The sequence below is a fragment of the Haliotis cracherodii genome, unplaced genomic scaffold (assembly GCF_022045235.1).
Source record: "Haliotis cracherodii isolate W230 unplaced genomic scaffold, xgHalCrac1.p SCAF_11, whole genome shotgun sequence".
Lineage (NCBI taxonomy): Eukaryota > Metazoa > Mollusca > Gastropoda > Lepetellida > Haliotidae > Haliotis > Haliotis cracherodii.
In genome coordinates, this window is record NW_027266266.1 from 43,632,447 (window position 1) to 43,770,710 (window position 138,264).

General features: G+C 39.8%; 2 protein-coding genes across 2 annotated transcripts; one reads left to right on the plus strand and one right to left on the minus strand.

Moving 5' to 3' along the window:
• Positions 1-4,027: 4,027 nt before the first annotated feature.
• LOC139456531 (huntingtin-interacting protein 1-like) lies at positions 4,028-74,474 on the minus strand. Its single transcript, XM_071238300.1, has 32 exons — positions 74,379-74,474; positions 62,288-62,351; positions 53,143-53,285; positions 47,297-47,353; positions 42,198-42,278; positions 41,056-41,132; positions 40,635-40,696; positions 40,313-40,453; positions 39,495-39,552; positions 38,787-38,862; positions 37,642-37,788; positions 34,312-34,391; positions 32,933-33,005; positions 32,044-32,136; positions 31,142-31,220; positions 30,116-30,204; positions 28,912-28,980; positions 26,752-26,889; positions 24,053-24,458; positions 22,274-22,363; positions 21,780-21,866; positions 20,838-21,011; positions 20,130-20,308; positions 19,511-19,600; positions 19,068-19,130; positions 18,083-18,183; positions 16,809-17,038; positions 15,506-15,567; positions 14,559-14,648; positions 13,409-13,444; positions 7,344-7,426; positions 4,028-5,044 (listed from the first exon to the last, which is right to left on the minus strand). The coding sequence occupies exons 1-31, from the start codon at positions 74,394-74,396 to the stop codon at positions 7,370-7,372; spliced, it is 3,210 nt and encodes a 1,069-aa protein (XP_071094401.1). The 5' UTR covers positions 74,397-74,474; the 3' UTR covers positions 4,028-5,044; positions 7,344-7,369.
• Positions 74,475-77,914: 3,440 nt separating this feature from the next.
• Positions 77,915-78,721, plus strand: LOC139455119 (uncharacterized). The gene has a single exon (XM_071236684.1). It carries the CDS (start codon positions 77,915-77,917, stop codon positions 78,719-78,721), a length of 807 nt encoding a protein of 268 aa, XP_071092785.1.
• Positions 78,722-138,264: the final 59,543 nt, after the last annotated feature.

Sequence of the window (138,264 nt, forward strand, 5' to 3'; positions counted from 1 at the left end):
CACTTACACCCCGGCCTGCCAGCTTGACGTGGGAGGAATGCCTGAAGTGAATCAGGCCTTGAGATGTTTACCTTGTTACTGAAACCCACGAGCACGGGTATGGTGGCCCTAAGTGAATCAGGCCTTGAGATGTTTACCTTGTTACTGAAACCCACGAGCACGGGTATGGTGGCCCTAAGTGAATCAGGCCTTGAGATGTTTACCTTGTTACTGAAACCCACGAGCACGGGTATGGTGGCCCTAAGTGAATCAGGCCTTGGGATGTTTACCTTGTTACTGAAACCCACGAGCACGGGTATGGTGGCCCTAAGTGAATCAGGCCTTAAGATGTTTACCTTGTTACTGAAACCCACGAGCACGGGTATGGTGGCCCTAAGTGAATCAGGCCTTGAGATGTTTACCTTGTTACTGAAACCCACGAGCACGGGTATGGTGGCCCTAAGTGAATCAGGCCTTGAGATGTTTACCTTGTTACTGAAACCTATGCACATGGGGATAGTGCTGACAAACCCAGCATCATCATTGACGACGAGTCTTGGTTGAAAACCAAGCAGAGGATAAGGTAATCACTCTGAATATTGTAAATGATAAAGTTATGAATATCTCTCTAATAATAAACTGTACATTTAAGGGGTTCATTTTATCAATGTTAACCCGTGATACTATGACAGTCAAAGTTATCCATTGATACTATGACAGCATCGATGTTAATACTTGATACTATGACAGTATCGATGTTAACCCTTGATACTATGACAGTATCGATGTTAACCCTTGATACTATGAAAGCATCGATGTTAACACTTGATACTATCAGTTTTGATGTTAACACTTGATACAATGACAGTATCGATGTTAACCCTTGATACTATGACAGTATCGATGTTAACACTTGATACTATGACAGTTTCGATGTTTACCCTTGATACTATGACAGTATCGATGTTAACCCTTGATACTATGACAGTTTTGATGTTAACCCTTGATACTATGAAAGCATCGATGTTAACACTTGATACTATGACAGTTCCGATGTTAACCCTTTGAGCACAGACCCCCTTTAAGAGTGCTGGGCAAAGCCGAGACATAACATTGCTTGAACACTACAACATTTCACAATTATGACTAGTAGGAAGTTTACGCGTGCTCAATGGCATTATGTTACATCTCAATGCTAATATTGACCGAGCAATATTGTTTGTCAGTGACACATATTAAGGAGACTGATGCTCAAACAAACAAAACTTTAAGAAAAAACACCATCCAGCCAATTGGATAACACCCTTGCCAACTCAGACACTCAAATATGTACACTTAGTGAAATCAACTCTAGCTTACCTAACTCTATCTAGCTTGGTACCAAATATACACGATTTGTACAAACTCTGACTTCTTGGCATGTGCAACTTCAGCTTTGTTTGCTCTACAAAGAAGAAAAGTAAGACCGACAGTACAATAAAAAACACAAATTCACAAGTAACATTTTCCTTTAAAAACTTCATTGTTGCAAAAATGAAATCCTATCTTTCATTCACAACTAGAATTATAGACAATCACAGACAGTAAGGCATAAACAATGAATGGTAAGTTTATATTTTATTTTATAGACAAACCAAATAATTCCACCCTACTGGAAACCAGTTAAATTCTTTGTAGGATTTCAGTAAGTGATCTTCATCCTTTTTTTCTAGTGTCAAGAAAACATCTAACACCAAGGTGACTGGTTGAATAATAGCCATCTGTACCTTATAAAAACAACCCAAACATGCCCTTAAAAAGAGGTGGCAGTCTTTTCATTTTTAGAAAAAGATTGTTGTGTCTCAAAGCTAAACATATGTGTGTAAGTGGAAGGACAATAAGAGACAAGAAAAGGTGGCGGGGTAAAGACTTCAGGTTAAAGGTGACACTAATAATAATTCAAACCTCACTTAAGTCAACATACTTGGTTGCTGGATACGTAACCACAAACACATTGCTTGGCACAATAAAAACAAATTATCACATTTGTCAAATTTCCATTGGGATGAAACTTGCCATTTTCTATTTGGTTACCAGGAAACACACACACACACATACATAACCAAATGTTCTAGCCTACATTAAAGAGTCATGAAGGACTGAATTCACACCTACATATTGTTCAAGCTGAGAAATATCTTGTAGATACCTTAGTCGTCACAATAAAACAAACCCTTGGTTGGTAGATCTGTACATAGAGCATCTCAGAAATAAACTTCAATATCAGCTGACTGTAAAGTTTCAAAAGAAATATTTCCTGTACCACTTATCCACATGAAAAGGAGAGCTTCTTCAGGAAAACTTTAAATAGGATTGCGTTAAAGATAGAAAGATAGCAAAAGCATGATAATAAACATGTATAAAAGTTGTCAGACAGACCATTGACCAGTACACTTATGATACAATTAGAGAATAACCAACGAGCTACAAGGAATGACAAATTATCTGTCCTGAGTGAATGAATGGTGTTGATCACGTGTCTTTGGGGAGGGACTTACAGTATTTATTCACTAGGGACAGATAACCCATAATGCAGAGTTACGGGTAGGTTATTCTATATATTACCTGATGACATTTTAAGAGAGAAAATGAAAAAAAAACACCTGTGTGTAATGTCAACCCTACTTCACTGAAAGCAGCCTATTGTTCAGTTGATGTCATGTAATTGTGACATCAAGAACAATGGATAACATCATATCAAATCTTCTCAACAATGAAGCACTATGACGTCATAAGGCATCAGTTGACCAATCAGCATTGAGAATCACGAAAATGCACATGTGCAAATATCAGAAAGTTATTACACATGTTATCACACCTTGCAACAACGTCATTTTTGGCAGGCAATTTTTTTCCAACAGTTTGATGCATAATTATTTTTTTAAAGAATGTCTGGGTCTTTATATTTTTTTCTATAAAATTCCCTACGATTTCTTCAGCATCGATGGGAATTGTTTCAATTATCATTTTGATGAGTCACATTCACAGTCTACAGCTTTATCATAAAAAAATGTATTATTAAATCTCATGTGTGTATCATCTTATTTATGTGTATCATCTTAAACCATCAAGAAAACTTGACATAAACGTTGGCAACAAATAATTTCTGGTTTCCTTGTTACATCCAAACCAGAATAAAATCATGTTAACATACCTAGAACATCGAGACTCATATCATGAACAAACAACCATTTGGTGGATCGCTCCAAATTAGTGGCCCTAGAATGAGTCCTGCAAATGATACTCATATACCAATTCCCTTTCTAACATGTGTCAATGAATTAAGTATATTTCATCCCTCTGGATTCATGTGAGACAAAGGTGCTAAAATAGTTACATCTGAATATCCAAAATGTCAACTCAGTATCTTGGAGACAGGATACACTATCCCCTTCTTGTGTTAAACAACTACACAAACAAATGAAATGCCATGGAGATTTATACATTACAAACTTATCCCAGAAGTGAATACATCAAAATGTTAACCATGCGCAACACTATAAATTTCCAATGCAGTTTGAATGTGTGAACCAATTTCTTACACGTCATAAACCACACCAGCCTATATGGTACATAAAACACTGCCACGGGCAACACATTGAAACCTCCCCCAAGATGTGAATGATATGAAGATATGAAGTTTTTACATCAATGACAATGCAGATATCCAATATGGCTGACAATGAGGCCATATTGGAGCACATGTTCAAATGACCAGTGAAATGTCGAAATGATAGTTATTCATTGTGTGAGTATGAGATTCAATTTATACACATACATATATGAGGGTGTTCACTCAATGGAGTCTCAATGTGAAGATGTGCACATGTATACCTAGTGTAGTCTTGCTGCCAGACTGTCACACCTCCAGTGACAGACAGTGGGCCCTTGTGGTTGTTGGCAATGGTATATGAATCATAGTACCTCCAAATCCATAACTGAAAACATTAGGGCCATAACACACACTATTATTTCAACCTTAATTTCTAACATTGCAAATATACTCCTGTGTACACTTCTTTTGCTCTCAAAATTTAATTTAAATAACACGGGCCAATTTGGAACAAAATTTTCACTTATATTATAAAAATTCTTTAATAATGAGTACCGATGGATTGTCCACAGTGCAATGACAAGGACAGCTCCAGCATTTATAAAGGGTTGGGGTTCAAAATATCAAAATCGTACAGGCTTCAAACACTGCGATTGTGTGTGGCTTGAATACCGAATACTTTAACCACAAGACTCACCCACCATCTTCCACTGTACGGGATTAACTGCTGAAATGACTTATTCCACACGCCTCTACATAAGTGCAATATCAGGCTTTTCGGGCTTCGGACAAGCGGCAAAAGTCGCAGACTGAAGTACTACCGCTACACTTTGGCTGGCCCTTCTAGCTGGAGCCTATCATGTTTAATGTGCATAATGATATCATATGTTAAGTATCAGGATTACATGTATATTCTTTTGACAGATACATAAAAGTTGTCAAGTACTTTAGTTGTTGAAACTTATATTTGTTTAAATAGGATCTGATATAACTGTACATATACATACTGTGGGGGTATCCGAATATAAAGAAATGGTAACAGATTAATCATTCCACTTTCTGGACTATATGTGTGAAAGTCCAAATGAATGTCTTAAGTTCTTTCAATTACCTGGGTATGATTCACACACGTCACTAAACATCCCTTGCATGTTTTCAAAATCGTTAAAAAATAAAAATAAAAATAATCCATAGCATTCTTCTGTTACTGTATCATGGGGACATTTGACCTCTTTGTGAGTGTCATGTGAAGACTCTTCTCAATGACCCATTGACCCTTGATGACCTCTCACAAAGCTGATGACCTTGGATGACCTAGTGACCTTGATGGCTAAGTGACACAATGACCTCTCGTGATGACTGAAGTGACGACATGTGTGTATGACATTTTCCGGGACATCTTGGTTATAGTCTTTACACAGCACTCAGAATAAAATACCACCGCCAGTCTTCTCCTCAACCACGTCAGCTTTTCTGCAAACACATGAGAAAAAGAGTCATTTATGTTACAAGTGACCTTTTTTCAATAAATCAAATTCACTGTTCAAAGACAATTATTGTAACATTACTGAAAGAGATCCCTTCCAAAATGAACAGTAACACTAAATTAACACAAAATTAACACTAAATTAACACAATCAAATATCAAACATTCATAAACACATCAGTAAAAGCTTCAATGTATATTGAATAAGAAACATTGTGTCAGATACATATAGACAATGAAAATAATTTCAGGAAATTTGTTCAATTTACATAATTTCAAAAACGTTTCCTCAAGGCACAATAATCTATAGCATAATTCCTAATTCTGACAGAACATAAAACGTTCATGCTTGTCCTCTGAAATCTGGTTTCCACCAGAGCCCTGCTCTCATCCTGGCCATGCTGTTACAGAACTGTAGGTAGAGAGGCAGCTGTGGCCTTCATGCTCAACACTGACAGCATGCCTTGCCAACAAGCTATCCTACCACACACTCAGCAGGCACTGTGGCTACACCCTGCTTCATCAACACCAACTTTGTTATCAAATTGTCATGATGCAAAAACAACATTCACATTGTTGCTATTATTTGTTTGTTTGTTGTCTCACGACACACTCAGCAATATTCCAGCTTTATGACGGTGGCCTGTAAGTAAACAACTGTGGACCAGACAATCCAGTGATTGACATCCAGAGCATCGACAACCAAGTCAGCGAGTCTGACCACCCGATCACGTTGGTCGCCTCTTACGACAAGCATACCCGTTAGTTGCCTCATATGACAAGCATGGGTTGCTGAAGACCTAGTCTAACCCGGACCTTCACAGGTTGTGTTGCTGTTAAACACTCCAGGCAAATACAAAATCAGTCAAGACTTAGCAGCTTTTGTCACTAAATTCACACTAACATATTTGAGTTTTATTTATTATTGAATGAGATCCAAATGAAACATTTGTACTGAAAATCATTGATATATTAGGAGACACATACCAGTTATTAGATTATTGCTCACATACATCCAAAACCATGCACACAATCCATTGTAAGTGATGGTTCACACTTGAAAGATACGTTGACCTTTTCATTTTCTAAAACGTTTTTTTCAAAAACGAAAACCATTTCCAACGACTTACTGCCACCCTAACAGCATGCTGACTTTCACTGATGACATGGTGAGCACTTACTTGTGGTGGGACGATACACCGATGCATCAGTGGGATGACATGGTGAGCACTTACTTGTGGTGGGACGATACACCGATGCATCAGTGGGATGACATGGTGAGCACTTACTTGTGGTGGGACGCACTTACTTGTGGTGGGACGATACACCGATGCATCAGTGGGATGACATGGTGAGCACTTACTTGTGGTGGGATGATATGGTGAGCACTTACTTGTGGTGGGACGATACACCGATGCATCAGTGGGATGACATGGTGAGCACTTACTTGTGGTGGGACGCACTTACTTGTGGTGGGACGATACACCGATGCATCAGTGGGATGACATGGTGAGCACTTACTTGTGGTGGGACGATACACCGATGCATCAGTGGGATGACATGGTGAGCACTTACTTGTGGTGGGACGCACTTACTTGTGGTGGGACGATACACCGATGCATCAGTGGGATGACATGGTCAGCACTTACTTGTGGTGGGACGATACACCGATGCATCAGTGGGATGACATGGTGAGCACTTACTTGTGGTGGGACGATACACCGATGCATCAGTGGGATGATATGGTAAGCACTTACTTGTGGTGGGACGCACTTACTTGTGGTGGGACGCACTTACTTGTGGTGGGACGATACACCGATGCATCAGTGGGATGACATGGTGAGCACTTACTTGTGGTGGGACGCACTTACTTGTGGTGGGACGCACTTACTTGTGGTGGGACGATACACCGATGCATCAGTGGGATGACATGGTGAGCACTTACTTGTGGTGGGACGATACACTCAGCGAACCTGATCACCCGATCACGTTAGTCGCCTTGTAGGACAAGCATAGGTTGCTGAAGACCAATTCTAACCCTGCTCTTAAAGTTCCTGTATCGGTGTTGTTGTTTGGACTTCTGTACAAGATATTTCAGTACATAAAACCCATACAACCTGTAGTAAGCATCTCATAATATTAGAACTTTTCTCCCCATAACAGAAGCAACAGCACAATTAAACAAACACCATGCTGTCAATGAACGGTCAGTCATCAACAATAGAACTGGAGCCATCTCAGCATGTGGCAAAAGCTGGTGCAGGCCACACCATGCATCTGTCTTACCCGTTACCATGGTTACCCGAGAATGATCACAACATATCCGAGTCCCAGGGCCCTAGCCAGTCTTTGTAAACTGGCACCTCTGACTAGAAAAACACCACTCAGTTTCAGCAGTCTTAGTAACCATAAACATTAAATATATCCAGCCGTGTAATTGATATGTCATATAGTACTCAAAAGAAGTTAAACTAGCACCTCACTCTTTAATATTACAATAGCTAATCTGTCATTGGGTGTTCTTTAACTTCTTTTGAGTAGTATACATACATGTAATGGCTTGAAGTTTCTCAAGAAAGTGAAAAAAAGGATTAAAAAATCATTTTGTTTCAGTTTGAGTCATGATGGCGATATGCCTTTGTTTCATCCATCATCCATCCATTTATCCCTCTTCCATCCATCTAACTTACATGTCATAATACAATGCTGAAACACTCAAATAAACCAGTGTCTCAAATCTCACTATTATTCATAAATGTTCAAATTTCACCACAATTCATAAACATTCAAATGTCACAAAATTGAAACATAAACATCAACAATCATCTTTTGCAAAAACCATTAACCACATGTTGCTGGTTGCAAAACAGACCAATCTAGTTTCTCTTTGTATTTCCATTTGGACGTATTAAAAAAAGGCTGAAATTAATTCTCCGAAACCAGACAAACTGAAATTCAGATGCTGCTTCTTGCAACAGGACATGAAGTATGATGATTTTGCAAACTATTTCATTAACTCGTAAGCAAGATCTCTCTGAATCATTCCATTCCACCACTGTCAATTTCCTGGACTTACAATTTCCAGGGTAACAGCAGGTACCCATCATTGTACAAATCACAAAAAGTTAAAGTGGAGATTTGGTGGTCACAATGATGGCACAATGTGGACAGTTGTATTGATGTCACAACGTGTGTATGACATGCACTTTGTGCCAAAACTTTTGCCTGAATATGGCTCTAAGCATCATTTTCAGGAGATTTTAGTGTTATAATATGGATTATTATCACAGTTAACTGGGCAACAGAATTTTACAAGATCCGGCATCAGACCAGTGGCTAAAGTCACAGACTGAGTGTGGCCAGCTAGCAATAAGGAGATGTATTGGGGAGGGAGTCAGTGAACAGCCATTTCAAATATGGCAACAATTCTTGGGGTAGCACACACAGACCAGTGACACATCTGATTTTGCATGACCTATTTGTGGTCAATTTCAATGAGCGTTATAAAGCAAGATGGCTAGTGACTTGTCGGGCTCATTGGTATTCAGGAGAGTAAGTCTCTTATAGGGCATTTATTCTGCTTTCACCAACACACCAGCAGTATCAGAGGGAACACCCAGACATAGGCTCACACACTGTACCCATATGGACCGAAAAAAATCCTGGAAAAAACCTCAATCACTTGATCTCACATCCACTTCTGACTGGTATTCAATACCGACTGTGGACATTTCATCAATACAAGACACAGAGAGAATGGAATAATACAGAGTTTCTTGCTAGAAAACATTTCATTTCATATGGTTAATAACACCAGTACCAAGTCAGAGGATTAAGGTACATGAATGAGTTCCCCGGAGCATGTTAGCTAACTTAAGCCAGCTAAGATATAGTTCTTCTGCATCTAGCTGAGAACTAGAGGCAACATATTACAGGCTGTGGGAGGGTGGGTCAGAGAGGACACAAGGATTGTCCCGAAAACATCACAAGTCGTCAGGAGGTTTTAAAATCATACACAAGTAACACAGGTTACTGTTTTGTTGAGTGAGTGAGTGAGTTGGGTTTGACACTGCTGTAAGCAATATTCCAGCTATACAACAGCAGAGACCACAATCAATGGTTTTCACAAGTGTTTACATGGGGCATCAAATCGGGGTCTTCAGCGGGAGGAGTGAATGGTTTAAGCACAAGACTTCCTCGCCGCCCTGTCCTATTAATCGAAATATGAATATAATATTTCTAGAATTTTTGTAAAAACTAACAACTTTCACTTACAGCTTTCAGGGAAAATGTCATCAAAACATTTTTATAAGTATTATGGGAAGGTTCGCAAAAACAGAAATGTTCGACATTTGGGGCGGATTATCCTTTTGGGCCAATCCATGGACATAGTCTCTGCTCCACCGTCCCAATAACAAATGGCCTATCCCTACAAATAATGGCAACTGTCCGAACTGTCAGGTGGATGCACATCAATCATATGGCAACAAACTATTTCAAAATTAATACACTTAGGAACACATTTAAACATGCTTTTTCAAGCCAAACATGAATTCCTAACACTCATCTAAAAACAGGCAGGGACAAAAATTATAAAGGGATAGGAAAACCTTGCAAGGAATTCCACATCAATTAAATGCTGATGTAGTATGTGTAAAACTGATTTAATGTCTAAAAAAAATGTTTCCTCAGAAAAGCTAGCGATGTGAAATTTGCAGCATTTTTCTGCCTAGGAAATCTATGTCTTAAGTCGATGTAAAATCAAACATGGATTATTAGATCTGAAAGAGTCAGACTTCAGAGCAGAAAACAAAATGCTGTTATTTTGGTGTAAAAGTTGAAGAGTGTAAAATAAATATTTACAACAGTAATACAAGATTTCAAAGATATGTCATCCAATTTTGAGAAAAAGAAAGAAAAAAACCATATGACAATAAAAATATTCTGTGCGTCTATTCTAAATGGCAGCAACTGGCATGTTGGCTGCATTGTGTAGCATATATGTATATGGAACAAGACATTCCAAAACTGTTTAAACGGCAAGCAAAGAACTGATGTTAATTTGGACTAGATCAAGTCATATTTGGGCAAAAATATTTGAATAAACTGCTACTTTTTGTACTGTTTTTCTTAAATGTTTAGCACACGCAAATGATTTCACACCATTGCAGCACTGTTGTTGAGAGACAGATGATTTTATTTGGACAGAGCATTGTCTTCGGAAACTACTCCATTAATTTGGTGGTAGGATGTAAAACTTATATCTGTACAGAAATGGTTGGTCAAGTCAGAAGCCCTAGAAAGAACAATTTATATTAAGGTTTCATAATCTTCAAATAATCTTTGCCCATAATATTGATTCAGTTTTCATAGAGTGAGTGAAAAAGAACTAAACAATATAATTGTTAACATGGTTAGATTTGTCCTGGAAACACACATTGAGTTTGTCAGAAAGAAAATGATTTTGCAAATAAAACAACAATGGTTTCATAACACCTTAATCTGAGCACAGAATTTGAAACCACACGAAACTGAAAATATGACCGATATATAACAAGTCAGAACCCAGTATCAGAAGGTGACATCTTTGCTAATTGAGTAACGTGACATCATCAATGTGTGTTTGTTTTAGTGGACAACATCATGTATGAGAGATATGTGTCTAACGAACATTCCTGACTTCAATGCGCAGAAGGTAACATATCAGTTGGTAACAGAATGTTAGTGTGGTAACAACAGGAATGGCGGCGACGGCCGGATGCTTGAAGCATGCTATCGGTGACTACTGACAAGAATCAACAAGGTTGAAGTATGAAAATGGACGATGTGGAGATGGTGACACCATCTCAAACAAACCCTCACATGCTTTCTGCATAGACTGTTCAGTGGAAACATGGCTGTAGCTGGTGTCTGCTGCTTTGTATTTGACCCTAAACTTTAACATTGGGGCTGCAACAAGACTCCTTCACTTTCAAGCTTAATTTCAAATAGTGAATAATATTTCATAATGACAGCATTAAATATATTGCTCAAAAGAAGTTACAGAACACCCGATTCTGTCATATTACTATAGTTAATCTATCCTGGTATAACTATAGTTATAAGATATAATTAGGTGTTGTTACTTCTCTTGAGTAGTATAGATCAACAAAAATACTAAAATCAGGGGCGGGGATCGGGGCAGGGGATCGGGGCGGGGGAGCTAACACATTTATGACTGTGATGCCGCAAGGGTGTGGACAGACCATGGCCCATCACTGGAATGAATCGGATATTCAGCATGCAGATCCTGGCTCATGTAAGGGATGCAACTCTGCTTACAGTATTACAGCTTCTTCTTCTTTAGACCACTGCATCATCTACGTCACTTTATCTCAGAATAGCTAAACTGGGTATTGTGTCAGCAATATGGCTGCTATTTACCCAAATCCTGGAACCCTGGAACCTACATAAGGACAGGACATTAGCAATTATTTGTTTCAGTTCTGATAATATTCAATAGAAATGTTCAGTATCAAAGCAAAACATGAATCAGTTTCCTTAGAGTTGGGGTACACAAGGGTTTTATTTCAAGAATCCTTCCTTGAGTGGGGTTATTGGTATCTATGAGTTATCTGCAGTGTTAGGCCCCATACTTGTACATCGTGGGCTGTATCTAGACTCACCAAAACTAGGTAGATGAAAGTGTTAGACTCCACTGAATACTATATAGTTAAACTGGTAGTACATATTAAAAATTACAAAAGTGAACTATGGCAAGAACCCAAAGAGTTCTACAGGGCATCCTGGCAATGTCCACCACCCTCAAGTCAAAATTTCTGATAATCAGAGTCTTCAGTGTATAGCATACTTAGATACATATATTCTATGGAGAATATACACAATATATCTAAGTGAGTAGATGGAGTGAATGTTTAATGTCCAGTCAGCAATATTCCAGCCATGTCACAACGACCTGTAACTTCCTAACCTGTGCCAGGCAAACCAGTGATTGATAGAATGTACTATGGTCCACACCATCAGGGTCACTGACACGGGTCACCAAGCCTGACCACCTAATGCAATGAAGTTGCCTTTCATGACAAGCATTGGTTGCTGGAGATCTATTCCCGCTGATTAGAAGTTTTGTCTGTTTGTTTTTTAACCCCATCTTCAGCAATAACCCCACAATATAACAGCAGCCTGTAAACAGCTGTGTCTAGACCAGATAATCCAGTGACTGACATTAAGAACAAAGATCCACGCCGTAGTGGTACGATGACACACCATCAACTAAGTCCCTGAGTCAATGTGGTTGCCTCTTGAGACCAGCATAGGTTGCTGGGGCTGACTCTAACTGGAAATCCCCACCGGCTGGTTAGAATCAAAGACAAACCAGTGATTGACAGTATGAGCAATGACCCACACATACTTTCAGCCCGTTCCACAGTGGGGATCTTAGCTCTTACTTAATCGTAACTCCCATACTTTGACATAGACTTACGATCCTTGTAGCACTAAGGTGATCGTAACTCCATACTTTAACACAGATTTACAATCATCGTAGCACTGAGGTGATCGTAACTCCCATACTTTAACATAGACTTGCTATCATCGATCATCGTAGCACTAAGGTCATTTTGTGGAACGAGGTCCTGGTCCCTGAGCCTGATCTCCAGGTCCTCCTAGTAGCGAGTTCTTACAACATGCATGAGGTACAGGGGACCTATTTTAACCTGAAATCCCCACAGGGCAGTGCTCTGTGTCTACAACACGACTACTTACGCTAGGTGTTGCTACGGCTATGTACCACTGTCTATGCAGAAAGCTGAGAGTGCATGGTGATGCACCACCAAACATCAGAACTATCAAGGTGACTACGTGTGAAGTATTTCCACTTCTGGATCCACACGTGCTGGCGGGAAATTCATCGTAACTGTGGTTTGTCTACATGCACAAGTGAAAATAGTGAACTTTCTTTGTGCAAAACATAACCATCATCATCATAACAATGACCGATATCATGCTATGTGAAGTGATTAATTACAAATATCTTAAAACATAACATCCTCTGTCAAATATCATGGAAAAAATTATTCTGTAGACTATAAAAATCAGATTCTCATGATAAATCCTGACGATCCTGACATAGTCCGACTTGACACTAATGCCAACCTTGATGTTCAAGCCCATGTTTCATGACGCCAACCTGTTTAACATTCGGGAGTTGCAGCGAAATTAACATGTCATTTCCAACTTCCATATATTCCAAACTTCTTTTCATTTCATGTTCTACATATTTTCTGAATGGAAATGACATGGAAATTTGTAGCCCCTAAAACAACAAAATGTCTTGAATTTAACAAACTTACGTTGACATCTTCCCCGAGTCCATTCTCCTCTCCTTCCTAATAGCATCATCAATGTTGGTGTCATTAATGATGTAACTTGGTGTTACTATTATCCAATAAGGTCAAGGAAACCCAAACACTGCCCAATACTCCGTGATTTTAGATTTGCAGAGGAAACCAGTGAATGAGTGTGTTTGGTTTTACGCCGCTACTAGCAATATCCCAGCTACATCACAGCATGGACACCAGATAGGCTTTTCACACATTGTACCCATGCAGGGAACTGAACCTGGGCCTTCAGCGAACACTTTAACCACAGGGCTACACCACCGCCCAAACCAGTTTGTGAACAAGGTGTTTGTATTATTTGATAGAGATTATGATGAAAAAATCACTAGTTTTAGTTGCAAATATTTCTGGAATCAAATATATGATATATATGAAAAAGTAATAATATAAACAACATTGAACTTTTCTGCTTGATCTTGTGTTTCTGTACAGAAATGAACAACGTTGAATTTCTTGGAATTATTTTGATATAATACACAACAACCTTGACCCACTGTGCATGTACATAAATTACTACCGTGTCCGCCGTATTAAGCAATCTGCACCAATATGTACCCTAAGACCAATGTCTAAACCAATTCGCTACTAAGAGCCAACATTTATGACAGTAGGTATTTGCTCGTGTATAGTGCAGATTTTTCACAGAAAAAATCAGTGTAGAAGGGGAATATAATTGCCTCGTAACTATAATCACACAAGTTTTGGTTTCATCGATGCTTGAACTAAGTTTGTTCACTACCGATCCATCTCCGACAACAAATTGAACTTGTAGTGTTTAGTTTTAATAAGTGCCTCCATTATCAATTTTCTAAGCAACATTGTGCTTATTATGGCGAATACGGTACGTTAAATCCCATTTTCCACCTATGAATGTACTGGTAATAATCCACTACAAAGTCTGAGTACAATTGTGTATGAACACAGTACATTAAATCCCATCTTCCAGTTATAGAGTAATAGTCGACTACACGGTCTGAGTACAAGTGTGTATGAACACAGTACATTAAATCCCATCTTCCAGCTATAGAGTAATAGTTGACTACAACTGAGTACAAGTGTGTATGGTTCATGCAGCATGAGAGGTGCATGACGGGGTACCCACCTCTCCGGCCAGCTGGTAGTGCTGCTTCCTCAGATCCCCTAGCTTCCTCCGCTCCTGCTCCAGCATCGTCTCCAGCTCAATCACACGCACCTGGGAACAGGTGAGAATATAGGGTGACACAGTGACAACATGTGACAAGAGTCATCAGGAGATGACATGTCTCACCGGACTGGCGCAATTCGGAAAATGGAGTTTGGCTACTGATACCGTTGGATACCTTCTGTTCAGAGAAGAAAAAAAAATGCAGTTCAGTATTTTTCAATATCCCAACGGTTTTGGAGTCCAGCTCCAGAAACAAGCACGACCCTCATAGTCAGTTAATTCCAACTTGTCGTCATGAAAACATGAAAAAATAAATAAACAAACATCCCAAATCATCAAAAGGTACTAGGTAACGACTAGATTGATCTGCATAGCTTGTTACACCCAGAAATATTCAACGGTTTCAAATTCTGCTCCAGAAAGGAGCACTAGTCTCATTTTCAGTAATGGTCCAACTTGTCTTCATGAAAAAAATATCCCAAAATAAAAATATCCTAAATCATCTAAAGGCACTAGACTGACATTTTTAACAAGTTTCAACAAGGAATATTCAGAAGTTTAGGAGTTCTGCTCTGGAAACGGAAAATAGATGCCTGATGGACGAACGGACATGCTGATTGCTATATGCCCTGTTTTGCAAACTGGGGAGATAATAATGGGTGAGAGAGAGAAAGTGTTAGATTTAATGCTGCTTAGATCAGTATTCCAGTTACATCGCGACGTGTCATGTGATAAGATTTGGTGAGATCATACAGTGTGACACATGGTGAACTGACAAAACAGTGAGACATGGCGAGAAATGATGAGACAACAGTGAAACAGGGACACACTTCATTCACACACAAGACAGTCCTCGTCCCAGGAGCTGACAAGCACTTTCTCCAACCATGGTCCACACCACTAACCTGAGTCTGCATCTCCATCCTCTTTGTGTCATGGAGAGACAGCTGGGTGAAGTCCATCAGATCTGGAACAGTCACAATAGTAACATCAAGTTTTCATTGCCTCCTTACAGCCAGTAGCAAATGCTTATGAGTGAGTGAGTGAGTCAGGTTTGACCCCCCTTTATACATTATCCAGGGGTGGCCATATCCAACTGATCAGCAGCTCATTTCAGACAGGTGGCTTACCAGTATGTCAAATAGCTAGAATTGGATATAAAACAACTTGTCCCTCAGGATCTTCACCGGTCTCGACTAATGGACTAGAGGCAGTGTTTCAGTTACAGCACTGTATACCAGCTTATTGTGGGAAGAGAACCCGAAATGCTGTCTTAGGTCTAAGACGTTTACCACTTCGGTGAAATTCACAAGCATGAGTATGGTGCTTTACAAACCGAGAAACATAATCAGGGCAAACCAGGATTCAAACCCACAATCAAAGGTTCCTGGCACGCATAAGTGACGCAACTCTGCCCAGCAAATTGCAGAGTTTGTTTGTTGTTTAACGCCGCACTCAGCAATATTCCAACTATATGACAGCGGTCTGTAAAATAATCGAGTCTTGACCACACAATCCAGTGATTGCCATCATGAGCATCGATCCACGCAATATGGATCGATGACATGTATCAACCAAGTCAGCGAGCCTGACAACCCGATCCCGTTAGTTGCCTTTTACGACAAGCATAGTTGCTTTTTACAGCAAGTATGGGTTACTGAAGACCTATTCTACCCCGGAATCTTCACGGGTATCAAATTGCAGTGCCTTAGATGAGTGAGCCACCCCAGTTGCCAGCAAGTGCTTGAGACTGATTGTTTCAATGATAATTATAAGATGCTGATACATCATATAACAAGACAGCTGGTCAGCATGGGTTAGTGTCCAAAAGCATAATATGTATGTACATTTGTTGTTTAACACCACACTCAGCAATATTCCAGCTTTATGATGGCAGTCTGGAAATAATGGAGTCTGGACCAGACAATCCAGTTATTGACATCATGAGCATCGATCCAAGCAACTGGGAACCTGACCACCTGATCCCGTTAGTCGCCTCTTACGACAAGCATAGTCTCCTTTCATGGCAAGCATGGTTTGCTGAGGATCCATTCTACCCCGGATCTTCACGGGTCCACAAACATAATAATGTGAATGAATTTCTGTGTTGATTTTAGGTTAAACAATACAAACAATAACATAACCTTGTCATATTTGTTTTTACCCAACATACCGGAACACAGGAAAAATGGCAGAAATCTGACTCACTCTTATCCTCAACTATCTGTGAAGCAGTTTTGGCAGATGCTACAACATTTCCTGTGGCCTCGTTGACTTTCTTTGATGCTCGAGACAACTCGGACAACCCTTCACTCCCTCGATCAGCCTTGACCTTTGAGGCCACGGTAAGCTGTGCGGTGCTGGCTGCGATCTCCTGGGCACAGACCATCAGTTCCTCGAACTTGCCCTCGCCCTTCACCAACTTGTCTGCTGCCTCCCTGCAAACATCATCTACTCAGTGAACAATGACATTACACAGCAGACACGGAATATAGGCCTTGTCAAGTAGAATGGGCAAGAAAAAGCATTTCAGATCAATGAGTGATTGAGTGAGTTTGGCTTAATACCACTTTTAACAGTATTCCAGTTATATGACAGCATGTGCAAGGAAAGCCGTAAGTGATGCAGGTCTCAGATTTCTACCACTCTGGTAAATCCCACAAGCACAGGTATGGTACTGACGAACCTAGAAACATAATTGTGGCAAAGCGGGATTTGAACCCACAAATCCAAGGGATGTCACTCTGCACAGCAAATTGCAGCACCTCAGACGATCTTTCGAATGAGTGAGTGTGTTGGGTTTTGCACTGGTTCTAACAGTAGTTCAGTAAAAAAAGGCCCAGGATTTGTATGTGCTGAAAGCCACAAGGATAGGTATGGTACTAACAAACCAAGGATCATAATCAGTTTTAGATTCAAACCCAGGTCCAGTTCAACCTGGCAGGGCAAAGGGACACAACTCTGCACCAAGCCATGTTTTTAAAGGAAAGCAACAAGTTATTATTGCAACAAGCAATGATCGGACCATATTATTATGACTCACTTTCAAAAAACCTTTATATTCCTTCAACAAACCTCCATATATCTTCAAGAAACCTCCAAATGATTTCAAGAACCCTTCATATTCCTTGAATAAACCCCCACATTCCTTCAAGAACCCTCCATATATCTTCAAGAATCCTACACATTCCTTCAAAAACTTTCCATATTCCTTCAACAAACCTCCATATTCCTCAACAGCTTCCTTATTTCTACAACAACCCTCCATATACCTTCCAGAACCCTCATTATTCCTTCAACAGACCTCCTAATTCCTTTAACAAATATCCATATTCCTTCAAGAACCTTCTATATTCCTTCAAACTTCCGAGCTTACTTGCATGGTTATCCTTCAACAAACCTCCACATTCCTTCAAGAGATCAAAGACTTAGGACAAGCACCTGTTTCTGTATGGCTTGTTTCAAAATACACCATTACTTACATGAGAGTGGAGGCACCAAAGCCCACAGCCTTGGCCGCAGATATTAACCCCTCTGTCCAGCGGTGATGCTTCTTGTAAAAATCTTTGGCTGTGGATGTCCCCTGGAACAGTCAGAATGACACATGGAGGTACTGTGGCAGCACTAATGAAAGAGTCATGGATGGCACAAAGTGTCGCAGGATACAGACGATGACCATTTTGGTAAAACCCAAAAGCAGCTTCAGACAAAGTGAGGATCATAACTGGGTTGATTCAGATTTGAACTCAAGACCAGCGAACGCAGAGTGACAACATTTCACTGACATCATAGTGTGTCAGCTTCATATCGATTGAGTGAGTGAGTTGTGTTTAACACCACCCTTAACAGCATTCCAGTTATATCAAAGTGTGTCAGCTAAAGGTGGGAGGAAAGCTCGAAGTGATCCAGGACTTTACCACTTTGGTGAAACCTAGAGCACGGGTATAGTGCTGACAAACCTAGAAACATAATCGGAGCCAACGGGATTCGAACCCAAATACATAGGTTTCTGGCATGCCCAAGGGACGCAACTCTGCACAATGAATAGGACACCTCAGACCTATGGGCCACCCCTGCCCCCAGTTCATATCAAAGGAACACACAAAGTGATACAGGACAGCCAACAACAGCAAAGTTATACTTCAGATAAGCTCATAATTTGGTGGAAATGGGGTGTGAACTAACAACCAGTGGATTCTGGCCCCTCAGGTATGCCTTGAACTGTTTGCCCACCGGTGGCCGGTAATTATGATAATATTTTTCAGCCATCACAAAGGTGTACCATATGTATCCTTGACATTAACGTTACTGAGGACATCAGCCCATGCTGGTCACATCAGAATCATTCTTCAAAGGTGTTCAACTGTCTTCACACAACTTTTCAAACACTGAATTCCCCATTTTTCTCCTCACACCACAATGACTATGCAACGATAACAACTTCACCCTGCACTGCTGATTACGCACCCTGCCCTGGAGTACAATCTGCTTCTGCACATCCCTGGATTTCTCTATTAGCACCTTGATGGCCTGTAAACACGAGAAAAGTTAAAGTGAGTCAGAAAACAACAAAACACATCAATGTTTAGGCTACCTGTTTCATCAACATAAACCAGAGTTAAACTGGAATACTAACACATGAGAGAGAAAAGACTTTATATAATGCCACTACAGGCTCATCCATGTTATAGAAATATCAACCTGAAACTGGAATTATTGTGACAATAATCATATGACCTGTCTGTCTGTTAATCTACATTTGGCTATTAAACAGCCATCATGTGGTGATGGAACTGGAATTAAAGCAGGCCACTACATATATATGTTCCATGGACATGAAACCAGTCAATGAATCATCAACGAAACAGTTTCATGGCACTAAATAGTCAGAGTTGTCTCCCCTTACTGACCTTCATGAGGGCTGTGCAGGCATCCAGGATTCTCTCGTTCACCTCCAGCTCTATACCCGTATTGTCCTCCCTCGTCTTCTGCAGCATCTCCTGTGAAACAAAACCAGTGCTGGTTCAGCCTGACATCGAGCACCCATCTCCAAACTCTACTTCAACAACATGATGGCGTTTTGCTGGACCAGACAATCCAGTGATTGATACTGGGAGCAGTGATCCACATCTTCATGTTGTGTCTGTTGTTTAATGCTTTTCTCAGCAATATTTCAGCCCTATGAATAACAGAGTCTGGACCAGACAATCCAGTGATTCATATTATGAGCAACATCCCACATCGTCGGGGGTACAATGCCATACAATCAACCAATTCAATGAGTCCAACCACTTGATCCAATTTCATCCAAGCAAAAGTTGCTGGGGAGCAAATTCAAACCCCTGAATCCGGGTAATCAAGCAACGAGACCAGTTTCATACACTGTACCTATGAAGGGCACTGAACAAAGACATGCTGAGCAAGCACTTTAACAACTGGGCTACTCTACAGCCCCAAGGAGATAAAACTCCTCCTTGAAGGTTCTTCCAAGGTTCTACCCAGTTTGTGTCCTCTGTAAGTGCGACTAACCTCTATCTTCTTGGCTGCCTCTTCAATGGCTTTGGTTGTTGAGGACATCTCCTTGTCGACAAGGTCCCCGATCTCCTCAGCCTTCACGTCCTCCATCTTGGGGACCAGGTCCTCTGCCAGCTTCATGACGTATTGCACTTTCTGGATGCAGTCATCCACCTCAGATGTTGTGTTGCCACCTACAAGAAAAGGGCATCACAACTTTATGGAACAAGTTATTGTGAGCGATTCTTATTTCACTTTCAGCAATATTCAGCAACATTCAAATGGCATGTAAATAATAACAATAATAATCCAGCTATATCAAATGACCTGTTATCAGCACTGTCCAACAAGTTAAAAGGCATACCACAATAAACTAGAACTATAAATTGAATAATTATATATATATATACACCTTTGCTGTCAACATCTGCAGTCATTGCTCAACAACACACTTTTCCATATATTTGAAAACAGTTATACTAACAAGCATTGGCATGATTCTTAACAGATATATTAATGATAAGTATTGTAATGTAGCACATGGTAAACATATCTCCTCCAATCTCGTTATCAACATTTTTGGGAAGGTGTGTCCAATAAAAAAAAGGAAAAAAGGAAAGAAAACGTCCGGCTAAGACAGCAGTATTCAGTGTTGGCTGCAGGTGTCCACTCTGCACTGTACATCTGAGACAAGGTAGCAGTTAGCAGGTACCCACAGCCTACCTTTGCCAACAGCATCCAGCAGTGACACCCCGGAACTCCCCGTGTCTCGACAAGCATTGGCCAGTTCCTCCCCTGGCTCTATCTGTGCGGAGTGGGACGTAGCGAACCCATGCACGATACAGTCACTCATTCGATGTGAAAACATGCTGATTGTCCCAATCAATATATCTAAATCTGAAACACACACAGGTAAAGTTTCACACTAAGAACTACAACACAATCTCAAAATCAGCCATTTCTACATATTGGACAAATAAGGCTAAAAACAAAATCGTCTTAGTTCTCAGGCACTGCTGCATCATTACAAAAAAAAAACCATCACAACTCTTCAAGCCTGTGCATAAGACGACCCCCCTTGAAAGCCCCCTAGGTACGAAAAACTTGCCTTATACACAGCGATATACAGATTTGGATTCTTACTAGTTTGTACAACCCCAAAACAACCAAAAACACCCACCCGCAAGATATTTTCAAAAGCAATTGTCTGAGAACCAATTCTTTTATTTCTTTACGCCTCAAAGTGGGAGTTTGGTTTAATGCCACTTTGAACAGTATTCCAGTCATATCATGGCGTGTCAGCTTGACGTGGGAAGAAAGTCTAAAGTGATGCAGGTCTAAGACGTTTACCACTTTGGTGAAACCCACAGGTATGGTGCTGACAAATCTGGAAATAATCAGGGTAAACTGGTAATAGGATTCTTACGTGCCCAAGGGGTGCAACTCTGCACACCAAGTTGTGGTGACATAGACGACTGGGCCATTATTAACGGTATGAAAGTATTGGGTGATCTTAACCTCTTTCTAGTATTATATATATTTTGTGGGTTTATATTATGAGGATACTAACTGTAGACCTATCTTACAAGGTGTTGTACAAGGCATCCTACAAGGTATGATTTCAGGTGTTACTTCCAAGGCTGTGATGACTGATGGACACCTCACCTTTCTTTTCCCCAGTGTATGCACCATGACTTTGTCGTAGCTTCGTCAGACTCTCCAACACAGGCTCTGCTCTCATCAGTAAGTATTCTGAAAAAAGGAGGGTCATATGTCAAACTGGAGCACTAAACCAAGAAATAGATGCCATGCGCACCTTTCATTACATAACAAATCAAACTGTTTTTACATTTTTAAGCAGAAACTGTAAGTTCTTAATTTCAGAGAATACAAAGATTCTGTATCACTTTCTTGTCACTGTATAATCAGTCCAAAATTCATAGTCATCCATAAAGTCAAAATTGAAACAAAAATAATTCTTCACCTTATTAGATGACTGCTTGTGTGTCACGTATCTAGGATAACCAGTGGTTGACATTATGAGCCCCAGTATCAGGGAATGGTGACACACAATCAGCTAATCACACATTACTACCAACTAAACTATAACTATACTATAACTGCCCTATATAACCCGCCCCTAGGGTGTATGAGCCTACCTGCTGTACATGTGACGGTTGTGTGTGTCGGGTTCTCATTCTGATCCAGGGCATCCTGTATTATAGCCTTTCCTTCGGACACGCCTCTCTCTGCAATACAAACACATCTTAGCCCTCCTCACTGAACAGGAACACTTCTGTCAGAACATACAAACATCATCAGTGTTCTGAAGGAACTGAGACACAGAGTATGTAATGTGTGACAGTTGATGTTACTCTTAAGATTGGAACACCCATATCCAACATACAACATTCCATTGATGTCTCACCTTAATGATGAAGTCCAAGCCTGTTGCAAAAAGTGAACTTAGTGCTAAGGTGATCTTAACTTAAACAGGCTTACAATAGTCGTAGCTAAGTGCTAAGGTGATCTTAACTTGAACAGGCTTACAATAGCCGTAGCTTAGTGCTAAGTTGATCTTAACTTGAACAGGCTTACAATAGCCGTAGCTTAGTGCTAAGGTGATCTTAACTTGAACAGGCTTACAACAGTCGTAGCTAAGTGCTAAGGTGATCTTAACTTGAACAGGCTTACAATAGTCGTAGCTAAGTGCTAAGGTGATCTTAACTCGAACAGGCTTATAATAGCCATAGCTTAGTGCTAAGGTGATCTTAACTTGAACAGGCTTACAATAGTCGTAGCTTAGTGCTAAGGTGATCTTAACTTGAACAGGCTTACAATAGCCGTAGCTTAGTGCTAAGGTGATCTTAACTTGAACAGGCTTACAACAGTCGTAGCTAAGTGCTAAGGTGATCTTAACTTGAACAGGCTTACAATAGTCGTAGCTAAGTGCTAAGGTGATCTTAACTCGAACAGGCTTATAATAGCCATAGCTTAGTGCTAAGGTGATCTTAACTTGAACAGGCTTACAATAGTCGTAGCTTAGTGCTAAGGTGATCTTAACTTGAACAGGCTTACAATAGCCGTAGCTTAGCGCTAAGGTGATCCTAAATTGAACAGGCTTACAATAGTCGTAGCTTAGTGCTAAGGTGATCTTAACTTGAACAGGCTTACAATAGTCGTAGCTTAGTGCTAAGGTGAACTTAACTTGAACAGGCTTACAATAGTCTTAGCTTAGTGCTAAGACTAACTTAATTCCCATACTTGATCAGGCTTACAACAGTCGTAGCTCTAAAAAAATGCCTTATGGAACAAGGCCCAGGGCTGTTTCACAAAGTAATCATAGCCAGTGTTCGAAATTTAGCATCAATGTCAAGGGGCTCTTGTCATAACCCTAATGCTAGCAACTTCAACATTTAGGGGTTTCAAATACAATTGGAGCAAACCTCACTGACATCACAACCCCTTTTAATTTCAAACACTGATAGCACATCTACTTTATCATAGGTCCCTTAACTTGACATTGAATTTGACAGGAATATACCCCAGGTAGTGTTAAAATCAATTCTGATTTTTATGAAACAGGGTCTTCGGTTTATTTTAAAATCATCCTGTCACCTTGTTTCCATTTGATGTGATGGGAGTCCATGTTATGTTATGCCACAATCATCCATGCTTCAGCTGTATCACAGTGCCATGTAAATAACTGTTTCCTGACCAGGCAAACCAGTGGTTGACAGCATGAGCAACAATCCATGTTGTCGGGGTGCATCACATACATTTTGCTAGGTTACACATTGTAACCTCAAGATCCTTGTTTGAGTAAGCTCGACCTTCAAGCAGGATGGAGACTGTTTGCACAGCATCAATTTGACCACAAAGTCAAGTCAAACCTTCCCCATCACCAAGTACCACAAACATACACTGGATACCCTTACCTAACAGTTTCTTGTGCAGGTCATCAATTTGACCACCAAGGCGACTTTCACTGTCCTGCTTGTCTGTCTTCAGCTGATCCAGTTGTTTCTGAAGCTCATCCAGCTTCTCGGTCAGAGATTCCTCTTTCGAGGCCTTCTCAGCCAGAGTTTGGTCCAACTGCCCCTGCAGTTGTGACACCTGTTCACTCAGTCTCTTCTCACTCTCCTCCCTCTCCTTCTGTGTGGTGGACAAGGATGCCTGCAGCGAGGACAGCTGACCACACAGCTCCTGCTCTCGCTGGTCTCCCCCTTGCTGCACTTCGGACAGGCGGGATTCAAGGGAGGCAACTGATGTTTGACTTTCCTCTAACTGAGATTCTAGAGTAGATTTGCTGTCCTCTAAATTTTTTACTTTACAGTCAAGGTCCTAAAAAGGAAAAAAATTAAGATAAAAAAAGTTCCATGACGTTTATACTTCATGTGACCTTTGGGTAACTGTTTCAGTTAATGGAACCACTATCACATGACAATACCTCTGTAAATGCATTCTGAAGTGTAGGGACACTCTAGGCTTTGATACAATGGAGACTATCCCAAATGCATTATTCGTTTGTTTGTTGTTTACAACCACACACTCAGCAATATTCCAGCCATATGGTGGCCTGTAATTAATCAAGTCCAGACCAGACAACTCAGTGATTGATATCACGAGCATCCATCCAAGCAATTGGTCTGACCACCTGATTCCATTAGTCGTGTACTTCCAACAAGCTTAGTCGCCTCTTACGACAAGCGTGGGTTGATGAAGACCTATTCTAAGCCCCAAGGCCCAAGATACTTATTTAATTATGCCATAATGATCTCAACTGTGCGCTTTGCGCTCTAATACAAACAAATTCAACTATTTTTATTATTACTTTGTATCTTATTTTCATACATACTTTGTGAGGTGCACATGGATTGCTGGGAGATAATAATCAAGATTTAACCTTGCTGTTTGGTTACTTCCTGAGTGAGGCTGGCAGAGGAAGTGAAGGGGTGGTGATTGTATCACATTAAACAATATGTTCATAATTACAAAAGCATCCTTTCAAGATGCTCAATGTTCAAGTCAATCAAAATCATTTATTCATTCTGAGTTTGTAGCAAGAAATCCTAAGTAAACAACTAACATTTCATTCGTCGTTGGTAAGTATCATCTTCAGTGAAACCTAATTAATGACGACAGTGCCATTCCTAGTGAATTCATCTGGTTTACCAAATATCCAGATTATCAAACCAAGGGTGGTAAGGAAAGCTGCTTATATATAAGACGTTCCCAGATCATCTGGATGAGGAGGTTTCTAAAGGGTTAGGTTTTACTTTTGTCTGTTGTATAACGCCGCACTCAGCAATATTGCAGCTATATGACGCTGGTCTGAAAAGAATCGAGTCCGGACCAGAATGTCCAGTGATTGACATCATGAGAATCGATCCACACAACTGGGATACGATGACATGCATCAACCAAGTCAGTGGGCCTGACCACTTGATCCCAATGCTTGAGACCTATTCTAACCAGAAATCCACAGGGTTCAGACTAACAAGCTTTCAATGTAAAGGTAGTCTTCCTTTGCTACATGTTCCCTATCTTACTACCAACAGCGTACATGTACAAAATATCAAATAACATATTGGTAAGATCTGTACACGTCAACAGTACGATCTTGACAAGCATACATATTCTCGTGTATATAGAAGCAGGGGTGGGTACAATGGGAATATTCAGGATACAAAAGCTGGATCGATTACAAATAGATATATGTACAGTACCATACCACTGATTCAACTGCAAGCTAGCATTACCTTGCTCTTTTGCCATCCCTCATAGAACTCATCCAAGCCGGCAGCCTGCCAATACATTAACCGACACCATCGTTATATTCAGAAGAGCTGTGGAGACCTTATATGGCCACACAGGACATGCTGTTAGTACATGCTGACCATACATACCACAATGCTTGGTAGAGTTATCTCCCCTTAACACATGCTTGTTGACGAGAGTTGTCTCCCCTATGACGACTTGCAAGCAGACATGCTTATATGACAGTATGAAATCTTACCTCCTGGTGATAGAGTCCTTCATCTTTTAAGGGAGCTATTGTTCTAACCAGAAGTGGGCCTTAATAGTAGATCATGAAATTGGAAATTTATAATATATTTTGGTTGCTTTGGGGCAGAGCATATTCAATAGCATAAAAAACTATCGCCAGCAGACTGTGACTGCTGACAGTAGTCTTAAGCCCTAGTCTCGTAAAACTGTTTGTTATAGTAAGCTGAGAAAGTAATATATAATAATAATAATAAAATCTACTGAAAATGATGTTAAGAGCCATGCTAGGGCTTACAGACTAAATTGATTTTGGCACAGCTTGCTGTATAGATGGTACATTATTGACCCCATCAAAGAGAGTGAAAAGTATTTTGAAAAATAGACCATTGTGAGCAAATTCATTTAAAGAATTTGGTCGATATCAACAAAGAACGTCCATGTCTCTGCAGTATTTTCCGTATTTGAAGCCAACTGATCCAAAAACTTACCTTTAATAACCTGCATTACTGTCACCTTCAATACTGGACTGCGAAACAGAAAAAAACCCACCCACACAAAGCACAAGACAAGAGCAGCATGCACATGTTCAAGCCAGGATCTGCTGTTGCCCAGTGACCTTGACCCTCACCTCTTTCTCCTGCTCCAGAACAGAACATTTACCAGTGACCTCAGCCAGCTGACCTGTGACCTCATCGGCACTTTTCTGCAGGTTATTGTGGATGACCTGCTTCTCGTCCTCAAGGCGCTGGAGGTCCATCTTTGCCTCCTGACATAACATCAACACAGGGCATGCACATCACAATAGGCAGGTCATGCAGAGACGGTTAGAGCTGACCTAGACAGCTGTCAGTCCTCATTCTGTCCTATGAGATAACACATCCCACTGATCACAGCAGGGTTTCAGGTTGGTTTGCCATCACAGAAAGTCTACTTGTTTAGGGACCTGTCATTTTTTGGGGAGTGGGTGGGTCAGAGAGAATCAGGGGTGGGTCACCAAAGAATATAGACTATGGGAAAGTTATAAAAACAAATACACATACTTGGTAAAGGTCTTGGAAAAAATGGACATCTTAAAATATAATATAACGTGCTTTTGCATTTTGTCTTTTCAGGGTGAATCATGAAAAAGGACATGGGGAGGGTCATCCAAAAATATGACAAGCATTATTTTCAGTACATCAGTGCATCAAGACCTCTGATGAAATTTATGCTCTGTTTTAATTCAATCTGTCTCAAACGTATCAATGACAATAGTGACAAAGCAAATGGTAAATTGAAATGATTCTCATATACATAGCAGTGAAATGAATAAGATAATAAGAATGTAGACTGACAGATCTTGGCATAGGAATTGTTAATTTTCAAAAACAAACTAATCTAACAGTCATCAGTAAAGTACTGGTACAGCCTGAAAAACGCCCGAACTATTTCTCCATTTTTCAAGTTATAAATAACTGATGAAACTTTGCACTTGGTAAATCCAGTGCTCCGAGTCGAAATCATCACTTGTGGCTCAAACCAATATGTTCCTTCTTAATTACCTCATAGGCATAATATACACATTAGCCATATATATATATACTACTCAAAAAAGTTAAGGCCCACCCGATTCTTTCATATTGCTACAGTTAAGCTGTCATGACACATTAACTGCAGTGATACATAAGAATAGGGTGGTCCTTTGTTGAGAAGTGTGTATCATGTTTTACTTCTACCATCCTACTTTACAGTGACTAAATGGCCTGATCTATCAAAGAAAACATCCACTATGACTAAGTGTAAGTGACAACACCCAACTAGACTACATGAGAGACAGAGAACATAGTCACATACTCAATCACTGCCATCTCTCACACAATCATGTGAGAATCTTAACACAACACAGCAATTATTTTCAGGGTGATCAAACAGTCATCTGTGTCCTAACTGTTGGGTGACCAAGGAGCTTGAGAGACAATTGGACATTGTGACCTGAATTCTCTCCAGAACACTAAGCCATGCACAATCAAGAAGAACAGTTTGAAAGAAATAACAGCTTGACACAGGTGCAGCCAGTGCAAAATAAACAATGCAACCTTTGATGTGTACATAATGAAACAAAATAGAGCTCTGTAATAAATTATCTGGAGTGAATGAGTGAGGTTGTTGTCTTAAATCTTTCAGCCATAATGCAGTGCCCTGGAGAATGGGCTTTCCACATTTGAGGAATAGAACCCACACCTTTGGTGTTACAAGCCAGCACTTTCACCATGAGGCTACCCACCGCCCCTTAACAGATTAAGGATCATTATCCATAACAATCATTGACCATAGCTTATCCGAATGATCTACTTGTTTCCTTATTACATAAAGATTATCAATCCCAACAGACTGAGTGAGTTGGGTCCAGTGCCCCATTTAAAGTATTTTGGTCATATCACAGCTTGTGGGAATAAAGTCCAAAATGATGCATGTCATGTTTAACACTATGGTGAAACCCAGCATAGGAATAGTGTTGACAAACCAAGAAACATACGGCAAATCTGGAATCCAAACCCACAATCACAGGGTTCTGGCACACCTGAGGGAGGCAACTCTGCACAGCGAATTGCAGCACCTTATTTGGCTGAGCCACCTGTGCCCCTGCATGAGGTTATGGAAACCGTTTCTGTCCCGACATCCCCAAGTTACAATCTGGCTTGATGTCAACTTCTTAAACAAGGTCCTCTAGTTTCATGAGCTCAGGCTTCGATTACCATCACTCATTTATATAAACAAGTAAAGAGACTGTGCGGAGATCATCCCTCACCTTAATGACTTGCTCCTTCTCGTCAGCTGCTTTCTTCTCCGTAGCAAGTTGTTTGGTAACATCAGCATGCTGGAAGGATTAAATGTTATATCGTCCTATAGGCTACCAGTTGTACATTGGTTGTTGGACACCAGACTAGGCTATCAATAACTGCAAGCTAGATATGACTTATGAAGGATACTATCACATGTTGAATCACTGCAAGGACAATTTACTTATTCAGAAGTTTATACCAACCTCAATGACAGACTTTCAAAATGGGGTTTCAACTGATCATTCCCTATCCTCACATCACCCACACTCACATCCTCCATACTGATATATCTCCCCACTCACATCCCCCTACACTTCCATCTCCCCACTCACATTCCTATACTCACATTCTCCCACTCACATCACCCACACTCACATCCCCCTTCACTTCTATCTCCCCACTCACATTCCCCTACACTTCCATCTCCTCACTCACATTCTCCCACACTTCCATCCCTATACTCACATTCTCCCACACTCACATTACCCACACCCACATTCCCCTGCACTTACATCTCCCCACTCACATTCCCCTACACTACAACTACCCACTCACACCCCTATACTCACATTCCTGATACCCACATTCCCCTACACTCACATTTCCCTGACTCACATCCCTATACTCACATTGCCCTACACTCACATCCCTATACTCACATCTCTATACCCACATTCCCCCACACTCACATCCCTATACTCACATTCCTGATACCCATATTCCCCTACACTCACATCCCTATACCCACATTCCCCTACACTCACATCCCTATACTCACATTCCCCTACACTCACATCCCTATACTCACATTCCCCTACACTCACATCCCTATAGTCACATTCCCCTACACTCACATCCCTATACTCATATTCCCCTACACTCACATCCCTATAGTCACATTCCCCTACACTCACATCCCTATACTCATATTCCCCTACACTCACATCCCTATAGTCACATTCCCCTACACTCACATCCCTATACTCACATTGCCCTATACTCACATCCCTATACTCACATTGCCCTATACTCACATTGCCCTATACTCACATTGCCCTGTACCCACATTCCTATACTCACATTGCCCTACACTCACATCCCTATACTCACATTCCTGATACCCATATTCCCCTACACTCACATCTCCCTGACTCACATCCCTATACTCACATTCCTAAGAAGCTGCACATGCTCCTCCCTCAGTTTCCCATAGATGTCCTTCATCTTCTGGAACTTCTCTTGGTTGGCCTTTGCTTGTTCTGCATCGTCAAGCATCAATCACAGATCAACATCTATAAAACTAGCCTTGTCGATCCTCCCAAGCAACCACTACATTCCCACAAAAAACATGGACCCATCATCCATCCTGCTACTTAGTTTAAGAACTCATGCTGTTTACGATTTTGTAGTCATGTGTTTTGCTTTTCAACGCAGTCAGCAAATACTTCCTCCACCAGTGTGGTATGATAATATGCAACCAAGCGACAGAGCATGATGTGGGGCAATATTCCAGCTATATGACGGCAGTCTGTAAATGATTGAGTCTGGACCAGACAATCCAGTGATTGATATCTCGAGCATCGATCTACAGAATTGGGATCAATGACAAGCATCAACCAAGTCAGCGAGCTTGACCACCCAATCCCATTAGTCGCCTCTTAAAATAAGCATGGTCGCCTTTTTACAGCAAGCATGGTTTGCTGAAGACCTATTCTACCCCGGATCTTCATGGGTCGAAAGTCTCAATGGAAACCCAAAAGCATGGGTGTGGTGCTGACAAACCGAGAAACACAATCAGGGTGATTCTGGGATTCCAACCCAGCAGATAACAAGGATGACAAGGATGACCAAGTGCACTAAGGTACAGTGTCCGAAACAACTGCCTGGCTGCCTGTGGCTGTAACCTATCTGTCAGGATGCATGAAATGTACCTCCACCTGTCCGACAGAAAGTTTTAAGACTAGTTTTACATTCAGTTTATCATAACTCCTTGTAGATTCTCAAGTAATTCTTTGCATTATTTCAGCTGAATCAAGATGCCATTTGTCTCTTATTTTTCATAATTTGTCAATACTCACAACATCTGAATGCAGGCAGGAACTTTGAAGATGGGCAGGCGACATCTATGGATCAACTGTCCGACTGTCTTGTTTGGTTTTAAAATAATTTCAGATACTGCTAAGGAAGCATACTCACTCTCGGCTTCAGGCAGTTTCGCCAGGGCATCTAGACTGGCCTGGGCTTCATCCCTCTCCTTCTTCATCATCTCACTGTCCTGGAAAACACATGACACCACTATAACCTGGTCAGGAAAACACATGACACCACTATAACCTGGTCAGGAAAACACATGACACCACTATAACCTGGTCAGGAAAACACATGTCACCACTATAACCTGGTCAGGAAAACACATGACACCACTATAACCTGGTCAGGAAAACACATGACACCACTATAACCTGGTCAGGAAAACACATGACACCACTATAACCTGGTCAGGAAAACACATGACACCACTATAACCTGGTCAGGAAAACACATGAACACCACTATAACCTGGTCAGGAAAACACATGAACACCACTATAACCTGGTCAGGAAAACACATGAACACCACTATAACCTGGTCAGGAAAACACATGACACCACTATAACCTGGTCAGGAAAACACATGACACCACTATAACCTTGTCAGGAAAACACAAATATAATATATTCTGCCTCAGAATATTAAATGGAGGGTTCCAAATTCAGCCATCTTTAGATAAGCACTGGGTGCTGTGTACCTCATCTGTCCAAGGGGCCTTCATCTTGAACTTGAACTGTATTTCAGTTTTATCAAAGCTTGTCAACGACAAAACCCCAGAATGGTGAAAGTAGTAGACATTTAGTACTTCAGGAAAATAGACAAGAACTGGTATCACACTGACAAACCATGGACCATGATCAGGGATCATCAGAGATTCAAACACTCAGTAATCAGATCCTGGTAAGCCAAAGGGATGCAACTCTGCATGTCAAGTTGCAATGCCTCAGATGACTGAACCATCATTACCCTACATCAGTTTGTTTCTTGCAGATTGTAAGATCTTCTACCTTTAATGCTTTGTCAGCCGATAACCTAAGTTCTGATAACAGCTTCTCCATCTTGCTGATTTCGTCCTTTAAAGACTGGATGATTCTTCCATCCTGGAAGAGACAGAATTATATCACAACATTCCTGGAAGATTTATCATGAGTACTGCATAGGCACATACTTTTCAAAGTTCATGACCAAAAGTTCAACCACTTGACACTATGTATTCTATACTTCAAGACAAAGTAGGTCTGCTTACTTAGGGTGGTGGTTGGGATGTTATTGTTTGTCAGCAACAGGAATACTAGCCTTACAGAGTATTAGTACTGATAGTTTGTCTCAAAAGTATCTTGATACATCAATATATTGTATTAATAATACAATTAATTATTCTAATGTATATTGATAAAAATGAACTATGAAGACCTGCAATTAATCAGTTTAATGCTACATGTGCACCGGGCTGATCCATTAGATGTTTAACATTTAATTTCTGCATTCTCTTGTCCATCTTAACAATGGTATTCTTAATAAATGTAAACATTTCTCTGGCAGTGAATTAATAATTTAGTATCAATATTCATAAATTTGTATCGATTCATCAACATGATGAATATATCAATACATCGATATCGTGACATATGATGTTACCGGTATATTAGATTGCTATGTGATAAATCGCAAAGAACAATGAAGAACAAAGCGTGGTTTACTGTTTATATAGTACAGATTGAGATAATGTCTGTCTTGCTGAGACAGCTACGGATAGAAATTCACAGATAAGCAAGACACACATGTTTATTCTTGATTACAGAAAATCCTGATCTGCCTCTGCAACATGAGACATTATTGATTACACATTGATATTTCCATCAATCAAGTGACAGCCAGAGGCTGTGGGAACTATACCTCTGTCTTGAGTCGATGCAGCTCTTGTTTCAGGAACTCAATCTCTCTGTGCAGTCGTTCTATCAGCAGGTCACTGCAGGACAAACATTCAACAATAATATAAGGTAGACACAATTTTATGGATAACAACTTCTTTAATACTGTAAAATGCGACGTTTCAGTATATATCCTGATACCGTTCTCAAGCAGGGCAATTGGTATCAGGATCTATACCGAAACATCGCTTTTACATTATCCATAAAATTGTATCTACCTTGTCACCCGTCAACTTCTAAGTAATGCCTATCAAACAAGTCAACAATATTATATCAAATGGATATTTCAAACTGATCCTTCGACTTAATTTTCACAGTTTGCTCATATCATTACTTCTTTAATATCATCTCTCGCGAAAGACATGTTTATGTCAAACAATTTGAGATATGCTAGCCAAAAACCTCTAAAATCTCTATTTGTTTAAAACATTTTTTGCCACATATCCATATTTGAGGTTTTAGTTCAAATAAAGAAAACTATTAGTCCCTTGACTGACATTAGTCTTGACAAGTATCTCTTAGATAAGGTAACTTCAGTGGAGAAAACTTGTCCCCTTTGCATACACTATGAACTAAGTAAAATATCATGGATCAAGGGCCCTAACCCTGCAAAAAAAAAGATTTACAGGATTTTTCCGAACACAGTCTTGACAAGTATCTCTGAATGCATGCAAACTTCCATTCAAGTAACTTCAGTAGTTTCTGAGAAAACTTGTCCCCATTTCACACAGAAAGCACTAATGGAAAAGCAAAGAGCAAGGCAAATAACTCAAATAATTTTTGGGAGCCATGCTTTACCGCACGCAATAACAGAGTTATATTGAAGAGCGCAATAGCGAGGGAACACTGTATACAGTCTCCGACTAGAAAAGAATTCTTATGGTCCAGTAAAACCAGCTTTCACTAGTTCATATACTAAGACTAACACCTGCTGAAAATGCAAAATATAAAAGTTTACAAGTACCGTATTTGCCGTAATAAGCGCCCAGGGCGCTCTCAAAATTAGAAATAAGGGGCTCTTATTAGAATACTATTTAGTTAAAGATTGTAAATTTTGTGGTTTATGCTGACAGCTTGAAATGTTTATATACGACATATATATTTTTCCAGAATTTAATTGCCCATACTTAAGGGTGCATATAACACACAAGTGCGTATTATACAAGAATAAATAAGTCTTGTGTACATTGATCAATCGGAAGGGGTGACTAATTGGGATTGTTCACTAGCCAACATATTAGGAAATATCGCCGTGGGCGCTAATTAGAGCAGGGCGCTTATTACATCAAATATGGTAACTAAAAAAATGTCACACACTGTAATACATCATATCATGTAACTCACCGTTCATCTGGTTCAGGTGGTCGTCCGTTGAAATTGAATGCACCCATCTCCTGTCCAAAAGTTTTGTCAAATCTGTCATTCTGAGGCAGGAAAACAAGAACATGCCACACTGTCAGCAGAGGCTCAAGCAGACGGTTAGAGCAGATGCAGGAAAGGGAGGTCAAGGTCAGAGGTCAAGGTGATAAGGGCAATTTCCAGGTGAGAAAGATGTCAAACAGCAAATTCAAAAACTATTCTTCTTATGTAACTTTCAGGTGTTTAACTGTAACAAACAATCCTATAAAACAGTTTAAATGTGAGGGATCAAGGGAGACACCTACTACTACTCTTTCGATTTAACATTTTCTGATCTTATGAAGTCAAAACCATGAATCAAATTATCCCAAATCCTTGCTAAGAAAGGCTACTTTATACGTTGTATATTCAGGATAAAAAAATAATAATCACAATTTCAATCACAGTGATCAAAATATTGGTTGGAGGTCAAGGCATCCTTGTAATAATCCTATTGTAAACTAGAGAAAAAGATTAAAGGGCCCTTAGATCAAAACATTTGAGGCATATGTCCTTTCATTTCTACCACTGTATCTGGGGTTGGTCAGGGCCACGAGTCGGAAACCACTGAAACCTTTCAAAAGTTGTGGCTAGTTCCTGATGTCCCGAATGTGTTTGCTGTTTCGTCCTATCCCCTTGTGTAGATGTGCTGTTGTTAGTGATGAAGGTTTCTACAACTAGGCCGAATAATTCCTGTCAAGGCATGCACAGATCAATGTTCAGCTCAGGATTTCAGCTGGTAGTAAGGCGATATGCCATACATCCTCTATTTTCCAGGGAATTATATCTCAATTCTAATATGATAGATACACCGGACCCACTCACCATTCAGCTTCATTTTGAGTCTGGTTCTAATGAAATGATGCTAAATATAGCCAACCCATGAAATTTCAGAAGTAAAACAAGTTGTGATATCACCTGTACTCAACTGAATCATACCGAGTAAGTTTGTTTTAACACTGCTTTGAACAGTATTCCAGTAAGATCACAGCGTGTCAGTTTAATGTGGGAGGAAACCCCGCAATGATGCTGGTCGCAGACATTTACCACTTTGGTAAAACCCACGAGCCTAGAAACATAATTGGGGCGAATTGGGATTTAAAGCCACAATCATAGGTTTCTGGCGTGCCCAAGGGATGCAACTCTGCACAGCGAATTGCAGCACCTTAGACGACTGGACGACTGGGCCCCCCCAACTCAATCATAGAGTCTCGAATACAACTGGGAATGCCTTGTTGCATACTTAGTCCTCGCGTCTTCATACACATCAAAAAGGAAATCCATCAAGACATCATTTATAACAGTCTACTGATTTGGCAAAATACATCAAAGGCTCACTCGTATGCCTCTGCAATTTTGAATGTAGATCTATGCCAACATAAAATTGCAAGTGACTTCATCCCATTTGATTGGCTCAACAAGCAACTGTTGTTGCATGTGTGTTTCCACAAACCAAAGAAAAAGGGCCATGCTTCATTAACAGACTACTGTTTCCCAAATGGTTGATAAGAGAAGGACAGGGCTTGTTTTGCATTATTGTGCTTAATACTGAGACTTCATATTGTTGTCTATAATCTGTTGAATATTAATAAGTAAACAAGCAGTTGGTGAAGTTATTATTGTTGACATATATTTTGAAGAGGCATGTTGATTGGTTGTTGATTTCAAGGTCATGAGCCAGAGAAATTCTGTGTAATAGGTGTGAGTGAGTGAGTGTGGTTTTACATCGCTTTTAGCAAAATGCCAGCAATATCACGACGGGGGACACCAGAAATGGTCTTCACACATTGTACCCATGTCGGGAATCGAACCTGGGTCTTCAGCGTGATGAGCAAACACTTTAACCACTAGGCTACCCGATCGCCCCTGTGTAATAGGAGAGACGATGGCATCACTGACAAGAAGCTGTGGTGGCAATGGGTCCACTATATCTATCAATAGGATGGAGAAATGACACTGGATAAATGAGGATGGATACTATAGAGTCTAGCAACCACAAGCATTGTGCTTGTGAAAATCAGTAGTGACTGTTATTTGAACTGAGATTTCTACAGATACTTTTCATGAACATGTTAATAAAATCACAAACAGTTAGAGTTACACATGGCAAAATGTGTCAATCAATTATTAGTGTAACTGTTAAATTAATATTTCTGTTAGTCTTGTTAAAAAGAGAACAGCTCTTCCTTTATGCATAGATGTCAGTAGCAGGTATGACATGCAGACTTGTCAGCACATTCCAACTACAGCTACTTGGTAAATAAAGACCTACTTCTTATCTTCTGTCTAGACACAACTACTAAAACTACAATCACATACAGATCAAATCAAGCATCCTAAAATCCTAACATGGTAACTCTTCTATAGTTATCAACACAGAATGATATAAATTACTGTGAAACACTGTTGTGTGGAACGTTGATATGTGGAACTTGTGGTTGTCTCGAAGTAAACACTTCGTCTCTATGTATTCCTTATAATTATCATTATCGGTTGTGTCGAACCTTGGATAACTCAAAATAGTCCAATCAACTTTGACACAACAGTGTTTGACTGCATATGGTATGTTTCCTGTTGAACGCCGCACTCAGCAATATTCCAGCTACATGATGGTGGCCTGTAAATAATCAAGGCTGCACAAGACACTACAGTAATTCATATTGTGAGCATCGATCCGTGTCTATGGGGTACGATGACGCACAATCACAGAGCCTGACCACCCTATTCCATTAAGTCACCTCCTGAACCAGCAAAGAATGCTAGGATCAATGACGCGGATCCCCCAGCTCCCCCAAAATTCGCCTTTTACAACCAGAAATGAGGTGACGGGGACACATTCTACCCCGGGTCGACACGGGGCAAACATTGATTAACATGTAATGATATTCCATCACACAGGCACTGCTTCACGTCTCATTAGGCAATAATCAATAGATTTGTTAGTTTATTAAAAATGAAATGTTTTCCAGTGAGGCAATTCAAATCAGAAGCTTTTAGGTTTTTAAAAAATATATCTTGGTTTTCAGGCACCGCCCGTATCATCATAAAGTTTGCCATATGTTTCATTTTTATTTCCATTTTTAAAAAATAATTAAAAAATTCTTAAATATTCCAAGTCCAACGGTAGTCAAATACTGTACTCCAGTATTTATTCATCAGGTTGATTGTACGCCATATTTTCAAAAGCCATTGCCTGAGAACCAATTCTTTTATTTTTTTTAAGCCTTATGGACACTTTTAATAAACTTTTCTTGCATGAAGCTGCAAAGCTGTTACCTCCGTTGTGTCTATGAGGTTGCCCACTGATTCCACCTCGGGGGTGTCGAGCTCTGGTTCCGGTTCCGGCTCTGGTTCTGATGGCACCACTGCTACAGGCTTCACATGCTTACTGATGTCAGAGGCTATCAAGAAGTTGGGTGGTTCCTGAAAATGCATGCAAGGAATTATTTTCAGACAGAAAGCATCAGGGTCAAGAAAATATTATCAGTGAGTGAATTTATTCTTCTGATCATCGCGTATCAAATTAATAGAGTAATAAAATCAGGTATGGTTTTCTGAATCACTCATTGAGCATGTGCATAAAGGTCAAAGGTCAAGGTCGTTTCTATTTCCATGCTATTTGTATGAGTAAATCCTTCACATAAACATTTGTTACTGCTTTCATGAAAACCTAGTGAAACAGGAAGTTGCCTGTCAAAAAATCTTTTATCAGAAAGCTTTCAGCAACACTGACGTGTGTTTGCTTTGGCCAGAAATCCACCTGAAGCTCAACCAGGAAGGTTTTGACTGAGCACTGTGCACAAGTCAGTACACAATCTGTTTTTCACCCACAAAAATGAACTCCTAAGGGTGGCGTGCTCATTATATACAAGTTGGAAATATATAGACAATGTCATCCAAGTGTCTTCTGAAATCAAATATATCAAGACGAGTTGAAAGTTACAAATATCCAAAGTTTACAGAGTTTGGAAGACATGAAGGTGAAATTCTATTTATCATCCAAAATTATCATTCCAAATGTTTGTTTGTAAACAGTAATATCAAGGGCCTTGAGTGTAAATAGTATAGCTAAGCAGCTTCAGTGGCAGAGAGATAAGTGATGTCATTTGACTGTGATGTCATGGTACCTGATGATGTCACAATGGTCAGCAAAGCATTGTGATGCAATTTCACTAAAGCGATATTTCCAAGGAGATGATCACTTGATCTCACCCAAGAGATATCTACTGTGGAAGCCAGTTTGGATGATATACATCAGAATACACCAGTAGACAGAGATGTCAGGATAATGTCTGACATTAGACAGGTCAAGAGATTTTTGAAGAACATTTCCTAGGGATTCATCCAAGATTCCCTGGTAGTTGCTCCATACATGCCCAGCATCTCAAACCCATATTCCCCCATGACACCCAATGTCTCACCTCCGGCAATGCGGGGACCTGGACTAGATTCTTGAAATACTGAAGTGTGGCACTGCTGTGGTAGAACTGTTTTAGCCTGAAACACCAATTATTCACAGTGAGAATCCTACAAATTTATTAGTACATCTAAGATTAGATTTGAACCACAAATGTATATCCACAAAAATTGTTATGACAGTAACAGTGCTAGTAGTTTTTGGTATACTATTTAATATGAAACTGAAACTGCAGTAGGACATACCATACAGACAGTTATTATGAACTATTTCAACAGTTCTGAATGCTTTATCATATAACATCGACAGAGGTAACTAATTCTTCACAAATAATTGATGACTAAAATGACCAACCCAAAGTGACCAATCAAATTATTTATTTCCTACATAGTAACCAACTGGTCAATCTCAATCAGAGTCAAGCAACCAAGTCACAAAGCCTGACCACCTGATCCATTGAGCCTCTTACAATCAGCAAAGGTTTCTGGGTAGCAATTCTAACCTGGAATCCCCACAGGGCCTATGGCAAATAACACTGACATAACAAAGATGATCGTATCTCCAGTTCTTTAACATCGGCCTCCAATAGTCGTAGCACCAAGACCGCCCTGTGCAAGTGGGCCCAGACCATTTGGTTGCCTCTTACTATTGGCACAGGTTTCTGGGTAGCAATTCTAACCTGGAATCCCCACAGGGGCCATTTGTAACCTACCTCTTGTAACCCTTGAGGAATCTCTCCCGGTGACCTGAGAGTGTGTCGGGTGTCAGACCTGCAACAGGAGGGGTGTGAGTCAGTTGTATAACAATATTTCAGCAATATTATTGGCTGAATGTGGGAGGTAAGCCCAATACATGTCTCCCACAATTTCCACCATGGTGAAACCCACAAACAAAGGTAAGGTGAACAAACCAATAACCACAATTAGGTCCATCTGGAAATCCAACCAACAAACCTAAGCTACTGGCATGCCTAAGGGTTGCATGTATAGACTGGGAATTGTAGCACCTCAGACAACTGGGTCTTCGTGACCTACAATAACCCCTAAAACAGGTCAAGACCTGACAACTGATTTTCCTTTTGCAGGCCAGGTCATGCTTTGTTTGTTTGTTTATTTGTTTGTTTAATGCTGCCCACAGCAATATTATAACTATATGATGGCAGTCTGTAAATAATCGATTCTGGACCAGACAATCCAGTGATTGACATAATGAGCATCGATCCAAGTAATTGGAATAGGATGACATGCATCAACCAAGTTAGCGAGACTGACCACCCTTTTCCCATTAGAAGCCTTTTACGACAAGCATGGGTTGCTTAAGACCTATTCTACCCCGGATCTTCACGGGTCGTCCCACACTGTAACCACCCCATGCTCAAATAGGCTTCTCTTACGACCAACCCATATGGACACCTATTTGGGCCGAGAAACTCTTTTGAGAAAAATCTCTGTTAGACGCATGAGTTACGTAGTGATAACCACAATTAGCCTCAGTCATCCTTAAACTTGTGTGGATGCTGGTGTCACTCACTAGAATGAAGTCGGAAGAGAGACTTGACCAGGTAGTCATACAGCTGGCATGAGTCAAGGATGCACAGGATGAGGGGAGCGAGGCGGCACTGTCCCGATGTCGTCATGGAGTTGGCCCGTGACATGTCCAGTGAACCAAACACTAAGTAAAGAAAGAAAAAAACATACAAACTTACAATAGAAGCAGTAGGATTAGGTTTTAAAATTCATATTTGCCTTAATTTATAAAACTTTGCCTTAGTTTTGTTTTAAATATCTGAACAGTGATAACGGTTTATCGTCCTCGTTATTATCCTGGTATTTGTCCCCCTTCCAGTTGTTACCTGCTTGCTGGAAGCTGAGAATCTCGTCCAGGTAATCCAGCATGTCGATGGAGAACTCAAAGCTGAAACATTCAGAAGACGCTACTGTCCCTGAGGCCAAATATTTCATGTTGAGGTATTTCGGCAGTCAGTCTATTAAATACATTTTACATTGTGGTCACTGCTACAGAGAATTTTTCAAAGAAAACACTGAACATCCCATGACTGTATATCAGTTAAATGTCAGAAAGTGAACAATGTATTTGATAAAACATACCACTCCCACATCCCTCAACTTGCTGAAGGAGATGACCTTGGGACTCATTTATCATCAGACTTTAATAATTAAAGTGCATTTTTTAATTGTGATATATAGTTTACTGATAAATGAAAATGAAGAACCCTGATGAATATGGAATCATATCAGAATAATTATACGTACTAGCTGTTCACATCAGATCCACAAATTTTGTTGAAAGTTTCATCGGACATCATCATGTTTCCTGGAATTCGGGGAAACTGAAAGAAAACAAATCAAAGACAGCTGAACATTTTGCTTTAGAACACAATGTACATGCTAGCGAGCGAGCGAGTGAGTGAGTGAGAGTGCGAGCGAGTCTGATCACCAGTTCCATTTACTTTGTTGTTGGTTTGTATGATGTTTATCGTGCACTCAGTAATATCCCAGCTAGATGAAGGTGGTCTATAAATAATAGAGTCTGGACCAGACACTCCAGTGATTGACATCATGAGCATCGATCTATGCAAATTGGATACAGTGACATGCACCAACCAAGTCACCACTCGATGCTATCAGTCGCCTCTTACAAGCATGAGTGGCAGAAAATCAATTCTAACCCGGATCTTCATGGTTTAGATCCTAATAAAAGTCACATTGCATGATAAACATAGGTTGCTTTAAACCTTACAAAACCACACTCATCCCACATTTTAACCATGTAATACTAGTTTGAGTTGCATCTTACAAAACAATAGGGTACTGGGTGCAGCCTGTACCTGCAGGTCAGTTTGTAGCAGCTGATCTGTTTCTTACCTTCCTGTGGAAGGCTAGCTTCTGCTTCAGCATCTTACAGAACAATAGGGTACTGGGTGCAGCCTGTAACTGCAGGTCAGTTTGTAGCAGCTGATCTGTTTCTTACCTTCCTATGGAAGGCTAGCTTCTGCTTCAGCATCTTACAAAACAATAGGGTACTGGGTGCAGCCTGTACCTGCAGGTCAGTTTGTGGCAGCTGATCTGTTTCTTACCTTCCTATGGAAGGCTAGCTTCTGCTTCAGCATCTTACAGAACAATAGGGTACTGGGTGCAGCCTGTACCTGCAGGTCTGTTTGTGGCAGCTGATCTGTTTCTTACCTTCCTGTGGAAGGCTAGCTTCTGCTTCAGCATCTTACAAAACAATAGGGTACTGGGCGCAGCCTGTACCTGCAGGTCTGTTTGTAGCAGCTGATCTGTTTCTTACCTTCCTGTGGAAGGCTAGCTTCTGCTTCAGCATCTTACAGAACAATAGGGTACTGGGTGCAGCCTGTACCTGCAGGTCAGTTTGTAGCAGCTGATCTGTTTCTTACCTTCCTGTGGAAGGCTAGCTTCTGCTTCAGCAGCTTACAGTACGATGCTATCAGTTTGCCATATCCCTCCTTCAGATGACCCTGGAAGGGAGACACATTCATCATGTTCATTGGAATAGATTAAATTGAATGCATATGCTCAGTATGTGAAATAATTGCCTGCCCTCTACCCCGTAGATACTTGCTTTTCTTTCCAGCAAGTGAAAAAGAATTGATGTCATGAGCCCAACTCTACCTAGTGAGCTATATTTAGACCTCATACCCTACCTCAAATAGGAAATATTCTCTTGAGAAATAAGACCAATTTAAAAAACAACAAAAAGACAAACATACCCCCTCTCATTGTTCAGCTCTAGTTCTGACAGAAACCTGTTTGATATTGACTGGTCTTAACCATGTTGAAGCTTGAAATAACTTTTCTTGTATTATGTGGCAGGGTAAAAAAAATGGCTACTTAAATCTGCAATTGGCTAGTAAAATATGTGGCAAGTGCTGATGAAATAAATATTTCACACACGGTATGCTGTCCAAAAACAGCCAAAGAGACCAACCCATTGAGATCCCTCCCATGACTAACTAACAACGTGACCCCTGAGTTACCTTGAACTATTAAGTCTACTGCCATCTAATTAGTTAATTACACTTTCTACTCATGCTCTCACTATGCAGACTAGAGCTGCCAGCCTGATGGTTCTGTGTCACAAGTACCTACTCTTTCACATATTAATGAGAAAATCTAAAAGAGAAAACAGCCATTTCACAGCTTCCATCCCTCTAAACCACTGAATCATGTAGATAGAGATCTGTATCACACATTACCACTAACTAGCATGGAACCCAATACCTCAAATCAGAGGGGCCAAATTCCTCACATACGTTATGTAGATAACTCCAACCATCGACATCTCTATCATGTAACATGTATTTCCTGATCTACTGTGCTTGACATAACTTGTGATAACTGCTGAACACCACTTGCTTACATTTGGTTTGTGTGTTGTTTAACCCCACACTCAGAGATATTCCAGCAATATCCAGTGATTGATATCATGAGCATCGATCCACGCGATTGGCATCGATGACATGCATCAACCAAGTCAGTGAGCCTGACCACCCGATCCCACTAGTCGCCTTTTACGGCAAGCATGGGTTGCTGAAGACCTATTCTACACCCGATCTTCACTGGTCAACTTGCTTTCAAGCAATTCTGCAGAAGAGTATGCCCAAAGCAGGATCAGACATGGCCTCTTATCCTGAGACTAGTGAGTGGCTACTGTTGAACACCACCTGGGCATAACCCATTCTACAGAAGAGTATGTCCAAAGCAGGATCAGACATGGCCACTAATCCTGAGACTAGTGAGTGACTACTGTTGAACATCACCTGGGCATAACCCATTCTACAGAAGAGTATGCCCAAAGCAGGATCAGACATGGCCTCTTATCCTGAGCCTAGTGAGTGACTACTGTTGAACATCACTTGGGCATAACCCATTCTACAGAACAGTATGCCCAAAGCAGGATCAGACATGGCCACTAATCCTGAGACTAGTGAGTGACTACTGTTGAACATCACGTGCACATAAGCCATTCTCCAGAAGAGTAGTGAGTTTGGCTTAACCATGTTTTGAGCAGTATTTCAGTGACCTAACTGCGTGGCAGCTTGTTGTGGGAGGAAAGTGATGCAGGTCCTTGATGTTGGCGAAGCTATGCTGCTGACAAAATCAGTGTGAATCTGGAATTTGAACCCATGATCATACAGGTTTATGGCATACCAAAGGAATTCAACTCTGATTGTACAGCAAATTGTGGCACCTTCGGTGACTGGGCCATCTGCGCCCCTGAGACTGGTGACAATCCAGGACAACTTGCACTCATATTCTTCCAAATTCAATTTATGTCACACAAACTTCTAGTCTGAAATAAACCGTGGCCTTGCTTGATTTAACCCATCATGTCCAGCTGTACAGCCATTAGCCTTATTCTACATAAGCAATGACTGGTTCTTTGCTACAGAAATGTAGCGAACTTATTTTCAAAGTTTTTATTTCCAAACCACTCACTCATTTTGCATGTACATTGATGTATTGATGTTGGATTTTTGTGTCATTTTCCATTTATTTTGATTATTTAACCTGAAAGAGTAAATCAAAATTACAAGTATTTTGTAATAGTTCCCAACACTACCAAGGTGTCAGCAATGAATTGGGGGAGAAAATGAAACAATGTTACATATTGCAGTTTCGGGGTTGTGAAAAGCTGCAGATGATGCAGATGACAGCGGATCCTGGCCATGCTAAGGGAAGCAACTGTCAACAGCGAATATCAGGGTCAACAGTGTCCCCAAAACTCTGAATAATACAGTCCATGTGTCGAACAGGAACACACATATCAACCTGTTCACACAGCTGTCTCGTCTCCAGCATGGCTGTATCAGGCCAGGTCTTCACCCTGCTATTCGTGTTATTCCACTCGATATAGTTGGTGTGTTTTCTCAGAGTATACACATGGGGTTTTCACTCACTGAGTCATTTCCTTATAATGTAAGCATTTCAAACAACGTGAGGGAGTTGCTTTAACGTCACTCTGTCCAACTGCTGACTTCCACATCAATGTTATAACACTCCTACCTTATATACAATGGTGAATTCTTACTTAACATACTGAAGATCGTGCAAACATAACTTCAATTAAAGTATTTTAGTTATATCACAGCCTGTTGGCTTTGGGAAAAAGCTCGAGTAAGGTCTTAGTCCTTGGTGAAACCATAAGCACAAGTGTGGATCAGACAAACCTAGAAACATCAGTGCAAATACTGGATTTGAACCCCCAGTCACAGGTTTGTGTCTCATCTAAATTGTAGCAACTACATGTCACATAATGCCACACAAATTAGTTTTCTTTTTATACATATTCCTATTTCAATCAGAGAGTTCAGTGGAAGTAATGATCGATGGCTTCATGAAACTTACCTTCTGGTCCTTGATGTGCTTACTGGTACAATGAATGAACATTTATTTGTTCTTCATGTTTCTAAGTCCTATCATTGTCTTGTACCACAGGAATTGTACACAAGATGATGTGTTGTTTAAGCTATACATGTAGATCCTATCAATTCAAACAGACTAGCTATGTAGAATAAATGTAATGTAAAAAATCAAATTTTCTTACATGTGAGTACAGCGTTAGAATATGGCACTAGTCTAGGGCTGGGACGGGTAGTTTGGGTACTCGGGTCGGGTGGTTCCTGAGTAGGACCCGGATACCCACAGTACTACCCGGACCCGTGGTTAGTCACGTGGTATATTGTTTAATGGCAACAATAATCTAGAACTTCAATGGTTACACTATAAGTGACTAGTGTTAGAATTTCCTTCTGACTATACACCAATTCCTTCTGACTTTATATGTTTGAATAGAGATAAAACTTCAGTCAACTTCAATGTATGCATGGCTAGTTCGTTTTCTATGAGTATCTAAATATATCATGCCAGGGTAACGGTCAAACGGCTACGGTCAGACCCGTATAGGGTCGGGTAATAGTGGGGTGGGTACCCGGGTAGTAAATTTGGACTCGTCCCAACCCTACACTAGTCCTGTAGTCCTTGCCAAACTGCCCAATGGTTAAGGTGTCATAAGGACAAGTAGAAATTTGCCATTTTAAAAGACTTTGCTATATGTTATCATTATAAGGACTTGTGGACTTAAAATTTCTACCGCTGGAGTACCTCTGATAGCTTTCATAACCAATTCTAAAGTCTTCCCCTTGGAACTCGTGTGTCAAAAAGGGCTATTATCATACGGCATCATTTGTGTAATTAGTTTGTTTGTTTGTTTGTTGTTTAACACAGCACTAACCAAACTTTCAGCTTTATGACAGCGGTCTGTAAATAATCAAGTCTGGACCAGACAATCCAGCGATTGACATCATGAGCATCGATCTACGCAATTTGGATACGATGACATGCATAAACCAAGTCAGCAAGCCTGACCACCCGATCCCGTTAGTTGCCTCTTACGACAAAGATAGTCACCACTTATTCAGCATGGGTTGCTGAAGACTTATTCTAACCCGGATCTTCAGAGGTCTATCTTTTGTGTTAAGACATTATCTTTTTCTAATGACATATGCCAAAGGTATACTTTTTCCATCAGAAAATGATGATCATAGAACTCATTCAGTCCCATAAACACATCAAGTCTTTACAGCAAATTGCACATCAACAATGTTTGGCAGTGATGGTGTGATCAAAATGTCCAATAAATGGATTCAATGGCCCAAAAATACATATTCCCTTACAACTAGTTCCATTCACACAGCAAGGAGAAAATGTAGATCCTTTTACAAGGCAGTTAGTCTGTCCAATGATAGTATCACAGCACAAGAATCAATACAGGTTCTTTCTACATTGGAACAAGTCGTTGGGGAAATACTTTTTATCTGCTAGGAAGCTGAGAATGTACCAGAAAGACTGATTCCTGTGGGAAATGTTATGACAGGAACAAGTATTACTTCAATAGGCTAGAAACACTGTGCTCAGCATAAATGTAGTGCCTTGTCCCACAGGACGTGGGTGTATTGATGAATTATAGATGGCTAGTGTAAGGAAAATACCCACTGGACAAATTATCAAAGACAGCCAGACAGAACATAAAGTAACTTTCCAAAGGATTTCATGTTAAGTGATCATAAATAAAATGTGGGGTGCTGAACTCTAGTCGACAAAAATATACCAAACTCAAATTAGATGCTACACAACCTAGGGACTTGACATGCTGAGAAATGGGCACTGATGCATTCTAACTGTGTTGGTGTTAACAATTACAGGTTCTTTTCACATTGCAAACAACATGACCAATTACCACACATAGATATTCTTTAGACGTAATGGAGATAGATGTTCCAAGGCTCAAGAACGAACACAAGCATTACAGCTTTATCACAGGGTGCTGCAGTGTGTGTTCAGGGCTTGAGTAGGCATATCACTGGTTGATCATGACCATGAAGTCACCATGCACTGTCCTCACTAGGCAGCCATTGTGGCCACCCAATCCCCATGACAAGCATCATGTACTGACAGAGTCCTGGGCAATACTTACCCATAGCTTTCCCAGGTCTGTGAGGTGACTCCTGTACTTCATGGAATCAATAATGACCTGCAAATATAACATGAACACTCTGAACAATCTTCATGTATCTGTATCATCATCATCATCATCATCATCATCATCATCATCATCAGGGGTGGTGAGGTAGCCTAGTGGTTAAAGCGCTCACTCGTCACTGAAGTTCCGGGCTCCATTTCCCACATGCACACAATGTGTGAAGCCCATTTCTGGTGTCCCCCTCTGCGATAATGCTGGAATATTGCTGAAAGGGGCGCAAAACCATACTCACCACAGCCACCACATTCACTTTATCACTTACTCCTTATCATCATCTCAAAACATTTCAGCATCAACAAGCATAATCATAATATAAAACATCATTGCTTAGTTTGTTGTTTAACGCCACACTCAGCAATGTTCCAGCTATAAGACGGCGGTCTGTAAATAATCAAGTCTGGACCAGACAATCCAGCCATTGATATGATGAGCATCGATCCATGCAATTGGGATCGATGACATGCATCAACAAAGTCAGCGAGCATGACCACCCGATCCTGTTAGTCGTCTTCTTATGACAAGCATAGTCACCTTTTACGGCAAGCATGGGTTGCTGAAGACCTATTCTACCCCGGATCTTCACGGGTTTCATTGTATCCTATTACATTTATACAAGCAACCAAATGGTTTTGAGCCAGTTGTAATAAGATACAAGTATGGAATAAGCATCATTATCATCAATGAGCTGTTTCATGAACCTTCAACTCAAGAAATCTTTATTACAACCAGACAACTTGTGCTCTAGTGTAGTTAAATATATAAACGTGCCTGTATCATGTGAACATCAAGTTCTGAAAACCACCAATGACAAACACATGGGAGTAAATGAAAAAACTCCTCTGTGAATGTGACCCTACTTTGCCATGTGAATGATATTTAACCCAATACTTGACCCAGTACGGAACAATGGCTTGCCCACTTCTGCAAACATTTAAATGAACACTCTCTTTCTATAACACCATGTCTTCATCACTATACTGGATACCTACCAAGCTTATATTACACTAAAGGAAGGCACCAACTACACATGGAGATATAAATGAACACTCTCTTTCTATAACACCATGTCTTCATCACTATACTGGATACCTACCAAGCTTATATTACACTATAGGAAGCCACCAACTACACTTGGAGATATAAATGAACACTCTCTTTCTATAACACCATGTCTTCATCACTATACTGGATACCTACCAAGCTTATATTACACTAAAGGAAGGCACCAACTACACATGGAGATATAAATGAACACTCTCTTTCTATAACACCATGTCTTCATCACTATACTGGATACCTACCAAGCTTATTGTCATTATTGTCATTTCAAGAAGGCTAGATAATGATAAGTTGAAATATCTTTAAAGTTAGCCCCTTCGCCCTTTCAGTGGGATTGATAATATTGTCAACATCATGTTTTCTATGCCCTTCTGGCATATATTTTAACTGTGCCATTATGACTGTTACAATGTCTATCAGACGCGGTGCAATATGCCGGATACAGCTATATTTAAGCCCTCACATGGAGATCTGTTAATAATCACCAAGTCAGGGCCAGCAAATTAGTGGTTGATAGCATGAACAATTCACATGCACATTGCATCCACACAATCATCATTTGAATCTTGCGACAGACTTGGGGGTACTGGGACAGACTTGGGGGTACTGGGTCAGACTTGGGGGTACTGGGTCAGACTTGGGGGTACTGGGACAGACTTGGGGGTACTGGGACAGGCTTGGGGGTACTGGGTCAGGCTTGGGGGTACTGGGTCAGACTTGGGGTACTGGGAAAGGCTTGTGGATACTGGGAACCTATTCTGGACAGGCTTGGGGCCACTGGAAACCTATTCTGTAAAACATTGTGTTGTGTTCAAGTAGGGATAGCTACAAAGTGCAATTAGGACAAGTGCAATTAGGTTTACACAAGTCCTTCGGACTAGATTCAAGAAAAACAGATTTCTAACGCAGCCTGGGAGCCTTATGGTAGATGGGACCTTTTCTGCCTCTGCAACCCAATGGTGTGATATCACACAGGATCCTACAGCCACCATAGGAGTGCAAAGAAACACTGACACATCATTATTCTTCTTTGTAAATACAATACCACAAGTATTGTTCCAGTGCCCTTTTATTTGAATCATCAAACCTTCAAATCAAATTTCCAAATTTCCCTCCAAGTGACCGTGGCCCTTTAAGTATTGACCACCATCATCCTCTACAGCTCAGTCCAGGCCTGCACATGTCACTGTACAGTGGCAGCTGAGTGGTTCAAGTTGGCCATGTTAGGAAGTGCGTGGTACATCACATCTATTCCTGCTCGACTATTTCCTGGTAGAGAACACTCCACCAACAGACACGTGGAGCCAAGGTTTGTTGTCTCAATCTGACCTTCAACATCCTTCACTTTTCAATGAACAGATAAAACTCTTCATCCCTGTTGGGTACGGGGAGGAGAGGGCACAGTTTGGGCAGGCTTCATACATGGATGTGCATCATGAGTGAGTGAGAGAGTTGGGGTGTAAAACAATTTTTGAATGTTTTTTTTCACCTAAATAACAGTACATTTACTTAGATTTAAGAGGATTTACGCCAAAATGAAAGCAAGTCACAGATATTGCCATTTGATGAAACCAACTGATACTAGTGATGACAAAAGAGCCAAGGATAAGGTGATCCTGACACAGCAAAGGGAAGCAACTCTGCACATTGAGTTGGAACACCTAGGCCCAAAGAAGTGGACATTTACCAGTTTGGTGAATCCAACCGGAACGGGGGATGACGGCCCTAAGATCGTAAGTGGGATGAAACTTGGAACCAACTACAAGCAGATCCTGACACAGCAAAGGGAAGCAAGCAGTGTTGACACTGTGATGTCAAAGAAGATGATGTCAATAATGTCTCAGATGATGTCACAGTTGATATTGTGAACATGTCCACACAGTGCTCTCTTCAGAAGAACTGCATCTTCTCTCCACCTATTTTATCAATTATCGATACCAACGAGATATTTAAAAAACTCTGATCAGTATTCATTCATTTCCCATGCTCACACTCAGAAAATACAACAACTTCTAACACTTGTTACATACAATCAGTATGACACACTACATATATTAATAAATCTAGGACACTTTGCTCCTGCAATGTATTGATTATATGTAAACCTTTGGAGTTGTGAGAGTGAATAGAGCATCAGGCTGTATTATCAATTTTGCAGCATATCACAGTGAGAGACTCAAGAGCTGGCTCCACTCATATCCCAGTGGGGAAACGTATCTGGCCTACTGCATCCCGAGTGAACCTCCCAGCCAATGATCTCACCATCCAGGTCATTATAGCCCATATACCCTGCCAGTACTAAGGCATAACACCTGCACTTTGTTTACTTCCATAATCCTATATCAGCTGTGTCACAAGCCGTTACTTACTCATGGGGCTGTGTCAAAAGATGAATCAGGATCAGATTAACATTGTTTTCATACAGTCAAAGATGCTAATGATGATGTCAACAATGTTCAAGGTGGCCTGCAAATTGTCACAATCCAGTGGTTGATAGCATGAGCAACCATCCATGTTGTCAAGGTACCGTGACACACCATCAGCTGGGACACACATTGTAATTGCCTGTTGTTTTACACAACAGCGATTATTCCAGATACATCATGGCACCCTGCAAATACTTGAGTCTTGGCCAGACAAACTAGTGGTTGATATTAAGAGCAAACAAACTTGACCACCTGATCCAATTTAGTCTCCTCTTACGACAATCAATAGAGTTCTGAGGGACCTATTCTTACCAGTTATATCGTGGCGTGTCAGCTTAATGTGGGAGGAAAGCCCGAAGTGATGCAGGTCTCAGACGTTTAACACTTCGGTGAAACCCATGAGCATGGGTATGGTGCTGACAAACCTAGAAACATAATTGGGGCGAACCGGGATTCGAACCCACATTCATAGGTTTCTGGCAAGGGACGCAACAGGGCTAAGAAGTGTGAAAACAATTCAGCAGGCTTAAGGTTAACAAAGTCACCAAACATGACAACCTGATGCATTAAGTCTCCTCTTTCAGCAAGCATAGGTTGCTGGGAGCCCATATGTTTACCCGGAATCCCAATGGATTGACTAGTGACTGGTGAAAGAACAGAATTTGCAGTTAACAGACATACACAGTAATTGTTTTTCAGGTCCTCTGGATCTAGACATGTCCTATCCCCTGAGTTGACTGCATACACATCAATATCCTAAATTACATCTGTTTCCTTTGTGATGACCCCTGTCTGAAGCTTCACGTGGAGAGCCCAGCCTTTCGTTACTTGTCAATGAGAAGAGCTTGACCCTGACTGGATAGGGAACCAGAAGGTGCTTGAACTATATGAGGCCCAGCAATACTTTCTGCTGTCCTCCTTTTGGTGGGTCATATATTTGTTATTAGGATGTCCAAACCTAAGTGGTACCTACAATAGGATGGCAATGTCTGAGTGGTACCTACAATAGGATGGCCATGTCTGAGTGGTACCTACAATAGGATGGTCATGTCTAAGTGGTACCTACAATAGGATGGCAATGTCTGAGTGGTACCTACAATAGGATGGTCATGTCTGGGTGGTACCTACAATAGGATGGCCATGTCTGGGTGGTACCTACAATTGGATGGCAATGTCTGAGTGGTACTTACAATAGGATGGCCATGTCTGAGTGGTACCTACAATAGGATGGCCATGTCTGGGTGGTACCTACAATAGGATGGCCATGTCTGGGTGGTACTTATAATAGCATATCCAAGCTTCAGTGGTACTTACAATAGGATGGCCATGTCTGAGTGGTACTTACAAAAGGATGGCAATGTCTGAGTGGTACCTACAAAAGGATGGCCATGTCTGAGTGGTACCTACAATAGGATGGCAATGTCTGAGTGGTACCTACAATAGGATGGCCATGTCTGAGTGGTACCTACAATAGGATGGCCATGTCTGAGTGGTACCTACAATTGGATGGCCATGTCTGAGTGGTACTTACAATAGGATGGCCAGGTCTGAGTGGTACCTACAATAGGATGGCCATGTCTGGGTGGTACCTACAATAGGATGGCCATGTCTGGGTGGTACTTATAATAGCATATCCAAGCTTCAGTGGTACTTACAATAGGATGGCCATGTCTGAGTGGTACCTACAAAAGGATGGCCATGTCTGAGTGGTACCTACAAAAGGATGGCCATGTCTGAGTGGTACCTACAAAAGGATGGCCATGTCTGAGTGGTACCTACAATAGGATGGCAATGTCTGAGTGGTACCTACAATAGGATGGCCATGTCTGAGTGGTACCTACAATAGGATGGCCATGTCTGAGTGGTACCTACAATAGGATGGCCATGTCTGAGTGGTACCTACAATAGGATGACCATGTCTGAGTGGTACCTACAATAGGATGGCCATGTCTGAGTGGTACCTACAATAGGATGACCATGTCTGAGTGGTACCTACAATAGGATGGCAATGTCTGAGTGGTACCTATAATAGGATGGTCATGTCTGAGTGGTACCTACAATAGGATGGCCATGTCTGAGTGGTACCTACAATAGGATGGTCATGTCTGAGCGGTACATATATAAGGATGGTCATGTCTGAGCGGTACTTACAATAGCATGTCCAAGCTTACGTTGTACTTACAATAGCATGTCCAAGCTTAAGCGATACTTACAATAGGGGTCCATGACAAAGTACGCTGACAGTGGGGTGTTTATGACTAAGTGGCACTTATATATGTGTGGAGAAATACTTACATTAGGGTGTCCATCTCGAAGTATCTTGTGGAGAACGTGGAGAAACTTCCAGCACACGATGGGGTTGCCCTGGACAGGCAGCTTGGTGGCAACGGTCCAGAACATCCCTCCGCCATTGTCTTGGAAGGTACCAAGGATTGTGTCTTGTACAAGTTAAGGGCATTATTCACAGTAGACAAAAAAAGTATGTATGATCACATATTTATCTTCCATGCATTTAATGGAGATATCAAATGATTTCTGACACCAGATGGCCATAATTTCCAAACAAACATATAAAATGAAAGAAATCTTTGCAACTCAGTAAACGATCTATTATGTGTCATTTGCTTGGAGTTTAAAGATGATTGTTCTTGTACAGAACTCCTGTAATGGATGTTACACATACCCCCCAGTGTACTGAAACATAACCTGTTCCAGTACAAGACCGGTACACCCTGCTAATGACACCACAGAAAACCCCTGATCTTGTAACATGAAATGGGCATTGTCAGCAGGAGAGTGCTGGTCTGATTCTGTACATACTCAATCCCCAACCGAATGGGGGTGTTCTCACAACATATCCTCAAAAGCCCAACATTCTTCCTTGACATTATGGTATGGAACCTTATGATGTCATGAAGGTGAGATGAAACATGGTTAAACACACGTTCAAGATTATGCATGTGTGTGCGTGCATGCACTTGTACTTGTCTGGGCGTATGTCATTATGACTCCTATGAACCAAGACTCTGACATCAGGTAATGCAGCAGCAATATTGACAATGAAGTCTTCGTCTCCTCTACTTATCATCCCTGATTATATCCTCCTCCGGTGTTGATCAGTTCCTGGCCATACCATCCCCTCAGGGTCTAACTGCCATCAAATCAACAGACTTTCACCAGACTCAACACCATCTTGGGTTCTTCGCCCAAATCATTATTTTCCCATTTCCTATTAAAATCAGCTTTAATTGGCAATGAGGTAGTAACAAGTGGTGACTGATCATATCATGTGACCATATTGGTGCAGCGTGGACCAATCGGAGAAACATGGAGCGACAGCCAGTCAATAACATCAATACAGACTGCAGACAGATTTGACAATTGACCAAACTAATGTAAACCGACAATTTTCCAATTTACATGCAATTACTTTGAATACCCATCCTCATAGCAATGGATCTACTAGAATCATATCATGATGTTTTAAATGCATAGTGTGCGCAAGCAACTCAAATTCACTACCATGTATGTAGAAGTATGGTTTTACACTCGTTTTAGCAATAATCTAACAATATCAGTGTGTGTGTGTGTGTGTGTGTGTGTGTGTGTGTGTGTGTGTGTGTGTGTGTGTGTGTGTGTGTGTGTGTGTGTGTGTGTGTGTGGTGGGGGGACGACTGCTTTACACATTGTACCCATGTTGGGAGTCCAACCCGGGTCTTCAGCGTGACGAGTGAATGCTTTAACCACTAGACTACTGGATCTTTTTGGGGGTCCTCAAAATTCAGCTTATCTATGGTCATATACGGTATGCAATGGTGATTTATTTTGCTTATTTTACGCAAATACATAGCTAACATGGAGCTCTGGTTGTTGTTCCAAAATCTGATGCAGTTACACACATCACCACTAATTATTTGCTAGTTCTTTAACACGGCAATCAGCAACAATCAGCCATATCAAGATGACCTGGACCAGACAAACCAGTGATTGATGTTATGAGCTCTATCCCATGCCTACTTATATATGTGTGGAGATATTTACACTCAATCAACCAAGTCAATGAGTACCACCTGATCCATTAAGCCAACTCTTACAAGCACACGTTGCTGAACACCAAGGTTACCTTGCATTGGCCAAAGGGGTCATCATTGCCAAGATTAGAAACAAAACAGAAAAAACACACTGGCTACTTCGTAAACTCACTTACTCTAAATAAATCAAAGGAACTAACAATAAATCTAGCTACTTGTTCAAATACAATCTGACTTTTTGTTCCTACCAAATAACATGCTCCTTTTGTGTCTCATTTTGCATTATACATGACCCCAGGATACAACTCTCGTATCCTGTATCTTGATGCAAATGAAATTTGGCAAATTGTTACAAGGCTATCTGCAATGTTTTGATAGGATTAAAGGATATCATCAAATGATACATATTACCTATTTTCTGTGTTCCAGTATGCAGAATAAAAAATACATAACAAGTTTTCTTACTATTTGTATCACAAATGATGTTTCCCTACACATAGATTAACAAAACAGCGGAAATGTGGAAGTGTTATTTCCTTACACTGTTATCCATGGTAACAAAATGGCTGTGACTGACCATGCTGAGAAAGAATTACATTATTATGTAGAAAAGTTGAATCTGCATGTGTAATCGGTGTCAAACACTGTCAAACACATTAGCTCCCAATATATTGCAACAATATAGTAATTACTGCAAGACACTGATTTTACCAATACACAGACCTATGATTTGAGAATCCCATATAAAACTTGTAACCATATTAGTCATGACAGTATGTCATCTTGCAACCAGACAACAGACTACACACACAGGGAATGTAGACATCTCACAAGACCATTCTGCACAGACAGGTTGATAAGTTTATTACTGGGGCTCCAATACAGTCTATAAGGTCGTAATGAAGTGTCTCAGAATAGACCAGATTGGATAATCATTGAAACTGGGGGTGGAAGGCAAACAGGAAACCACGAGGTCACTATGTTTCCGTGGCGATAGACATGTCAGGGGACTCTCCAGTTACAAGAATAAACAATCAGGAGGAATTCAATCAAATACATATCCATACTCAAGTTCTTAGATTCACCATCATAATAAATCAGCTGTTTAAAGCGACATAAAATTCAGCAAGAAAGTCAAAATTCCTGGCTGCCAATCCAGACTCGCATACTTTAACAGGCCTAGGACAATCAGAGCACTAACATCACTTTGTGGAATGGGGCCTCGGCCATAACATCAATGTTGAAAGTGACTGGCATTTATTACAATCCATAGATTCAAATACTGTAGAAGTAGAACCCAAGAATGCCCGGACCTGTAATTTCTAACACCATCATAGTTTGGGGAGATATATTTCACTTAAACAAATTAGATTTCAATAGTTCTAATTTTTGTAATATATATGTCTAACTTAAATTTTGCAAAATTAATAAATAGAAATAATTTAGTATTGAGAAATATGCTCATTTAGGACACACCCCTTTTAAAAGTGTTGAACTTCAATTTGAAATCTCCAAAAGCAACAGGTAACATAAGCATGATAAGAATATCCTCATTCGAAAAAATTCTGTTAAAAAATGTAGTTTGTCATTTGTGATTAAACACAACATGCACAAGGCAGTCTTCTATCCACAAAGTGATCTTACCATATTGATATTTGACATTTGAAGCAGTCCAAGAACAATTTGTGGAACAGGGCACTGTTTAGTAATCTAACTTTTGGCCTCCCTCAGCCTGTGTTTTCCTAAATAATTTGTAAAACAAGACAAAAAGTGGTCTGGTCTTTCCAGAAAAAAATATGAAAACATTATTGAAAAGATTCCAAGCATATGAAAAATCCTATGTAACCCACCAAGATTTTGAGAAAAAAAATTACCTGGCTGATTAAACTTAGACGTAGTCATATTAAATTGGTATTAAAATAACTGAGTTAATTCCATGACTAGCTTTCATATATAAATTTCACTACATGCCCATGGAAGTCGAATCGTGAAAACTGGTGTCACTGTTGATACTACTGAGAGTTCCAATCTAAGAGCAAAGACATAAAATCTCCAAATGGTGATTGTTTCCTTCCTGGATATCAACTTCCCAGAAATTGATACCCTTCCTTTGTCAAAAAGTGTCAATAATCATAGGTGCTGTCATTATTATTGGCAACATTACTTTCATATTGGTGAAATCACAGAATTATTGTCAGTTTGAGACCTTGGTACTGACGACAATATCTCACATCTAGAAATAAGCCCTGCATGTTAAACTAATGCTTCTTCGTTGTGTTCAAAGGAACCAATACGGATGATTTTCGAAGTACATGTGAAAAAATATTATTCATATCTGTTACGAAAATAACTCCAGTCTAGTTATCGTGGGGACAATTTATAGTTTGTTGCATGGCGTGAACAAGAGAAACTCAGTCGTCCATGGTTCTTCAGATTTCCTTTCATACACTGATGTCTGATATCCCACAACTGATGTCATCAATTCTGTACAGTACTGTCTTCAGGAATCAATAATTCATGATCATCTTGTGGGTGTCGCTGTTGTTCATAACAGTAACAACATCAGCAAATTTCCTTTTCTGTCGAAGGCAGCTATATCTAATAGTAATGTTCAAGTAATAGGTGCTATTATGCAGTAATATAATAAACAATTACTGTGTTCCACGTGTTAACCGCCAAAGTGACTGAAATTGGCACTGGTCCTACAGTCCTTGCCAAACTGCTCAATAGTTAAGATATCATAAGGACTAGTAGATATTTGAAATATTTAAGATATGTTATCATCATAAGGACTAGTGAACTAAAACTGGTAGTTCCTATCGCTGCATCAGCTCCAATAAGCAAATTCTGACGAACTTTTAGGTGAGGTGAAGGTGACGTAAAATTGGGTTTAACATTGTGTCCAAGATTATTGCACGTGTATGTGAGTGGCTGCTTGTACTTGTCTGGACTAATGATGATTTTATAGTGCTAGCCCACTGAAGGTCAGACGAAACATGGTTAAACGTAGGGTTCAAGATTATGCATGTGTGCATACACATGTACTAGTCTGTACTGCTAGCCTACATAGTTACCATGCCGAAGTTTAACATGGATACCCCACTCAGATGCAGTTCATCGACTACGAGTCGACCAGTCCTTGTTTTATTCCCATAATGCCAAGTGCCAGGCATGGTAACAACAAGTACCATCTTTCAACAATGCAGCAGGGGATTAAACTACCAACCTTCCGCTCTCCAGGCAGACTCTCCATCTACTTGACCAGATAATGGGGGCGGTTCTGAAGCAGCGAGACAAGTTGATTGTTCCGAACTATCCAGACAGACTGCACACAAAGCTGAGAAGCTTTTCGGATCTCTGACACTCATGACAACAACCAGGAATCTCTATTTACCAAATTGTCTGTGACTTTTCCCTGGGCCAAAGCGACCATTTACTAATCAGTCAGTATCAACGCGGTCAAGGTACAATTTTAGCCAGTATTGACAAGTTTATTCTATGACTCACCACAAATTACTGGTATCATGAGTGAAGGAACCAATGCCTAACCACAAACTTGTGCCAAGATGATAATGGTTAAACTTACTCTATAAAATATTGATCCTTTGTTTCCATCTGGTTATCAGCAATGTTATGTCTACCATGTCATCACTTGTGTTTTGCAGGCAGTGATACATTCCTGATGTCTTGGAAACACAAGTTTGTCTGGAATTACAGTAGTTGTCTTTTCAATCGTTCTGATTTTAAGGATTCAACATCATCACATCCAGCTGAATGTGATTAGAAATCTCATCAAAATCAAATTATGTTTGTTTGTTTTTTTGTTTAACTATGAACTCTAAACAATATGGCAATATGATGCAATCCTGTAAATAATGGAGTCTGGACCTGTCTGGACCACACAAATCAGTGAGTGATGCTATGAGCATCACAATATGTCGTCAGGGTACAATGAGACCCAATCTGCCAAATCGCTGGGCTTGACTGCTCGAACCATATAGTTGCCCCATACAACAAGCTATAAGGTTGCTCTGCCTGGGACCTATTCTTAAATCGTTGGGGTACAATGACACCTAATCTGCCAAATCACTGGGCCTGACTGCTCGAACCATGTAGTTGCCCCATACAACAAGCTATAAGGTTGCTCTGCCCGGGACCTATTCTTAAATCGTTGGGGTACAATGACACCTAATCTGCCAAATCGCTGGGCCTGACTGCTCGAACCATGTAGTTGCCCCATACAACAAGCTATAAGGTTGCTCTGCCCGGGACCTATTCTTAAATCGTTGGGGTACAATGACACCTAATCTGCCAAATCGCTGGGCCTGACTGCTCGAACCATGTAGTTGCCCCATACAACAAGCTATCAGGTTGCTCTGCCCGGGACCTATTCTTAAATCGTTGGGGTACAATAACAAAATATCTGCCAAATCACTGGGCCTGACTGCTCGAGCCATATAGTTGCCCCATACAACAAGCTATAAGGTTGCTCTGCCCGGGACCTATTCTTAAATCGTTGGGGTACAATAACAAAATATCTGCCAAAATCGCTAGGCCTGACTGCTCGAGCCATACAGTTGCCCCATACAACAAGCTATAAGGTTGCTCTGCCCGTGACCTATTCTTAAATCATTGGGGTACAGTGACACCTAATCTGCCAAATCACTGGGCCTGACTGTTTGAGCCATACAGTTGCCCCATGCAACAAGCTATAAGGTTGCTCTGCCCGGGACCTATTCTTAAATCGTTGGGGTACAGTGACACCCAATCTGACAAATCGCTAGGCCTGACTGTTTGAGCCATGTTATCACCTTGTTCGACAAACAAAGGTTGCTGGAGTCCTTAAATTCTAACCCGGAATCCCAACACTGTTACAGGGGCAAAGAAACTAATAAATCATTATCCTGATACCCCGGTAATGAAATAGCAATTCTGTTGCTATAATAGCCTTTTTTATAACATTTGTTTTGTTTGTTTGTTTGTTGTTTAACGCCGCATTCAGCAATATTCCAGTCATATATGACGGTGGTCTCTAAATAATTGAATCTGGACCAGACATTATAGTGATTGACATCATGAGCATTGATCCATGCAATTGGGATATGATGACATGCATCAACCAAGTCAGCATGCCAGACCACCCAATCCCGTTCATCACCTCTTACGACAAGCACAGTTGTCCTATACAGCAAGCATGGGTTGCTGAAGGCCTATTCTACCCTGGATCTTCACAGGTCATAACATCTGTGTTTAATTGAAATACAGGAATTGACTGATTCATGCGGCTTTATGCTACATGCTGTCGCCCTGTAAATAATCAAGTGTGGGACAGGCATTGAACACATGGTTGACTGAACCAAGCCAGACCATCAGGACATCGCACCATCTGATCCTCATTATACCAGCAATGTATACTAGGGATCTATTCTACCCTGGAATCCCAGAATCAAGTACAATATAGACCTCATATATTTACCTGCCCCCATGAATATCTAGGTTAGAATTGGTCTTCAGCAACCCATGCTTGTTATAAGAGGCAACTCATGTAATGCTTGTCGTAAGAGGTGACTAACTGGATCAGATAGTCAGAATCGCTGACTTGGTTGATGCATGTCATTGTATGCTCATGATCTCAATCACTAGATTGTCTGGTCCAGACTTTACTATTTATAGTCCACCATCAAATAAGTGTAATATTGCCAGTGCAGCGTTCAACAACAAACAAACAACATAATTTTATTATTGTTGTATGAACATCATGAACTGCATAAATCTTTCGCTACAATTTTCATATTGCAATTATCATGACTTGTTTTGATTTTAAATGGATTTGTTTGGGGCCGCAGCAGTGAGAAGACTCCTAAAACCAACAAACACAAATACAAATCCACAACAAACCAACACAGCAGTAAAGGTTTTTTTCATTTAAAAAATCCTCTGATTTTTTCTACCTGAACTGATATCATAAAATCATATTTCAACACATATTTATTTCATTCATTTTTCAACATGATGATGAGACAAGATCTCTGATGGACTGGTCAATCACATCAATTTCATTAAGACAATCAATTCTGATGGCATTTCCTCCTAATGGATGGGTCACTTATCCTGACCAAGTATAGAATATCACACCAAGAGCCTGTGAAGCCTCCACATGTCATGCTCAGTCCAAGTAATTCTATCAAAACAAATTAAGAGATTAATCGGCTGTGGTCTCACACTGTCCAAGCTGCTGTGTGTGAACATGTGAGTCCAGTGCAGACACTGACCAACATGTTGGTGGACACGGCTAATGGAGATAGATGTGTCCAGAGGGACATCAGCCACTGCAGTTTAACATTAAATGGCTGCCTTCACCACATGGTGTCCAGTACAAGCAGTGATCGCAACTGGGATTCCATGCCCAAAATTGACCCAAGTCTCGAGCCAAAACTTTTCATTTGGCACCATTTTCAGTAGATTTTTCCGTTTTCTGAGGAAAACCTTTTGATCCTCCTGGCCCGACATTTTTTGTTATTGTTGTCCAGACTATTACTAAGTGAGTTTACTAGAATGGAGCAACATTTTACTAGACCTGGGCTTCCAGCTAGTGGCTAACATTGCAGACTGTAATACATGGACTAGAACCAGCTGAATGTTCTTGATAGGATGTTCATTTACTAGACTCAGGCTTCGAGTGTCTGAATTGCATATATTCAAGGCCATAAAACATAAATATACATTTTCAAAACTGCAAGGTGTCGTTATGGTTATTGAGCATTTGGACTTTCTGGTCACTGATATCCAATAAAAATAACCCCCACAAATTTGAAAACACAAACAATAAGTTAGAGGAAACGTTTAGTGGTATTTTCTTTCTACAAGTTATATGTCTTCTCATCTGCTCCGAGACAGACATGATTCCCTCGGGAAAACTTCAAACTTACACATCCTCTCCATCTGGAGAACAGGATGCAGAAAATAACTACGGTACAGTAGAACCCTTAAACTGCAGTTTCGTCTGTCAAATATTATATATTTATAAATAATGAATATCATATTGTTGTCAAATACCACATTTCTCAAATTTGGGATTGAGAATAAAATTGGTAATTAAAACATAGATAAATTCAGTGATTGACACAGCCACTAGTCCATTAGTCTGAGACTAGTGAAAATATAGCTGGGTAAGTTCCTTTCTCCTCAAATCTAATTACATAAGCTGCTATTTCGAAATGACCAGTGGACTACTTAGATATGACCAATGGGATCTATCCCTACAATCTGCGACAAACAAACTTCTTCCATGCACATTCTTCAAGTACACAAGCACAAGATCTATGACCAAGTTGGATTCTTCTATAAACCTGTACCTGCTGGTTACTGAGAAACTTCTGGTTGACAAACAACAGAATTCAGAAGGATACTTCGAACATGCTTTTCTTTGACAGGTGTTTCTTGACTGTTGATAGCCTTGTTGATTGCCACAGCCTGGAAAATAAAATGCACGGATTAAATGCCACATTTAACCAAAATGAAAATATCTGGAAAGTAATACACAAAATGTCTGAAAATAATCCAGTCTGGACCAGGCAATCCAGTGGTTGATAGTATGAGCAACAAATCACCATGTTATCAACACAAAGAGCCAGATTACACATTTTATGAACCACATTCTCATTTTTTTCAGCTCTTTTCAGAATGGATGTTTTCATATATCGTTGAACAACAAATAAATAAGATATAAAATATGTAAAGGGTAAATAAATTTATCTGTTCGGCATACATGTTCAGTATACATCAGTATTCTAACTTTAGGGGGGGTCCTTAAGTGTACTTGAAGTCATTTCCTATAGTAATTGGCCCCTTAAACAAATGCTAAATCTGTAACTTTTAACATTAGGTCTATGACAAGGATGTTGTCACGCATAATTTAAACACTGCACGCGATACAGGTTAAATATTTTAGATGCTAATTCTTCCATAGCATGTACTGATGGTTTTCAAGCACAATTGACAACAGACTATATTTCTACAAAATGCTGGTTGGTTGTCATTCTCATAAAATTGTGTGGGGTGGGCATTACTGTAGTCAAGCATTATTCTTCGGGTAATGTTCATTTGTGAAAATATAACTTCCTGAGTGATCAAGTTCAGCAATAATCTGTATTACATTATTGTCCTCCACGTCACACAAACTCGAAGTACTTATAATATATGGGGGAGAATGTAAATATTGTTCCTTTAAAATCAGTGTTTTGTCTTTGGCTCATGAAATAAAATAAACAGTGTGACATTAGAAGGATCAATTACTTCTCCAGTCACAGCAATCTAGTTCAGTTGTAAGACAGCTGTTGGTTTTCAACAGCAGAACACAGGCGAGAAGACTGAACATCCACAAAATTAAAAAGAGTACCAGAAACAAAATCAAACTAGATTCAACACGGGCTGTCTGAAAATGAGTCATCAATCTCAGTGAAATCCTAGGTTGTCATTAAGTCATAGATTGTAATATTTCTGTTTTTTTAGTACAGGGCCCACTTGCACAAAAGGATCTTAGTGCTAAGACAATTGTAAACCTATGTTAAAGTATGGGAGTTAAGATCATCTTAGCGCTAAGATTGCTTTGTGCAAGTGGGCCCTGGACTCAGATACTGGGGTCGGGTGGGTCCTGAGTAGGATCTGGATACCCACAGGATAACACAGATCCATGGTTAGTTACATGATTTATTGCTTAACGACATTAATAACTAAACTCTACAAGTAGCTAATGTTTGCATTTATTTCTGATTATGTATGCATTCCTTCTCCTTGAGTTTTTTGTTTGTTTGTTCAACTTTGTTGTTTCACGTCGCACTCTTCAATATTCCAGCTATATGACGCTATATGCGCAAAGTGCTTCATGGTAAATTTGCTCACATGAGGCACTGTCTTCATCAGCTGATGAACGTCAACAAATACAACTTCAATCCGTATATTGACAGATACATATAGCAAACTATATCAACGTGGAGAGTCGTGACATCGTGACGTCATCCGTCCCTAACATTCCATTTGGAGTGGCATCCCTTGGTTTTACAAACGTTAGAAAATGGCGGCTATAGAAATGTCATTCACTTGAAATGAGTTCTCAGAAAAAGTTAGCGTTGGAAAGAAATCCAGACCTGGCTGATGCTGAAAATGGATTGATATTAACGTTCTGTGAACTTTTGGTGTGTTTTTGAATCATGACAGTGTGGAGCTCAGTGATTTCTTTTGGTAAGTCTAGCATTCTCTGTTACAGCTTCGAATGGACGCTTCATTTTGACATAAATGATCTGTCTGGCCTCAAAGCCCGCATCATTCATAGCCTGAATTGATGTCGTCAGTTGTCCCTTTAGTATTTCTGTAGATGTCCGCTCGATTGACAACGTAATCACGTGACATACTGATGTTCATCGGGAAATGAACGACAATCAGCTTGGTAGTGTTCATCTAGGCGAGGTCACCCACTACTGTCAATATTAAGCGGTGGGATAGCCTTGTGGTTAAAGTGTTTGTTTGTCACGCTGAAGTCCCCGAGTTCAATTCCCCACAGGAGTACAATGTGTAAAGCCGATATCTGGTGTCCCCTGCTACTAAAAGCAGCGTAAAACTCACTCACTCATAAAATATGTCCTCTCAGCACGTTGAGAGCATTATCTAGAGTAGCAGTTGTGAAACACCGACCAGCTGTCTTCCTTGTTGGTCCATGGCAATGACAGAGTGGTGTGTTTAACATGTGGGTCAGCCCCCTGCTCCTCAATGAAGCAAGTGACACAGGGAGTCTGGTATTTCGTGAGTAATACCCCACTCCTGTACAATGCGGCCCTGGAATTTCACATTCTAAAACACTCACCCGATCCAAACTCAAGGAGCAATTGTTTCAGTGTTACCAGCAGCTTGTATTGTCAGTCACACTGACTGTAACACGGGTCTATACCAGTTGGACAGTGGAACATTAAGCTCTTGTCAAATCATGAGCAACTGGTCATGTTTATGTAATGAGCAACAAGAATTTGTTTTGTTTTTTTGTTGTTTAACGCTGCAGTTTGCAATATTCCAGCTATATGACGGCGGTCAGCCGTCTGTAAGTAATCAAGTTTGGATAAGACAATCCAGTGATTGACATCATGATCATTAATCCACGCAATTGGGATACGATAACATGCATCAACCCAGTCAGCGAGCCTGACCACCTGATCCCGTTACTCGCCTCTTATGACAAGCATAGCCGCCTTCTATGGCAAGCATGTATGAAATGGCTCTAAAATAACTGATTGATAATGAACATTCTAAACTGTTTTTATGAAAATGACACTGTGTACTTGGTGCATGACAAATATTGTAAATCATGTAAATGTAAATGTTAAATCAAAATCACAATTTACCCTTGCTGATCACTTGAAAATAGATCAACATCTGTCTGGACATACATTAGATAATCTCACCCTAGTGTCTTTTGATATCAAATATATCAACACGAGTTGATAAAAGTGCAAAAACTATGAGAACTATGTCAGAGAAATCACTTGTATATATTGATTACAGAAGTTGGATCAACTTGAACCTTCGGGGCTTATTGATCTACTTACAGAATCAACAGATTGGAGTGACTTCTCGTTACATAACATAGTCTCTAGTAGGCAATATGACACCCACATTATTACAGCAGCTTATAAATAATTCATTGGTTGATCTGATGACCATCATGCAAGCACACTGCCAAGTACAGATAGTCCTGGAATGCACCACACAACACAGACACTGTGGCCACCTGATTCAGTCAAGCCATCAAGTACAACAAGTACAGTGTTAAAATAGCGCAATAGTCTAGGAAGAACTGGTTCCTGATAGCATAGGGATCAGGTTTTCCATCAAACAAGTTTTCTCCACTGCATCCCATCCTTGTCTGTGGTTATCATCCTAGTTTTCTTCCATCAAAGACCCCTTATCCATGGAATGTATCAAATCACTGTTTCCCAAGTAAGAACTCAACTCTAATTAACCTAACCAGTTAATCTGCCTAACAATAATTAGCCATGCCAGCCCTCTATTTCGGGATAATACGGATCCAAAGGGACCAAATTGTGCGCTTACCACCCATGTTTTATCAGACTGTTGCTCAATTAAAAGACTTGGATGACTACAAATATGTTTCAACAAGGTTATTGTTTTACTTTACTGTCATGACTGGAACATGGCTCTGAAGATATTTACATTGTTTTATCATCTTTATTTCATAATTAATTCACACCTCTGTAAAATAATATGGGCTCCAAAAATATTGCCTTGGCCAACCACAGATCTAATAGCAGGAGCCAGGTGGCTCCCTAGAAATAAACCTAGCTATGAGGCCAACACATTATACCTAAACCATAGGCCCGCAAGCATCGGCTGACATACTTGCTATTTCTAACAAGGAAGTGTAGCTTGTTCGTTAGAGTTACAACATTGATCCATGCTACAAATAGATACTGTCCCAATAAATATAGCCATGCATGCATCTAATGAAGATACAGTAACTTCTGGAGACCACACATCCCATCTGCTATCACACCTACAGCTATATTCCGGTATGTAACATCAACAATATTATTTCACCCTTCCCCATGTTCACGCTGAATGATGATCACAGGCCATAAATAAAAATCTGTTCCAAGAAACCTGACGCAGTTTATGAAGGTGGGAAGAAAGGGATTTGGGAGCAAATTTTCAGGGTTGTGTGTTGCTTGAAGCATGAAGGCACTATTTATTGTGGCCATTTGTCAGCTGATTGGCAACATCCTCACTGTTTCACCACACTTTTTCATATCATATTACAAGTTTGTGAGGTGAGGTGAGGTGAAATTGGGTTTGTCGCGTCCAAGATTATTGCACTTAAATAGCGACGTGCATGCACGTGTGTGTTAGTGTGGCTGCTTGTACTAGTCCGGAATGATGCCGATTTATAGTGCTAGCTCACTGAGATACCATGCCGCAGTTTAACATGAATACCCCACTCAGACACAGCATACTGACTCTGAGCCGACCAGTCCTTGTTATAGCCCCTTATTGCCGAGCGCCAGGCAGGGTAACAACAAGTACCATCTTTTAACGTCTTTTGATATGACGTGGCCAGGGAACGAAACCCCGGGTTCTTCCACTCTCCAGGCGAACGCTCTACCATTAGACCACGGAGGCGGTATTACAAGTTTGTTGTTTATTTTGTTTATTTTTTAATGTCACACTCAGCAACATACCAGCTACATGATAGCAGTCTGTAAATAATAGAGGCTGGACCAGACAATCAGGTGATTGATATCATGAGCATCGATGTACACAATTGGTGAGGTGAGTTGAGGTGAAATGGGGCTTAACGTCGTTTCAAGATTACTGCACTGACTGATGCCGATTTATAATGCTAGCCCACTGAAATACCATGCCACAGTTTACCATGAATACCCCACTCAGACATAATATACTGACTCTGAGCCGACCAGTCGTTGTTTTAGCCCCTTAATGCTGAGCACCAGACAGGGTAACAACAAGTACCATCTTTAACGTCTTTTAGTATGACGCAGCCAGGATCGAACCCCGGACCTTCTGCTCTCCGGGCAGACGCTCTACAACTAGACCACAGAGGATACGATGACATGCATCAAACAAGTCACCGAGCCTGACCACCCAATCCCGTTAGTCTAGTCGCCTCTTTTGAAAGCATAGTCGCTATTTACGGCAAGCATGGGCTTCTACCCCGGATCTCGACAAGACCCCGGGTCTATTACAAGTTACATTCCAGAATAGACCACAAGTACGTAACATGAAGAGATAGTTCCAGATTGACCTGTTGGCCCACCTGGTTGCATCTAGTGTTACAGTTGGCCTGTCACAACCTGGCCTATCCTCATACATAGTGTTCGCTCATGTGTCAAACTATTCCGCCTAGACAAACCAGACATCCTTCCTGTAAAACATTGATCACTTCATCTGCAAACTAATTTATTCTCAAGAACCAGCACCATACCCATGCTCATGGGTTTCATCAAAGTGGTAAACGTCTGAGACCTGCATCACTTCAGACTTGCCTTCCACAACTAGCTGACACGCCGTGATATAACTTGAATACTGTTCAAATCTGTGTTACACCCGACTCACTCAACTCATTTCCTGTACGAAATAAAGAGATAACAACCAAATCAGATTCTTTCTTCCTTAATCAGATTCTTTCTTCCTTTTTCAGTCCATATTGAAAACTGTATCTTTACCAGTGAGTGATCTCATTTTACCATTGTTAAAACCACTGACAGCAATACCCCAGCTACATCACTGAGGCCTATAGGGAGTCAAACAGTCAAGCGACCAGTTCTTAGAGTAACACCGATAGAAAATAACATTTTTCGTCCACCATTCCACATGTATAATGACAACATATAGAAAAACCTTTAAAAATGGCAAATGTCTACTTGTCCTTATGATACCTTGTCCAAAGAAGCCATGCTTGCCTGTCATAAGAAGTGACTAATGGGATCAGGTGATCAGGCTCACTGACATGCTTGATGCATGTCATCGTATACCAATTGCGTGGATCGATACTCATGATGTCAATACAGACTCTGGTCTGGTCCAGACTCGATTATTTACAGACCACTGAAATATTGCTGAGTGAGGTGTTAACAAACAAATAAACAAGTTTGGCCGTAGGACTATAGGCCTAGTGACAATTTCTATTCCTGAGTAAGTGAGTATGGTATTAAGCCATTTATAGATCTATTCCAGTAATATCATGGCGATGGGCTCACAGTGTACTCATGTGGGGAATCAAACCCAGACTTGGTGTGATGAGTGAATCTTTTAACCACTGGGCTCCGCCACCACGGTCAAAATCTAACTTGTTGCCATGGAAATGGAAAAAATTAAAATTCTCAAAATTCCTAAATCTTATAACAGAATACCTATTTGTTTTAGAGTAATGGTCCGGACAAACACACCACTATGAACAGAGTCAAAGTCAAACATGTTGCCAAGGAAACGGAAAAAACACCCCTAAATAGCAAAAGGCACCATTTGACAACCTGGTGTTTGTGCGTACAAAGTGTCATGAAAGAATACCAATAGTTTTAGAAATACGGTCCGGACAAATACACCACTATTAACAGAATCAAATTCAAGCTTGTTTCATTTGGAAACACATTACATGCCGAGAAGACAAAAAGTAAACTACAAATACTTGTTACTTATTCTTGTCTAACCTCTCTATCTTTGATGGATCAGAAAAGTAAAAAGACACACTACAAGATCACACATAATGAAAGCAACTGTTAATATTGAAATAACACTGATCCAAGCATTAGATGCAGAGGACAAAGCCTTTTCAGAAGTAAACATATATACTTGTTGGTGTAAAAATACCAACATACCACATTTTAAACTGTGCTAGCATTTATTCCCATTAAACTGACAACCTCAAACAACTTCATGCCAAATATTAAGAAAATTACTCAGCACACAAATATGTTTTATCTTCAATCAATTCTGTAAACAATAAAACGAAACAAAATGTGACCCAAGTTGTATTTGAATTGAGTGTAACAACCCCTCACCAATTAGAAATACTTTTCCATTCACAGTCACCTGTGACCTCAAGGCATGTTCTTCTGGTCTTGTAAGATTAGCTTATACTGGTTCATAAGCTACCACTAAAATCTACTGAAAATACTGCCAAAAAAATTGAGATTGTATTCTCATTCCAAAGTGACCTTAAACCCATTAACAGAATCATACCTCTACGATTTAAATTCAAGAAGATAAAGTTTATTATCAAAATGAAGCCTGAAGCCCAGTCATGTCCATCTCCCCTTCACTATTCACTAGGGGAAGAAAGTCGAGCAATGCATCAACAGCCAGGCTCACAGGATTCCAAAGAGGATTACCACAACTGGTCGAGCAAACAAACCGATGGACTTCAAATAACATTAACGTGATTGGGATGTCTACATCAACTACATTATCCGCTTCAACAATTACTGGACTTGTGAAAATTCCCTTGATTTTTAGCACAGAGGCCCTTCAATGTGTTAGATTAATATTGGTGTATCTGAGAAAGGGATTATGTCTTTAGCTGCACAATAATCATATTGTGGCTGCAAGGCTGAAAGTGTTTGTTAAGAAGACTGTCAAGATTAGAAGGCCATGGGTTGAATCAACCATTAAAGGAACAATCAGTTTTTTTCGTTTTTTTCAACTTCGTGTCAGCTGTCTAAATGTTCACTGACATGAACCCAACAAATTCCTTTCTCAATAAGACATCTTTATATTCCAGAATTTGTCAGTTTGACATATTTTCCAGCTGAGTTACACTTTGCTTCAAATCTTTTAATCATGGTAATACAGTGTTAGAAATTAACAGGGGTCCTTGGATGACCTTACGGTACGCTGTTTTATGGTTGAGGTGAATTAGGGTTTAACATCACATTCAAGATTACTGCACTTCTACATAGCAGCACACACGTATTCTGGACTAATGCCAGAGATACCATGCTGCAGTTTAACATGGAGAACCCACTCAGACACAGTATACTGACTCAAAGCCAACCAGTCCTTGTTTTGGCCTCTTAATTCGAGTGCCAGGCAGGGTAATAACAAGTACCATATTTTAATGTCTTTTGCTATGACACTTTTTCCTATTAATTTTAGAACCTAGGGACCCCTAAATCTTCAACATTTAACATGATGGTTATAATATTAGGATCCCTCAACTTGCCTGCTTAATTTCAATCACACATAAATAATCAAGTCCTTGAAAGGCATTGAGAAGTGATACACAAAGGAAGAGAATTTATGGATGTCAACTTCTTTAATATTTATTATAAATTAAGAGCTACAGATAAGCTGCGTATATGTGTAAAATACACCCCAAAACTATTCAAAACCCAATCACTTTCAATAAACTTGTGTACAGAAACATATGCATTAAATGAAAAACTCAATTGTTTGAAAACAGCATGCGATATACCCAATGAAGCTTTTTCACCATGCGTACAACAGGGCTAATTTCGGTAACACACTTATGAGCTAACTTACTTCCCGAGTCAAGCCTATATTTAGAACCGATATAGACATCTAAAACATTATTTCTTTTTTTCAGAAATCTCAAAACTCTTACTCATTTAGGGAAAAAAAACACAAAAAACAATAGAATGATGAATAGACGAGTGAAAAAATATTGATTACCTAGTGAAAAATGTAAAAAAACAATTAAAATAGAAACCTTCGGGTAAAAACTTAATTGCTTATCTGGAGCTCTGTAAATTCTCTTCCTTACATATAACCTATAATTATGCAAATGTTAACTAAAGAAAAGAAAAAAAGCATTAAAAAAAATGCAACCATTTCTCAGTGCCAACACAAATGGATATAAGCAATGTACCATGATTACACAGAAGTATGTGCAGGGTCAGCGTGGTCAAGGGCTCGCCAGTGACGGGATGATGCTACATCAAAGTGTTCAGACAGCTAATTTAGGCCGTGGTCAGTCTGGTACATGTAATTACCCAAACATTCTCCACATTCATTATACAGTAACTGTGAGTCACACACAAACACCCAATGTTCAGCCATGTTCAATTACAAAGTACTGTACAAGCATAATATCAGTCCCCTGATGCACTGATGGACAAGCATGTTTATAATGTTTATACTACCCACAATGTTATCAGTATTTATCATTCAATTTACATCTGTATTGATATTATGAGTCTGATATCTTGACACAGACTGGCAAAATACACCCAAAGTCCAAAGGCATGTGAACACTATTGATAAAGACTCAGAGTTTATGAAAACGTTTAACACACAATACGATTTTCTCGGGTGTTCTAATAAAAAACAATCCCAATGCCGATTTAGCCGAATAGACCTGCCTATTTTTATCATCTAGACTGGCTTTGATTAAAAACATAACAGATTCCGCAATCATGGTGCAGGACTTACTGTTATACTATTTACAAAGCAATCAGTTAGGTACAGATTCAGTTCATATTTTGTGCTTTGGTAATGATATTTTATCACAGACTGGCAAAATATACTCAATATTAGCCGTGTTTGTTTAAAGTCTGCAGCTCATTTCTTGTAAAAGTTTGTTTGAAAACCGAGTGAACTAGATATTTTGACAAAACAGTAGCTCTTGCCATTTATTTATTAAATGTAAACCTTTGGAGTTGTGTGAGTGAATAGAGCATCAGGCTAACAGAGCTGAAAATGGGATGAGTACTATAAGATGAAGCTGAGAAGGGGATGAGGGGTGGAACAGAGTGGGGGTGATTGTTTTATATGGTCTGAAGTCTTAAAGACAGACAAGATTATTTGGAACCACCAGCTTTACTCTCCCCGACAGGCATGCCCAAAGGACACAACTCTGCACAGCTAAATTGAAAATACAAAAACTGTGCCACCCATACCACATAGACTCCCTTTACCATCTTTTGGAATCACATGGCCACGAGGGAACTGAACCACCGACCTTCCACTCTCCCAGTCTTATAAGCAGGTGTGTGAGTGAATGAAAGTTGAACACTGAAGTCAGCAATATTCCAGCATCTCAACAGCAGTAAATAAACAAGTCTGGGACATGGTATATGGACATGGTATATGGACAGGGTATACGGATGAAACACTTCAGATGTTGGTGTTATACTTTGTCAGTGACAACAGCACTCGTCTCTCCTACAGACACTGAAGAAGAAATATCAAGGGTCCCAAGCAAGTCTACAAAACTATGGCAAATCTAGATTTCTCCTGAAAATGAAGAGATTCTCTGGAATCCTTTGTAACATATGTTGCCATGGTTTCAAGACAATTGAAACAAAAAACAAACATAGGACTAAATGTTAGCTGTAGTAAGCACCCTGGGAGCTGGGCAAATTGACAAAGTGGGGTGCTTATTGAAACAAGTTACATTTGTTGTCAGAGACATAGCGGTGCTTGAAACTTGATAAAAAAGGTAAGGATTTTCGAAAAATTACTTTGGATCAAGTAAAAGAGATAGCGAACCCATGCCCTTACACATAACTAACCCTAAGGATCGTAAAGGGGTGCTTGATCGGAAAGGGGTACCCAACCCTAATGATCGTAAAGGGGTGTTTGATTGGAAAGGGGTACCCAACCCTAATGATGGTAAAGGGGTGTTTGATCAGAAAGGGGTACCCAACCCTAATGATCGTAAAGGGGTGCTTGATGGGAAAGGGGTAAATATAGCATTGTGGTTAACCTAACCTAGCCTAACACAAACACAACTTGTTCCAAGGATTGAAGAGAAACACGGAACCTGTGAAGTGAGAGCCACAATCGACAGCCTGAGCCAATTAGCGTTAATTAAGCCGGTCCAGTAGACTGCATTGTTGCAAGTTACACCCGCACCACTGCTGTAATATACACACAACAAAGGACCTGTCATGTAAATCTATTTCGGTATTATCTAGACTTGCTCAGAGCTGGGCACATAGTCAACCCCAAGTCTGCATACAAATTCACAATTCCTGAGAAAGTATGAAATTTTGAACACTATCACAATTTTCACCCAAATTTGCCTGCCAAGGGCAGCCTGTTTGGAATTCTAGATAAATCCTTGCTATTATAGGAGCAGAGTGCTTGATACCGCAAATGCAGTACACCACATGACAAATATTATTGAGTACCATGAGACCAAGGTATAAAATCACCTACCTTTCACACTGTTCCATGAAGAAGAAAATATCAGGGGCTGTTGTAAGTTGCGTCAGGAGATTGTGTTGGCGGCCACAGAGCCATCTTGGTGGGGGGGGTCTGCAACAATGTCCAACACAATGAGCACAAGTGATTCACAGCCAAAGGAAGATGAACCATAATTACTCTACAAATCTTAATGCTCTGATACCTTGGAAACCAACACCAAAAAATCAATTTCTTGGAAATTTAGATGTAAAGGTTTCAATAAATGTCACTTTTCCTGGTTCATGATACTGGAATAAGTACAGAACTGTTACCATGGTTACAATCAAGTGGTAAGACAATTACACTAATGTCAACAAGGAGGAGGAGGAGGAGGAGGAGGAGGGGGAGGGGGGCTGGGGGTCGTGTGACATCGGTTTTTCAGGCCTGTACTGCAGCAATGGAATAAAGACAAACAAATGGATGAATGATAGTGCATATTGATTAATGATAATAAAGTCCAGGTCTTTCGTCGGATGAAATAGGGTAGTGTAGTTGCATACACTTGGAGAGGGCGTGGTCTCTGTGTGAAGGTACGCATTTATCATACAAACAAGAATACAGGAAGCACGCTGCCTGCTTGTACGCCACGAAAACACTTGCAACGTGCACCAGAGAGCGGCCAAAACAGGTGACATTTTCTGTGATGAAAGAAGAAGTTGCAAAATGGCCAAGGGAGGACAGGGTTTGGAACATGCTTCGTTCCTGTTTGACAGAATGGCCGCTCTGTGCAAGAAATAAACGATGTGGAGTGAAATATACGAATGAACTTACCTTCAGATGCATGTGCATAATCGTCCCCTCCGTCGATGGAGATGCGACAAGACCAAGAGAGCAGGCTTGGGTGTGGTGATACCAGCGACAATCAGACAGGTGCGCGGCCATGGATGTTGGGAACGACGGCCTTTGGCATTTGTGACCTCGCTTGTGATTGGTGCTTTGCCGCTTCCTTCCGGGTGGCTTGGTGCTGGCTGTCTAAACTGCGTTTTTTGGCGGTCGGTGCAATGCCCAGATGCTCTCAGCCGGTGTCTTCCGAGTGGCTTGGTGCCGGCTGTCTAAACTGCGTTTTTTGGTGGTCGGTGCAATGCCCAGATGCTCTCAGCCGGTGTCTTCCGAGTGGCTTGGTGCCGGCTGTCTAAACTGCGTTTTTTGGTGGTCGGTGCAATGCCCAGATGCTCTCGGTGCAACCGGTGTAGTCGCGTGTTGGATTTGTGTGAAAAGTGGAAAGAAGTAGAAAAAATGGAACTACATTTATGATGAATAAAAGACATGTATCTTTATTGGTTCCTTCAATAAATAAATAAAGAAATAAAGTACAATGATAAACTTATTTGTTTTACAACAACGGTTTTAAGCCTTTGATCTGTTTTTGTTTTTCGTGTTTTTTTTCTTGACATTTCAATATACTAAGTTGAACTTTCAAGATAATAACTTGAAATGTCAAGAAAAAAAACCCCAAAACAAACAAGAGAAGATGTGAAGGTAAAGTTATAAACAGTTTTAAACCTGAAGACGGTGTGTGAAATGAGTGGTGACAATTGGAAAGAGCATTAAAGCTGCACTGAAGGGCAACAAGACGAAATGGCAAGAAAAGCCAAAATTAAATACGCCAGTCACTTGAAAGAAGTAGACTGAATATATTGACTTAAAGAAATCTATTTCATTTTTTTATGAGAAAAATGTGATGAAATGAAAGATAAGATAAGACAAAACAAGACAAAACAAGTTAATTGTGTTGGAAAGCGAAGCCGAAATTATAGATGAAAGCGGTTAAAAGCGTGTTTAAAGCGGGGAAGAAGCGGGGTAAAGGCGGGGCCTGGGTAATCGAGGCGAAAGAAGGGAAAGGGAGAAAAGCGATTAGTCGGTTGGCGAAAAGGGAGCGATTGGATTGGCGAGGGTTGAGGGGTGAGAGTTGAGTTTTGGGGTTCATGTAGTTTGTAAGAAGTCCGTAAAAAAAGAGTTCTTACTAAAAAGGGGGTTTGCACCCACTAAAGGGTGCCCCTGGGCCAAAGCGAGAGGTGCCAAGAGACTGCGAACAGAACCCGAAGACACAAGAACTTCCAAAAGAAGCCCAAGGTAGCCCAAAGTGGATTTACAGACAGGTGTGAATTGTCTGGAAAACACCCTTTCTATTTATAGAGATTCGGATATACCGCGGGATTAATAAGATGACCGGTGGCCACATTGGCGCTGTGAAATAACCCATTCCAGCTTTTGGGCGTACAGGATCGTTTGTCTGGCCTTACGATGATTTATCTGCAGGTTATAAGCTCGCAACATCCCCGTTAACCACCAGGGCATGTTTTCTCCAGGGGACCTAAAACTGAATACTATACTAGGTTGCATGATATTTCCAATTTTGTAACTACACAAAAGATGCCTAAACCACAAAGACAGATACTATTGATTAATTCGAAAACTGAAAGAGCAACGCTATTCGTTGGGTATGAATAATATTTGTGGAATATTATACGTTATATTTATATAAATCTTACCATTTCTCAGCGCACTTTTTGAACTATAAATTAATAATTGCGTGTTCTGAACCATTTTATCACAAATGTTTTATTTGAGCAGTGTAAAGCTCATGACAATTTAATATGAAAGTGTGCTGTGCTGTGCAGAAGGCAAGAATAGCGCTGGTTTGTGGGATGTCAATGCATTGGCAGCGCCAGACGTTGTATAAATGTATTACCTAGCTGATTATATACTGACACACATCTCAGAATGTCGCCTTGAAACACTTTGCGCAGTCTTTCTCAGTATTTAACTTGTCATAATGGAAGAGGTGATTAAAACTCGTATAGTATGGGTAGGAGAGGAGAGGAGAGGCTGAATGGCCGTTTTGAATGTTGCACAATGTTGCACAATGTTGCACGTGAAATACATGGTATGATAGCAACTAAAGTTAGATCTATTATTCAGATGATTGTAAGCTGGGAAAGGTACAAGTGTATTGGCCCATCACATCAATACGCTCCACCCACCAACTGATTTTGGTATTTGTGTTGATGATATTGCTATTGCAGCCTTAGCATATGCTGATGATCTGATTTTGCTTGCAGGCAGATGATTTGAATCGTCTTTTACATGTTTTGAATACTTGGTGTGTAGGCAACAGTGTACTCATTAATAAGGACAAATCCAAGATTGTACACATTAGAAATGTAAGCGTTCCAAGGACAACAGCTTGTTTTAATATTGGTAACTCTGTTTTAGATATTGTTACTTGTTAGAATTATCCTTGCCCACTGCTCATGGAACATCTGGACTACAATGCTATGGCGAAAGCAGCAGCTAAATCGGCTAACAGGGCATTGGCTCTTCTTGTATGTAAATATATGCAATCCACGACGTATTCCAAATTGTAGGATACGATGGTTTGCCCAGTCTTGAGTAATGGGGCATCTATCTGGGGCCATGGTGACATTTCTGCTGTAAATGCCCTTCAAAAAAATACGCTCCAAATGTTGCTGTTAATGGAGATATGGGATGGATTCCGCCGATAGTTAGACAGTGGATGTGGATTGTTAGACAGTATTGTAGTTTTACTAAAATGTCCTTCAGATTAAATAAGTATGTTTTTAGGTGGTCTGAATGGTATGCTGGAGGACCCGTGAAAAACTGGAACTTTAGTGTGAGGGCAAAGCTGAACGAATGGGGTCTGAATATTTCTGAGAATGTAAGCGTGAAAAGTGTAGTTGAATGTGTGCATGATATCTGCATGGGTATGTGTCTGAGTGGAGTGGAATGAACTGTTATGCAAGCCAGGCGGAAGAACGGGCGGTAATAAATTACGCGCCTATAGAATTTTTAAAGATGGGGTGTGAAAGTTATGTAAGTATTTTTATGCCTCGTTCTTACCGCTCTGCCCTCTCCAAATTTAGATCAGGTACTGCTCCTGATCAGTTGGAAACAGGCTCCTAAAGTTGGAAACAGGCAGATTAGGAATACATTAGGAATGTGATTGAAAGAGTGTGTTTTCAGCGTAAGGAAAGTTACGTAATACTGATAAACTTATTTCATTTTTAAGTATTATATATATACACTGAGCGCCCATGTCACACTTTGTAATCATGCATATGTGCTGTTTGTTCTTTAGTTCTTTAAGGGTCACACCGGAAGTGGACATCAGGAACTGGAACCGGAAATCAGCCACACCGGAACCGGAAATCATGCAAACCTGAAAAATGCGCACCGGAACTAAACATCAGCCAAACCGGAACCGGAAATGATCCAAACCGGAAATTGTGCAAACCGGAAATCATGCGAACCGGATGTAGATATCAGCCACACCGGAACCGGAAATCATGCAAACCGGAACCGGAAATCATGCAACCGGAAGTAGACACCAGCCGCACCGGAACCGGAAACCATGCAAACCGGAACCGGAAATCATGCGAACCGGATGTCGACATCAGCCACATCGGAACCGGAAATCATGCAACACCGGAAGTAGACACCAGCCGCACCGGAACCGGAAATCATGCAAACCGGAACCGGAAATCATGCAACCGGAAGTAGACACCAGCCGCACCGGAACCGGAAACCATGCAAACCGGAACCGGAAATCATGCGAACCGGATGTCGACATCAGCCACACCGGAACCGGAAATCATGCAACACCGGAAGTAGACACCAGCCGCACCGGAACCGGAAATCATGCAAACCTGATGTCGACATCAGCCACACACCGGAACCGGAAACCATGCAAACCGGAACCGGAAATCATGCGAACCGGATGTCGACATCAGCCACCCCGGAACCGGAAACCATGCAAACCGGAACCGGAAATCATGCGAACCGGATGTCGACATCAGCCACACCGGAACCGGAAACCATGCAAACCGGAACCGGAAATCATGCGAACCGGATGTCGACATCAGCCACACCGGAACCGGAAATCATGCAACACCGAAAGTAGACACCAACCGCACCGGAACCGGAAATCATGCAAACCGGAACCGGAAATCATGCAAACCGGATGTCGACATCAGCCACACCGGAACCGGAAATCATGCAACACCGGAAGTAGACACCAGCCGCACCGGAACCGGAAATCATGCAAACCGGAACCGGAAAAAACCGGAACCGGAAATCATGCAAACCGGAAGTAGACACCAGCCGCACTGGAACCGGAAATCATGCAAAACCGGAACCAGAAATCATGCGAACTGGAAATCATGCAAACTGGACGTCGACATCAGTCATATCGGAGTGAGGGGTGTTTTATGTCTCAGTCAGCACTAGTTAAGCTCTACATGGTCAGACCAACCAGCGGTCGATGGCATGAGCAGCAATTCACCTGGGTCCCATGCCGACAGACGGTGACTAAAACTTTCATTACCTGATTCACATACACCATTAGCCTGGCATTTGACCTGAAGCTATATGAACCTCTCTGAAGACATGCAGCTTTACTCTAACTCTACCCTTCCTATGGTGTATCTGGTCGCTGCACCTACGTGTTTACATCAAAAATATATTTGGAGATATAAATAATTGTATTTAGAAATAGGTGACATTTTAAAATGGACAATTCCAATGTAGTTCAAGCAATTAGCCTTGAATTACCCATTCCATCCACAATCACATTGACAAAGACTGGTACAGTGCTTGCTGAACATGCCACCATAGCCCCTTTTCCCAATAGGATCACTTCAACTTTAATAAACAAATAATAATAATAATAATAAATATTTTTCTTAAATCCTAAAAAAGAAGTTTCTGGATATGTGGTGTCTGGGATCCGGATAAGCGAGTTCCACTGTACTCACTGACTAAAAACATGCAGTTAAAATATTGGACATTAAAATTGTCCCAATACCTATGTATGGTACCATAGTGAAGTATGGGGAATCAAAGAAATAGTAAAGATAGAAATTGTACATAGGTAATATTGTAAGTTTATTCTAAATGGTGGTAAATCAATGTGAATTACAATTTAACATCGCCTGCCGAATCTGCCGAATGTGCCGAATGTGATTCATCTCTATCTAATGTTAAATATTATGCAAACTGAAATATTATACAAATTGTAAACTACTCTTTAAACTTAATGCCTACTTCATATACCCCTACAGAGAGTTTTTACTCGAAGGTTTCTATTTTAATTGGGTTATTACATTTTTCATTGGGTGACCAATATTTTTTCACTCACCTATTCATCACTCTAGTTGGGTTTTCCCAAACTGAGTAAACATTTTAAGATTTCAAATAATGCTTTCGTTCCAGAAAAAAGGCTGTATTCCAACTGTATTTCAGTATATCAAGTAGGCCAGTGCCATGTGTACAGCTGATAAACATTTCTGTATGAATGTTGTGTTATTTGGGTTGCATTGGAACTTGCAGGGATTGACAAGTAGTTGCATAAAAAACCCACCACCATGTTTAGAAATGATATGCTGAGCAGCTCGGACCACACCAAATGCATTATTGTACTCAGGAGGTGATTCACCTGATTCATTTAGTCACTTGGGATAATCTGAAACAAAATAACAAAATAACAAAATAACAAAACAAAAGTCGTTGTGTCTATAATACTGGATTTATGAATGTTACTGCTTCCACAGTAAGTCCACACATTGGTTTATTTCAATTTCGTTTAATAAATGCAACAAAACTGCAGCTCATGAAAAGTGTTTCACCCTTATTTAAAAAAAATAATTTCCATTCAGAGACACAACGCCAGTGTGTCGTTTTTTTTACATACCTACTTGGTGAGGTCATGTTCATCATATACCATATTGTCAGGGTTTTACTTTGACTCACAATAATTAATTTTAAGGGTCCTAGCAGACAATATGAGGCCTGTAAAGTGACGAAATGGTCATACTAGAGCAAACTATACCCTTACATACTTTTTTTACACTGTAAATTATGTTTTCAGAATTTTACCACATACGACATGTTTAGATCAAAACAACAACAGCAGCAACAACAAAGGTCTACGTTGCACAGTTGGTAGCCTGAAGGTCAACAAACGAAAAGGGTGCAGGTCGGTATCGCCGAGGTTTAAAAACATTTGTATTCATAAATGTGTCGTTGACATATTACTAATCGCATTTCTCTCAAGCAGGAAGCTGACAATGAGAGAAAATGTGATTGCCACAATAGTCACAGGACATATTTTAGTTAAGGACTAAACATGTCATTATGGGACAAGGAACATGTTTCTAAACACGTTTTATACAATGTGGAGCCTGGATTGAATCATTGATCACTTAAACAGTGGTTGTTATTGATGGATGAAAAGACTGACGCCCATAGCTTCTCTCCTTGCGCTATAGGTACCATGAGTATTTAAGCATGGTCAACTGCATTAAACTTCTAGGGCAAATCTGTAATACGTGTTCACTTCTTGCATTGTCATGTACAGTAAAATACGGACATAACGAACTGTTTTCTCACACACTTGTTGTTTTACTCCGCACTCAACAATATTCCAGCTATATGACGTACCAGACAATCTAGTGATTGATATCATTAGCATCGATACACGCAATTGGGATACGATGACATGCATCAACCAAGTCCGCAGCCTGACCACCCGATCACGTCAGTCGCCTGTTACGGCAAGCATGGGTTGCTGAAGACCCAAGCTTCTGTGGCACTTTATACACCCTTGTAATCAAATTCGTGTATTGCTTGTCAAACTTTCCAATCAATCCACATCCGTTTAAAATACAAACAGGCTAATGGACCTGTCTACGGTCGGTCGGTCTGTCTGTCTGTCTGTCTGTCTGTCTGTCCAAGTTTTATAACCTGGCAAGGGCAGCTTCACCACAGGCTTCTCGTCCGCCGTGACTGTAGTTCACGTGCAGCACGAAATGCACGTGGTTAAAACTGACATGACACACTGGGGGATACACTGGACAGCATAAACTTTGCAGTATTCACTTTATAATAGTGAGTGGGTGGGTGGGTGGGTGGGTGGGTGGGTGGGTGGGTGGGTGAGTGAGTGAGTGAGTGAGTGAGTGAGTGAGTGAGTGGGTGGGTGGGTGGGTGAGTGAGTGAGTGAGTGAGTGAGTAGGTGGATTGGTGGGTGAGTGAGTGAGTGAGTGAGTGATTACTCACTCACTCACTCACTCACTCACCCACCCACTATTATAAAGTGAATACTGCAAAGTTTATGCTGTCCAGTGTATCCCCCAGTGAGTGAGTGAGTGAGTGAGTGAGTAAGTATGGTTTTACGCCGGTTTTAAAAAATATTCCAGGAAAATTCACGGCGGGGGACACCAGAAATGGGCTTCACACATTGTACCCATGTCAGGAATCTAACCTGGGTCTTCGGCGTGACGAGCGAACGCTTTAACCACTAGGCTACCCGACTGCCACTGTTTATAATACAACCAGCCAGAGAAATTGGATAAAATACTCTTGCATGTCCCCATACTCTCCATATAAAATTCTGGAACTCAATTTTGTAAAAGCGGTTCAGACCTTCTAATCCCATGTCTTCTGCCATGTTTCAGCACCAGCCTGTTTCATCATGCTTTAAAATCATTAAAATCTGATACTGGTCACCGGCCAGTTACGGCCATTTTTTCAAGCTATTTCTGACATATTCCGTGTACAAAGTTGACTGTACCAATAACTTTAATTTTTATGAAATTATGAGAAAATGCGCTTATTTCTGGCCGTGAAATAAGATTTGTTATAACACGACGACGGGGAATCAAAACAGTGGAAATAGTCGACTTACTGTACCAGTTATCGCCATGGTCTTGACATCACCTGTCATGTGATCAATACAAATTACATTTTTTAGAATCTCTGGTATCGCATTTATATTTTTTATTCATCAAAATGAATAAGAAATGCTATTATCAATGTGTCGTCTGAAACTGACAAAGACCAATATTACCCAAATTTGATTATTATGAGGCAGTGCATTTTTGGAAATATAGCTCAGATTAGGTTTCATATTTGTATTTTGGGGAAGAAATGACCGACAGATAGAAAGCTATGACAGACAGATAGAAAGCTATGACAGAGCTGAGAGTGCATCATCATGTTGTTTGATTTATATTTTCGCGTGAATTAGTCACGTGACACCGCCCGCTTGTCTTTTCTAAAGTTGTATTTGAGCAAGGTGGTTGTCGTTGGGTTGGGTTTTTTAAAAACTATTTTCTCACAAGAGTTCGTTTTGTACATCATTTTCGAAAAAAATATTTTCTCTCTTCTAATGAAAACGAGAAAATGTAAAATGATATGCATGCGCGCTATAATGGGAGCTGGTCATCATTGGTCCGCGGCGATAACTGGTCGCTCGCCAGTATAGATTTTGTAAATTCTTTTGAACTTAAAATATAAGTATGGTAAAACGAGATATTAAAACTATGGTCAAATATATGTCAAACCTTTAATACCTACAAATCACAGGTTTTTTTTAAAATGTTATTGAATTAGGCCCAGTATAACTTACAGATATTTGCATTCACGACTACCTCAATCATAAAGTTTTTGCTTTGACGGATCGGCAAGATGAGACAGGCCACCCAGTATGTGGTTGGTCAAATGTTTGACATGCGCGGGTCTTTTGCCTCCCTGTAACAGCTTGGTAGATCTCACGGGGAAGAGTTCATGATTTCACATCGCCTCGCCTCCAATCACAAGAAACTACACCAGTTAGGTCGTGGAAAATTGTTTTAACCTGTGTTTGGATAACCATTGAATTACTTTACATCATACAGAGAATTCAGTTTTAAGGAACCAAAACGACAATGTGGCAATTCGCTGGTGAGCGGAATTGGACTGTGAAAACAAGATGTCTAATTAGGAGATAAACCTACTGTGTTTTGAAATTTGATGTTGTCCCACTGCTGGAGTAGATAGATAGATAGATAGATAGATTTAATTTGGAACCGCTCGCTTTAACAAATAAGTTTGTATTTATTTCGTTGAATAAGTCAGTTTTCATGTGATATTCAATAAAATGGAACTGTTAAAACTTCCTATCATCTTAAAAAATAATTGCTAATTCATTACAGAACTTTGGTGTCTGAACATTTGAATAAATATTAATATTATTTGTCGCAAACACTATTAGTCTATTACAACGTGACTGTTTAACATCTTTCATCATAACTTCAACATTTCTATCGAATGTTTTCTTATTACATAAATAAGTCAAGTTAACAAGAACAGTTTTATTGAGATATCATTGGTAATATATGTGACTGGTAACTAGTTTTGAAGTAATGAATCGTTGTACATCAGATAATAGTCTTATACATTATACAAACAAGTTATCTTCACAAGAACTTTCAAAATAATTATTTATTACCTCTAAAATGTTGTACATTTCAAACAATTCATATTTTAATTGTAAGAGGATTGCCAGGTGATGACCTGATCAAATCACGATTTATTATCACAGGTATGAGCGGAATTGGTAGCAACTAAGGCATTTCCAGTTACACGACCACCTGGATTACCTGCCCTTTAAAGCTATTTATAGATGAGGCTTCATGTTAAGGACTGGTGACGTTGAGTCAGGACCTCGTCTTTCAAGTATTGTGCTCCCTTCTGCTTGTGTCTCACATGACGTCCGGAAGTGAGTGGAATTACGGATGGACTCTATAGAAAACTTACAGCCACAATTGAAAGCTATGACACCGGACCAAATTGCAAAAAATTAAAGGCCGCACTCAGCAACATCCCAAACCTGTGTAAATGATCGCATCTGGACCAGACAATCCAGTGACTGATATTTCCAGAAACGATCCACGCTTTTGAGAGTACAACAGGCTGTCAACCTACTACTAGAGAACATGTCCTGAATACACGGACTTTAAACATGCTTGATGACTAAAACACTATTTATTTTTACTGAAATAAGACCCACAAACAATTAACACGTTTATCTATAAAGAAAAGTAAATAATTTATACATTCGATGGTGTGTGTGTTCTTGCAGACATGTAACCGAAAGTTATATTTTTATAGCTAATTCAGGTTGGTGTGGTTGTTTTTCAACGCCACACTTTGTAATATTTCAGCTATATGGCGGCCATATGTAAATAATCGAATCTGGATCAGACAATCCAGTGATCGACACTATGATCATTGATCCACTTAATTGAGATACAAGGGCATGCAATCAACCAAGTCACTGAGCCTGACCCCCAGATCCCTCAAGACAAGCATGGGTTGCTGGGGACCTATATTCTTCCCTGGAACCCCCACTAGCTTCCGATAGTTATAACACTGATATAAATAAAAATGTAACTATTCAGATATCTTACACACACAATATCAAAACACAACCACACCCGCAATTTGGACAGTTTTCAAGACTTTGTTCAAATGCATACAGTGTTACAAGGGTTATCAATGCATGGGTTTATCTGATATTGACACTGTTAGCCACTGTGGACCATGCCATGTTTTACATGCCACGTGCAAGGGTGCAGGCATGACAAGCGGCAGACAGGGTTGAAACAAACGTGACGATGAAAATTACGTGTCAAACAGACATCACATTCCACTGACCATATGCTGTTCACTGCCATACAAACACCGATATTGACTAGACCCCAGAGAGCACTATCATATTGAACACTTAAAGAACACAACTAATGTTATTTGATAACATGTGAGTAAATACTTCATGGACACAAAACATGTCTGGAGCACTGATCTAAAACCTACTGTCAAACTTAAATATAATTAACTTGTAAAATTGTTCAATATTTAGTGATTTTGGTGTTCGGCAGATACCATTACATGTTGCTATACAGTTTGTTGCAATACTTGGTTAAATACACACGAGGCCACAGGTATAATTATACATTAACTGTCGTTCACCTTGTGTTGATCATTACCTGAGCGTATCAAGACAATGGCAAACCTGCAAGAAGAACCACCGACCAGAGACCTATTATATAAAAAAGTGGAGAACTATTGTCCATAAGAGACGGTGTTTTCATAGTTATTAGAAATACCATCACTTGACAAATACAGGATAATTGAATTAAGATAAGCACGGCAATTCCAGTGTACCTTTCAAAACCAATAATGTAAACATAAGGTATTTTCATTTTCATTTGGCCAACATGGGCCGATCATTTGATATTTTCTGGAGTGTTGATACAGATACATGGACGTGAGGGGCGGGTCGGGTACAGATACATGGTGATGAGGGGTGGGTGGGTGGGTGGGTACAGATACATGGTGGTGAGGGGTGGGTGGGTAGGAACAGATACATGGTGGTGAAGGGTGGGTGGGTGGGTAGGAACAGATACATGGTGGTGAGAAGTGGGTGGGTACAGATACATAGTGGTGAGGGGTGGGGTAAATATGTACATGCTACACATATTCTCACGGGAGATATAGCCTTTCCCGTTATTGTGCTGCTGCTGGTATGCCTGTGTACGACTTGCCATGAAATGCCGTAGAATTGTCTCGCTTGGTGATTTACGAAGAATGCGTAATAATAGACACACAATATTCGTAATTGCATTATCTCCAAAGAAGCCATCATTCTATCATTGGTGTAAATATGTATACCATACACTTATTCTCACGGGAGATATAGCCTTTCCCTTTATAATGCTGCTGTGTATGCGCTGTGTACGACTTGCCATGAAATGGCGTAGAATTGTCTCGCTTGGTGATTTACGAAGAACGCGTAATAATAGACACACAAACTTCGTACTTGGAATATCTACGAAGAAGCCATCATACTATCATTGGAGTAAATATGTATACGATACACTAATTCTCACAGGAGATATAGCCTTTCCTGCTATATTGCTGCTGTGTATGCGCTGTGTACGACTTGCCATGAAATGGCGTAGAATTGTCTCGCTTGGTGATTTACGAAGAACGCGTAATAATAGACTCACAAACTTCGTACTTGGAATATCTACGAAGAAGCCATCATACTATCATTGGAGTAAATATGTATACGATACACTGATTCTCACAGGAGATATAGCCTTTCCTGCTATATTGCTGTTGCGTATGCGCTGTGCACGACTTGACGTGAAATGGCGTAGAATAGTCTCGCTTGGTGATTTACGAAGAACGCGTAATAAGAGACACACAATATTCGTACTTGGAATATCTCTGAAGAAGCCATCATTCTATCATTGGGGTAAATATGTATACGATACACTGATTCTCACAGGAGATATAGCCTTTCCCGTTATATTGCTGTTGCGTATGTGCTGTGTACGACTTGCCTTGAAATGGTGTAGAATTGTCTCGCTTGGTGATTTACGAAGAACGCGTAATAATAGACACACAGTATTCGTACTTGGGATATCCCCGAAGAAGCCATCATTCTATCATTGGGGTAAATATGTATAAGATACACCTATTCTCACGGGAGATATAGCCTTTCCCATTATATTGCTTCTGTGCATGCACTGTGTACGACTTGCCTTGAAATGGCCTAGAATTGTCTCGTTTGGTAATTTAGGAAGGACGCAGATAATACTTGGAATATCTGGTTATGGGCTCGCAATTCCCTTTGGTTACCACCAGAGTCTAAAATGAAATTCACACATTACATAATATTTCACGCTTTGTAAATACGCAAAAGAATCCTAAACCACAAAGACATACATTTGATTCGAAAAAAATAGAGAGCAAACCTTTTTGTTGGATATGAAGACTATTTTTTGAATATGGTATGTTATAGTTATATATACTCAATCATTTCTCAGCGCACTATTCTAACTATCAATTAAAAATTGCTTTTCATGACCTAAACCATGTGTAAGATACGCTTGCGAATGTTTTGCTATATGTTGGAAAGTGCACGTTAATTCCTCAAATAACAAACTAATATGAACTTCAGGGCGTAAATATAAAACTGACATGAAAATGTCATTTCACATAACGTGAAAATATCGTAACACTAGTGGAGTATGTTCTGTGTCAGAGAGAAGTACCAGGCTGTTTCTCACTCCCTGCCGTTGGAAGTCACCCACAGGCCATAAACCTGTCATAACAATTAATAGGTTACATACAGAAAATCAGAGAAAATTCATCAGCCTCTGACAATGCAACATTGAAATAGATCTGGTTGTGCAGTCTTTCTTTCAAGTTTACAAGTTTTATTCATGGTAGAGGTGAATAAAACTCATATCGTAAGGGCAGGGAAGGCGGAATGGCCGTTTTGCTCTGGATAATGTTCGACAATGTTGAACATTATATACATGGTATCACAGCCACCCAAACTTCACCCATTGTTAGATATTACAGCTGGATGTTCTGTTTTCAATGCATTTATAAAAGATGCCCATTTAGATTCTACTGGTGGCTTATTTTTTTAAAACTTTCCAAAAGGGTGGCATATTTTCCACGAGCGCTGTCCTGTTATTATAATGACATGATGAGTGGGATTGTTGTGATTATGAACTTCATGCAGCCTCGGGTGACCTGAATACAAGGATGGTCTGCTTATAATATACATTCTTTTAAAACATATATTTACAAAATGTTCAAAGTGAGATCTTGGGATCATGTAAGGATTTTCCTCTGGTGAAACACAAAGTGCATGAACTGAAAGATAAAATGGCAAGGCAGTTTCCAGGGCGCAGCATGTCAAACTGCCTTACAGTTGAGGTACAGAAGGAAGCGCCCCACAAATATACGAATAACCCCCATTAACTGGCTTTCCATTGACCCAAGAGCATCACGCAGTCTTGTCGCAAATGTGTTCGTCAATGTGACTAATGACTGATATTTGCCTTTGGGTCAACACGTGCAGTATTCGTGCGATTTCGATTTGTTTTTCCTTTCATTGAAACTGTAATAATGGCGCTATGATTGGTTTGCACTAAAAATTTTCGTGAGTCAAATGTTCATGGTACATGCTGTGTTTGTACAAGATAATTGATAACTATTGTTATGTATGTCTATATATTATCAAATACAAATTATAAATCTCCTCAGAAATTGAAAGTATTATCATAACATTTCATATATTCAACATTTTGCAATGGATATCAGAACTAATTAATTTTAGATTTACAAATTATTGATGTCGAGTCAACTCTCTATGATGATAGTCTATGGTAAGTCTTTAACTTTTATTTGATATGTTATCTGTAGTGTCAACTATGAGTAAACGCTTTAATTTTTCGTTCAGTGATATTGCTCTATGCAATTTTATTTGTGTAGGCTAACAGACGGTCGGTGATTTCCCGCTGCTGTCTCGTCTGGACAGGTGCAAGTGGTTTGACCACGAGTGTAGTGTTGTGGATGACATCGCATCAAACAGCTGATTCAATGTTGTGGTCATATTATGGATGCACGTGGTTACAGTTTCTAAATGATAATATTCTCTTTGACAGAATTGATGTGAACTAGAGCGGCCATCTAGTCCATCACAATTGGGAAGATTTCCACAAGAAATGAGACACAATTTGATGCTGTTTACTAATATTGGTATGTAGACATGTGCTTTTCATGCACATCAAGGCATGATATTCCAAAAGCAATAATGAACATATAATTGAGAAAGGGAATACAGTGTTTTACAGAGAGAATGCTGTCAACATGGATCCAAGGTTAAACGTCATTTTTAATATTTTATCCGTACACATCTCGAATGGTTAAATTAATAAACAAACAGTTACAGTTATTGTACAAAATTTATAGATAATCAATTTCTGAATAACAAAATGTTTTCATTGTAAATATGATTTCGTTTTGATGTTTGAAACAGTTTTCATTATTCATTTTTTATCCAGCACCATCTAATTCTGAGATACTTGGATCAATGCCACGAGGCGGGGCGGCGGATAATGGAACAGTTCGTTCTTTCACCCCTTCCCTCTTTCAGGGGACCAATTGTCTATAAAACTATTTGAGTTAGAGAAATGAAATTTTACACACTGATGTTGCTATTCACGATGTCAAATGAGTTCGCAACATGGTGACCTAAATCAATTTTCTACAGACATACGGCCCCGCATACAACTAAGTGCATACTATGTCAAATAGGGACAAGTTTTCTCAGAAAATACTGAGGTTACATGAATCTACGCTTGCATGCTCCTGAAAGAGATACTTGTCAAGACTGAGTTCCAAAAGTGGTTCCATTAATTATTTGCCCAGAGAAGGGGCCTTTTTGTGTATTAATTTCACATCATATTTCATCATTTGATCTGATGATATAAAGCGACCTCAGTCCTTATCTCTTCTTAAGGCTTTATGGGATGTTTTTTAGTTAACATTAACTTCTTTATTGGTCAGTACTATTCGAACAAACCTATGTGCACCTTGGTGCGGGGTAGTGATAACGCTGTTTTCTTGTTTATTGTCTATCCTTAGTACAAAAATGAATTTTGTAAAAGAAACATCTTGCCTAGAAGCAAGATGCATTCTTGTGTTTTATTTAGATTGTTGTTGTTTTAGTTTAAATCATAATTCAAGTTTAATTCATATATGTTCCTTCCGTGTTGTAAGCCAAGGCAACGGAAAAAAGGGAAAAGATATAATTACTGAAAACCAGCTATATTTAACGATGTTGCTAGTTTTGTTTTCGTAATTCAATTTCATATTCTGCTTTCCCTTTTATGACAAATAATTCCATTAGTTTCTTTGATCATGGGGAACTTACACTAAACGTAATATCTTTAAATGTACATGTATAGCTCAAGGTGTAAATTTACCAAACAAACAATAATATGAATTAAAGAAAACAATTAACAATAGATTAATCGCGGTAATTCATATTTTCATAATGTTCTCTTTTACTTAATCTAGATGTTACTTATAATTGTGCTGTAAATACAATAATATTTCCTGCCAAGGTTAGCCTATCGTTTCCTTGTATTACTCCACACTTCTTGAACTTTCAAATTCAAGTATTTAAACTGTTAAATTATATGAAGTTTCAAGCTATTTCAGCCCATAACAACACACCACAACACCCGAAGTATTGCACAAGGAATCGATGCTTGTATGACATGGCGCCCGTGTTACAAGTGATCGAAAACAGGTTTGTTGAGTATATTTGCTGCCAATGTAGTCTAATGAAAACGTTTCAACCATATTGATTAAATATACGTATACTTACTTTCAGGTGAAAATACATTAGTATAATCTGGTTAATTATTAAGAAATGATATTGTTGTCCAATATTGAGGATGTCAATTTGAGGATTGTTTTAGCTGTTGAGCCATCTTTTCGGTTTTGTCCTTTGAAAATGGCCGATGTTAATTACCCCGAGGCTGCTTTTTTCACAAATGAAAGAGCGCTGACACTGAGACATATATGGGCATAACTAGGATTTCTTCAAGATATATTATCAAAACTGCCGTTTGGATTGTAACATTTTCTTTGAAACAGCCTCATGCATGTGCTTAAATATTACAGTTAATGTAAAATATGTCTCTTGGATTTGTTGAGTTAGTTGATACTTTTGGAGAGACAATCAACCCTAGTTGAAGGTTATGTAACACTGTGGGCAGCAATAAGAACGTTGTAACACTTGTTATACAATGTATAACCGTGATGTCATCGCACTGCGGCACTGAGCGGCATGCAAAGCCAGTTGACAGGCAGGCTAGGATGGGTGACCACCGTCTGTGAAGTGAATCACCCGCTTATACATTAACTTCCTTATCTCCCGATTCACACTCACATTACCTCCACATCACTTCACAACACAACACATCAGTATCACATCACATCACATAACATAACATCACATGACTCTAATGAACTGTCGTCTGGTGACAGTCAGGTCAATTCTGATGTCACATCCGGGTAGTCTAAAGACTGCATCACGTCGCGATGCGGCATGAAAAGGTGCGGCGCTTATCCCATGTCTGAGGGATGTGTTGCAGACAGCAGGCCCTGCCTCAGACGTCAGTAAGACAGCTTTGACCTTGATCAGGTAAATGTCAGGCCTCGAAATGGGGAATTAGCTATTGGAAGCTAATCTTATCAAAAAGAGAGGGGAGAGCTGTGAGGTCCAAGGTTTAGTCAAGCAAGTGTTGGCATATCATTCATTCATATATAATAAAGACATACAATGGTATAATAATGATAATAATATCCTAATGCGGTTTCAATCTACGTCTTGAAATAAATGCAATGTATGTTATACTGGAGTACGTACGGTAAATGTCATTATACAAAGTATACAACATTTACTAGAGTAATAACGTTATAACATTAGTTTACAAATGATGAAATACCGGCTAATAATAATGATAATAATATTACAGTTTCATGGAATAATGGCAATGTATGTTATGTTAGAGTGTGTACGGTAAATGTCATTATATAAAGTATACAACATTTACTAGAGTAATAACGTAAACATTGGAATAAATGCAATGTATGTTATGTTAGAGTGTGTACGGTAAATGCGCATAGTGAGTTATTATGAAATGGGGAACACATTTCCTAGAGTCAGAACAGAAATGAAATATAACATTATTATAACATCATATACCTAGAATACTGCTGAGTTGGGCGTTAAACAAACAAACAAACAAAGTTACTGAGTGAAGAGGCTGACAAACTTAAGAAAAATGGCCGTTTCGGTACCCAGCAGCCTGTGCTTGTGGAATCAGGGGCTAAAGTGGTGTTCAATATGATAGAACTGACTGAATGAGGCCAAGTTTGAAACTGTGTCTTCAAGCATTATCCGAAGTATGAGGTGAAGCAAACAAATCATTTACATTGCTTCTGTTTTCCACGTGCCCTGATGTTGTCTTTTAAAATTTTAATACCATGGTAAAAAAATATCTGAAAAACAGCCGTTTAGGGTACCCAGGCGCCTGTGCTTGTCGTGAGAGGGGCGTGGCGTGGCGTGGCGTGGTGTGGTGTGGATGGCGTGGCGTGATGTGGGTGGCGTGGCGTGGCGAGGTGGGGAGGGGAGGGGAGGTCAGTGCAGGGCTACAAGTTTGTATGAAGCACATGTACCGTGAAAACCGCTGGCTAGGTCAATATGATACAACTGACCGAAGCCACACAAATATTTAAAAACAGCCGTTCACAGAAACCAAGTCTGACACTGTGGCTTAATACAGGATTTTTTTTAACGCGTGTACCTTTAACTAACAATCTTATAGAGTCTGTAGGTAGTGTGGATATTTCATATAAGAAAAAAACGACTCATCGTTGTTGTTTATCGTACAATAAAACACTACAGGGAGAATAAATTCAACTCTTCGTTTAATTCTTAATTAATGTTTTAACAAGGTAAATAGTCGTTCTATTGTTAGGAACCTACGCCATCACACCAGTTGCTTGTCTCCAGGTAAGTTTATTTGTAGGGATGATGTTGGATACATTTAGCAACATTTCCCCAAATAACAGTGGGTGAAATATACATAATCACATCAACAATGACTAATTAAGGATTACGCCGTGAAGATCCGGGGTAGAATTGGTCTTCAAAAACCCATGCTTGTTCTTATAGGCGACTCTGCTTGTCGTGAGAGGCGACTAACGGGATCGGTGATCAGGCTCGATGACTTGTAATCGATCCCAATTGCGTGGATCGATGTTCATGATATTAATCACTGGATTGTCTGGTCCAGACTCGATTATTTACTGACCGCCGTGATATTGCTGAGTGCGGCGTTAAACAACAAACCAACCAACCAGTTAAGGGTTATGTTTCTTTCACTGTAGGTTTGGGACTCTCATTCTCTCATTCTTGTGTTTCCAGTGTGCCCGATGCCCGAGCGATCGTAGTGCTATATGATTGTCGGAGTAAGACCATCTTAGCGCTAAGATCGCTATGTCGAACAGGGCCCAGACTAAGAAATAGTAGAATGCTGGGGGATGATTTCAAACCATTGGTGACTTTGTGATGGAACACAGACCCGTAGAAACATTTCTCAGTGTGGGAGTGTACATCGCATAGAGAGCCGGAACCTACAGCCGACTTGAAACCTGTGACGTCAGAACTCGCGACAATGACGCACAATCTCTGTACTTGAAGTCTGTAACCTTGCCTGAGACAGGAGAGTAGTATCAAAACAAAGTTCACAGGTCCTGTCAACCAAGGCAAGAGAACTGCAAGAGAGCCGGGAACGAGCATGGCTGGACGACCTACAGCCGACTTGAAACCTGTGACGTCAGAACTGGCGATGATGACGTCACATTCCCTGTACTTGAACTCTGTAACCTTGGTCTTGAGACAGCTGACAAAGACGCTTTATGTGGCCAAATTTCTGTTGAATTCGGCCAAAAAACGGGTCAACTTAAAGATGACATTTGCTGCTCAAGGCCTCAGTATTGGGGGCCAGATTGGGAATTGAAAAACTGTCATTTCACTCCTAACTCATGTGTATTAATAAGGCCAGGGATTGTTTTTTTAAGGAGATACAGCAAGAAAAAGAATTATATATGTTACGTTGATAAATTATCTATAACGTCACGTGACCACCGCCATACTGGTCTGAAGCTGGACCCAGAGTCAAGGCGACAGTGACGGAAGTACAAACATAGGATGAGTGTAGTCGGCACCGTTTTCGCTTCTCTTCCAATTTAGAAGATTGGCATGGGGAACAAAGTACATTAATTGCCATTGCCGGTCTTTTATTTCAAGCACAAGCAATAAGCCGTGTGTAATAGACCTTTAGATAAACCGACACTGATCTGCTAGTTCTAAGTAATTTCCCACAAGGACAAATATATGTTTCCAGGGTATATTTTGTTTACCAAATTAAACTAATAATTGACAAGAAGTGGAATGAATGTGTGTAATTTTCACCACCTCAGGATTAAAATACACTGGAAAATGCGTGACCCTGACACTACATACCATTCTTCAATGAAAGGCCGGCCGAGGAGGACTGCCTCCGTGTGTTCATTGTGTCAGAGGTTTGTAGTCTACATTCACAGCCTGGATACAAGTGTTATTACAAAGGTGTGAATGTAAGAAGAAATTGGTAAGTTTTACCAAATGCCGGGTAACGAATGTTTACACATGTGTTCGTGGTGGCCTTGCAGGCGTTAACAACAAATAAGTTTAATGCTTTTATTTCTTGGATATATCGAAATTAATTTGTGCTTATAATTATGCCTATTTGTGCAATTCACATTGGGTCATTAGCTTCGATTTTGAACACTTCCCAAAGCTAGCTAAGCGTCAACACATTTTCGACACACCTAACCACATGAATAGTCCAATATATATTATTAAGGATTGACTGTGTATTTTTTTCGGTTCATTGAGGTAAGAACCAATGTGCAAACTTTTGTTAGAATTCGCTAGACAGAGTTCATACCGTTTGCACATCGGTGTTTCCATTCATATATATCTCAATGAACCGAAAAAGTACAGTCAATTCTCATAATTACAAAAGTTATTTACAATAGTTTTATCAAAAATAGTCAAAGCTGACAAAAATGACAAGATTGATAAACATTCCAGGCGTTGGGCAAACAGTGCTGTTCAAATAATGAGAGGCTGGCCACTACATTACAAAACTTCAGCTGCAAGTTTTCTGTTGGGATTCTGGGCCAGAGAGCCATCACAGAATCCCATGCTGGTCGCAAGACCACTAAACTACAATCGGTTACGATATGTGACCTCGGTGATTTTGCTGTGTTCTCCTCTGCTGTGCTGTGCTGTGCTGTGCTGTGCTGTGCTGTGCAGCCTTGTTTTAGAGGTTTTTGGTCATAATTGACTGCACGCATTATGTACATGCAGCTGATGTTATTGATGTGTTTGTATGCTTGCTTGCTTGCTTTGCGTTGGGCTGGGCAGGGTTGCCGCTGGGCCGAAGCATGACAAGTGAATTCATTGTCGTGAAGATCCGGTGTAGAATACGTCTTTAGCAACCGATATTTTGCCGTAAAGGCGACTATGATTGTCGCAGGAGGCCACAAACAGAATCGGGTGGTCAAACTCGCTGACTTGGTTGATGCATGTCATCACATACCAATCGATGCTCATGATATCAATCACTGGATTAACTGTTCCAGGCTTGATTATTTACAGACCGCCGTCATATAGCTGGAATATTGCTGTGCGTGGCGTTAAACAAACAAACTCAAACTGTCTTACCGACTGACTGAAGGGACTGGCAAACTGAAAAAATAGCCGTTTCGGGACCCAGCAGCCTGTGCTTGTGGAAAGAGGGGCTGAATGTGGTGTTCAATATGATAGAATTACTGACTGAAGCGGCAGAATAATGTTTGAAAACGGCCCTTCACAGAAGCCACGTTTGAAACTGTGGCTTCACGTCTGATCCAATGACCCATAGGAGCGTTTCTCAGAGTTGGAGTGGCCGAAACATACATCGGAGGGGGTCGTAAGCATGCCCATGCATCAGTGGCACCGATACAGAGCGAAAATAAAACTTTTGGAATAGTTAACTGATGTATCATTCTAAATTTCTTTATAAAAGCTATGCACAGGAGCTGCAAGTAATGCATTCTTTAAAAAAGGGGACATGTCCCTGAAAAACCAAGAGATTCAATAGAGTGAGTAGATATAAAAATAATATGTAGATGTATGTATCTGTATGAACGAATTATTAAAAAATACACAATGCACACAGGTTCCTTTGTATGGTACATATCATTCCAAATGAAGCTGGTCTATAATGCGAACCAAAATTTAATAACTTGGATACGTCTATAGAAGAGCGCACGGAATATTTTAATCAAAACCAGTCTGCTTGAACTTGTTTTCCTCTCCCAGCGCGATATTTGAGACGTTTAGAGACGGAACCAAGCTTACACTAAACAGCCTTCTCTACACTGGTTGGACAACCTACAGCAGACTTGAAACCGGTGACGTCAGAACTGGCGATGATGACGTCACAGGCTCTGTACCTGAACTCTGTGACCTTGGTCTTGCGACAGCTGACAGTGACGCTTTCTGTGGTCAAATTTCTGTTGATATTCGGCCAGAAAACGGGTCAACTTAAAGATGACGTTTACAGCCCAATGCGTCAGTGTATGGGGCCAGATTGGGAATTGAAGAAATGTCATAATTACACTCCTATTTGATATGTATTAGTAAAGGAACGGATTGCTTATTTAAAGGAGAAACAGCAAGAAAAGACTCATATTACGTTGATAAATTATCTAAAACGTCACGTGACCACCGCCATACTGGTCTGAAGATGGACTCAGAGGCGAGGCGGCAGTGACGGAATTAAAAAAAAATGTATGAAGGTAGACGCGGCACCGTTTTCGCTTCTGTTCCAAATTAGATTGGCATGGGGTACAAAGTACATATCATTGCCTTGTTTGTTTATTTCAAGCACAAGCAGTGTGCAGATAATGTAATCTGAAGTAATAAACATTGTTTTTATTACCTAGCTGTTACCATATGGACACCGCTGATACTTTCTGATTAACTCGGCCTTACTTCAGAACAAACATAATTTTCCTTTTACGGTAAGAGTGCATACTTCCGATATATTTCATTTTGTTGATGCAATGTTGTTTCACTTCACACATCAATGTCAGCTGTTTTGTTTGTTTAAAACTCGGGAAGATGGAAATGAAAAATAGAACTGAAACAAATTAAGTCCACCAAACAACAAATTTGTTGTGATCTGAATAAGGAAGAAATGGCGTTCATGCACGGGGAAGTATTTCTATGTACAGCCACGTACAGCTACCTATTCCTGCATGTGTTTATGCCAGATATTGTGAGAAGACATAATGATTATGTCATTGGGGGTACTTACTGTGGGCCGCACTCTACATGACTCGACAATACTCTAATATTCAGTGACAGGACAGTGTAAATATTGGATTCTAGACCAGACAATCCAGTGACTGATATGATGAGCATCGATCCACGCAGTATTGAGGGACAATGACATGCATCAATCACGTCAGTGAGCCTTACCACTGATAGTCGCCTCTATGACAATTTTATGGGTCTGGAGTGTCCACACCCCTCCCCTTTTTTTAATAACTGACTCTACCCTAACCAGAAACTAAGTGAATATATTACATGATGGTCGTTAAAGTTACTCATATTAAAGAGGATTGTGATGACTACCCAACTGATAACTTTAGTCAACTCAGGAATAACAGAGAAAACATGCACTACATTTCGTAGAGCGACTGTGATTTAACCAGTAATAGACTTCCCACGTCTGGAAATGGAACTGGTCTTTGGGTGATGAGCGAACGCCTTAACCACTAGCTAGGCTACCCGACCGCCCAGGAATAACAGAGAAAACATGCACTACGCTTCGTAGAGCGACTATGATTTTACCAGAAATAGACTTCACACGTATGGAAATCAAACTGGTCAAACTCGGGTGATGAGCGAACGGCTAAACACTTAGGCTACCCGACCGCCCTGGTATAAATGGAAGACTGTTCCATGATGTAACAGGCAAGTTCACATGTGTCACATATAACCAAGCCAGTGTGTTTGACTCTATGCTTGCCTCCACCGATTTATTCCAATACTTCAGTGATCTTAAAATTCTTGAAAGGGATGACTTTAGCATTTCCACTCGTTTGTGATCCAACTGGAAAAATCAGTGCCCCAAAATAATAATACTGGGGATACAAGTAATAAGACTGTACACCCCTGGACAAAGCATATATGGAACAGAGAATATATGCAAGAGTTCTTATCAAAATTTCAGGATATTTCTTGTGACACTTGACCAAATATTTGCAACTGTTCAAGGAAATGTGTTATAGTGTATCAATATTCTAACTTGTATGTCGCAGTCTGCAGCTAGTGACATGAAGAAAAAACACAATGTCGGTCAATCACATAAATCAAACTGCCTTAATGCAACACCCCTGGCGAGACTGTGCTCTAGACTAGAGGTCTAAAACAGTAGAAATATGCAGCCCAGAGGGATCATAGAGCTACCGGTACTAGCTTTTATACTTACAGGAGGTTACGAAATGATCTTAAGAAGCTGTTTTTCAGGGGGAAAAAAAGAAGGATATTTTTAGCATCAAAGAACTGTGGTAATAAATTCAAGAAAGGATCCCAGGTGTTTTTGGAAAATCCTTAAAAGAGGGAGAAGCAGTCGTACAATCACCATGAATCTATTAGTTGAACAGTGGTGTAACCATGTTTGTCAGTGACACTGTATTTGATTATTCAACTATGACTGACATTAATTTGTCTCCATCCGACAGAACATTTTAAGAATGTAAACATACCATTTAAAGAGGAAGAAATATATTCTTGTTTATAACATTGAAATTTGTTACATTTCCTCCCCAGTGGCTAAACAGTATTATTTGTCCACTGCACAAGGCAGGAAATATACAAGAACCTAATAATTATAGAGAAAAATCCCTTATTGACTCAATTTGTAAAATACTCTGTGTTGTATTCAAGAAAAAACTGGAGTTGTGGGGTGATAGAAATAACATGTTATCTAAAATGCATGCTAGTTTTAGGAAAGAATTATTCAATTGTTGACCAGATTCTCTGCTTGCAGGCTATGATCCCAAAATATTTATCTAAAAAGGGGGAAGATTTTATTGTATATTTATCGATTTTACCAAAGCATGTGATCTTGTCAATCATAAAGTTTTATTCCACAATTTAATAAATATGAGTATCATGAGTAAATGTTCTAAATATTGTTGTGTCAATGTACACTAATCTATCCTCTTGTGTTAGAACAGGCAATGGATTAACAGATTACTTTAGATATAATATTGGCACCATCAGGGTATCACTTTAAGCCCACACATATTTATCATTTCTATAAATCAGTTGGTTAATATGTTGTATTTCCTAAAAAAAAAACAACCAAACTATTGAAATGTATTGTGGGCCTATGGCCTTACATTACGGAAATAAATCTATATCTATATGTCTATGTCTGTATGTCTATGTCTACATGTCTATACGTCAATGTCTGTATGTCTATATGTGTATGTCTTTATGTCTGTCTATGTCTATATGAAAATTTCTATGTCTATATCTATATCAGTGTCTTAATGTCTATGTCCATATGTCTATATCTATGTGTCTTTATGTCTATATCTGTGTCTTAATGTCTGTATGTTTATGTCCATATGTCTACATCTGTGTCTTAATGTCTATATCTTTATATGTCTATGTCTTTGTCTATATCTTAATGTCTGTATGTCTATATCTATATGTCTTTGTCCATATCTATATGTCTAAGTGTATATGTCTATATCTGTGTCTTAATGTCTGTATGTCTATGTCCATATGTCCATATGTCAATGTCTATATGTCAATGTGTATAGGTTTATGTCTATGTGTCTGTGCCTCTATATCTATGTCTATATGTATATGTCTATGTTTCTATGTCTCTATATGTCTATATCTATGTATCTGTAAATATATGTCTATATAACTGTGCCTATATGTCTGTGTCTTTATGTCAATGTGTATAGGTTTATGTCTATGTGTCTGTGCCTCTATATCTATGTCTATATGTATATGTCTATGTTTCAATGTCTCTATATGTCTATATCTATGTATCTGTAAATATATGTCTATATAACTGTGCCTATATGTCTGTGTCTTTATGTCAATGTGTATAGGTTTATGTCTATGTGTCTGTGCCTCTATATCTATGTCTATATGTACATGTCTATGTTTCTATGTCTCTATAAGTCTATGTCTATATGTCTTTGTCTATATCTATATTTCTATAAGTCTATGTCTATATCTATGTGTCTATAAATCTATGTCTATGTCTTTATATGTCTATATCTATATGCCTATACCTATGTCTATATGTCTTTTTGTCTGTATCTGTCTGTACCTATGTCTATATGTCTATGCCTATGTCTATATGTCTATGTTTATACAGTCAAGTCCCGTTAATTCGACATGGCTAGTTGCATATGATTATGTCGGATTAAGAGTATGTTGGATAAACGAAATTAATTAAATTGTCAGTCATAGTTTGCGAAAGGTTCTTCTGACGTGACCTGTAATGGGATGTCCTCGGCTATAGCGAGAATTTGTATCTGATTTTAATGAGATTGGTAATCTAAGCATGTGATTTACCCTGTTTTCTATATTTAAAGCATTAATTTGTTTATTGTTAAGCAAAGTTTATCTCTGCAGCTTTGTAATATGCAGCTACCAGCCGATCCGTCTCGCATCAAAACGCGGGCTGTGTCCTCGTGGGCAGATGACCACGGAGTACACTGATCACTGTTTCAGATTAACAAGACTGATGCGTGATTTCAGTAATTCGTTCAAAGTAGGTATGTCGGAGTCTGAGTGCGAGACTGTTGGATAAACGGGTCTAAATAGCACTAATTTAATCAGTTCCCATCATTAGTGTCGGATAAAGCTGATTGTCAGATTAACGAGACTTGACTGTATGTCTATGTCTATATGCCTATGTCTATGTCTATGTCTATATGCCTATGTCTATATCTATATATGTCTATGTCTTTGTCTATATCTTAATGTCGGTATGTCTATATCTATATGTCTTTGTCCATATGTCTATATCTATATGTCTAAGTGTATATGTCTATATCTGTGTCTTAATGTCTGTATGTCTATGTCCATATGTCCATATGTCAATGTCTATATGTCAATGTCTATGTCTTGGTTGATGCATGTCATCAATTCCAATAACGTGGATTGATGCTCATGATATCAATCACTGGATTGTCTGGGCCAAACTCGATTATTTACAGACTGCCGTCATATAGCTGGAATATTTCTGAGTGTGGCATCTAACAACAAACCAACCAACCAAAACCAATGTCTAGGTCTATATATCTGTGTCTTTATGTCAATGTCTATATGTCAGTGTCTATATGTTTATGTGTCTGTGCCTCTATATCTATGTCTATATGTATATGTCTATGTTTCAATGTCTCTATATGTCTATATCTATGTATCTGTAAATATATGTCTATATAACTGTGCCTATATGTCTATGTCTTTATGTCAATGTGTATAGGTTTATGTCTATGTGTCTGTGCCTCTATATCTATGTCTATATGTATATGTCTATGTTTCAATGTCTCTATATGTCTATATCTATGTATCTGTAAATATATGTCTATATAACTGTGCCTATATGTCTGTGTCTTTATGTCAATGTGTATAGGTTTATGTCTATGTGTCTGTGCCTCTATATCTATGTCTATATGTATATGTCTATGTTTCTATGTCTCTATAAGTCTATGTCTATATGTCTTTGTCTATATCTATAAGTCTATGTCTATATCTATGTGTCTATAAATCTATGTCTATGTCTTTATATGTCTATATCTATATGCCTATACCTATGTCTATATGTCTTTTTGTCTGTATCTGTCTGTACCTATGTCTATATGTCTATGCCTATGTCTATATGTCTATGTTTATACAGTCAAGTCCCGTTAATTCGACATGGCTAGTTGCATATGATTATGTCGGATTAAGAGTATGTTGGATAAACGAAATTAATTAAATTGTCAGTCATAGTTTGCGAAAGGTTCTTCTGACGTGACCTGTAATGGGATGTCCTCAGCTATAGCGAGAATTTGTATCTGATTTTAATGAGATTGGTAATCTAAGCATGTGATTTACCCTGTTTTCTATATTTAAAGCATTAATTTGTTTATTGTTAAGCAAAGTTTATCTCTGCAGCTTTGTAATATGCAGCTACCAGCCGATCCGTCTCGCATCAAAACGCGGGCTGTGTCCTCGCGGGCAGATGACCACGGAGTACACTGATCACTGTTTCAGATTAACAAGACTGATGCGTGATTTCAGTAATTCGTTCAAAGTAGGTATGTCGGAGTCTGAGTGCGAGACTGTCGGATAAACGGGTCTAAATAGCACTAATTTAATCAGTTGCCATCATTAGTGTCGGATAAAGCTGATTGTCGGATTAACGAGACTTGACTGTATGTCTATGTCTATATGTCTATGTGCTTATGTCTGTCTATATGTCTATGTCTATATGCCTATGTCTATGTCTATATGCCTATGTCTATATGTCTGTCTATATGCCTATGTCTATATGTCTTTGTCTATATGTCTATATGCCAATGTCTATATGTCCATGTCTATATGTCTATGTCTATATGTCCATATGTCTGTCTATATGTCTATATGCTTATGTCTATGTCTATATGTCTTTGTCTATATGTCTATGTCTATATGTCTATGTGTCCATGTCTCTGTCTATATGTCTGTCTATATGTCTTTATGCCTATGTCTATATGTCTTTGTCTATATGTCTATGTCTATATGTCTATGTCTATATGTCCATGTCTACGTCTATATGTCTTTATGCCTATGTCTTTATGCCTATGTCTATATGTCTTTGTCTATATGTCTATGTCTATATGTCTATGTCTACATGTCTATGTCTAAATGTCTATATCTTTGTGTCTGTCCATATCTGTGATTCAGAAGAAATTATGTAAACTAAGTTAGTCGGACTTTATGCATCATATAAACACAAATATATCTTTGATTGACACTCACTCACTCATGGACACCCCCACCACACACCCAACATACATTATATACAGGCTTTCATAAATAGGATAAACAACAATTCAATTCTTTATTTACCTTTATCTTTACAGATAATCAGGGGTTTTTCACAGATGTGGACAGATTGGTGCAGGTGAAAATTACAATAGGATATGCATAACATAACAAACAGCATTCATAAAAAAGGCTATCCCTGCTTCCCTAACCCCAAGACTCTAAAAGGGGCATTGTACCCTATCCATGGTTCCCTAACCCCAAGACCCTAAAAGGGGCATTGTACCCTATCCCTGGTTCCCTAACCCCAAGACCCTTAAAGGGGCATTGTACCCTATCCCTGGTTCCCTAAAACCAAGAACCTAAAAGGGGCATTGTACCCTATCCCTGGTTCCCTAACCCCAAGACCCTTAAAGGGGCATTGTACCCTATCCCTGGTTCCCTAAAACCAAGAACCTAAAAGGGTCATTGTACCCTATCCCTGCTTCCCTAACACCAAGACCCTAAAAGGGTCATTGTACCCTATCCATGGTTCCCTAACACCAAGACCCTAAAGGGGTCATTGTACCCTATCCCTGGTTCCCTAACACCAAGACCCTAAAAGGGGCATTGTACCCTATCCCTGCTTCCCTAACACCAAGAACCTAAAAGGGGCATTGTACCCTATCCCTGCTTCCCTAACACCAAGAACCTAAAAGGGTCATTGTACCCTATCCATGGTTCCCTAACACCAAGACTCAAAAAGGGGCATTGTACCCTATCCCTGCTTCCCTAACACCAAGACCCTAAAAGGGGCATTGTACCCTATCCCTGGTTCCCTAACACCAAGACTCTAAAAGGGGCATTGTACCCTATCCCTGCTTCCCTAACACCAAGACTCTAAAAGGGGCATTGTACCCTATCCCTACTTCCTTAACACCAAGACTCTAAAAGGGGCATTGTACCCTATCCTGTTTCCTAACCCCAAGACTCTAAAAGGGGCATTGTACCTATCCATGGTTCCCTAACACCAAGACCCTTAAAGGGGCATTGTACCCTATCCCTGCTTCCCTAACCCCAAGACCCTAAAAGGGGCATTGTACCCTATCCCTGCTTCCCTAACCCCAAGACCCTAAAAGGGGCATTGTACCCTATCCCTGGTTCCCTAACACCAAGACTCTAAAAGGGGCATTGTACCCTATCCCTGCTTCCCTAACACCAAGACTCTAAAAGGGGCATTGTACCCTATCCCTGCTTCCCTAACACCAAGACCCTAAAAGGGACATTGTACCCTATCCATGGTTCCCTAACACCAAGACCCTAAAAGAGTCATTGTACCCAATCCCTGCTTCCCTAACACCAAGACCCTAAAAGGGGCATTGTACCCTATCCATGGTTCCCTAACACCAAGACCCTAAAAGGGGCATTGTACCCTATCCCTGCTTCCCTAACCCCAAGACCCTAAAAGGGACACTGTACCCTATCCATGGTTCCCTAACACCAAGACTCTGAGAGGGGCATTGTACCTATCCATGGTTCCCAAACCCCAAGACCCTAAAAGGGGCATTGTACCCTATCCCTGGTTCCCTAACCCCAAGACCCTAAAAGGGACACTGTACCCTATCCATGGTTCCCTAACACCAAGACTCTGAGAGGGGCATTGTACCTATCCATGGTTCCCTAACCCCAAGACCCTAAAAGGGGCATTGTACCCTATCCCTGGTTCCCTAACCCCAAGACCCTAAAAGGGGCACTGTACCCTATCCCTGGTTCCCTAACCCCAAGACCCTAAAAGGGGCATTGTACCCTATCCCTGCTTCCCTAACCCCAAGACTCTGAAAGGGGCATTGTACCCTATCCATGGTTCCCTAACCCCAAGACCCTAAAAGGGGCATTGTACCCTATCCCTGCTTCCCAAGCCCCAAGACTCTAAAAGGGGGATTATACCCTATCCCTGGTTCCTTAACCCCAAGACTTCAAAAGGGGAGAGGGGCGGTTGGGTAGCCTAGTGGTTTAAGCGTTCGCTCGTCACGCCGAAGACCCAGGTTCGATTCCCGACATGGGTACAATGTGTGAAGCCCATTTCTGGTGTCCCCCGCCGTGACATTGCTGGAATATTTCTAAAAGCGGCGTAAAACCATACTCACTCACTCACTCACTCAAAAGGGGAGCCTACCCAGTCTGGGACAGACTTGTTACATCTAGACATATTGTGTGGCACGGCACGGCACAGCACGGCACAGCACGGCACAGCACGGCACGGTATGGCACGGCACGGCACAGTATTTGGAGTTAACAGGCATGGAGCTGTGTCATCAGGTAGACATGAACTGGTCATCAGGCAAGACCTGAAATGAGAATTTGAAACTTAGACCTGAGCAAACTTGTTGCTCTTCTTCAACCCATACAGAATAACAGAATAACAGAAGTTAATTTCTGGGCCAAGAGGCCTCCAGTACAGTTTTCACAAGTTTTTAGAATATGTATACATATTAACACATATCAACACTTACTGTGCGTAATCATTCTCACCCCTTGACTTTCATGCTTAAATTACGCACTGCAAAGGGCATGTAAAGGTTGTTCTGGACATCAGCTCGTGTGTCATTCTTGGGTAAAGAAACCAGCTAGGTACATCAGAGGTGAATACACACAGGATTCATCATATGATAGACAGGAACTGCACCTCTCAGTATTTTCATAACAAGTGACATTGACAACACTGCAGCCCTGACAGCAGGATAAAGATGACAGATAAATATGCAATTTTCTAGGTGCTAAAAGGTCAGATAGGTACTACTTTTAAGTGTTTAGAAACATGTGGTCGCCCTTGTTTAATTGGTAATAGAGTCAGAACTGTTGACCATCGGAGATGTGGACAATTGTCTCGGATCCATAGACCACAGTTTAATAAAGAATTCATTCTCATTCAAGAATTCAAGAGCTCTTTTTCGTAGAGATGGAACAAATTGATTCAGTCCGACAAAACCATTCACAGTTCGTTGGTACACTTGAATCTTGTGAAGGAAGTTCAATTGTCTCCAAATGAACTTTGACCTATTGAGAACAATCACCCACCCACTCGCCCAGGTAAACAATCACCAAACTACCAAGGTGAACAATCACCCATCCACTCGCCCAGGTTAACAATCACCCATCAACCCAAGTGAACAATCACCCATCTACCCAAGGTTAAAAATTACCAATCAACTCACCCAGGTAAACAATCACAACTCTACCAAGATAAACAATCAAACATCTACCCTGGTGAACAATCACCCATCTACCCAGGAATATGTGTGCTATGCTTGTCTGCTTCTGATGTGGGTGGATGGGGTGGGGTGGGGTGCATTGCATAGTTGACATTAACATGTGTGCTAAGCTTGTGAGTGAAGGGGTGAAGGGGTGAAGGGGTGGGTGGGTGAGTGAAGGGATGGATGGGTGACTGGGTGGGTCGGTGAGTGAAGGGATGGGTGAGTGAAGGGGTGGGTGAGTGGGTGCTTAGGTGAGTGAAGGGGTGGGGATGAGCAAAGGGGTGACTGGGTGGGTCGGTGAGTGAAGGGGTGGGTGAGTGATGGGGTGGGTGAGTGAAGGGGTGAGTGAGTGAAGGGGTGAAGGGGTGGGTGGGTGAGTGAAGGGGTGAAGGGGTGGGTTGGTGGGTGAAGGGGTGAAGGGGTGGGTGGGTGAAGGGGTGGGTGAAGGGGTGGGTGAGTGAAGGGGTGGGTAGGTGGGTGAAGGGGTGAAGGGGTGGGTGAGTGAAGGGGTGGGTGGGTGAAGGGGTGGGTGAGTGAAGGGGTGGGTGAGTGAAGGGGTAAAGGGGTGGGTGGGTAAGTGAAGGGGTGAAGGGGTGGGTGAGTGAAGGGGTGGGTGGGTGAGTGAAGGGGTAAAGGGGTGGGTGGGTAAGTGAAGGGGTGAAGGGGTGGGTAAGTGAAGGGGTGGGTGAGTGAAGGGGTAAAGGGGTGGATGGGTGAAGGGGTGGGTGAGTGAAGGGGTAAAGGGGTGGGTGGGTAAGTGAAGGGGTGGATGGGTGAAGGGGTGGGTGAGTGAAGGGGTAAAGGGGTTGGGGGGGGGGGGGGGGTGTGAAGGGGTGGGGGGGGGGGGTGAAGGGGTGGGTGGGTGAGTGAAGGGGTGGGTGGGTAAGTGAAGGGGTGACTAGGTGGACGAGTGAGTGAAGGGGTGGGTGGGTCAGTGAAGGGGTGACTTGGTGGGTGAGTGAGTGAAGGGGTGGGTGGGTGAAAATGTCCCAGAAATGTCCCAGCAATATTCCAGCAATGAACTAATCATCTTTAAGTCCAACTTGATGAGAGAATTTCTACCTAATATGTCTGTCCGTATACAAGAGTAGTTATTGAGTTATAAAAACAATACCATGGAATTGGGAATTGGAGCTTTGAATTTCTATGTCAGGTACACACCACTATGAACAGAGTCAAAGTCAAAGTTGTTGCCATGGAAATGGAAAAAATATAAATTCTAAACACCCCTAAATAGCAAACGGCACTAGTAGTTTTAGAGATATGGTCCAGACGAACACACCACTATGAACAAGGTCAAAGTTAATTTGTTGCCATGGAAAAAGGAAATATTAATATTTTTTAATTCCCTATTAAATAGCAAAAGGCACCACTTCAGCCCTTGATTAATATATGTGCCAAGTTTGGATTAAAAGTGTTGAATAGTTTATTAGTTCTGCCCCGGAAACGACACCAACCTCCTTTTCAGCTAAGTTTAACTTGTTTCCATGGGAAACGGAAAAATCAAATTTTGAAAAATTTCTAAATAGCAAAAGGCACCACTTCAGCCAATGGTAAATATATGTACAAGGTTTAGATAAGTGTTTCACAGTTTTCAAGTTGTGCTGTGTGGAAACGACACGGACCCCCACCCCTTTTGAGACTAAGTATAAATTGTTTCCATGGAAATCGAGAAAATTAAAAATGCTAAATACCCACAAATAGGAAAAGGCACCACTTCAGGATCTGTTCGATATATCTGGCACGTTTGGTTGAAAAATATAGGACAGTTTTTGAGTTGTGCTCGGGAAACGAAATCCATCCCACCTTTAGAGACTAAGTCCAAACTGTTTCCATGGAAATCGAGAAAAATAAAAAATGACAAATCCGTAAACATTTAAAGATACCACCTCAGGATCTGTTTTATATATCTCCCAAGTTTTGTAAAATATTGAATGTTTTTTGAGTTGTGCTCCAGAAATGAAATGATAACAGACAGGCGGACTAACAGACGAGGTGTCGACTATATCCCCCCCCCCCCCCCCCTCCCTTATATGCCGTGGGAATAACAAGGCGACCTCACACGTGAGGAATCAAACCAAGGACTTTGTTGTGGCCACGGAATGCCAACTTCCCCGCTGACTTACAGGTTTTTGTCATGTGACATGTGTTTCTAGCATCGATTCCAACAGAATTCATAGTATCAGCATCTTGGACCTGCACTGGAAACATGGGGAGACAGCAAAAGAATTTGAAACCATCTTTTAAAGCATGACATAAAGCTTGGGCCAAAAAATCCCAAGGAACTTTAAAGTGCCAAAAACTGTCCTGTTGACAACTGAGCTCCACAAGAAAGTGTGCAGTGTAGGGTGGCTGGTGTCCAGCAAGTACAAACACTTACAAGTGAGCTGTATTCTGTTAAGGCCAAGGAAGGAAAACACCCCCGAGGAGGATGAGAGTTCCCTGAAACCAAGATAAAAAGGTCATGACACTTTGATCTATTTATTCCTTTGGCCTGGACTCTGAAATACTTGCCGGGAATAAAAGTGCTCAATGTTAAATGATATTGGTGGCTAAACTTGCCAAATTCAAGTATTTGTCTTTTAATGAGGCCACTTCATAAACTTTTAATTTTATTGACAGTTTCAGTTGAAAGTTTCATCAAGGGATCAAATTCACATAGATATGAGTGGGTGTTTTCAATACCATCAAAAGCCAGTGTTTTTACACCCTTATTAATGGCCATTAAGGGGATAGAAATAGAAAAGCATTTGATCCGCTAGGGGAGATAATTCAGAAATGTAAAAGACTATCACATGTTTTAAAGGTTCGTTAAGAAGTTTCCAAAGAAGTCAATGGTCTTTTTTAATCTGCAGGGCGGCTTCTGGTGTTTGCCAGTACTGCATGTCGGGGAGATGGGCAAGTTGTACAATGGGGCTTTCAGTGAACATGCCAAGACTTTGCCAATGTGTAGCGGTGACCTTGTCAAGGACACAGATAACAAACAACAGTGGGGTCCTAACTGGACAGAGAGAGTTAAATGTACTCACTGTACCTACCTGTCAAAGTACGTAAACTGTACAAGGAGGTAGCGGGTGGTGAGGTGAGAAGGGGACGTCTATCTTCCACTGCCAATACTGGACTACAGATAGGCCTCTCAAACTGTCCTATTGAAGTGAGAGTTTCCGTGTCCTGCCCACGAGCGCCGATATACCTCCACCATCCCGCTTAGGCATGCAGAAAGCTGCCAACAGAGTTTGTGATGATATAAAATAAGGAAATAACTAAATAGAGGGGAGCAAATTTAAATAACCTAAGCTGATCACCTGATGCAATGTACAATCACTGTGTTCAGGTGTTGGGAAAACCCCTTTTCAGCCAGCCACTCAAGTAACCTATGTGGCCACTGAGACCCAGACGAGTGACCACCAAATTTTGGCTTGAAACACAAAACCAAAACTATGTTCAAAGCACAGTTTAGTTGACAATATTTCTTGTGTAAACAACTCAGACTGCACATCTGATGTGCATCTATCAGAATCAATTGGAAATTAAAACAGTAGCTACAGTGTTTCAAGGACTTAAGGAAAGACCAAATGGAGGAAGAATTGTTGACAACAGTTGATGACAGCGCAGCTCACACTGAAATTTATGAAGCAGGTGAAATGTATGTTTGCCCACAAGATAAACCAAATTTGGCAAATACATTTACTTTAGACTGTGCATCCAGGCCCACTTGGTCAAAGGAATCTTAGCGCTACGACTATTGTAAGCCTGTGTTAAAGCATGGGAGTTATGATCATCTTAGCGCTAAGATTGCTTTGTGCAAGTGGGCCCTGACGTGCAGGTGAGGTTTCAGCTGCTTACTCAGGTCATACAACCTCGGGATACAACCTCGTGACACAACCTCGGGATACAACTTCGTGACACAAGCTTTGCTCGTAACTTCCATGGTAGAGCCCACAGTGCTGTTCATTGTGTCAACTGCAAAAGTCCGGCAAAGTCAATTTGGACACTTCGACTAGGGCTTGGGTGTGCTGTCACTGCAAAAGAAACAAGCGTATAGTTGACAAGGTCATCTATATCCCCCGCCCATTTTAACACGTTATGGTCCCAAACCAGGTAACTGACCCAACATTTCTCTTAGCCCATGTCAAAATAGCTGCAATGGAAATTCTAAAATAAACAATTTTCAAACTCCTTAATATCAAATGGCACTAGTTCAGTATGTGCTTTATATATAGACATGCATTGTTTGGCTAGGAAATATTTAACAGTTATTTTGTTATACTCCTTAAGTAAACCAATCCTGTATTAAAACTTCAATCCAACTTGTTGTCATGGAAACATAAACAATAAATATTTCTATAAGTGCTATATATCAAAAGGCACCAGTTCAGTATGTGCCTGGTAGACATGCAAAGTTTTGTAAGAACGTATTAAACGTTTTTTGAGTTATGCTCCGGAAACAAACACCACCCCTATAGAAGCTAAGTCCAACTTATTGCCATGGAAACGTGAAAATAAAAAATTATAAAATTTCGTTGAATAGTTGAAATATGAATGCTTTTGAATTATATGAATATTATATTTGAACCAAGAATAATAAAAGTTCATATGTTGCAGCAGCAACACCCCCAAAATATCATCTCCTTAACCTTGGTTAGCAGGACAAGTGAACAAAAGAGAGGAAAACATACAAAAGGCTGAAATAAATCAGTTTACTATCCAATATCATACACAGACAATCAATATGTTGTCAAACACTAGATGGCACAGGTGACTGTAGGAAGTGGATTGACAGGTGTGGAATGTGTGGATTATCTCCCTTTGATTATTCTTTGCCTAACGTGAATTTATTTAAAAAAATAAATAACACTTTGATGACTTGTTTGGTTACACAATTTTGTATTGGAGATCGGGTTGAGTTAAACTATATAAAAAAACATGCCAACCCTGATAGAAAGGGAGACTGTTTGGACTGTTTGTTTGTTAGTTTGTTTAATGCGCAAACAGCAATATTCCAGCTATATGACGGTGGTCCGTAAATAATCGAGTCTGGGCCAGACAATCCAGTGACTGACATCAAGAGCACTGATCCACGCAATTAGGATCAATGACATGTATCAACCAACACACATACATATATATATATTGTTTGTTTGTTGTTTAACGCCGCACTCAGTAATATTTCAGCCATATGACGGTAGACTGTAAATATAATATGATCCCTGTCAAGCCTGGCAACATCCATGTACATCAAGACACCATTAAAAGCCTTCATTTCTTCCACAGTAACATTGTGCCACTCACCTTGGTTGTGGTCAGGATCTTGGGGCCATTTGTTGTTGTCATTATCATTTGTTGATGTCACCATTTGTTGAAAGTCATCATCTAAATAAAACCACTGAAAAGAATTAATAGTATTGCGCCTATCTTCAGGCAAATCTGTCATAATTGGACCTGTCTCAGTCAATAATATTCCTCCTATCTTCAGGCAAATCTGTCATAATTGGACCTGTCTCAGTCAATAATATTCCTCCTATCTTCAGGCAAATCTGTCATAATGGGACCTGTCTCAATCAACAGTATTGCGCCTATCTTCAGGCAAATCTGTCATAATTGGACCTGTCTTAGTCAATAATATTGCTCCTATCTTCAGGCAAATCTGTCATAATGGGAACAGGTTTACTCACAAATTCCTTGCAGTCACGCCCACAATTGTAGTCCTTGTTCCATATAGAAAAATCTGGAGGAAAATATTCCGTGAAGCATTCAAAACCATCATCATCATCATCATCATCATGAGTCGCCGAAAAGTTTGCGAAATTCACGTTTGCCTTCTGGATTTAGTTCAAGCATATCAAAACCACCAACATCTTCAATAAAATCTTTGTCTGACATCTCATTGCTATCTGAATCATGACTGGCAGTCATTACACACGTGTGTTCAAAGTCAAATTGTAACACAAAGTTTACTTTCAGAAAAATCAGAGATCAAAAGAAACCTTCTGGTTAAACATCCCATTATACATCAAATCTTGTTTCTGGTAGTCAGATGACTTGTTAACATGTGTATAGGATGAATAATTATTTGTTGTTTACTTGTATACACGCTGGCTGGTAGACTGACCTATGGTGTCTGGGGAGTCATGACATCTTGGCTGGTCTACTGGCCTACAAAGTTGAAAGAGTTAAGACACCCTGTAATGTAAATCTACTCATGCTATGATGTATCTGGTCACTAAACAACAGAACTGCCTCCGTGGTCAAGTGGATAGAGCAGGGTTTGATATGTAGCCGTGTCATACCAAGGCTATAAAAGAGTGGTACTTGTTGTTACCCTGCCTGGCGCTAAAGACACCCTGTAATGTAAATCTACTCATGCTATGATGTATCTGGTCACTAAACAACAGAACTGCCTCCATGGTCAAGTGGATAGAGCAGGGTTTGATATGTAGCCGTGTCATACCAAGGCTATTAAAGAATGGTACTTGTTGTTACCCTGCCTGGCGCTAAATACACCCTGTAATGTAAATCTACTCATGCTATGATGTATCTGGTCACTAAACAACAGAACTGCCTCCGTGGTCAAGTGGATAGAACAGGGTTTGACATGTAGCCGTGTCATACCAAGGCTATTAAAGAATGTTACTTGTTGTTACCCTGTCTGGAACTAGGCAATAAGGGGCTAAAACAAGGACTGGTCCTCTTGGAATCAGTATACTGTGTCTGAGTTGCATGTTCATGTTAAAGCATGAAATGGTATCTCAGTGGCATAAGTTCAGACTAGTACAAGGAGCCACACCCACACATCCATGCATGTTGCTATACAAGTGCAACAATCTTGAAGGTGATGTTAAACCCCTCTTTCAACTCACATCACTAAAAAACAGTCTATTTGACCACTTGACCCATGTCCAGAGAATGACTTTAACTAGAAACACCACGAACCAACCTTAAGACAACCTGTAATCTATATCTACCCATGCTATGATGTATCTGGTCACAGAACAGAGTAATTTGACCACTTGACCCATGTCCAGAAACACAAAAAAGCTTTGTTTCACATCGCATCTTTCTCAGATATCAGGTATTGCAGCAAGTCCGATGTCATATATAATTAGCATAAATAGTTTGTTATCACTGCCATTAGCATATCTCCTCAAGGTACTTGTAATAAAAATTAGAATGTACCTTTGTTATTGAATTAGATTACAAATAATTTATACAAAGCTGACAAGTAGTGGTATTTCTTACTGAGCTATGTTGCAGCCTTGTGTAGTCATGAAACCACCACACATCTTGATTGATTGATTGATTGATTGATAAACTCTGACACTCCTGTCGAGATAGCCATGGGAAGCAAACTAGAGAGTCTTCTGATCCAGGCTGTTCCCACCTCAGACATCTGACAACAAATACAAAAATAATGGTCAAGGTCAAGACAATAATTTAAAATATCCTACTCAGGACAACAGACCAAAGGGAGCATACTCTTCCACCAATGTTGCAAATTACCTCCCCCTTGTCTACAGTTGAGATACTGCCACAGTCGCAGATATTCCAGTTACATGACATCTCTGTCTTTATGAATTATTTGAGCAATCCACTCACTTCAAACACGGCAAACCTGCGATGACTTTGAGGCAGCATACTTGGTACTCACAGACTTATCAACCAGTTGTCTGGAACAAGGCCACTCATGAACCTGGGAGAAACTAGTGGATGTCAGGAGATATGCTGGTACAGGACCCTTGGGTGAATCTGTCATCTGTGTGGATTGTCATCTGTGTGGACTTGTCATCTGTGTGGATTGTCATCTGTGTGGATTTGTCATCTGTTCGGATTTGTCATCTGGGCTAACTTATGTTGCCATTTAACTGTTATCCTGTGTGTTGCCCCAAGGGTGATACCAACCAAGTTTCAATGGTTCACAGGCCATCACATGTATTTTCAAGCCAGGACCCTCAGGAAGACCTGTGGTTGATGGTATGAGCACAAATCAAGTAGATTACAACAATCAGCCAGGGAATAAAACTTTCACTAACTGATTCTCAGAGGTCATACACAAACCACCATTACCTGTCACTGTACAAGTCAAAAACATCACTTGACTCATGTCAAGACAATGCTTTTAACCTGAAGCTACATAGAACACTCCGTTAGACACCCAGTAATCTAGATCTACCCATGTTAAGAGGTATCTGGTCACTGTACATAGTCTATTTGTCCACTTGACTCATGTCAAGACAATGCTTTTAACCTGAAGCTACATAGAACACCCCGTTAGACACCCAGTAATCTAAATCTACCCATGCTATGATCTATCTGGTTAGAGTACATAGTTTATTTGTCCACTTGACCCATCTCAAGAGGAGGACTTTAACCAGAATCAACACAAACCACCCTAAAGAGGTGGAACATAACCAGAAACAACACGAAACACCCTAAAGACACCCTGTAATCTAAATCTAACCATGCAAGTCTACATGCATAGTTGACTTGACCCATCTCAAGAGGTGAATTTTAATCAGAAACAAAACAAAACACCATTAAGACACCCTGAAGACACCCTGTAATCTAAATCTACCCATACTCTGATGTATCTGGTCACTGTACATAGTCTATAACACCACCTGACTCATGTCCAGACAATGTTTTTAGTCTGAAGCTACATAGAACACTCTGTTAGACACCATGTAATCTTAATCTAATCATTCTATGATGTATCTGGTCAGCATACATAGTCCAGTTGTCCACTAGACCCATCTCAAGAGGTGGAACTTAACCAGAAACAACACAAAACACCCTTAAGACACCCTGTAATCTAAATCTACCCATGCTCCGATGTATCTGGTCAATGTACAGTTTATTTGACCCCTTGACCCATCTCAAGAGGTGTTACTTAACCAGAAACAACACAAAATCGTTGCTCAAAATATCAATCACTGGATGTTCTGGTCCACACTATTTACAGGTCATGGTCAAAGAGTTGGAATATTGCTGAGTGCGATGTTGAATCACGAACAAAACTTTTTGTGAGCACAATGTAATATTCAAAGGAACTTTATAGAACAGTGATCAAAGACCGATGTGAAGCAGCACCACAGTTTCTGAGAAGTAAACATGCTTCCACAGTAAGCATAAAAATCAAGGGGTCCATGTCATAGCCCTATCAAACAGGAAAAGTGTTTTGTTCTTACACTATAAGGTACTTCTTAACATGTTCTATCAAAAATAAGTCCCATTGCATAACTGCACATCATAGAAACATTTTTTTTGGTGGTTTCTGAGAAAATAAATCTTAAAGATTTGGGAAGTACTTAAGGCATTTTTTACCATTTTTTATGTCCTGATTATGTGTTCATTCTACAAGCAGGAACAGTGCTCTATCACAATGTGTTTTTACGTATCATATCAGGTTTACTGCTTGCTCTGCCCAGTTGATTTTAAAAAGAAGATTTTTAAAGATTATAAGATATCACTGAGGCAAAGCAGAAACCATAAAACAAACTATTGTCTCTGGGCAAAGTTACCATGGTTACTGTCAAAACCTGTTATTTCCAAACTACAGTCAATGCCCAGTTCATTATATTCAAATTATCTGAAGAAATAATACAGGCGTAGTGGCATGCTTGCCTTTTGAACAAACTTTATCCTGGCAATATTTGAGCGATCATCCGAGTTTCAGCTTCGCTGGGTGTTTTTTTTCTGAGAAATAGTCAAAACAATCCAAATTCACAGTGGATACACTTACCGTGCAGCTATAGATTACAGAAGAATGCAGTTTGACACCAATGGGCATGGTGCCTGTTGGTGCAGTCGAATGCAATTCTTGCTAGATCCGTCTCTACAAGTTGATCTAGACATGTAAAATATCTTTATAAAGTTTTGAGAGTAAAGATACTACCTTATGTATCCACGGGTTGGTAAGGTATCCGATGACATTTCACATTTTGCTTATAAAACAGCAAATACAATCAAGATCGTTTCTAAAAATCACTTCGTGGCGGCCATTTTCTGGTTCAAGAAAGTTCAAGGTCGTGTTGGATGGCACTTCTGCGCTGGTCGCTGGACACAGGCAAAAGCTTGGCCCTGTCTATAAGTTTCGGGCGCAACAATAGCATGGAACTAGTTTTCCTTGCGTTTCAGAATAAAAACTCCATCACTTTGCATGCTACCAGCGGTATGGATACCATATTGAATGTGTAGAAAACAATATATCAATGTGAGGAGCTTATTAAAACTGGTACCAAGAACTCGTTGCGCCACAAACAGAAGGAAACGTCCGGTTGAAATCTGCCCATCTTGATCTTTACCTTTCTTTCACAGACGGCCTGAAGATGCTGACATCAGAGCAAGAAACATGACGTCATTACCTTTGTCGTCGCATCTTATAAACTTGGCAGTGACTCAGCTAACAGTGGCATCAAGTCAAATCTCAATTTGGCCTGAAAATCAGAAAACTTTAAAGAAATATTTTCAATCAGAAAGGCCCGTGTTTGACAGACTCGCTTTGCCGGATTTGCACTTATATGCAATAATTACAATACCTTTATAGGAAGAATGGATTTATGTTACCACAAATTTTACCTTTAATAGTCTAATGGAAAAGCGTTCTGCATCATGTAGATCTAGAGAAATTATAGGATATTTATCATAACGTGACTTGGTGATGGCGGCTGTGGGCAGAAATTGAACAGACAACCGAATTAAACCGAATTTTCTTTTACCCAATACAGAAAAATAAACTTTAGTTGGTTGGTTTGTTGTTTAACGCCACACTCGGCAATATTCCAGCTATACGACGGAGGTCTGTAAATAATGGAGTCTGGACCAGACAGTCCAGTGATTGACATCATGAGCATCGATCCACGCAATTGGGATCGATGACATGCATTAACCAAGTCAGCGAACCTAACCACCCGATCCCGTTAGTCGCCTCTAACGACAAGCATAGTCGCCTTTTACATATGGGTTGATGAAGACCTATTCTACCTCGGACCTTTTTGACACAGTCCGATCACCTGTTAGTCGACTCTCATGACAGGCACGGTCACCTCTTACGGCAAGCATGGGTTGCTGAAGGCCAATTCTAAGTCGGATGTTCACAGGTCCTCAGACACAGTATACTGTCTCCGAGCCGACCAGTCCTTGTTTTATCCCATTAATGGAGAGCATGCATCAATTGGGGTAACAATAAGCGATCGTAGCGCTAAGATCATCGTAACTCCCATACTTTATCATAAGCTTATAACAGTCGTAGCGCTATGATTGCTTTGTGGAACAGGGCCCTGGTCATCTTTTAACGTCTTTTGGTACCAGTATAAGGCCAGGGGATCGAACCACCGACATTCGCTCTCCAGGCAGACGCTCTATTCACTAGACCACGGAGGCGGTCTCTATTCACTAGACCATGGAGGCGGTCCTGAAAGTAGGAGTGGCGTATGACATAATGCAATGTTTGATTCACTAAAATCACCTCATGGTTAATCCGTTGTATCCAGATTAAATGTTTTTAATTGTTTCCTGTTTATGCCGCACTCGGCAATATTCTAGCTAAATGACGGACCAGACAATCCAGTGATTGATATCATTGATCTACGCAATTGGGAAACGATGATGATATGGGTCAGCCAAGTCAGCGAGCCAGACAGATCCCGGTAGTCGCCTCTCATGACAAGCATTAGATTGAACGTGCAGTATTCAACTTTTAACTTTTACAATTATTAAGAGTTGATTCCTTTGTTGATTCCTTTGTTTGAATTTGACTGAGATTGAATGGGTGCAAGATAACTGTCTCGTTAAGTTTAGCTTAATATTGTAGACTAATTATTACTTTGTCAGGCTTTCAAATATGTTCAGTCTACAACAGCATCCTAAATGTCGATGTGGGAGCTCGAGGCCATATACATCATGACCATATAGTCATACTAAACCTGGGTCAACTTCATTAAACTTTTAACGAAAAATCTGAATTATGTGTTCATTTCTTAGTTTTATCAGTTTCATCAAAATCAGAAAATGCACTATCGTGTCACTGGCAATAAACACTTACTTTTATGTTGCACATTGTGTGTGTATGGCAGAACAGGACATGCTTATACCCTTTTGCAAACACCTGGTGTCATCACTGAGATTTAGTGGTTCATTCAAATTATCTTTACAGCTATTCTGCTCTCCAAGTGGAATCTGTTTTGGTTGAAAATCAAGATTGGTTATTCTCTTGCATTGACATGTTATTATCCCCGGCATATCATGCGCGGGTGGGGGTGTGGGTGTAGTCGACGCCTCGTCTGTCTCTGTCTGTCCGTCCGTCATCCTTTGGAAAACCGTTCAATATTTTATTCTCTCCATTTTTTCCATTAAATTTAGCTGAAACAGAGGTAGGAGTTTCCAGAGCAGAACTAAAAAACTATTCAGACAATTTTCATCCAAACTTGGTACATGTAATAATCAAGGGCTGAAGTGGTGCCTTTGCTTTGAAGGAATTTTAAAAAAGAATTCCTGTTGCCATGGCAATTAGTTTGACTTTGACTCTGTGTATAGTGGTGTGTTTGTCCGGGCCATATATCTAAAAATAATAGGTACTCTTCCATGACACTTTACATACAAAGACCTGTTTGTCAAATGGCGCCTTTTGCTACTTTGGCATGTTTAGAATGTATATTATTTCTGTTTCCATGGCAACAAATTTGATCCTGACTAGAAATTCTCTCATCAAGTTGGACTTACAGTAACAGTCAAATGATTTGTTCTTTCAAAATTGTGGGGTGGGGGGTGGGTGGGAGGGGAGGGGATTATACAGCTTCTGATGACGTGCATGAACATGTTTAAACATAATATTCCAAGACTGTTTTCAGATTTAGCTACATAATACAACTTGCATTTTCCAGAATCATTGATCGCGGTTTTATAGAAGAACATGCTTGAACAAAGTTGCTTTATTCCGAGGCTGCCATTTGTATGTGTAGAGTGAAGGAAATAGTATATCGGTGGATTCAGTTCTGAAAATTCACAGGACTACCCAGCACTGTTTCACTTTAACCCCTAACAATCACAATCGTGTGTTGCTTGTCAAACTTTCCAATCTCCATGGGTACCAGATATCTTACACGCTCACGCACCTGTTTACAGTCCGTCCATGTTTTATAATCTGGCTAAGGCCGCATCACCATAGGCTTCTCGTCCGCCGTGAGTCGGAGCGACTGTAGTGCACGTGGCTGAAACTGACACGACCCACTGGGAGATGTACAGGACATCTTTGCAATACACACACATGCAGTCTGAAGATATTATAGCCAGCCAGAGAAATAGAAAATAATACTCTAGCATAGCCACATAATCGCTGTATATATAATAATAATCTGGCAATCAAATTTCTGAAGGCTTTGTAAACTTTTGAATTCACATCTCCTACCATACCCCAGCGACGCACCTGCACATTCCGTTGGACCATGCTTTCAAATGAATAAATCTGTATTAGATTTGTGTAAATTCTATTGAACTTAAAATTTAAGTAAGGCTGAATGAAATATTTAAACTATGGTCAAATATGCTTGTCATGTCATACCTGCATATTACAGAACTTGTGGATTTCACTGAATTAGGTCCAACAACACACCTTATATAGTTTAACAAAATCTGCAAACTAACAGCCTGGCCAAAATACAGAAAATTGTAAGTAGCACTCGGCAATATTCCAAATAATCAAATAATCGCATCTGTACCAGACGATCCAGTAATTAGTAAGACGAGAAACGACCCACGCGGCTGACTTGGTTGATGCATGTCATCGGAGCCTAATTGCGTGTATCGATGCTCGTGATATCAATCACTGGATTGTCTGGTCCAGACTCGATTATTTACAGACCGCCATCATATAGCTAGAATATTGGTGAGCGCGGCGTTAAACAAGCGAGCCTGACCATCCGATCACGTAATGTTTATGTGTATGGCTGGGAGACTGTACTGTGCGCTCATAATTGAAAGGGGACAAAGGTCCATCACCCTCACCTAAACAGCTTCTTAGTTACATCTAGATAAGATGACTTTGACATGGTACAGTCTGAATGATAACATGAAACAGCCTACTGCTCGTAGAATGGCCTTGTGAGGAATCGATCTCACACTCTTCGCAGAATTTCTGCTCCACAAACATGAATGATCGGCGTGTCCATACAAAGTTCAATACCTGGTATACATATAGTTTACTGTAATTGACTGCAGTCGTTTTCATGTGCAGAATGTACCTTTCCTCAGAAGATAATAAAGCTCATAGAAACTGAATAACTTTCCAGCTGTCATGAATTATCTTTACAGATGGTGACCGATTGGTATCTATTGTCATAGGACATCTGAACATGGGAACTGATGAATTTTATTATTTAACCATTAAATGTTTCTCAATAGTTACAATACAATTAGTAATATTAGTAATAAGAACACGTATCCCTATAAAAGAATTGCGTCCTCAGACTGTCCCCTTATCTAGACTTGCCTATTATAAGGATAGAATTACTGTACATACATGGACATATCATTCAGGACAGACTTGGAGCAAGGCTAGAATCGTTTTACTGTGTCCTCTTGTGGTCAGAATTTGATCGGATCTGAGCAGAGATTGTGGAGTTTCAAGTTACAAAATTACATGCTCCATGCTGATCCATATGCAGAGAGGTCCGTGGCTAGTCTATTTGTAGTTTATACATGTCCCTTATTTTAGGAGACTAAAATTACACACAATGAAACATGTCACACATTGTGTATTAGTCTTGTATTTATCACTACGGAAATGACATGTGCAGGTGCTTGCCAATGTTAAAATTCCGAATATGTAGCCACAATGTTCCCATTCCCACGACAGTCTGTACCGAAATGACAGTGTTAAAGTTACGCCACTCATCCTCCTTAGGAGATGAGTTCCACTATGTCTTTAGATGTGAAGCTAAAGCTACAAAAGTTATTGAATATACCACAGAAATATATCAATGATCGAATATATTCGCACTAAAGAAATATTTCACATCTAAATCTGAATAAACTGAAAAAAAACCACACTCAAATTTTGCTATATAATTATTGAGCCAAACTAAACGTTAGATACTTAAAACATTTGTAAATGTTACCTCGACTGTGTATGTATTTATTACATTGTATACAGCTGCCTATGTCCATTGATGGTGGGTTTGCTGTATAAGAAATGTATGTACGCATCTTGAATCTTGAAACTTGTACCTTATCCCCAAATAAGTTGGCTCTTGTGAGGAGTCGAGGTCCCACTGTGATCCAGAATGATAATAAGTGGTCAAAATACACTTATGCATGTACCGCTTCCTTGCTGTAACATTGCTGAAGACATTACATAATCCTGGCGCGTGCATTCCTTAAGTTTGTTAATGAGATATTACTTGATGCAATTCCCTATTTGGACTTGTACCATATCTTCCCGTGTTTTTTTTCAGGTGAACACTTGACTTGCCTTTGCATGTGTGTGTGATTGGTGTCACAGGTGGGGAGGATACGCTCAGCTTTTATCGAACACATGAGTGTTTTACATTACACGTTTCTATAAAGGAATACCTCAGCTGATTGGCTTTTCACATACTTATTACACACAATGTTTGTAGGGCACTCTCTCAGTATACAATATTCAGGACATCTTCAAGTTGAGACAGCTGCCGGTCTTTTCACTTCCATTAAAAAAGTGTTCTTCAGTAATGAGCTTTATGTATATCCTCTCCACATATGATACAAATAGATACTTTTGAATATGAATCTCCCATCTCACTGGGGCTCCTGTCTTAAGAGGCCAAGAGTAAAATCATCGGGACGGCCACTGCACTTTTGGCATGTTGATTGTGGTCGAGGTACAACGTGATCTGGCCTTATTACCTTAGTGAGAATATGATCAACAATTTTAGAAGGTACATGCATGTAAACCAGCGTGAGCAAGGCAGTATGGAACTGGGCACTGAGCACTTAGCTCACAATAAAACGTTGCGAACGCAGGGGGACTGTTTTCATTTCAAGAATTAATCCGATTGAACACCTACCACTGGGGCGGATATATGTTGGCTTCCGCTTCCTTACTGTAACATTACCTGAATACAGGTCAAGTACATGTGAGTGAGAGAGTGAGTATGTTTTACACCGGAATTGGGCTTCACATATCATAGCCATTTGGGGAATCGAACCGGATCTTTGGCATGTGGATTGTGGACGAGGTAAAAGATGTTGTAGATGAGCTATGTATTGCGTAACATTCCATGAAGAAACAGTGTCAATATTAAGTTATCACAAACTACAAAATATATGCCCAATAAGTGACAATTAAAACACACAGGTACATTCAACATACAAAGGAGATACATTATAACAATTTTATTTAAAATAAGTGTATTATAATGATATGGAAACAGAGTGAGAATTGGGCAAAACTATGGCAATGTGGTCCACCAAGGAATTTGTTTGTAATTTTTTTATATGATAACAGATCTTGGAGGTTGTTTCTGGATAATTGTTGGTAAAATTATGAAGAACTGTGTTTACTATTTAAAAAAATGTTTTATTTAAGCCTACCAACATTTTGACCAGAAATATTGATATTTGCTGGCAAAGCATGTTTAAGAATGACATGTGTTGTGTTATCTATATAGGACTTGGAATCAATTATTGATAATATTATTGGTACTAATAGTGAGTATATATCAGTTCTGTCTGACAGACCCAGTTATGTGTTTTCTTGCCTTGGTTTTCCTTGTTGTGACCATTTAAAGACACTGTTTCTTTTATCGTGCTTTCCAAAGATAACTACATTAATAACAACCAATTTGTACTTTAAACCAATTCTCTCCTCCCATAGCTTACAGTTCCTTCCTCTGCACAACCCATTATATGGCGGGGAACAATTGACGCACTGCAGCAATCTCTCCTTGTATCCTCTGGAAAGCGTAGTTTGACCGCGCGGACGTGGCAGAAGACAGTCCGTGCTGTGAATTTCGATCCCGATCCGAATTGAGAAAAGTTAGTAAAACAGCAGTTTGGCGTTTGTGAAAAATGTAGTGATTGCTGTGAGTACCGCCGACTTCAAAGCAAAAAACGAGCAACACCATGTAGAACAGTCACATAAACAGTTAGACAACAACATCGGCGCACTAAAATACAAAGTCCATCCCGTTAATAAAAAAAAATATCCCCAACAATGTCAACACTGTCTCTCATTCGGCAATAAATAAACAAACTGCGAAAATCTCACCCTATGCCCCCAAACCATGCCATTCAAGAATGCACTTGGGTCCCCTACTGTGTCAATTGTCAAGCTGAAGGTCACACATCCAACCAGAACACATGTCCCATCAAGCAAACACATCCTTAAAATTAACAAAATCATCAAACAATAAAACCTCCCCAAACCCCAACTATTCCCTTATACGATTACACTACAGATGACCAAGAAGACTACTTTTACCACTCACCGACCAAACACTAGACTCATCTTTCAGCTCATCTACCCACTCAACCATCCCAACTGTCCCTCAGAACCCCAAACAATATTCAACCAACCAGCAATCCCTCACCCTGTCCCATTCCCCACTAAATTACCAGGAAAACCTACCAAGTTAACAAAATACAAAACTTAAAAACAGCAACCTCTACAAACATTACACCCCCAGAACTACACAGCAACATGAACCAAATATTTGAGTTTATAGTTGCCGCAATCCTCATGAAACTACCCACTGCCCCAAAACTACATAACCTTGCTACAAAGTCCAAAGATTACCAAAAGTCCCTCGCCTCCCCCCAAACAGCCACCTTAAAGCTTAAAAACCCTAATTAAATAACTTCACTTCACGTCACCTGTCACCCTAATTCCATACGTTTAGTCCAAATTAGCCCCCACCATATTATTTATATATACATTTCTTACCCTCTAATCCCTTGTGATCATACAATGGAACTGCAATGGTCTCCGAGCCAATGGGCTTGAACTTAAGGGCCTCATCAGCTCAAACAAAATTCAACCACAGTTAATAGCACTACAGGAAACCCGACTATCTACTAAAATGGCCTTCAAAATTCCAGGATTTCAATTTATTCGGAAAGATAGGCACTCCCTCCCCAATATTCCTGGTATTTTCATCAAAACTCTCTTGATGATAATATTATTGATATTCCTACCCCTAATCTAGGAGTCCTTGCAATAAATACCACTGTTAATAAAAGTTAAGAATAATAAATATATACCATTCAAAAACCAAACCCTTCATGATCTAGACATCATAACTGATTATATAGAACCTAATACATTATCCTCGGGGACCTAAATGCACACCATCCATTGTGGGGTACAAACAATTATACAGATACATATGGAAGACTTCTGGTAGACTAGATAGACAGCAGTAACCCTATTTAATGAAATGACAAACAATAAATCATCTTCAAAATTCAACTGCAGTGGACATAACAGTAACTACAGGTAATCTATTATAAAACAGTTGGAAAGTGCATAACGACAACTGGGGTAGCGACCACTGCCCCATCAAAATAACATTAAATATATATACTATCCTCCCCCACCCCACCCCACCCCACCCCACCCTACCCAACTGAACCCCCCTCAGACACCGCCAAGGAAATAAATTTTAATTTTAAAAAAACCAACTGGCAACTATTTACAAAACTATGCAACCAAACAGACACAGACCAAATCCTCGACACAAACATAAACACTTTCAACACAAACCTCACTAATACATTACATGATATAGCTATAAAATGCATCACTACCAGCAACACAAACCACACCCATAACCCAATCCCCTGGTGGAGCTCTGAAATTGAAAATAAAAATTAACAAAAAAGGCTCTCACTAAACCAAAGAAAGATATTACCCTTATTTATAAATCTTAGAAACAAAGCAAAACAACTTAATAAGGCAGCAAGGACAAGCCACTGGCAATCTTTTGGTAACGGGGCGGTCGGGTTGCCTAGTGGTTAAAGCGTTCGCTCGTCACGCCGAAGACCCGGGTTCGATTCCCGACATGGGTACAATGTGTGAAGCCCATTTCTGGTGACCCCCGCCGTGATATTGCTGAAATATTGCTAAAAGCGGCGTAAAACCATACTCACTCACTCACTCTTTTGGTAACACCTTAATAATTCTAGAAAACGGTAGAAAAAAGTGAAAACCACATTGAAGTTACTCCTTCAATTATACAACAAAAATGGACATCAGGCACCGCACCATCACTATGGAAACTTGCAAAAGTTGTACCAGTCCTGGAACCAGGAAAACCCCAGAATCAGCCTGATTCCAACCGTCCCATATCACTCACCTCACATTTATGTCAAATTCTAGAATCAATTATTGATATCAAACTCAAACATCATAATTCTATAAACAACCTCATTAGCCCTGGCCAGAGTGGCTTCACAAACAATAGGCAAACTTTAGACCACATTTTACATTTGGAACAAGGCATTAGGACAGCACAGACACGAAAACAATGCACCTTGGCCATATTTATAGACTTTAGTGACGTTTTCAAAATGGTTTGGCAGAATGGTCTAATTCAAAAACTAGAAAATAAAGCCATAAATGGGAGAATTTTAAATTTCATTCACTCCTTTTTAACAGACAGAAATATAACAGTTAAATCCCATGACACCTTATCAGATACTCACCCATTAGAAAATGGCACCCCACAAGGTAGCATATTGGCGAGGACATTTTTTAATTTCATGATCCACGACATTTTTTCCAAATTCCATACAAAATAATAATATTTCAACAGCAAAATATGCAGACAACATTTCATTCTAGACCTCATCATCATCATTAAACTTGATTAAAACAAAAATACAGTCTGCACAAGTGGGGATTTCAAATTAACACTAAAAAACTATTGACATGCTTTTAAAAAAACAACATATGTTAAATTATACACCCACACTTCACTTAAACAATGAAGAAATTACATTCCAAAGAGAAGCAAAATTTCTAGGAGTCACTTTTGACCAACACCCTCGCCCGGACACCCCATATTTCAAAATTGGTCTGCTCTTTGAAACAGATTTGAACCAAATGAGGGCCATCAGAGGCACTGACTGTGGATCAGACAAACAAACACTTCTTAGTATATTATATAAAACACAAATACACACAAAAATTGATTATGCCACTCCGGTTTTAAGTGGCATTTCATCACAAATCATAATAAACTAAAATCTATACAATACCAAAGCCCTAAAAATAGCTACCGGTACCAGGACTGGTACTTCCCTTAATGTACTACTACATATGACAGGCACACTCTCAATCACTGGTCACAGACAGCAAACCAGCTTACATTACTGGGCTGGGGCCAAACATAACCCAATATATGAAACTCTCACACAAAATTATGACAACATTAAGAAATCGACAATTAATAAATTCAAAACTCACCCAGAAAAAGACCCTTAGGTTACCCACTTATACAAACTACTACAGATCCATAACCTTATGAATATCAAACACACTCCCCCACCTTAACACTATATACTTGAACAACCAGCTCTAGTAATAGACACCCCACTCCACAGTTTTCTACTTACACAAACCAACATTTCCCCTACAGAAAACAACCGCATTAATACTCAATTACATACACACTACCTGGCCATCACATACACACATATACCCAGATGCCTCACAGCACAAGAACAATAACACGGGGCTAGGTATCCATGTAGACCAGGCCCAATCTATGAGTACTAATTATCACTATAAATATTCACTTATATTGATACTGCTGAATTACTAGCCATACTTACAGCCCTTCATCTAGTCAAAACTCTCAGACAAAACAACTTTTTAATCATTTCTGACTCCTTTGACTCACTAAAACAAACTTTAAAACAAACATTCAAAAACCCGACCCGACTTAATCAACAATATTATCCATTTCATTTCAGAACTAAAACTAACAAATAAATCTATAACTCTACTATGGGTCCCTAGCCACTCTAACATACCATGAAACAGCCTTGCAGACATTGCAGCTTAATTAGCCACAACACACACACATCCCTATCTATTGACTTCCATACTTCAAAAACCAAGTTGAAATAAAAAATAAAACAATCCATCAAAATTCAAAATTTCCAAAACCTCATTCCAAATTGTAACTCTATCTGGATTAAGACCTTGTTTCATAAACCAATCTACAAATGACACAAATCATTAGTGGCAACACCAATTTAAACTATAATGTTTTAAGCAAAATAGACACTCTAATGGTAATTGCACCAACTGCCTCACCCCCAAGACTTAGATCATGTTTTAACCACTGTCCTCTTTACAGCACCTTTCACTCTCAACTATACCACTTGCTTGTTGCTTGTTTATGGGGTTTAACGTCGTAGAGGACAATCCGCGCTGTAGATTTCTATCCCTATCCCAAATGGTAAAAAGTTTCTTAACATTATAGATTTTTAGTCAGAATTTGTTTGGGAGGTTCTAGAATCTGTTGATTACATGTAAGTTGGCATCAAGGATGAAGTTAGATATTGCGTTGAATATGTTGATTGGGTTTTAGGGACTGAAAGTAAGGAAATATTGTGGTGATAATGAGATGGGATAGAGTGATAAAGTTTGGAGTAAAGGGTGCTGTAGAAAGGACAGTGGTTAAACATGTGGTCAAGGTCTTCTGGGCTATTGCAGTGAGGACAGCTGCCATTATCATGTCTGTTTTGTTTAAAGAAATAATAGTTCAGATTGATATTGCCAATAATTATTCTTGGTATGGTTTGGTCGAGATATGTCGAAATGTTATAATTGTGGCATTTGTTGACTGGTTTATAAAAAAGGGTTTTTAGCCAGTTGGAATTCGAATTTTGAATAATATGCTGGTAATTTTGAATTTTGATTGTTTTCTTAATTTTTTACTTTAGTTCAGTTTGGGATGTATGCAAGTGACTAGGTAGTGATGAGTGTGTGGTGGCTGTTTTTGCTGCTCTGTGTGCTGTGTTGTGGCCAGGTATGTTGGAATGGCCAGGTGTCCATAGTAGACTTATTTGTTTATCAGTTTCTTAAATTCTGCTCTAAGGTGTATGATGTTGTTAATGAGGTCAGGGCGGCAGTTTGAGTGTTTGCTTTGAATTTGTTTTAGCGAGCCTAATGAGTCAGAGATAATTAAGATTTTTTTATTGAAGTGTTTTAGTTGAATAAATGGCTGTGAGTATAGCTAGTAGTTCACCAGTGGGGTAATTGGTGTAGTTGTCATAAGGGTAGTTGGTGGTTATGGAGGGAGTCTGGTCTATATGGATAGCTAGCTCTGTTTTATTGTTTTTATTCTGAGATGCATCTGAGTAAATATGTGTGTGTTGTTGGCCGTGTAGAGTGGATGTGATGAAGTATGAGTGTTCTTTTATCAGTAGGGGAGATGTTGGGTTGTAAGAGAAGTGTATTATGAAGTGACGTGTCAATTGGGGGGCATGTAGGTCTGAAATATAGTGCTGTGATGGGTGTGTGTGTGTGTGTGTGTGTGTGTGTGTGTGTGTGTGTGTGTGTGTGTTTGTGATATTGGTGAGATTGTGTGTTTGTAGGAGCTTGTGTAGGTGCGTCATGTAGGGGGCTTTGTCTGGGTGGTTTTTAAACTTGTGTGTTGTAGATTTGCAAATGTTGTCATATTTGTGTTTGAGTGTTTTATAAATTGGGTTGTGTTGGGCCCCAGCCCTGTAATTAAGTATAGTTTGGTATCTCCTGTGAGTGATTGAGAGTGTTTTGGTCATGAGTAATAAGGAGTTATGGGAGGTACAAGTTCTGGTGCCAGTAGCTATTTTATGGGTTTTATCGTGAATTGATTTTTATTTGTTATGGTTTTCGGAAGATATGGCACTTAATTAAGACTGGAGCAGCATAATTAATTTTTGATTGTATTATTCTTTGTATATGGAGAGGAGGGTTTGTTTGTCGGATCCCCTGTCATTACCTCTGATGGCTCTCATTAAGTTTAAATCTTTTTCACATGAGGTGACCAATTTTGATACGTGGGGAGTCCAGGTTAGATGTTGGTCAAATGTAACTCCTAGGAATTTGGCTTCTTTTTGGAAGATAATTTCTTTGTTGTTGAGATGAAGTTTCTGTGTATAATTTCTCATATGTTGTTTTTTGAATAGTAAGCCAATGGTTTTTAGTGTTGTTTTGAAATCCCCACTTGGAAGCCCATTTTTGAATATTATCCAATTATCCACTGCAGACTGCATTTTGTTTTTGATTAAATTTATAGATGATGAGGAGGTCCAGAGGGAAATGTCATCTGAAAATTAGGCAGTTGAAATTTTGTCCTTTTTTTTTATAGAATTTGGAAAAATATCATGGATCATGAAGTTAAATAATGTCAGCGATAAAATCTACCTTGTGGGGTGCCATTTTCTAATGGGTGTGTGTCAGAGTGATCCATGGGATTTTACTGTTATGTTTGTGTCGGTTATGAATGAGTGAATGAAATTTAAAATTCTCCAATTAATGGCATTATTTTCTAGTTTTTGAATGAGGCCATTGTGCCAAACCATATCAAAAGCTTAACTGGAATTTTGTTTAATATTATGTAAATAATGTTGTCCAGACCTGTGGCTGAGGCTGTGTTTTTTGTTGTTATGGCTGGTTGTAATTCCTGTATGTTAAATAGTTTGTTGATAGGGAGGTGGGTGAGCTCAGGTTGTTGTTTTTTACATGTAGTATACGTATTGATGTTTGCTCGGAGTTGGGAGAGGGGGGCGTTGGCGGAGCTGCTGGTGTTAGCAAAATGGGCAGCAATGGTGTTAGCTTTGTCTTTATTTGTGGGTTGGTCCTTAAGATCTGGGTTAATTGTTTAAATTGTTTGTTTTTTAAGTACCCTTGATGGTTTTAAATTTATTCCACAGGTTTCTAGAGTTACTTTTGCCAGTTGTTAGGGTGTTACAGAAAGATTGCCAATGGTTTTTCCTCGATGCCTTTATAGTTTGTTTGGTTTGATTTCTGAGATTAATAAAAAGTGGAAAGTTTGATTTGTCTCTCCTTGTTTTATTGAGAGCTCTTTTTCTTGGTTTTCTTAAATTTTGAATTTCAGAGCTCCACCAGGGAACTGGGTTATGGGTGGGGTTTGTGTTGCTTGTAGGTGTGCATTCGATTGCTATGTCATATAGGGTGTTGGTGAGATTGGAGTAGAATGTGTCAATATTGGTGTTATGTATTTGATTAATGTCTGTTTGATTGCATAGTTTATTGAATAGTTGCCAAATGGCCTTTTTGAAATTAGAGTTATATTTAGTGAAATTTTAATGGGACAATGGTCGCTACCCCAGGTATCATTATGAACTTCCCAGCTGATTTTTTTTGGAAAAATTGTCTGTTGTTAAAGATAGGACCACTGCTGTTGGATTTTGAAGATGGTGTAGAGGGCATTCAATGGGTGTGGAGGGTGGGCTGGTTATAGTTGAGTGAAATGAGGTTGGTCCTGTCAATCCAGTCTACCAGGAGTCTTCAATATTTATCAGTATAATTTTTTGTGCCCCACAATGGATGGGGATCATTTAGGTCTCAGAGGATAATAGTATTTGGTTGAATGTATTTTGATAGTATATCTAGGTCCTCAATGTTGAATGGTTTGGTTTTAGTGCGGTAATTATTTATCAATCTTAACTTATTTTGTTTTTAGTGGTATTAATAGCCAGAACTTCTAGATTGGGGGTGGGGATGTCAATGATGTTGTTGTCTAAAGAGTCTTTTAGGAAAATGCGAGTCCCCCCCAGGTTATTAGTGGGGCGGGGTCTATCTTGCCGAATGAATTGGAAGCATGGTATTTTGAATGCCTTTTTGTGTGATAAGAGGGTTTCTTGGAGAGCTATTATGAGGGGTTGAATTTTATTTTGGGCTATGAGGGCCTTAAGCTCATGCCCATTTGCTTGGTGAGCATTGCAGTCCCATTCAAAATCTCCATGGCTGATAGGGTGATAACTGACTTTATCAAATGTATGGTGGGTCTTATTTGGACTAATGGAGGAGAATGGGAAGAAAGATTTATTATATTTAAGAGGAGAGTTAGTTTTTTAAGTTTAAGGGTTTAAGAACATCTTTGGTGTAACCATCAATTCAAATAAAAAATGATTTCATTATAAGAAATTGTTTTTTAAAGTGAATTTACACCATTAAAGATCTCAGTAATGAAGATGATATAATGCCCTTTAATGAACTTAAAAGAAAATACCAAATTAAAGGCACAAATACTGACTTTTACCAAGTTCTATTAAACATACCAAAATCCTGGAAAGATACTACTAGAAATAATCACATTATCTTATATAATCAACATTTCAATATAACCTTTATTGACTTACTTGTAGCGCCTAAAGGCTCCATATATTTTTATGAAAAGACTATAACTACAGCAAAACCCCCAACAGTCTGTGAAAAATGGGATACCATTCTCGACATATATCATAGAAGGATCATACGGCATGCAAAAAAGATATACATGTATCAAGTATTAAGAAAAACAAATTGTCACTTGAAACGTTTCTGAAGACTTTAATTGATATATTTCGAATAGAGAAATCAATTGCACACAAAAACAATACAATAAGACAGTTTGACAGAAAATGGAAATATTTGGCAAATGAATTGTCTGGCTAATGTTAGTTAATATTTTTTTTTAACATGAACAATTTCCACTAATGTGCTGTAAGTATTTAGCTTCACACTTAGTTAATAAACATTGCAAATGTAGCCTGCCCGTTTCACCACTTGTAAACATTGTTGTACACCTGTAGCCTACTTATATTAAATTTTGCTGTCTGCTGTATGGGCATGTAACCTCCACTTAATAAGTATACCACATCATGTGCTACTCAATGTATTACTCTGTAAATCATATTCCGAATTGAATAAAAAAAATAAGGGTTTGAGGGTGGCTGATTGTAGGGAGGTGAATGACTTCTGGTAGACTTTGGATTGACAGTGGTAGACAGTGTGTGTAATTTTTGTGCAGTGGTCATTTTTCATGAGTATGGGGCCAACTATTTTCAGGTATTGTGGGTGGTTGGCTCAGGGGCGGGGATGGATGTCAGCCGTTACTATTGTTTGTGTGTATTGTGGTGGGTGTGAGGGTGCTCGGTGTTGAGTTTTGTGTTTTAGTCTTTGGGGTTTGGTTTGGGGGTGCGGAGTAGGGTCGGGGTGTTAGGGTTTGTCCCCTCAGTTACAGTTTTTTTGGTATGGTGATTTACTTACATTTAAACCATTTTTATTATCTTTCTCCACCTACCCCGCCCATGAAGTGGATGTTAAACCCCTAAATCACTCAGCCAGTGAGTACCACCGGGGTGTTATGTGGATTAAAGAGGAAAGAAAAATTATTTTTATAGTGTAAAGAAATAGATTAATAGCAGGTTTGTTGATAGGCTTATATATAAGGGACAGATGTTCAAAATAAGATTGAGGTCGCCTTGGCTATTGTATGCAGCACATTTACCATTAGGGTGTATATTGAGTTTATGTAACTAAGAATTTAAATTTGGGCGCTACCATGGATGCTGGTAATAATTTATCTAATTGGTTCGAGGTGGACAAATTGTGGCATTTTGTATGTGGTCTTGCATAAAGTGATTTTATCCATACAATTTTGAATAAGAATGTGAAAATTTTGAATTTTGATGTTGTTTTTAATTAGGGTTTTTATTTCGACCTTACTAGATGAGAATTTGAGTTGAAGTGAGGTGCCAACGGTGTGCTAGGATATGCTCACTCTTTAGTGAATACCGGGTGGAAGGCCTGCACCACTTTGGGCTTTCATCCCACATTATTCTGATACGTAGTGATACAACTGAAACACTGGGCTTTCATCCCACATTATTCTGATACGTAGTGATACAACTGAAACACTGTTCAAAGTGGTGTTTAACTCACTGAATTATGTGGTACTTCAATTGTTTTGTTTGTTGTTTAACGCCTAGGACAAGTCATTTCATAAACCTTGTTGGCTGACACACTCCAGTCAGAGTGTATTGGTTGATAAAATTTCTTCAGAAGGAGAATGACTTAATGGTAATAATCTGCCTTGAGGAAGAAGATTTTAAAGCATAGGTTTTTTTGGTTGTTTTACGCCACACTCAGCAATATTTCAATTATATGATGGCAGTCTGTAAATAATCGAGTCTGGAACAGACAAGATGATTAATTGACATCATGAGCATTGATCCATGCAACTGGGATATGATAACATTCATCAACTAAGTCAGCGAGCCAGACCACCCGATCCCGTTAGTCGTCGCCTCTTACAACAAGCATGCGTTGCTGAATTCTAACCTGGAACTTCAGGGTCTTAAAGCAAAGGAATGGGTATGAGCGAGAATCATTTGACAAAGTCACTCCATACATGTTAGAGGAATCTCCGTCACAGGGATGGCATTAATGTATACAAACAGGTAGCAGTGAATTTTTTAAAACCAATAAACTAAATTGGTATAGCTGATGAAAAACGCAGGTATACCAGGGGAGGTAATCCAGGAGGATATTATTCTTACAAATAAGAATGTTGTTCTCAAAACGTTGAAGCGTGAATATCAGTCCTTGTATAATGTGGAACACGGTGATTTATTTTAAGGAGGACTATTTCCAGAAAATTGTAGATGATGTTGCTAATGAAGTAGTTCCATTACCCTAATGGCAATGGTCTTTTCGAAGCATATCCAATGTAGGAGGTCGAGGCTGTGAATCATGCTCAATGTGTCAAGGCAGTGGGTTTGTTTTTTTCCTGTGAGAAGCGTTATGGACCTGTTTGGTTTTACCAAGGGTGCGAAATTAAAGACACACAATATGTATACTTGAAACAAATCATAAAAAAAACTATCATGCTGTCATTTCCGTAAAAGACGAAAACGATACACTTATTACCTTAGGAGAAAGAGCCTGTCCGGCGATAATACTAATATGCTTTGGCTATACTACTATTAGGTATATAGGTGCCTTGAAATAGCGCACAACTGCCTCGTTTGGTGAATTAAGAAAGACGTGCAATAATAGACACAAAATATTCATGCATGGAATATATCCTCAGAAGCCATAACACTATTATTTAGGTAAGTATTTATATGATACACCTATTTCCTTGGGAGAAAGACACTTTCAAGCGATACTACTATTGCGTAGGTACTATTGACTGCTTGCCTTGAAATAGCATAGAATGGTCTCATTTGGTAGATTACGAAAGACGCGCAATAATAGACACAAAATATTCATGCTTGGAATATATATTCCGAAGCCATAAGACTAATATTTCGGTAAGTATTTATATGATACACCTATTTCCTTGGGAGAAAGACACTTTCAAGCGATACTACTATTGCGTATGTACTATCGACCACTTGCCTTGCAATAGCATAGAATTGTCGCATTTGGTAGATTACGAAAGACGCGCAATAATAGACACAAAATATTCATGCTTGTAGTATATGCTCAGAAGCCATGAGACTATTATTTAGGTAAGTATTTATATGATACACCTATTTCCTTGGGAGAAAGACACTTTCAAGCGATACTACTATTGCGTAGGTAATATCGACCGCTTGCCTTAAAATAGCATAGAATTGTCGCATTTAGTAGATTACGAAAGACGCGCAATAATAGACACAAAATATTCATGCTTGGAGTATATACTCCGAAGCCATAGGACTATTATTTCGGTAAATATTTATATGATACACCTATTTCCTTGGGAGAAAGACACTTTCAAGCGATACTACTATTGCGTAGGTAATATCGACCGCTTGCCTTAAAATAGCATAGAATTGTCGCATTTAGTAGATTACGAAAGACGCGCAATAATAGACACAAAATATTCATGCTTGGAGTATATACTCCGAAGCCATAGGACTATTATTTCGGTAAATATTTATATGATACACCTATTTCCTTGGGAGAAAGACACTTTCAAGCAATACTATTATTGCGTAGGTAATATCGACCGCTTGCCTTGAAATAGCAAAGAATGGTCTCATTTGGTAGGTTACGAAAGACGCGCAATAATAGACACAAAATATTCATGCTTGGTATATACACTCCAAAGCCATAACACTATCAGTTCGGTAAGTATTTATTGATACACCTATTTCCTTGGGAGAAAGACACTTTCAAGCAATACTATTATTGCCTATGTACTATCGACCACTTGCCTTAAAATAGCATAGAATTGTCGCATTTGGTAGATTACGAAAGACGCGCAATAATAGACACAAAATATTCATGCTTGGAACATATACTCAGAAGCCATAACACTATCATTTAGGTAAATATTTATATGATACACCTATTTCCTTGGGAGAAAGACACTTTCAAGCGATACTACTATTGCGTAGGTAATATCGACCGCTTGCCTTAAAATAGTCATAGAATGGTCTCATTTGATAGGTTACGAAAGACGCGCAATAATAGACACAAAATATTCATGCTTGGAATATATAGTCAGAAGCCATAGGACTATTATTTCGGTAAGTATTTATATGATACACCTATTTCCTTGGGAGAAAGACACTTTCAAGCAATACTATTATTGCGTAGGTAATATCGACCGCTTGCCTTGAAATAGCAAAGAATGGTCTCATTTGGTAGATTACGAAAGACGCGCAATAATAGACACAAAATATTCATGCTTGGAATATATACTCCAAAGCCATAAGACTATTATTTCGGTAAGTATTTATTGATACACCTATTTCCTTGGGAGAAAGACACTTTCAAGGGATACTACTATTGCGTAGGTACTATTGACTGCTTGCCTTGAAATAGCAAAGAATGGTCTCATTTGGTAGATTACGAAAGACGCGCAATAATAGACACAAAATATTCATGCTTGGAATATATATTCCGAAGCCATAAGACTAATATTTCGGTAAGTATTTATATGATACACCTATTTCCTTGGGAGAAAGACACTTTCAAGCGATACTACTATTGCGTAGCTACTATCGACCGCTTGCCTTAAAATAGCATAGAATTGTCGCATTTGATAGGTTACGAAAGACGCGCAATAATAGACACAAAATATTCATGCTTGGAGTATATACTCAGAAGCCATAAGACTATTATTTCATTAAATATTTATATGATACACCTATTTCCTTGGGAGAAAGACACTTTCAAGGGATACTACTATTGCATAGGTAATATCGACCGCTTGCCTTAAAATAGCATAGAATTGTCGCATTTAGTAGATTACGAAAGACGCGCAATAATAGACACAAAATATTCATGCTTGGAGTATATACTCAGAAGCCATGAGACTATTATTTCGGTAAATATTTATATGATACACCTATTTCCTTGGGAGAAAGACACTTTCAAGCGATACTACTATTGCGTAAGTAATATCGACCGCTTGCCTTAAAATAGCATAGATTTGTCGCATTTGGTAGATTACGAAAGACGCGCAATAATAGACACAAAATATTCATGCTTGGAGTATATACTCAGAAGCCATGAGACTATTATTTAGGTAAGTATTTATATGATACACCTATTTCCTTGGGAGAAAGACACTTTCAAGCGATACTACTATTGCGTACGTAATATCGACCGCTTGCCTTAAAATAGCATAGAATTGTCGCATTTGGTAGATTACGAAAGACGCGCAATAATAGACACAAAATATTCATGCTTGGAGTATATACTCAGAAGCCATAAGACTATTATTTCAGTAAATATTTATATGATACACCTATTTCCTTGGGAGAAAGACACTTTCAAGTGATACTACTATTGCGTAAGTAATATCGACAGCTTGCCTTAAAATAGCATAGATTTGTCGCATTTGGTAGATTACGAAAGACGCGCAATAATAGACACAAAATATTCATGCTTGGAGTATATACTCCGAAGCCAGAACACTATTATTTAGGTAAGTATTTATATGATACACCTATTTCCTTGGGAGAAAGACACTTTCAAGCGATACTACTATTGCGTTGGTAATATCGACCGCTTGCCTTAAAATAGCATAGATTTGTCGCATTTGGTAGATTACGAAAGACGCGCAATAATAGACACAAAATATTCATGCTTGGAATATATACTCCAAAGCCAGAACACTATTATTTAGGTACGTATTTATGTGATACACCTATTTCCTTGGGAGAAAGACACTTTCAAGCGATACTACTATTGCGTAGGTACTATTGACCGTTTGCCTTAAAATAGCATAGAATTGTCTCATTTGGTAGATTACGAAAGACGCGCAATAATAGACACAAAATATTCATGCTTGGAATATATACTCAGAAGCCATAAGACTATTATTTCGGTAAGTTTTTATATGATAAACCTATTTCCTTGGGAGAAAGACGCTTTCAAGCGATACTACTATTGCGTACGTAATATCCACTGCTTGCCTTAAAATAGCATAGATTTGTGGCATTTGGTAGATTACGAAAGACGCGCAATAATAGACACAAAATATTCATGCTTGGAATATATCCTAAACAGCCATAGGACTAATATTTCAGTAAGTATTTATATGATACACCTATTTCCTTGGGAGAAAGACACTTTCAAGCCATACTACTATTGCATAGGTACTTTGAAGGACTTTCCTTGAAATGGTAGACTTGTCTCTCTCTTTTAGTGAAGTATAGCAGTAAAATAGACACATAATACCCCTATCGTTTCATCATGCAGGGTTTGTAGTAGTAAACTCATCAATTCAAAACATATAATCATATACTCGAAATCTTAGAAGTATATATTTGATAAATAAAAATATTGAATTCTTCTTCTAGCTCGTTATTTCAACATAAGCATAAACACCCTGTTTGAGGCCTTTGATTACCAACCCATGTGTTCTATCATGGGATTAGGGCCAGTGGGGTAACCTTGTGGTTAAAGTGTTTACTGGTCAGGTTGAAGGCTTGTTTCGAATACCATCATGGGTACAACGTGTGAAGCCCATGTCTGGTGTTTCCCTTAAAATTCATGATATTGCTGCTAAAAGCTGCGTAAAACCGCCCTTTGTCACTAACTCACTATCATTCTATTAGGTGAAGTTATCTCAAC

Excerpts from the sequence above, each read along its gene's own strand:
- LOC139455119 (XM_071236684.1), top strand. The coding sequence starts at position 77,915 with ATGCAAACCGGAACCGGAAATCATGCAACCGGAAGTAGACACCAGCCG.
- LOC139456531 (XM_071238300.1), bottom strand. Across the intron at positions 34,392-37,641 it reads ACCTCATAGACACAACGGAG|AATGACAGATTTGACAAAAC; the intron begins GTAACAGCTTTG and ends TTCCTGCCTCAG. Across the intron at positions 28,981-30,115 it reads ATGTGCAGCTTCTTAGGAAT|CATGCTGATGTTACCAAACA; the intron begins GTGAGTATAGGG and ends TAATCCTTCCAG.